Genomic DNA, 144,179 nt, shown 5'->3' with positions numbered 1-144,179 from the left:
TTATCTTGCCTTGCTATTCTTTAGAACTCTGCATTCAAATGGGTTTATCTTTCCTTTTGTCCTTTGTCTTGAACTTCTCTTCACATCCTAAGAGAAATTCATCCTAAAGGAAATCAGTCCTGAATATTCACTGGAAGGACTGATGCTGAAGCTGAAACTCCAATTCTTTAGCCACATGATGCAAAGAACCAACCCTTTTAAAAAGACCCTGATACTGGGAAAGATTGAAGGCGGGAGGAGAAGGGGATGACAGAGGATGAGATAGTTGGATGGCATCACTGACTCAATGGACATGAGTTTGAGTAAGTTCCGGGAGTTGGTAATGGACAGGGAAGCCTGGTGTGCTGCAGTCCATGCGGTTACAAAGAGTTGGACACAACTGAGTGACTGAACTGAACTGAACTGGTGTGGGGTCTGAGACTTGATATTTCTAGCAACTTCCCCGGAGAGGGTGACCCTGCTGCTGGAGGTCTGGGGACTCCACTGGAGAGGCACCGCCTAAATCCCTCTGTTTGGTGGTCCTTTTCTGGCAGGAGGGGAAAGGGTAACGAGGCCATACCTCTCCTGCTCTGCTCCCCTTGTTCACCTCCAGTCATGGCCCACCCCTCCCACTGAACGCACTCTCTTCTATTCTGCTTTTTCTCACTTGTTGCCTTCCTTCTGTTGAAGTGTAAGTCCTGAAATTGCTGCTGCTTACAAAGAAATCTTTTACCACTCCTGACCTCCAATATCCAAAGCTCTCTGTCTCTCCCTTTCTCTCTCCCCACTCATGAACACAGCCCTTATCTCCAATACTGTTACCGCTGCCTTTAGTCTTCCAGATAATGCCTGTATTTAAGGTCTATCCCTAGGTGACTTCCCTGGTGGTCCAGGGGCTAAGACTTAATGCTCCCAGCTCCCAACGCATGGGGCCCGGATTTGATCCCTGGTCAGGGAACTAGATCCCACATGCAGTGGCTAAATGATCCCACATGCTGCAACTAAGGCCGGGTACAACCAAATAACTAAATATTTTTTTTAAAAAGAGAGAGAGAGAGAGTTGTTCCTGTCAAGGCTCCATGTTTCCACCCTCATGATGTTTGTTCTCTCATCTAGGACCTCTGTTTTGGAAAAAAAAAAATTATGAAAAATTTAAAAAAAGACCACGTCTGTCACTTTCAGACAGCCTGCCAGCCTGAGAGAGGCCAGTGAGAGGACCCCAGTGGTCAGCGAGGCAGCCCCTGGAAAAGAGGGTTCATAGAAGGGGCCTAGGGTCTGGATCATAATCCAGAGCACTGCTGGGCACTATATGTTCATTTTCTGCATCATCATCAGAGTCCACTCTCAGAGCCGACCCAGGAGGGAGGTTTACAGTGAAGGGAGCTAAAGCTTTGAGAGTCTGAATAACTTGCTCAAGAACACACAGCAAGGAAGGGCTAGAATTAAGAGTTTGAGACCAGGTTTGCACAAGTCCACACAGCCTTCTATTGGAGAGCAGGCAGACGGAGGACAATAGGAACAAGGGGGCCACTTGGCTGCAGCAGCCTGGAGGGGTGCTTTCTGGGCTCTCTCAGGACAGACATGGGAATGCTAAGAGTTGAATTGTCAACTATTGATAATAATGGAAGTGGGGACTTGCCTGGTGGTAAAGAACCCACCTTCCAAGGCAGGGGATGTGGGTTTGATCCTTGTTGGTGAACTAAAATCCCACAGGGCAACTAAGCCCACACATGCATCACAACTACTAAAGCCCGTGCACCCTGGAACCTGTGCTCTGCAACAAGAGAAGCCACCATAGTGAGAAGCCCGCCCACCACAACTAAGAGTAGACCCTGCTCACCACAACCAGAGAAAGCCTGTGTGCAGCAAGGAACAGCCTGGGCACTGCAACAAAGACCCAGAGCAGCCAAAACCACAAGCTTAAACACAGAATTACCATATGACCAAGCAATTCCACTCCTAGGTATGTACCTAAAAGAATTGAAAACAGAGGCTCAAACAGATTTTTGTATACCAGTGTTCACAGCAGTATTATTCACAATAGCTAATAGGTGCAAACAAACAACCCAAGAGTCCATTAACAAGCAGATAGATAGGCAAGATGTGGTATATCCGTACACTAGAATATTAGTCACCAATAAAAAGGAAGGACACATACATGCTACAGCTTAGATGAATCATGAAAACATTACACTAAGTAAAAAAACAGACACAATAGCTCCATATTGTATGAGGCCATTTACATGAAATACCCAGAAAGAAAGTGAAACTGTTCTTCACTCAGTCATGTCCAACTCCTTGTGACCCCATGGACTATAGCCCACCAGGCTCCTCTGTCCATGGAATTTTCCAGGCAAGAATACTGGAGTGGGTTGCCATTCCCTTCTCCAAGGGATCTTTCTGATCCAGGGATCAATCCAGGGTCGACTGCATTTCAGGCAGATTCTTTACCATCTGACCCCCACAACAGAGATCAGAGACCATTTACATGAAATACCCAGAACAGTCAAATCTATATAAAGAGAAAGCAGATTAGTGGTTTCTAGGGATTGGAAGGTGGGGGTGGGGGTATAGGGATCAACTGCTTAAAGTCATGGGGTTCTCTCTGGGGTGATGAAAAGGTCTGAAACTAGATAGTAGTGATCAGTGCACTGTGTAAGTACGAATGCCACTTTAAAATAGTTAAAACAGTAAAGTTTATGTTACATGTATTTTACCACAATTAGAAAACCAATGAAAACAGACTTTGTGCCAATGAGTTAGAGGCCGTGCAAGTACCAGTAGCATTTTCCCCTTCTTCCTCTTCATCCACCAAACCCCAAACAGTTTAGCTGGTAGTTTTCTAACCTTTGTTTCCATAAAAGAAGAACCAGCAAGATGCAGGTATGTACCCCTCCCTGCAGTGGTCATGTATGGATGTGAGAGTTGGACTGTAAAGAAAGTTGAGCACTGAAAAATTGATGCTTTTGAACTATGGTGTTGGAGAAGACTCTTGAGAGTCCCTTGGACTGCAAGGAGATCCAACCAGTCCATCCTAAAGGAGACCAGTCCTGGGTGTTCATTGGAAGGACTGATGCTGAAACTGAAACTCCAGTACTTTGGCCACCTCATGCGAAGAGTTGATTCATTGGAAAAGACCTTGATGCTGGGAGGGATTGGGGGCAGGAGGAGAAGGGGACGACAGAGGATGAGATGGCTGGATGGCATCACCAACTCGATGGGCATGAGTTTGAGTAAACTCCGGGAGTTGGTGATGGACAGGGAGGCCTGGTGTGCTGTGATTCATGGGGTCACAAAGAGTCGGACACGACTGAGCGACTGAACTGAACTGAACCCCTCCCTGCCCAGAGACCCTGGCCAGCTACAGTCTAACAGGCAAGGGTTTGTTCACCTTCTGGTGTGCAATCAGAGAGCAACCCAATTCTAACCACCTAAGATATCTGTGCTCACATCCCAAAGCACTTGATGGTTGTACTCAGGGTGCCACTCCCCCACCCTGGAATTTCTCTTTCTGCAGGAGAGCCTCCAGAGAATTGACTAGGGCCTCTGCTGTGGATGAAAATGTATAAACCATATAAACACAGGCACAAAACACTTCTTCCCTTACGAATTCGTTGACATCATCCATTCAACAGAAATTATTCATAGGCAAGTTCCACCCAGCCTGTGAATGTTGGAGGTAGTGTTGGAACTGTGGTGTTGGAGAAGACTCTTGAGAGTCCCTTGGACTGCAAGGAGATCCAACCGGTCATCCTAAAGGAACTCAGTCCTGAATATCATTGGAAGGACTGATGCTGAAGCTGAAACTCCAATACTTTGGCCACATGATGTGAAGAACTGAATCATTGGAAAAGACCCTGATGCTGGGAAAGACTGAAGGCAGAAGGAGAAGGGGATGACAGAGGATGAGATGGTTGGATGGCATCACCAACTCAATGGACATGAGTTTGAGTAAGTTCCGGGAGGTGGTGATGGAAAGGGAAGCCTGGTGTGCTGCAGTCCATGGTGTCGCAAAGAGTCAGACAGGACTGGGTGACTAAACTGAACTGAAGTTCCGGCCTCACCCAATTTGTTACCCACAAGGAGCTTGTGGTCCACAAGGCGAGTCAGTAAACCAGCAGCTCCAAGTAGAGAAGGCAGGAAATGGTATCGATTAGACAGAGGTGAGGTGAGGACCCAGAACAGGGGACACAGGGCTAACCAACCAAGGAGATCAGGGAGGCCGGCAAAGGGGCGGTGGCCTTTGGCTGAGGTGTGTGAAGGGGGAGGGAAAGAGTTCTCCAGGTAAGGGACACGCCTCATAGTTCCCAGGGTCCCTGCGCTTCCTCTCTCTCCCTCCCTTCCTGTCCTGAGGAGCCTCCAACTCACCACTCCTTACTTTGAGCCCGCCCCACAAGAGCACGGTGGTGGGTCCCACCTCCCCCATCTTGTAGGTTCTTCCTACCCATCTCACCCCCACAGCCTGGCTACTGAAAGCTTGTGTTCTCAGTTCTGCATTTCCCTTTCCCTGATGGAATGACCTCTTAGCTCCCAAGGGACGTTTAAGCAAAGCCCCTCATTCCCAGGGGCCTGGGGCTGCCCGCTCCCCAAAGTCCTACAGCAGTTCTATTTAAGTACATTGACCCAGTGGCTCAGAGAGTAAAGAACCCACCTGGTGGGTCCCTTGGGAGGTAAGAGATCATTCCATCAGGAAAAGTGAAATGCAGGGTTGAATCCCAGCGTTGGGAAGATGCCCTGGAGGACAGCATGGCAACCCACTCCAGTATTCTTGCCTGGAGCATCCCCAAGGACGGAGCAGTCTGGCGGGCTACAGTCCATGGGATCGCAGGGTCAGACACTTCTGAGCGACTAGGCACAGCCCGCAGTCCTACGGCAGCCCTCTATTGTGTTCACCATCTAGGCCTCAAGTCAGATTTCACGGGGTGGTAGGACTGAGGGTGGGGGTGGGAATAGGCTGTGCTTCTTTTAGGAAAGGTTTGCAACGCCTTCTATGTGTCCCGCTGACTGACCTGCAGGACACGGGGTCCTGGACGCACACAGTCCAACTCCGAACCTCCACGCACCCCAGCATTCTCCCACCCCCACTCCCACCCCCGCGCCGTGGTCTCCAAGATCGTGTCCTCCGCCACCCCCACTCCGCGGATCAACAGGAGACTTACCGTCAAGGGCTCAGACCGGCTTCCCCGGGACTCTGCCCGGGAGACTCCAGGACCAGAGCAGGGAGAGCCGGCCCGCACCAAGGGAACCCGGGCAACCTCGCGCTGCTAGTTCGTTTCTTCCCGCCCTGCAGTGAGCGGACCGGCCGCCGGGGGCAGCAGGGGCCAAGCTGGCGGTCTGTGCGTCTTAATGGCTGGCTCCTCGTGCCCACCGCGCCGGCCTCCGAGCCCTGGACGCGCAGGCCCGTCCTCTCCGCTCTCTCTCACTTCGAGGCCAAAACAGAGTCCCAGGGCGACAAGGCGCGCGCCCAAGGGCGACAGGAAGGGAGGCAACCACTGGAGGCGGCCACCGGCTGCCAGCGCCGCACGTCTATGGCCCAGGACGGATGGGACCCAGAGCCCCAGGCCCCCACCTGCAGCAGGTGGGCCCCGGAGCCCCGGCCAAGACGGCCGGCAGATGCGTCAAACCCTGGGCAGGAGGACCCCTTACCTTGGCGAGCCGAGGAGTGGGGCGAGAAGGCGCGTTCGGCCGCGCCGCTGGGAGGGCTTCCTGGAGGCTGGGCTTCGGCTGAGTGTGGGTGGGATTTCAGTGGGCGGGAGGAGGGGGGCCACGCTTCAGGGGCACTGGAAGCACTTGAGCACCGACCTGCGCAGGGCAGGGGCTGGTGAGCGGGGAGGGGAGGGTGGGAAACCAGAGCCGGAGTGGGACTCAGGCCCGGGAAGCCCAGGAGCAGGCGGAGAACGCCGGGCCCCCGCACAGTGGGCTCAGACCCCGGGCGGAAGCCCCAGGAACCCTGTGAGGTGTGGGATTTGCTGAGACCACGTGGTCTGTGGTGCGAATGGGGCCCGAGAGAAGGCGGAAGGGGCTGCAGAGAGGTCACGGAGGAGAAGACCAAAGTTCGCTCCTCTCGGAGTCCCCGGGCACTTCGGAAACCCTGGCCTGTGGATGGGCCCGCAAATGTTCAGTTGAACTGAGTGGGCTGGGTAAGGGAAGGGCTGTCCTCAGTTCCTTGTCAGGAGAAAAGAACAGCAGAGCGGGGCTATGGTCTGTGAGGAACAGGGATGTCAGAGGCGGAGAGGTCAGAGGAACATCTTACGAGCCTCTTCTCAGAACCCCCAGCCCCACCACAAGGACAGGGCTGCCACCCAGGGGGAGCTGTGCTGTCTCTTGTCCCCCCCACCCCCACCCCCACCAGATGTCACAGAAGCCCTGCCTCCACCCATTGCACACACCCTCCCTCCGTGATTGGGCCTCTGCTCGTCAGGCTTCCCAGACCTGCTGGATGCCCTGCAGCCGCCAGGCTTTCCTTTTTTTTTTTTTTTTAAAATATTATTTTATTAGTTGGAGGCCAATCACTTTACAACATTTCAGTGGGTTTTATCATACATTGACATGAATCAGTCATATAGTTACACGTATTCCCCATCCCGATCCCCCCTCCCACCTCCCTCCCCACCCGACTCCTCAGGGTCCTCCCAGTGCACCAGGCTTTCCTCTGAGCCTGTTTTCCCTCCTGATCTGGACAGGGCAGGACCAGGTGTTTTCTGAGGTCCCTTCCAGTGTGACAGGCCTGGGCAGAAGGGTGCCCTGTGCTGCAGAGATAGAACATGCTTACCTGGACTGAGAGACACTTGATTTAATCCTGACCCTTCCGGGCTCATGGCTCCTGATGAGAAAGAAGTGCTTTTTCGAGGTCTCCAGTGCCATGGCTCTTCTTAGTCTCTGGAAGGCCCCCACTGGACCCACGCAGCTCTTCACTGGAGTAGTGAACGTGGAGGCTACAAGGTGTCAGGACTTCTGGGCCATAGGGCCCACATGACTTCATGAGACTTTGCAGTTACCTGCTTTATTCACCCTCGTATCCTTGGGATCTGAGCAGAGGACCTACCATGGATAGTAACAAAGCTACAGAGAGGGAGAAAACTCTCAGGAGCCGTCTGGGTGAAATGAGCCTTACGCCCTACGTCCAGCCCCAACCCTGCAGATCAATAGCCTTAAGACCCAGAGCCCAAGTTCACACAGGATTTTGGGGCAGATCCAGAAGATAGGTTCTGTCCTCAGTGATTCTCAGCCCTCCTAGAGTGCCTGCCTTGGTCCTGCCACAGCAGAGATGGTGCTAAGACTCCACCTGGAGCCAGGACTGCCGGACTTCCTGTCCCCATCTCTCCTGTCACATCCAGAGACCAGCTGGAGAATATTCGTGACCTAGGAGGGGTGGGGTGAGCCACGGCCTTCTACCCTCTGGCCTGGGTAATGGGACACATCAGCCACTGATTGCTGTGTGACCAGGGGCAGTGCCATCTGTCTCTTGTGTTCAGTGTTTCTGTAAGCAAATGAAGAACATGGATCCATGGCCTGAGGCACTTCTGGGTTTGTGTGGTCTACAACTGCCCAAAGGAGTAGGCCAAGATGGTTGGGTGAAGGACTATGCTCTCCTGTGTTCAGGGGCCTCCAGGGTCTGCCTCCACCCGTGTGCAGCTTCCAGAAGCTGGAGTCGGGGGCGGGGAGAGGTCACTTACAGTGGTCCTGGACATTCTGCTGAGGTGCTACACCATGTCATTAGCTTTCTGCCAGGAGTGGTTCCTCTGAGGTACACAAGACAGTACTCCCAGTCAGCACTGGTCTTCCGAGCTACAGAGAGTGCAGGAGCAGGTGTGGGGAGAGGGGGTGCTGTGGGGTATACTGTGTGTCTATGAGAGTCTGTGTTCATCTTGATGTGGGACAGAGGTTTCAGGGCTTACTATGTGTGACTGTATGCTTTTAATTTTTACTCCTTAGAGTACTCCTGAGACTAAACATCTTCATTAGTCACTTTTGTATCTTTTTAAAAAGCTGCTTGCTATTGTTGTTTGTGGGGTTTTAGAATTTCTCTTAACTGTAAGATCTCTTTGTATATTTCGTACTACATGTTAATATCACAAATTTTACAAAGGTTATTTCCACTTTTTGTGCTTTATCTTTTACTTGGAGTTATTTAAAACAAAAGCATATTCAATTTTGAAAAGCCAATTTATCAATATTTTCCCTCATGGTTGATTTCTAGCTTTCATCTGATGCTTAGAAAGGTTTTCTCCATTCCATGAAAATAAAAAGATTTACTCATTATTTTTCCCTTAAGGAAAGTTTTATTGTTATACCTCTTTACAAACTGATGCATGCTTGTTGTAAAAAATTAAAGGGCAATAAATTAATTTAGGTAAGTAGTTGGAAGAGTTTTTCTACCTAAGAAGATACTGCTCTCTTCCATTTATTTAACTTCCCTTCTGTGGCCCTCAGTGGAGATCTGTAAGTTCTCCACAGAAGTCCTACATAATAAGTTTATACCCAGAAAATTGACTGTTCTTGATGCTGTTGGGAATGGAATATTTTCCTTCATTATATTTTCTATTGGTTGTTGGTATAAACCAAACTATTTAGTTTTGGATGTTATTTGAAAACTGGTCATCATTCTTGATTTAAAATTGAATAAAATGAAAAAGATTTGTTTCCTTGTGAAGACTCGGCCATGTTAATTTCCCTTTCAGGGTTTTCCACCAGGGTGAATCTGAGGACACTTGATCCAGTTTGGCATTAACACTGACAATTTTCTACATCCCTTTCATGAGGACTTTTCTTCACTGTGAATGCTCTGATGCTGACTAAGTTGGAAGCTAAACCTGAAGGCTTTCCCACACACATTACACACATAGGGTTTCTTCCAAGTATGAACCGTCTGATGTATAATACAGTCAGAACTATAGCTGAAGCCTTTGCCACACTCCACACATCTGAAGGGTTTCTCACCAGTGTGGCTTCTTTGATGGCGAATTAAATGAGCATTAACATGGAAGGCTTTTCCACACTCCTTACACTGAAAGGGTTTCTCTCCAGTATGGATTCTCTGATGCACAATATAGTCAGAACTACAGCTGAATGCTTTCTCACATTCCATACATTTGAAAGGTTTCTCCCCAGTGTGTATTCTCTGATGCCTAGTTAGTTTGGCATTGATGCTAAACGCTTTCCCACATTCCTTACATTGGTAGGGCTTTTCTCCAGTATGGATTCGGTGATGATCAAGTAGGTTTCTTTTAGAAGTAAAGCATTTCCTGCACTCATTACATTCAAAGGGTTTCTCCCCAGTGTGAATCCTCTGATGCTGCATTAATTTCGCATTAACGTTGAAGGCCTTTCCACACTCATTACACTCATAGGGCTTCTCTCCGGTGTGTATTCTCAGATGCTGCCGAAGCTGGGAGTTACACCTGAAGGTTTTGCCACATTCTTTACACTCATAGGGCTTCTCACCCGTGTGGATTCTCTGGTGCTGGATTAATTTCCCTTTGACACCAAAGGCTTTTCCACATTCAGTACACTCATAGGGTTTCTCCCCTGTGTGAATTCTTTGATGCTGAATGAGTTTTGCATTACTACTAAAGGCCTTTCCACACTCCTTACACTGAAAGGGCCTCTCTCCAGTGTGGATGCTCTGATGCTGCCTAAGCTGGGAACTGCACCTGAAGCCTTTCCCACACTCAGTACATTCATAAGGTTTCTCTCCAGTGTGGATCCGCTGATGTTGAATTAATTTTGCATTAACATTGAAAGCTTTTCCACAGTCTTTACACTCATAAGGTTTCTCTCCAGTGTGGATTCTCTGATGTATGATATATGCAGAACTGCAGCTAAAGCCGCTCCCACACTCCTTGCACTGATAGGGCCTCTCTCCTGTATGGATTCTCTGATGCCTACTTAGACTCCCATTAACACTGAAGGCTTTTCCACACACCTTACACTGATAGGGCTTCTCCCCACTGTGGATTGTCTGATGTGTAATATAATGGGAACTGTAACTGAAGCTTTTACCACACTCTACACATTTGAAGGGCTTCTCCCCACTGTGAAGTCTTTGATGCCAAATTAATTTTGCATTGATGTTAAAGGCTTTGCCACACTCCTTATACTGATGGGGCTTCTCCCCAGTGTAGCTATCTTGACCCTGATTAAGTTGAGAGTTACAGCTAAAGTTTTCCATTAATTCTTCACATTTGAAAGGTCTTTCCCCAGAATTAATTATTTCCTGTTGAATAAGTTTTGTGTCAAAGCTGAAGGCTTTCTCCAGTCTTGTACACTCAGGGGGCTGCTCTCCAGTGGCGATGGTATGACACTGATTCAAATTTGGACTCTGACTAAACAAACACTCCTCCATGGGGCTAGTATTGTCTTTCACCATCCTGTCAATGACATTGCTGTTTTCTTTCTTCACACTTCCTACTGAGTGGACCTCCTGCTGTTTCTTTAGAATATAGGTTTCTGTAAAATCTGTTTCCTGAAAAGAGTTCCTCTGAAGTTCATATGATGTATTATATTTTTCTTCATACATTTCTTCTGTCAAATTACTGTCAGTCTGGATATCAATATCTAATATAAAAAATAAAACAAAATATCATGTAAGAACCATATTTTAAAAAAAAGAAAAAGAACTGTGACAGAATACATAATCAAAGTAATCAAGAGGGCTCTTTAAAATCACCAGATTGGGCCAAAGAATCTAAATCTGGAATAATATGTAGCTATTAAAAAAATGAAATAAACCCATGTGTGCTGAAGTGAAAAGATGTCAAAGATACACTGTTTACTGGAAAAACAACTTGAGATATGGTATGTAAAATATCTTCCATTTGTTACAGAAAGTAAAAAGGGCTGACATACATCTATTTGAATATGGCTAGAAATCTACTGCAGGAATACACAAGAAATTGAACAAACTGGCACAGGAATTTTGGGAAACTTCCCCACTGCTTTCACCTTATGCACTTTTTGTACTGTTTTGAGCATGTGCAAATATTACAAATAGTAAAGTAATGATTTCAAAAAATCACCAGTCTCTAAACCAACAGCCAATAACAAGAAGGTTAAGAGTAACAGCAGTGGGACAAAATTCTAGGGTCTTATCTGCCAGATCAAATTCCTTCTATCACATCATATTTTACTACACTCTGCAGTTTCTGTTAATAAAAATGGAAATAGCTTAAGAAGGATAAGGCACAGAATCCAACAACATGTGGCAACGAGGGATGGCAAGCATTGACAGCACTAGGAAGCAAATGGGAATGAATTTTGTTTGTTTTCTTAGAACTGAATTTCCAGACTTTCCAAACCTTCTCCTTTAACATCTTTTTTCTGTACTTGTGAATGGCTCCGTTCAGGCCCATTAGATCCCTCTGACCCCACCTCTTCCCACCCCCACCAGAACACTGCTGCATTCACCTTGTCTTTCCTCATACCTCTTTCTACAATCCTAAAATTGGTCACTCTCCAACATTCTTTCTGTCGTCTTATTAGTTTTTCTATAATCCCCACAGTCCTAGTAGAACTAATGATCTGTACAATTATTTTCAAATTTCTCAAAATTGGCCCCAAAATGTTGCCTCTATTTTTTCATTTCTCATCTCTTCTCAATCACATGTAATAAGCCCCCTACCCCAGTATTTCATTATAATACCAAAACAGTAATGCGAAACAGTAATCCCAAATCATCTTTCTCTTCCTGCAGGATATGGGTTCAGTCCCTTGTCTGGGAAGATTTCACATGCCATGGGGCAACTAAGCCTGCATGCTGCAACTACGGAAGCTGGCAAGCCCAGAGCCCATGCTCCACAATAAAGAGTAGCTTCTGCTCACCACAAGTAGCGAACAACCCCATGAAGCAACAAAAGACTGAGTACAGAGATAAATTAATTAATTAAAAAAGAAATCAACTCTGCTGACATAGGTCTTGTGCCCTATGATTTACCCTTCTGCCTGCCTAGAACCCATTTGGTTCCTTATCCCAATTAACCTACATACACTGATGAGATGAATGTTTCTATCCTCTGCTGACATCATGATGGGTTGTTCAAAGACTTCAGGACTGTGGGCTGCCTACAGAATGAAATCTAGACTTCTCTGACTTTAAATCTCCACATCACTGACTTGCCCCTCTGTTTGGTCAAACACTTTCAACTCTCCATTTCATTTCTAAAATATGTCTTCCTTGGTCAGTAAACATCTGGTTGTACGATCACAAGGAACAAAAATCCAATGAAACCATCTTTTAAAAAAAAAAAATTTATCAAAAGGATGCAAGAGTATCTTAAGGACCCCAAAGGCAGGAATTAAAGCTAGGCCTCATGAGAAATGGGAAATCACCTGGCAGCTGCTCTGTGTGAGCCCATGAAAACCTCATTACTTCAAGAGAGAATCTTGGCCCTGCCCCAAACTAACTGAATGACAACCTGCACATATGCAAGATGCCCAGGTGATGCATTCATTCTCCCTTTGAGAAATGCCAAACTGATAGCAGTACTTCCTCCCACCTTACTTCCTACAACTTACCATATACAGCTTTCTCCTAAAATACATTAGTAAATAATAAAACAAAATTTAACTGAGCACACACTATAAGTTAGGGGCTTGGTACATGTTCTCTCATTTTATCACCAATCCACAATCCACAAGACTATTACCTCATTTTATAATTACTACTCCATTTGCAAGAGTGAGAATACTATTAGAGAATGCAAATAACTGACCTGCTCAAAGTCACACAACTAGGAAGTAGCATAGTTAGGACTGGATCTGAGAAAGTCTACTTCAAAGCCTACGCTGAAAGACTTAATTCTGTACCCTTCATATTAAGTGGATAGTGCATAGAAAATATCAAGGACCCAAAGAAGTACTGAATCCTTTTGTTTCAGAAAGGTAGAATAACAAAATTAGGATTGAAAAGAATTAGAATGAAGCATTCAAAAAAAAGATCTGTTCTTGGAATTATAAAGAAATAGCAAACTACAAAAACAGAAAGGTCTCAAATGTTCCTATCTCTGGAAATCAAAATTTATTTAAATGTTATTCTGTACACCTGGCCACTAAACATGGCATGCTTCTACACTGCTGAAGCTGACTTTCTTCCTAAAAGGTTAAACTACTTTCCAGCATAAGGGCAATGTGTGCCTCCCTTACCAGTCCAGAGGCCCTGGGGGCCTGTGCCTGCTCCAGAGGCCAGTGGAGATGGACCCTCAAGCTCACCTCCTCCCTCCAGTTGTGAGATCACAGCAGGTTTGAGAAGCGGAAATCCTGTTTCATGGAAAGGAAAAAGGAAAGGCAGGTGAATAATCTCCCACAGCTGATTTCCTAAACCTGATTTCTCAGATTGTGTCAGTAATGGGGAGAGAAGGAAAGCGCCCTGGGCAGGGGGGGGGGGGGGGGGTCCTGTGCCTAAGAACTATGGGAAAGGGGGTGGCATGGGTGGGTAGGAAAGTGCATGTGTAGGGTGGGGTGGGAGGCAGAAGCTTGAGAAGATGTGGGAGGATTTGGGCAGGACCAGACTGAGATACTTCATGCAGGGCAAATAAAGATATTCTGCCTAAAGGGACAGACACCATTTTTTGACCACGGCCTAAATACTATTCCAAGTACACTGAGATTCCTAGAAAGACTCAAGAGATGCAGGTTGGGTGAGGGGGAACCTGAAGGTAATACCGCAGAAAAGGAAGTTACTTTTTTTCCTCTCTGTATCCAGAACAGCCTATAGGGTGAATCAAGAGTGCATGCCAGTCCCAGCAGAGTCCTATATTGGCCCTAAAAGGGCTTAGGGTTCATCCTTCCCAGCAACCCCTGGGTCTAGGGGATTAGGAATCAGCTCCTGAGGTTCCCACTCTGTAAAGGATTACCAGAAGCCCCCTTGCAACCAGTAATGGGAAAGGAAACCAGGAAACCCTAATAAGCAGTCTGAGCCCCAGGGGGGAGAAAGTGCTTACCCAGGGAAGCCACATTCCCATAATTCTCCAGCATCACATCCCTGTACAGGGCTCTCTGTGCAATGGACAGGCTGTCCCACTCTGTCTGGGTGAAGTACACAGCCACGTCCTCAAAGGTCACCGACTTCTGAAACAACAGGTTCCTGCTGCCCTACGGCCAATTCCATGGCTCATGCCCTAGGTGAGGGGCAGAGGGCAGTATGAGGGCTTGAGGAGGCGCTTGTGGAGAGCACAGAGGTAATGGGGGAAATATTTACAAAAAACACCTAGAAAGTAAGGCATGGCATATCTGGCTCACAGCAGAGAAACCTCATGCCGTATTTCATACTAACCAAAGATGACATTAAGTTGAAATGAAAGAAAACAAATTCTCATGACTGAGTTCTCCCAATGCAATTGCTTTCTTTCAGTTAAGCTACCATGCCCCTCACTGGCAGAAGCAACCCTGGACCCACCCATAGGCTTCACACTCCTGGCCTTGAGGTCTTGCCTTCTGCGCCCAGCTTACCACACCTCGCCCTCACCTTCAAGTCAGCTCCAAAGCATATCCATGGCTTCTATCCCATCCACCCCCACCTGCCACAGATTTCTATCACGTGCCCTCTATGAGAGGATGCGCAGCCTCTACTCCAGCATCTCCAGCAAAGGAAACTCAGTGCTGCCCAGATCAGCTGGGCGGCGTGGGGGTGGAGAGTGTGCTAAGAGCAGGCTGCCCATTCTGCTTCCAAATGGGTTTCACTGAAAGCCGATTTTCTGTTACCCTCTCCCATTCAAGCCTCATCCTGTCCAACTTCACCCAAGACTTCACTGTCTCTCCAAGGAGGTTACCATCATTTCACTTACTCCTCTGCAACACTCCACACTCAGCACAGACTCGTTCCTCGGCCTTCTGAAACACCTTTGGGACACACTGGCAGCGATCTGCCTCTCAACTATTCTCTACCAGGATCCGTCTTGTTCAATTGTACTGGCCTCCAACCCATCAACCATTCTGGTCCAACTTGTAAGCATTTCTGTGAGTCACTCATTGTGTGACCTGGATAAGTCAAGTAACTTCCCAGTACAAAATGAAATGCCCTCAACATCAGCCACCACCCGCTTTATCTCACAACCAGGGCTTCTTCCTGAATTCAAATCTCAGCTGATGTCACCCACCATCATCCGCATAAAAAAGAAAAGTGGTGATTTATTCCTGGCTTTTCCCTCCTTTACCCCACCCCAATCCTTGGACTCACTGTCCTAGAGATTTTTTGTTAAGCATTACCTGAATTATGTTAAGCATCCTCCTCTTTAGCAACCACTTGTCTTAATGAAGCCTACATCACCTAGACTGATGGGACTTTTTCTGAAGTGGTCACTCTGTTTTCAAATCTCCCCTCAAAACTATTCCCTATATAGCCGTAAGAAATCTGACCACATTATGGTCCCACATGTGACACAGGGCTGAACAGTAAAGTCATGCAATGACTGTGTGACTGTGGGCAAGTCACTTCGATCCCCTCTGCCTTTGTTTCATTTGTGACAGAATGAACACAACACAGTGCCTATCTCCCAGTGCTGCAGTCAGAACTGAGTATTCCAAATAAAGTGCTTAGTATGGTGGCTGCAGTATAGTAAGCTCCAAATGGTGTAACTAGAGTTACTGTGACTATAATTATTCCCAAACTATAGTCCATGGAGGTCCAAGGATGAGCATCAGGGGGTCCATGAAATCCCTGAAATTGTATGGAAAATTCTGTTTGCTTGTTATTCTGGGGGAAGAGTATCCACAGCTCTTAACAGAGAACTAAACTTTGACCACTGCATCCCAAGCCCTGAAAGCCTCTCCAGGACACAGTAAGACATCCCACCCCACAGTACATCCTTCCTTTTTTCCTTCACTTGACCCCACTCTCATCTTCTGCTTGCCCTGGAACTATAGGCACAACCACCTTTATGTGGATCTGGTCCTGCTATCCCTCTTTATTTATATTCCCCTTCCTGGAATCCTACTCCTCTGCTGTTCTTCTCCATTCACGGGCAGCTTCCACTTCTTATTCACCAGAGCCCTCTGCTGGTGGAGCAAGACAAACTGCTGTGCATAAGAATATACCTCTGCCTTCCCCTCGCTCGTCTTTCCTTTCCTGGTCTCTGGACCCTATCCCTCCACATCACCCCTTTCCACAAGCTCCAGCCCAGCAGGCTGAAGCATGGAGGCCCCCTCCAGCTTTCACAGCAAGGCTCACCAGCTTCCTTCCCTTCTCAGTTTTCTTCAATGTGAAACTGCTCAGAGGAAGAGATGAAGGACCCACAACTCACCTGGGGCCAGGATGTCAGGAGCATGGCTGCCATCATCTGGTCTCCCTCTCAGAGGAGGACTGCAGCTAAGGGAAAACAGGGGAACAAGTATAAGACAAGTCACCCCCACCAGGAAACATATAGCCCCTCACAGAAGGTTTGAGACACAGGCAGCCAGCATCCAGACAAGAGGTGCGAGCAGAGCTACCTGCCATGGTAAGAAAGGAGTGATCTGTTCAATGGTTCTGTGCCCAGGGGTCCTCCCAGTCATGACATCGATGCTCACTGCCAGGAACTCTGGGATTTTTACAATTCTGACATATACTGTACACACAAAAGTGTGTACATAAAATGCAGGTAGAGCCTGAAGAATACTAAAACAAAGACTCATGTAGCAACAGTTCAGCTCAAGGGATAGAACATTCCCAGGGTCTTAGGTTTATTTGTCTTTCTCTAAACGAGCTTCCTCTTCTATTTTACAACAAGAGAAGCCAAGATAGAGGGGCTGCAGCCCCAATGCAGAGGCCTGAGAGTCAGGCCCCAGGGAGGCAGTTCGTGGAGAAAGGTACAGCCACTCTCTCCCATGTGCCTGTTCCCCCATACAGCTGAGAGCCCTCAAGAGTCCTGATATCTCTGTACAGATCTTGGAAGTTAGGCTCCTGCCCAGTCCAGCATTACGATGAGGATGCTGGGCTGCAAGTGAGATACCAGGCTGGCTCCTCATACCTTCCAGACTTCTGATGGCAAAGAAACCAAGGCCTCAGCTGCCTGAGAGAGGGAGTCACTATAGCATCCAGGGTACCATGGTCTAGCACTCCTTGTTCGTTATATTCCAAACAACATGGACTGGTTATTTCCTGATTTTTACTGCTTCCAAAGTCAGTCTTGAAATGCTATATTTTCTTAAAATACTGTCCATGTCTTTCAGAATTTAAACTTGAGTGTAGGATTATGGGCAACACTGGCCTGTGATTTTTTTCTTTCATTTTTTCCCATACCTGAAGCTACTCTGCTTTTCCTACTTCTTTTCATACATGTGTTGTCCAGACCTTTTAGCTTTAGTTAATGTTATGGACTGAATGTCTCCCCTCAAGATTTGTATGCTGAAGCCCTAATTTCCAATGTGACTATATTTGGAGACAGGACTCATGAAGACATAATAAGGTTAAACAAGGTCATAATCTGATAGGGCCAGTGCCCTAAGAAGAGGAAGAGACTCCAGAGTTCTCTTCTCTGCTAAATGAAGACACAAGTGAGAAGCAGCCATCTGTAACCAAAAAGAATCCTTACCAAGAAACAAATTGTCTCGTACCTTGATCTTGGACTTCTAGCCTCCAAAATTAAGAGAAATCACTTTCTGTTGTTTAAGCAGTGTATGGTGTTTTGTTATGACAATCCAGGCAGACTAAAAACATTAGGCTGAAGTGTGGTTTATCTATGTTAACTTTTATTTTTAAACAACCAGCTTTTTAATTTTGAACACCACTTCCTTTTCTACTTTTTAATTAAGTTCTGATTTTTTACATTAATTAATTTTAATTGGAGGATAATTACAATATTGTGCTGGTTTTTGCCATATATCAACATGAATGCACGGGTGCACATGTGTCCCCTAAGCTCTGCTTTGTAAAATTTGTTTCTCTAGCTCTGTAGGAGATACCTTATGCACCTTACCAAATCCTCTTGTCCACTCTTAGTCCAGTTCCAGAGGCTTTGACCAGCTCTGCACAAGTACAACCTACCAATGCTTCTCAAGGGTCTACACCACACATGGTAATGGCTCCTGCCCTGGGGCTTCTCTATCCTGTGTGGGACATCTGCAGATGTCCACTGGGTCCTGAAGGACAGGGGAGTTAACACCTGTGATGCCACCCTTGACCAACAACAGATAGAGGTCAATGGATAAACATTTTCTCCTTTAGTCTCCCAGGTGGGGAGCCATGAGACTCCAAGGCTCTTCAAAGACCCTGTAAGTCAGAGTACCACTCTCCCACTGAGAGACCAGCCTGGCAACGCATCCTTGTATTGGTCCCTCCTTCTCTGTTTCACTCCCCTTGTGTTTAACTCTGCCCCAGGACTAAATTTCCAAATAAACAGCCTGCCCACAAGCCTCTGTCCAATGTTCTGCTTTTAGGGAATGCTCAACTACAAAAGGTTCTACCAATTTTATTACATAACGTTTTCTCCATAACCCATGATTACTTTTACCTAATTGTTTAGAGACCCAGTAAAGAGTGAACTCTCACAAAACTCTGAGTCCTTATATATCATGGGCGAATCCTTTCAAATTTTAAAGAAATGAATAATTCTAACACTACTTAAACTGTAGCAGATACCAGCAAAATAAGTTCGTAGTAGTTTATTAACGGGACATCATGACTAGGAGGGATCATCCCATGAATGCAAGTAAAGTTCAGTATTGGTGTACAGACTGTACTTTTTCACATTAATAAATCAAAGAAATATAAACATGCTCTCCATCTCAGTGGATATCAAACGTGTTTGATAAAATTCAACATTCACACCTAAATTTTAAAACTAATTCCCTAGGGAACCTCTCATATGTAGGTGATATACATACAAAATTACTCATTACTGGAAACAACTCACATGTCCACTGAGAATATGAACAAGCAGTGTTAGGGAAACTGCAGAACAAAGCAAAGAGCATTGTAAAAAAATTAACATAATACTAGTGCTGCAGTTTTGCTCAGATTGACAATGATATCATTTTGCCTCCTGGATCATAAAGGGAAACCCAAACTGCAATCTTTGAAGTCTCACCCATGGAGAGGATGCCTTGCCTGGGACCTTTTCCCAACTGGGACTCCAGATGTGCTGTGACACGGGACTTGCCAGTGCTGTTTGAGTTTGGACGTTGGTCAAAACCCAATTTGGTGATGCATCCTCTGCTGTTTCTGTTTCTCTTTTCTTTTAGTGTTAGTATATTAAAAGTAAGTTACATAATTCTCTAATAAATATTGCTATTGGTTACTTGTATGGAAATAGTGGCTTATTTTGTTAACAAATCCTTTGACCCTGAGAAGAAGTGAAAACTTTCAGCAAAACAAGCTGTCATACTATTTTTACAATGAAACATCACCCAGTGGCAAAAATGAATGCCTCAGCAACACACAAAATCTGGATGAATTCAGGATCATAATACTGAGTTAGGTAAGTCTCAAAAGATTTGCCCAGAAGACTTACAGACACCATGACACTACCTTCATAAAACTCAAAAACAAACAGAATTAATCACATTATTTACAGAAACAAGTATATCTGATAAAATTATTTTTTAAAATAGGTAAAGGAATAATGGATTTCCCTAGTGGCTCAGTGGTAAAGAATCTGCCTGAAATGCAGGAGACTCAGATTCGATCCCTCTGTCAGGAAGATCCCTCGAAGAAGGAAACGGCAACCCACACCAGTATTCTTGCCTGGGAAATCCTAAGGACAGAGGATCCTGGAGGGCTACTGTCCTTGGGGCTGCAAAGAGTCAGATATGACTCTTAGCAACTAAACAACAATAGCAAGGCTATGATTAACACAAAATTCGAGAGAGTACCTCTAGGGGACAGAAAGTGGGAGCTGGAGTGGGAGGAGTGTGCAAACACACGCAGCCATATTGGCAATGCTCTCCTTTTTATTGGAGTGTTTCATGGGTGCTCACATCACTACTATGCTTCATAAATGCCATGCTAGATCAATCTTCTGAATACATGAATTACATTTAAAATATACACTTATCTGTATGATATGAAATAATTTTCAACATGCAAAAGGTACTGTGCTATCTTTTGTGTAAAACAAAAAGGAACTATAATATATGTATATCGGTGACTTGTGCAAAAAGAAATAAAAGGAAAAACCAGAAACTAAGGAGAATGGGTGCCTCAGGTGTGGATGGGAAGTCAGTGAAAGGAACTCAGGGAATGGAAACAGGGTGAAAGGAAACCTGGGGTGCAGAAGTAGAAGGGGTGACAGGAAATGACACCTCACTGAGTGTGTCTTTTTGTTCTGACTTTCATGTAATGCTTTGCATATCAAAACACACACACACACACACACACACACATACATATATTAAAAAAATCAACCAACGAGGATGGGTGACAACCTCCAAAAACTAAAAACAACAGCAAATGAGCCTAACCATACAACATTACTGCACTGAAGCGATGGGAAAGAAAACAAGTAACTCTGATAAATAATATTTTAACTAAATACTGTAAGGCTAAAAAGACCTGTACCCAAAGGCTACTTGAGGTTGTATAATTTTTAAATTTATTGCCATTCTTCCCTATCTGGCAGTTAAAACCACAAATTTTCCTTTGAATGCACTACAAACTACATTCCAAAAGCTTTTCAAATATATATATATGTGTGTGTGTGTGTCTTCATTACTGCTTTACATTTTTAGTAAACTTGCTTTCCTGAGAGTATGAATGAGCAATTCAATAACTATTTCATGGATATTCTAGGACGGAGAAAATCAGCATATTCTACATTGTATCAATCATTCCCAGGTCATCGTCATCCCACAGCCCCAGAGATGTCGGGCCAGGTTACCTTTTGGAACTGACATCGCTCCAGCAGACAGTGCCCTCCAAAATCCGGGCTTCTTCCGATCTCGGGTGCCCTGGAGGGGCTCTGCTTTTTCTGTTCCCCCACTGACCTCGATTCACCCTGTGTTCGGAAGGAAGACACATAAAGCTTATACTTGAAACGCATACAGATAAAAGCCCCTGCACTAACCCAACACGTTGAGAGACTCGTGATACTCTTAGGCCTCTTCATCTCTGCAAATATTCCACCCTCTGGCTGGTCCAACACAAGCTCCCAAAAGGCCAGTAGCATCTTCTCCAAAGTGCTAATTGCTCGCGGCTTCGCGGTTGTGACAAAAACCCAGGCTTCGCCCTCTACCCGACGGAACGTAATCGGCTATTAAGTCTAAAGTAGGCGCGAAGAGGACAGAAAAAGCCCACAGATCCACCTCAACGGAGCCTGGAGGAGCATCACAACCGCAACCAGAGCGTTAGACCAGGCACCGCCCCCGCCTCCCGCAGCCCACACTCACCTCCGAAGCTAGCCGCTCCACGGCGCGGCCGGAAGTACGTCACCAGACCGCGGCCGAGTCTCTCTAGCAGCAGCATCGCTCCTTCTCGGATTTGCTCTGGCCCCGCCCCCTGCAGCGGAATCCCGAGTACGCTATCCTGGCTTCCTTCTCCCGGATGCGAGTCTAATAGAGAAAGCAGTGCTCCTCGAGGTGGGCTAGGGAAGGCAAGAATGAGGCGAGCGATGGACCCAAACCAGGGCCTGCCGCCGGGGATCTATATCGTAGTAAAGCTGCAGGTATAACCAGATTTCGGAGTTTCCGGACTGGACCCCTGATCATACGATGTCAAACCTAAGGCCCCCTTTTTGAAACAAATATTTCCTAATGATCACCATAAGCTCCTGTCATGAAACTCATAGATAATAGCTTAGAAGGTCATAGACAGTATAAACAACCTGCACTTTAAAAAGTAATGTTATAAAGGAGAAATAAAATAATTTATGATTTAAAGTGTATGTATTTCAGTAGGTAAATGTTTGGTAAGTCGGGTGTAGACCTAATAGTGAAATTGCTCAGTCGTGTCCGACTCTTTGCGATCCCATGGACTATTAGCCTACCAGGCTCCTCCGTCCGTGGAATTTTCCAGGGAAGAGTGCTAGAGTGGGTTGCCATTTCCTTCTCCAGGGGATCTTCCCGACCCAGCGATTGAACCGAGATCTCCCGCGTTGCAGGTAGATGCTTTACCGTCTTGAGCCACCAGGGAAGCCCGTAGACCTAATAAGTCCTCAGATAACTTGCCTCTACATGTAGAACATGCGGGGTCCACAGCCATAATGCTGTATCTTATGTTGGTATTTCAAAAAACTACAAAGTGTGATCCAAAATGGTTGATCACAGCATCTCCTGATTACACATACACAGTAGTTACTTTTTTGGAAAATCAGCTATGTCAAAACTGTGCAAAAATATACTGTGTTTATCCTGATTAAAAAAAAAAAAAAAAAGCTCTAGATTCAGGTCATCTTTAAGCAGTTTTTACCTATGTGAATGTCCATCAAGATGTATGAAAGCCTGTGAAAACTTTTCATAGGCAGGTCTGTATTGTGCACTGCAGGCTGTGTTACTCCTGGCTCCCAATCAACACCACCAAATCTTGTGACAAAAATAGCCCTGTTAAACTCCAAAATGATCATTAAAATGTAATTTTTACTTTTAATTTTGCTCAAGGTAAATGGCAGATTGAGATAGGTGGCTGTCTATATAAGCCTTATATATGTAAATAACTCAATGGTGTAGTTAGGCAAGTATGGAGTTCAAATAACTTTGGGTTGGTGAATTGAGGGCAGAATGTTTGTTAGGTGAGTTAGCAGAATCTTATATGCTTTGACTTATTTGGGGGGTGTGGCATGGTGATAATGGTATATAAAGTATGAGAATTAATGGGAGGATGGTAGGGGTTTGGTTAGACAAGCTATTAGATATAAGTGTGCATGTGTGGTATGTATGTAACTGCTCTGTATCCTGTGACCACTGACACAGTAACACATGATAGATGATGTTGGAAAATAATACTCAATTTAAGCTCAGCTACTTCTTGTACAAGGGCTTCCCTTGTAGCTCAGCTGATAAAGAATCCGCCTGTAATGCAAGAGACCCTGGTTCAATTCCTAGGTGGGGAAGATCCACTGGAGAAGGGAGAGGCTACCCACTCCAGTATTCTTGGGCTTCCAAGCTGGTGGCTCAGCTTCCCTGGTAAAAAATCTGCCTGCAATGTGGGAGACCTGGATTCGATTCCTGGGTTAGGAAGATCCCATGGAGAAGGAATACTTCACTCCAGTATTCTGGCCTGGAGAATTCCATGTACTGTATATCCATGGGGCTTGCAAAGAGTTGGACATGACTGACCTTCACTCTCAAAGCTTTCACCTTCACTCTCAAAGCTCAGCTACAAGTTTCTTAACTGTGTTAAGGCCTCTGATGGCCATAGCTGAGTCCCAGCATCCCCCTCAACTTAAAAATACCAGAAGCATGAAACCAGTGAGCATAGTTGATTAATCATTAGTCTATTGAGATGTATTACTCAAGGGGAAAGAATGAATGATTTTAGGTGAGATAATCTTGAAGTAAGAACCAGATGCCAGATATAGTTCATTTAGAGAAATCCTCATGGTTCATTGACCTAGGAAAGAGGCATATTTGTGGGTGAGCTGATGATTTATCACAGCTTGATAATTATGCTCTGCCTATTAATTATGATAAGCATAATGACTGGAAATGATTAGCTTTATGTGATATGCATGATTTAAAAATATGTCCTGTGCAATATTAATCACTTCAATTACCCCTATGAATATTTGTGGGGACTGGAATCTAATGTGAGTTAAATTGTTAATGTGTATGGAATATCAACAGGCTGATGTACATACTTATATACACAGGATAGATAAATAATTCATGATTATACATATCATATACTCTGCATAAGAAGGCATAGTATTTATTTACATAAGTGGAAGGGCACAAAATGCACAAAGGAAACCATAATATTAGTTTTTAAGACGTCATTTTTAAATACTAACACAGCACTCAAAGATCGTGTAAAATGTTCCATAAGCAAGTTGTTCAGGGAATCAGTGAAGTAGAGTTCAGCTTTGGGTGTTGATGGAGGGCTGGAGCATCTTCCTTGAATCTTAGGGGAAAATGTTATTTTCCTTTTCTGTTTTAGAAGAACAAACTAATAAGTACACTGCAAAGACTCTTCTTTTTAGGAGGTTCTCTACAATAATGCTTGGTAGTGGTATAAGGACTACAATTATAGGAAAGTACAGAACAGATCCTCTTTGTCAAGTGATAATAAATGAGTGATTGACAGTTTGTCCTCCAATTCATGTTACTGTTAAGAGGTCCCCTAAAAGTATGCTGTTAATAGATCCCCTACAAATACTTTGGCCACCTGATACAAAGAACTAACTCATTGGAAAAGACCCTGATGCTGGGAAAGATTGAAGGCAGAAGAAGGGGACAACAGAGGATGAGATGGTTGGATGGCAATCACTGATTAGATGGAAAAGTTTGAGCAAGCTCCGGGAATTGGTGATGGACAGAGAAGCCTGGCCTGCTGCAGTCCATGGGGTCGCGAAGAGTCAGACACAACCGAGCAACTGAACTGAGCTGAACAAGTATTCAGGATAAACACTGGCTAATAGGTCATAACGTTATACTTCGCTGTTTTACTATATGAAGTATTGGGACCACTGATAAAATTAGGAATGAGATGGTTAATGTTAGAACACCTCCTATTTGTTGTAAATGGATCACAGAATTGCATATGAAAATAAGAAATATCATTCTTATTTGATGTGAGGGAGTGCACTGAGGAGGTTAGGTGGAGTGTAACTCTCTGGGTACCCTCCCTAGAAGGTCAGGTAAGACTAGTATTAGTAAGATTAATATTAGAAATAGAAACAAGGCACCCAAGATATCTTTAATTGTGTAGTATGGATGAAATGTGATATTTTTTCATTCAGGATGAGATCCACTTTGGACTATTAGAGACTGTTTCATGAAGGAATAATAAGTGAAGAACTGCTAAAGCTGCAATAATGAATGGGAGAATAAAGTAGAACGTGAAGAACAGGGGAAGGGTGGCTTTATCAACTGAGAATCCTCCTAGTCATTTGACTAGATTACTTCCAATGTCAGGAAGTACTAAAAGCAGATTTGTAATTAATGACTGTTGCTCTTCAAAAGGATATTTTAAAAAAATCAAAAGGATATTTAGTCTTGTGGTAAGACATAACCTATAAATGCTGTGACTATTACCTTAAATAGTATGATGATTCCAATGTTTCATAGTTCTAGAAAGTGTAAGATCCAAGTATCAACCTCTTCCTACATGGATAAATAAGCAAACAAAGAATAAGAATAGGAAAGGTACAATTGCATATAAATACCAGATAATTCAGCCATAGTTTACATTTTAGTAGATATGGGTTACAGATGAGAAGGCAGTTATTGTATCTGATATATAATGTATTGTTAGGAATAACCCTGTTAATATTTGTATAATTAAACAAATATAAAGCAGGGATGAAAATTTCATCATGCTGAGCTATCATCCTAAAAGATGATATTGTGACAGTGCTACACTCTATACCAACAAATTTGGAAAACTCAGCAGTGGCCACAGGACTGGAAAAGGTCAGTTTTCATTCCAATTCCTAAGAAAGGCAATGCCAAAGAATGCTCAAACTACCGCACAGTTGCACTCATCTCACAGGCTAGTAAAGTAATGCTCAGAATTCTCCGAGCCATGCTTCAACAATATATGAACCGTGAACTTCCAGATGTTCAAGCTGGTTTTAGAAAAGGCAGAGGAACCAGAGATCAAATTGCCAACATCCGATGGATCATTGAAAAAGCAAGAAAGTTCCATAAAAACATCTATTTCTGCTTTATTGACTATGCCAAAGCCTTTGACTGTGTGGATCACAATAAACTGTGGAAAATTCTGAAAGAGATGGGAATATCAGACCACCTGACCTGCCTCTTGAGAAATCTGTATGCAGGTCAGGGAGCAACAGTTAGAACTGGACATGGAAAAACAGACTGGTTCCAAATAGGAAAAGGAGTACATCAAGGCTGTATATTGTCACCCTGCTTATTTAACTTATATGCAGAGTTCATCATGAGAAACGCTGGGCTGGATGAAGCACAAGCTGGAATCAAGATCGCTAGGAGAAATATCAATAACCTCAGATATGCAGATGACACCACCCTTATGGCAGAAAGTGAAGAAGAACTAAAGAATCTCTTGATGAAAGTGAAAGAGAGTGAAAAAGTTAGCTTAAAACTCAACATTCAGAAAACTAAGATCATAGCATCCGGACCCATCACTTCGTGGCAAATATATGGAGAAACAGTGGAAACAGTAGCAGACTATTTTTCTGGGCTCCAAAATCACTGCAGATGGTGAATGCAGCCATTAAAAAGATGTTTACTCCCTAGAAGAAAAGTTATGCCCAACCTAGACAACACATTAAAAAGCAGAGACATTACTTTGCCAACAAAGGTCCGTCTAGTCAAGGCTATGGTTTTTCCAGTAGTCATGTATGGATGTGAGAGTCAAACTATAAAGAAAGCTGAGCACTGAAGAATTGATGCTTTTAAACTGTGGTGTTGGAGAAGACTCTTGAGAGTCCCTTGGACTGCAAAGAGATCCAACTAGTCCATCCTAAAGAAAATCAGCACTGAATGATCATTGGAAGGACCAATGTTGAAGCTGAAACTCCAATACTTTGGCCACCTGATGCAAAGAGCTGACTCATTTGAAAAGACCTTAATGCTGGGAAAGATTAAGTTGAGAGGAGAAGGGAATGACAGAGAATGAGATGTTTAGATGGCATCACTGACTCAAAGGACATGAGTTTGAGTAAACTCCGGGAATTGGTGATGGACAGGGAGGCCTGGCATGCTGCAGTCCATGGGGTCGAAAAGAGTCGGACACGACTGAGCAACTGAATTGAATGACTGACTGACTGAGCTATTTGATAGGGCTGGTAGATCAATAAATGCATTATTAACAATTTTGATTAATGGGTGGGATTTAATTAATGTTGGTCATTAGTGTTACTACAGTTGGGACACAGTGATGATTTTTCAAGTCATTGGCTATGATTACATTGTATGTAAGAATAATGACGACACACATTATATTTGCTTCAAGTACTATTTTGGTAGTTCTGTAGGTTTTTCTTCAAACCCTTCACAAATTTATTGTGGGCTTGGGTAGCCTAGATTGAAAAATTACATGGACAGAGAAGCCTGGCGGGCTACAGTCCATGAAATTGCAAAGAGCCAGACACAACTGAGCACCCACTTCTATGGGTTAATAAAGTGGTTGTGTACTGTAATAAATTTTGGTGTTTTGTTTTGTGCTTAATGATTTTTTAAATTTGTTTAAGGGAAATATGTTTAGTAGTTTTAAGGGGAATGTTTAATACTTTTTGGTTATACAACAGCTGTGTCTACTGAGCAGTAGACTGAGTACAGCAGTCTACTGAGGTTTGAGATTCTAATAAAACCTTCTTAGGTAAACTTCTTTCATGTTATGATAGAAATGCAAATTAAAACCACAAAGTGACATCCATTCACATACAATAAATGGTTATAATCAAGAACAAACAAAGATGTTGGCAACAATGTAGAGAAATTGGAACCTTTACACATTTTTTGTGAAAGTATAAAATGGTGTGGACAGTAAGTATACATATTGGCATATGGACAATATGTACACATACTGGCATACACAATGTTTGGCATTTCTTCAAAAAATGTAAAATACAATTCGAGCTTGGTTTAAGAACTCCATGCCTAGGTATATGCCACAAAGAACTGAAAACAGTTGTTAAAAAAAACTTGTACATGAATATTCATAGCAGCATTGTTGACACTGGCCTAATGGTAGAAATAATTCAAATAACCCATCAGTGGATGAATAGATAAGTAACAGAGGGTGGCTCTATAAAGTTCCATATTATTCCGCCATATACAGAAATGGAGTAAAATAGTGCATTGCTGTAGAAAAGAATACAGTATGGTGGTTCATCAAAAGCACAAATTAATGTATGATTTGTCAATGCCACTTCAGGATATACACCCAAAAGGTTTGAAGGATGGAGTGAAACAGATATTTGTACACCCATATTCATAGCAGCATTACTCTGGCCAAAAGGTAGAAGCAACCCAAGTATCCATGATACATGAACTGATAAGCAAAATGTGATATATACACAAAGGTATATTATGCAGCCTTAAAAACTGAGGAAATTCAAACACATGCTACATCATGTATGAGCCTTAAAGTCATCATGCTAAGTGAAATAACCTGGGCATAAAAGGATGAATATTATATGATTCCACTTCTATGAAGTATTCAGAGAACCAAAATTCAGAGACAGAAAGTAGAATGCAGTTGACAAGGGTTAGAGGGAGTTAATGTTTAATGGATGTGGTTTCACTTGGAAAAAATGAAGAAGTATGGGAGATGGATGGTGAGGACATTTGAACAACGAAAATGTAGTGAATGTCATAGAACTATACTTTAGATGCTTTAACTGGTAAATGTTATGTTCAATAGATTTAATCACAATGGAAAATGTGAATGAAGTACTGACAGAGGTTACAACATGCATGAACACTGTAAATACCCTAGAAAGAAGCCATATAGAAAAGACCACCCAGATCATACTCACCTTGTGTGCTTTAACTCCATCAAGGTTGTGAAAATGAAAGTCTCAAGATAACTTCCAGAAAAAGAAAACTGGATCAGAATGGAAAAGACATTTTCATACTTTGGGACAGGTGGTAGAAGTGGGCCTGTAGATTGGATCAGAAGGTGAAAATCATAATGATTTCTCATATTCGGGTTATAGGGGTGTTCCCTGGGACAGTGTCCCTTTTGGGGGTAAAACACAATAGAAATTATCATTTAAACTGGCATATGTGGCAAATCAGTGATGACTGGGAAATGTGAAGTAAAAGTTGCTCAGTCATGTCTGACTCTTTGTAACCCCATGGACTATAAAGTCCATGGAATTCTCCAGACCAGAATACTAGAGTAGGTAGCTCTTCCCTTCTCCAGGTGATCTTCCCAACCCAGGGATCGAACCCAGGTCTCCTACATTGCAGGTGGATTCTTTACCAGCCGAGTCACAAGGGAAGCCCAAGAATACTGGAGTGGGTAGCCTATCCCTGATATCCTGAGTTACCAGGGAAGCCTGGGGAATGCTGAACCTACAAATAAAGAATACACTGTACTGCTACTTCAAGTTTTCTGTATGTTTGAAGTTAGCAGAAAGTAAATAACTTTTCAAAATAAACACATCATCTACTTTTCTGACATGGTATTAAGACATCAAACTTCATAATGGGGCCAAGCCCTACCCACATTCAGCTCTCCTAAAATGGTTAAGTTAATTACTCTTAAAGGAATCCAGATATTATTAAGAGGTACTGTGGGAAGATTATATTAGTAGCAACTATGTCTTGGGTGTTATGGATGACTTAGAATGTGGTAGAAACAATGACATTTTTGAATTACAATTTTCCACATCAAACTGCTAAAAGTTACAAGTAATACATAAATTTAGTAAAGTTGTATGATACAAAAGTAATACACAAAAGTCAGTTGAGTTTTTAACACACTAAGGAAGTATCAAAAAGAAAAATTAAGAAAACAATCACATTTGCAACTGCATCAGAAAGAAAATATCTAGGTGTAAATTTAACCAATGATGTGAATGAAACACTTGCACAATGAAAACTGGAAGACACTAATAAAGAAACTGAAGAAGAAACAAACAAAAATATTCCATGATTGAGCATTGGAAGATTATTGTTAAAACGTTCCTCCAGCCAAAGCAGTGCACACATACAATTCAAACACAATTAAAATGGCATTTTTCACAGAAACAGAATTAACAATTCTACCATGTGTGTGGAACCAAAAAAGCCCTGAAATAGCCAAAGCGATTCTAAAGAAGAAAGCACAGCTGGAGTTGACTCACTCCCTGACTTCAAACTACACCACAAAGCTTCAGGAACCAAAACAGTGTGGAACTAGCACAAATACAGGCACACCCCTACCAGAGGAAGAGAACAGAGAACTCAGAAGTAAACTCAAGGACATACATTAGGATTAAGTCCCCTCAATAAACTGATGCCCAGGAAACTACATACAACACACCAAAGGCACTGGAAACTGTCTACACCACACACAAAGCTACCTAAAATCCAATTTTCCACATCAAGTCCTCTTCTGGCTCCTATGAAAATGGATCACTGCCCCCCACCCAGGAGTCAGCCACGTACAGGAAGCTTCACTTTTTCTTTGCCTTTTACTCCTGCAGCAGTGCCTCCCAGCAGGTCGTGAAAACACTGAACTCTCGTCTGTACATGTAAGTGTGTCCTGAGAAGACTGAACTGTCTGCGTTAACTCAGCCAGGCACTGTCTGGAAGTCAAAGCCCTGGCGAATCCTGAGACAACCAAGCTCCTATCAGCTGCATGGAATCAGGTCCTCTAGATGAACACGCAGGCACCTCAAAATTCAGAGAGGTAGACTTGGCTCTGCCTGCTGGCCAGCTGGGAAGTGCAGGCTTCAACCACTCAAACCTTTCAGTTGAGGCCCTGTGCCCATCTGACAGGTCTGATGAATCCACTAAGTCTGAAAACTCAAATGGAGCCAAAAATCCCATGACAAGCCACAAATGGAAAGAAAAAGATTTTCAAAACACTTACATGATAGAGGATTTGTACTCAAATTATACCAACAACTATAGAACAAACAGCCCCATTAGAAATGGCTTTATATCTGAACAGGAGACCTACTTGGCCAATGAAGATAGTAAACATGCATATAAAAATATGTTCCGTATCACATATCATTAGGGAATTACAAATGAAAACAATGAGAAAGTACTGTACAACTATTAAAACTGCTGAACTAAAAAAAAAATGATACTACCAATTGATGCAAGTGTGAGAAGCAACGGAAACTATCCTTCACTGCTGGTGAAATGGATATACAGCTACTTTGCAAGACATTTGGGAACATTTTTGCAAAGCTATACAAATATCACTGTGGAGAACAATATGGTAGCTCCTTAAAAACTTAAAGTTAATATATGATCTCTCAATTCCACCCCAGTATAAATACCCAAAATATTTGAAAGCAGAAACTGAAATGTATTTGTACAACCATTTCATAGCACCATTATTCACAACAGACAAAGGTGGAAGAAATTCAACTACCCACTGACAGGTGAATGAAAAACAAGATATGGTATGAATGAATAAACAATGGGATACAATTCAGCCTTTAAAACTAAGGTAATTTTCAAACATGCCCACAACGTGGATGAAGCCTGAAGTCACCACGCTAAGTGAAATAAGTCAGTCATAGAAATACAAATATTGTACAATTCCACTTACACAGATATCTAGAGAAGACAAAAATAATGTGGTTTCCAGGGGCTGAGGGCACAAAGTTAATAGATAAAGAGTTTCACTTGAAAAAGATAAAAGTTCTGGAGATGGAGGGTGAGGATATTTGTACAACAGTATAAAGGTAGGTAATGCCACAGAACTGTACCCTTAAAATGTTTAAACGGTAACTGTCATGTTATATATTTTTAATCACAATGGAGAAAAAATTAATTAAGTACTGATAATTTTTACAATATGGATGAACATTGAAAATATTCTCAGTAGAAAAAAAGCCACATAGAGAAGGCCACCCAGATCACATGTTCATCTTGTGGGCTTTAAATCCATCAAGGTTATAAAAATAAGGGAAAATCTAAGTAATCATTCCAAAACAAGAAAACTGGGTCAGAACAGAAAAAGTTATATTTTCACACATTTGGACAACTGTTAAAAGTTTTTGAAGTGGGCTTGTGAATTAAATTATAATGTGGGAACCACAGAATTTCTTGATTGGGAGGTTATGTGTCATTCTGAGAGAATTCCTGTTGTGGGTAAAACACACTAGAGTATTCTGTGTGAAGGACCAAATGTGAATACTTTTTACTGTTGTGAAATTTTGTTTGAAATTATTAGAAAGTAATTTACTTTTCAAAACAACCATGTCATACCATGCCAGAAAAACAGAAGACCTTGAACTCTGTTATAAATGCCAAGACTTACCTAGATCCAGTTTAACCAAAGTTGTGATATTAACTGGCCTTGTAGGGGTCCACATGTTATTAAGACATATCATAAGAAGATTACATTAGGAGCCACCATGTCTTTGGTGTTATGGATGACCTGGAATACAGTAGAAACAGTGGGATTTTATTTTTTTTAATAATTTTTAAAATAGTTTATTTGGAGCCATCAGGTCTTATTTGTGGCATGTGGGATCTAGTTCCTTGACCAGGGAACAAGCCTAGACTCCCTGCATGGGGAGCACAGAGTTTTAGCCACTGAACTACCAGGAAAGCCCAACAGTGGGATTTTAGAATTACAATTTTCCACTTCATGCCACATAAAAAAAATTGCTGGAATAAAATTCAATAAAGTTGTAAAATATAAAATCAATATATAAAAATCAGCTAAGTTTCTATGCACTAATAACAAACGACGAGAAGGATAAATTAAAAAAGCAATCCTACTTATAACTTCATAGAAAAGAGAAAAAATACCTAGGATAATTTTAACCAAGGATATCAGACTCCTACTTGTACTTGAAAAACTATAAAGCCCTGATTTAAAAAATGAAAGAAGACACAATAAATAGAAAAATATTCTGAGCTCGTATACTGGAAGAAATACTATTACTAAAATGTCTATTCTACCCAAAGCCATCTGTAGATTCAATGCATTCTTTATCAGATTTTCAAAGACTTTTTTTCATAAAACTAGAAATAATCATCTTAATATTTGGAACCACAAAGGACCCTGAACAGTCAAAGAAATCTTCTGAGAAAAAAGAAAACAGCTGGGAGTCAGAAGTCTCCCTCTGACTTCAAACTATATCATGGAGCTAAGGTAACAGAAACAGTGTGGGACTGTCACAAACACAGATGTGCAATAAAGGAAAAGAATACAGAGCAAGCCCAGCAAAAAACTCACATGCGGATAGTTAATTCATGAGAATAGGGCCAAGAACCTACAACATGGACAGTCCCCTGGAAAAAAAATGGTGTTAGGGAGATTAGACACTATATACCAAGTAATTAATTAGAAAACATGGGATGAGATTAATATAGACAAACTTTACAACTTACACCCAAACTTACCCCAAATTGTCCACAGACAAACTTAAATGAGGAAACTGTAAAAATTCTGAAAGAAAACATAAAAAAAAAATCTATATGACCTTGGATCTGGGGATGACCTTAACACACATCACCAAAAGCCTATCAACAAAAGAAAAGAATAACGTGGATTTTATAAAATTAGAAATTTCTATTCTGTGAAAGGAAAGCCAAAGACAAACCACAAATAGATGTTTGCAAAACACATATCTAGTAAAGGATTTGTTCTCATTTTGTCCTAAGAACTCTAGAACTCATTAAAAATGGGCAAAGATCAGAACAGATTCCTGGCCAAAGAAGATATGCAGAGCAGAAATAGTCATACAAGAATACACTCAACATCAAGAATACACGCAACATCACAAACCACTGTTGCTGTTCAGCTGCTAAGTCGTGTCTGACTCTCTACAACCCCATGGACTGTATGTAGCCCACCAGGCTCCTTTGTCCATGAGGTTCTCCAGGCAAGAACACTGGAATGGGCTGCCATTTCCTTCCCTATCACATACCATTAGGGAAATATAAATTAGAACGTGACAGTACTGCACATCTATTAGAACTACTAAACTTCAAAACATGACAATATCTATTGCTGGAGGGGGAAGAACAAGAACTCTACTTCTCTGCTGGTGGAGTACAGGTACAAACATTTTCGAAGACAGTTTGGCATTTTCCTATAACTAAACAAGTCTTACCATAGGATATAAAAATCAAACCTCTAGTATTAAGACAATTGTTTTGAAAAACTGTGTTCAAACAAAACTACTATAAATTATATACATCAGCTCTATTCATAATGGCTAAAAGCTTGAAGGTACTAGGATGTTCTTCTATAGATGAATGCATAAGCATATTGGGACACTGACATGTGAAGGGCAAGAGCATATGCACCCCAAATATGCCTGTTTAATATAAAAATTATTTTAGACTGATTAATTTTCTAAACTGCAAACACATATCTATAAATCCATCAGAAGTTACCTTTTTATGAGGTCACTACAGAGGGGGCCTCAGCAAAGAATGAAGAAGGGTACAGGGAAAATCATTTTTCCCATCCTACACAGGCAATGGAATAGTTTAGCTATTGAAAGAAATGAATCACAAACCCAAGCAGAGACAAAGATGACTCTACATATATATTGTTAAGTGTTAAAATATAAAATAACATAATGCAGGAGACAACAAACAAGAACATAATTTATTTGGTGTCTTAAGAACTGCTATTCAGAAGACAGACTGAGGTAACTCTGAAAGTGTTCTTGGTGAAAGATTCTTGCTTTTTTGTGTTTTTTTCCCATTTTTATTAGTTGGAGGCTAATTACTTTACAATATTGTAGTGGTTTTTGTCATACATTGACATGAATCAGCCATGGATTTACATGTATTCCCCATCCCGATCCCCCCTCCCACCTCCCTCTCCACCCGATCCCTCTGGGTCTTCCCAGTGCACCAGGCCCGAGCACTTGTCTCATGCATAGAATCAATATTGTCAAAATGGCTGTACTACCTAAAGCAATCTATAGATTCAATGCAATCCCTATCAAGCTACCAATGGTATTTTTCACAGAACTAGAACAAATAATTTCACAATTTGTATGGAAATACAAAAAACCTCAAATAGCCAAAGTAATCGTGAGAAAGAAGAATGGAACTGGAGGAATCAACCTGCCTGACTTCAGACTCTACTACAAAGCCACAGTCATCAAGACAGTATGGTACTGGCACAAAGACAGAAATATAGATCAATAGAACAGAATAGAAAGCCCAGAGATAAATCCACGAACCTATGGACACCTTATCTTTGACAAAGGAGGCAAGGATATACAATGGAAAAAAGACAACCTCTTTAACAAGTGGTGCTGGGAAAACTGGTCAACCACTTATAAAAGAAGGAAACTAGAACACTTTCTAACACCATACACAAAAACAAACTCAAAATGGATTAAAGATCTAAATGTAAGACCAGAAACTATAAAACTCCTAGAGGAGAACATAGGCAAAACACTCTCCGACATAAACCACAGCAGGATCCTCTATGACCCACCTCCCATAATATTGGAAATAAAAGCAAAAATAAACAAATGGGACCTAATGAAACTTAAAAGCTTTTGCACAACAAAGATTCTTGTTTTATCCCTGAAAAATTCTCATCTCCCAGAGATGAGACACAGAAATCAAGAAAGTAAAGCAAGTATTTATTTAAGCTAAAATACACTCTGAGTGGGGAGAGCAGACAGGCTCAGGTGAATAACTACTCTGAGGTTTTTTGGCAAGCCAGTCATGTGAAATGTAATATTCGTTGGGGAGAGAGGAGTTTGGGGGTCATGTTCTCTGATTTTTATCACAGCACCATCTTCCTGGAGGGAAGAGGGATTTTTGTCCTTATTTAGCATTGATCAGGTATGTCACAGCATCGGTGCAGGATAGACACTTATCTGCAAGGCTTATTTTATTGTAATGAAAGCATAATGAGCAAAAGGTTACATTCAAACACACCAGATATTCCTGCATTTTCCCACATTTCTTTGTTCTGCCTCCAGGACACTTATCTCCAAATGTATGATTTCCGGCATGGAAGTTCCAAGGATCCCCCTCTCCAGATGCATGGCTTCCTGCCATCTGACCCATGCTCCCCTTTCTCTGCTCATATCTAGCTTTTTTGTTGTTTAGCCACTCAGTCATGTACGCCTCTTTGCGACCCCATAGACTATAGCCCCACCAGGCTCCTCGGTCCATGGAATTTCACAGGCAAGAATTGTCGAGTGGGTTGCCATATCTAACTACCTTCCTGTTTTAACAAAAACATTCTGGAGGGAGAGAAAGAGACGGAGACTTTTAAAAACAAAAGGCAATGAGGCTGATAAAAGTTGCCTGGCGACAGTCATAACTGACCCTGTTGGAAGTCTGGAAATGTTTGTCCTTAAAAGAATCACCAGTTGTTTCAGGGTAGAAGTATAAAAAAAAGTTGGTAGATTTCCATGAATTACTTTAGTATAAGAAGCCAATAAGTAAACAGGCTGCCTGCCATGAGTTTCTGACAGATGTGCTGGAAGACTTCAACAGGTGAAAGACACAAACAAAATAAACCCTAAAATAAGGAAAATACAAACAGACCAACTGACTATCCTCTGGCCCTTTCTTCCTACTTGTTCTCCTCTCAGTGTTCTGGGACGTCGAGAAATGAGGAGGAGCTGTCTGGCAGCCCCCCTTAGACATGACTGCACCTAATGTCTTCGCCTCCCCTAAGCATGCCCCACTCATCAGGTACACCATGCCAGATGGAGCCTCAACAGTCAATGATCCTGATGTGTCAGCACTTTTTTGATTACAAGGGACTAGGCACACTCAAGTGAAATAAGTATTATATTATAGATGATAGAAAGTAATCTTTACAAGAGACAAGTTGAAGAGTGGGTTCAGAGGTGTCAGATCCAAGGGCTCACATGGTGTGCAACCTTGCCCCTCTGACTGTCAGTCCTGCTGAGTGTCTTACGGTGGGTGACTCCACTCACAGGCAGTCTCTCACTACATCCAGCACCTCCAGGATGACACAAGCTCAAAGTCCATTCTACTGCGAATAGTTTCTCCCTCACTAGGGTTCCATGAAAACTCATGACTTGGAATGCCTTTGGTCTGGCTTGGATAACATTCTCACCCTTGCACCGATCAAAGCAATCAGAGGACAGAAAATGGAACTGGATAGACATGTATCATGTACCCATCTTCCAGATGGGTGGAATGCAGGGTCAGCCCTCTTAAACTGTCTGGACTGGAAGCCCGTGAAATGTAGCTCCCTAAGGAAAGCTGAGGTGCTGTACTTGGACATGTGGACAGATTTTGGCTTGGTGAAAGCAGCAGATCCCACTGCACAGCACAGAATCTGAAGCACAAGGTAAAAAGGGATTTAGAGTCAGTGGCTATAGCTACCTGTCGAATGCTCTTGCTATCCAGCCACAGCAAGTTCTTCCATTTGCTGAAGAGCAAGAATGATGATGGTGGTAAACTCCAGGCTCCAGCCTTGAACACCAGGTTCTTGCATCTCAACAGACTGACCCAGAACAGGTCTCATGCCCTTGCAAGGCCCACAGACCTGTCTTGGTCCTGGGAGGTGGGAGCTCAGGATTCAAGCCTGCCCTTGGCCACATTAATCAACCACTCCCCCAAACCACTCATTTTTTCAGCCTCTTCTCTCTGTGCTACAAAGAACTGACACCAAATCCTAAGGGTGGTAAGGAGATCCTTGCTCAATGAAGTACTGGGAGTTTCAAGGATTATTCAATACCATGGAATTTGTAACTGGTAGGCTTTCCAAAGTCCACATGGGTGCATGTGGTTCTCCAAACACCAAGAAGCCTGTGAAACCATCCATTAGGAGGCCACATTGTTCACATATCTTTGACTCTTAACAAGTACAAATGTCAAAAGTTTGCAACAACTGGAAGGTGAAAGGATTGCAGGGCCATAGTCTTCTGTCTGGTTGCTGTGGCCAGGGCCACACTCAACATTAGGAGGGTTATTAACTTGGTCTGGGATTCTAACTGGACTATCTTGGGTCATCTATTGACATATGAACCAACAGCTGTAGCCTGAGGGAAGGAATCTGCAGCTAAGCTGGGCCTGTGTCACACATTCTACCCAAGTGGAAGACGGAAGGCAAAGGAAATATCGTGTATTGTTACCAGTAAAACGGGGTAAAAAATTCTGGGAGCCCAAAACAACCAACATCCAGCACAGGCTTCTCTCCAGGGTGGACACAATCTATCTGGGAAGATGTCCTAAAGGTTTTTTCATACTTGACATAGTCACAGGGTTTCTTTCTAGTATGGACTCTTTGATGCTGAAGCAGATTTCTTTCACTAGTGAAAACTTTTCCACACTCATCACAGGAGGTCTCCTGAATATGGATTCTTAGATGTCTCTTCAACTGAGCCTGAGTACTAAACACTTTTCCACAACATATACAGTCAAAAGGTTTCACCTCACTGTGGACTTGCTGGTGTCGAGTTAGTTTTGTACGGAAATTGAAGGCTTGCCCACATATTTTACAAGAGTAAGGCTTTTCCCCTGTGTGAATACGCTGATGCTGACTAAGATGAGAAGTCCTTCCAAAGCTTTTGCGGCACTCATTACACTCATATGGTTTCTCTCCAGTGTGAATTTTCTGATGTCGCAGAAGTGGTGAATTACCAACAAAAGCTTTTCCACACTCATTACACTTATAAGGTTTCTCTCCAGTGTGAACTCTCTGGTGTATAACAAACTCAGAACTACTGGTGAAACCATTTCCACACTCCCTACAGAGATAGGGTCTGTCCCCACTGTGGATTCTCTGATGCCTAATCAGATTTGCATTATCGTTAAAGGCTCTCCCACACTCTTCACACTGATAGGGTTTCTCACCAGTGTGGATTCTCTGATGTCGAATTAATGAAGAATTGCCATTAAAGGCTTTTCCACACTCATTACACTCAAAGGGTTTCTCCCCAGTGTGGATTCTCTGATGTCTAACATAATAAGAAAAATAGCTGAAGCATTTCCCACACTCTTCACATCTGAAGGGTTTCCTATCATAGTGGATTCTTAGAACCTTTCCTCTAACATTTTTCATTGTGGGGATTTCCTGCTGTTGCTCCAGTTCACATGTTTCTAGGAAGGTGCTTTTGTTAAGAATGTTCTTCTGTGGTCCATGTGACATCATCATGTCTCTTTCTTCAGAAATTCCCCACGTTGGTGTTAATTCACTGTCCATGTGGGTCCTGGCATCTGACATAACAAATAGAAGACAAAAATGCCACCTGAGAATTATACCAAAAATAAAAGAACATTGAAAACTATAGTGGTTCCCCCTTATTTGCAGTCCCTCTTTCCACAGTTTCAGTTTCCTTGTCAAGCACAGTCCCAAAATATTAAACATAAAATTCCAGAAATAAATAATCCTTAAGTTTTAAATTGTGCACTGTTCTGAAGAGCATAATGAAATCTAGCACCAACCCACTCCAACCAGATGTAAATCATCACTCTGTATATGTTACCTGTCTATTACTAAGTAGCTGATTCAGTTATCAGATAGACCTTTGTAGGATTTTAGTACTTGTGTTCAAGTAACCCTTATTTTACTTTATAATGGCTCCAACATGAAAGAGGAGTGACACTGGCAACCTGGATAGTCTCTTGCTTGCTGCATCTAATTTATCACAGGTATGCATATATAACAAAAAGACATGATAGATACATAGTTGATTCTTTGTACCCAAGAAAGCAGACCCCAAGTTACAAAGGTCCTGGAGTCAATCCCCTGTGGATACCCAGGAATAGCTACATAGGGTTTGATACTACCTGAAGTTTCAGGCATCCATTGGAGATCTGAAAATATATGCACCATATGTGACTATCCCTGGTGGCTCATTTGGTAACAAATTTGCCTGCAATGCAGGAGACCTGGGTTCAGTCCTTGGATTGGGAAGATCCCCTGGAGAAGGAAATGGCTACCTACTCCAGTACTCTTGCCTGGAGAATTCCACAGACAGACGAGCCTGGTGGACTACAGTCCATGGGGTTGCAAAGAGTTGGACATAACTGAGTGATTAACACTTTCACTTTCACAACAGAGATTTTAGAGATTACTAAACTCCTAACATCAGCCTGCTTTTCAGACAAGGCTAATAAAATGAAAGTGTCAAATATTCACAGGTAGAGAACAGTTGACAAGGAAATGGATTTGAGAATTAATGCATTAATTAATTAATCAGAAATATATGCAGAAGAGTTATGGTGGAAATGGTTTCATATTTGCCTATTTTGAGAAATCATCTATTTAAATCCTTCCCAGCATGGTTCATTTTAAACATACTGCTCTGTAAAGCTCTATAGTCACTGCCTCACTTACTTTTATAGATGTCTTTGGTCCCCTGTGCAGGAGGATTATCCTGTGTCTCCAGGCCCGCAAGCAAATCCCCTCTCTCTAGAAGTGAGACTAATGTAGGTTTGGGAATTGGGTATCCTGAAAAGGGTAGAAAATGGCACCTTTCAGTCCTGTGTCTGCTGTGTCAAAAGAACAAAAAGCTCAAGAATCTCAGTGAGACTAGAACAGATCCACAGAAAAGGGCTCAGGGCTGGGGAAAGCCAAGATTTTTGCTCAAGTGGAAAATGAGCATTTGTGATCTCTTCCTAAAACTAGACCCAAGAGTAAGTTAGTGATCCTGAGGGACATATACAAACAAAGGGAAGGAGTCATACCCTTCCCTAGACTAGAGGGAGACAAAAGTAAGCTGAAAACTTATCTAACAATAGACACTATTTACCCTGCAGAGGCCCTGGGAGGATGGAGCGTACTCATACCAGGTGACAATTCCCTACATTGGGACCAAACTGACCCAAGACTTGTCCCTACACAATAACCTCTCAAGTGGGTCTCAGTCCCAGGACCATGGAGGATAAAAGAGATGACTTCCCGCTTTCCACACCACACCCCTGGCTGATAAGGAGGAAAAAAGGAAGGAAAGAGGAAAGCACAGATCTGAGAACAAGGAGAAAAGTGGCCTTACCCAGGGACATCAAGTTCCCACAGATCTCCAGCATCACACTTCTGTACAGGGCCCTCTGTGCAGGAGAAAGGCCAGCCCATTCTGTCTGGGTGAAGTAAACAGCCACATCCTCAAAGGTCACCACCGCCTAAAACAAGAGGTTCCTACTGTGCCAGAGCCAATTCTCTGGCTCTGAGTGTGGGGCACAGGGGACAGGGACAGTGAGCTGAGTGTTAAATGACTATTGAGACAACAAAAAATCTGGAACTTCTCTCACTAAAAGTTAGAGCTTTCATTTGGACACAAAATTTAGTCTCATGAAACGTAACATCATGTTTTGAAAACCCTGGAAAGTCTCCCATGAATTAAAATCCCTAGAGCAAAATCTCTTTGATTTTATAAAACTTTCAACCTTTTATTATTGCACCTACAAATAAACAGTTAGCTTTAATCTCTTCAGACACCCACTTAGAAGAGACATTGCAGGACTGACCTGTTCCCCCTTCATTGCCCCAAGTGCCCAATCAATCCATCTGTTCCCCATGCATGCTCACTCTACCCCAGACCTCAAGTTCACATGACAGGAACAGAGTCATGGTTTGCCCTGATGACTGGCCTCATCCGACCTCATCTCCTGCTTGAAGAAGGGGTTGTGCAGCCTGTGCTCAAGAATGTCCAGCAGAGAGAACTCAGTGCTGCATGGGACAGTGTATTCTGCTTCCTGATGAATTTTCCTGGGAGAATATGCTTCTGGAATCAAACTGCTGCTGGGTATTTCTCTTAACTGCTTTTCTTCATACACCTCCGAAACAATCTGTAACTGTTTCTGTCAACTAAGTATCATGCTTTTTCAATAGCCACCCTTTCCCAACCCTGATAGCCCCACTCTACCTTGCCAGAAAGCTCAGGATCTGGCTTAGAAATTTTATTCATTCCCCAGACTTTGATAGCAAACTTGGTTACCTGAATATGCAGGGAATGTCCTCCCACCTTTCAATACCTCAACTGATTCTGCAGATCTCATCAGCACTGTCACCATCTAACACCAAATGCATCCACCCGATCTGCCTCCTGCCAAACTGGCTCTATCTTCAATTCATGTAACTAACCAGCACAGAGAGTGAAAGTGTTGTTTCTCAACACAGAAATAGTACGAATTTCATCCCAGTCTCCTAAGTTAGAAATTTGAGATTCATCCTGGACTAACTTGTCCTACTCACCACTCATTTCCAATAAGCAGTCAGTAATCAAATCCTGCCAATTTTATTTTCTAAATATTGCTGGAATCTGGTTCCTCTTCACTATCATACAATCAGTTCACTAGTACCTGCTGGGGATACTTAACTCCAGTTCTAGGCCTGTCCTGGGTTGACTCCATCCTCAGTCAGCTATGCAATCATGGACATATAATGACAAACTGACTCAGTCAACAGAATGACTTCCTTGAATGAGTCATCATGAACTACAACAATGGTTCTCAAGGTGTGGTACCCCACTGCACTAGCAGGATCACCTAGGAACTTGCCATAAAGGCAAATTCATAGGCCCCATCCAAGACCAATCTGTGCTTTCATAAGCCCTCCAGGTGATTCTTATGCACGCTAAGTCCAAGAACCCTGGAGTACAGGATAAAATCCGAGCTTAGGAAACCAAGTTCTATCAGGTAACACATGATAAGGGGAAAGCACAAGATTGTACAGAGAAACTGGCTAGGAAGCTCTGCAAACAAAATCTAAGAAAAGGAATGACAAACCCTGAAGGAGGTCGATATAAAAGATGGGACAAATGGAAGAGAGAGTAGCCAGAAAGAGTCAGACTCTGAAAACAGTATCAAGGGAGAACAGAGTCAACAACTACTCAGCAACCTAGAAACTGAGTGGTCAGGATTATGACAGGGTGATACCAGTAACTGACAACTTATATAAGATCAGAAGATGGGAGCAACAGGGTAGACAATGTCAGGAAGAGGGACAAGCCAGATATCAGAAATCCAGGAGAGGGACTTGGGATATGGTTCATAGATGCTGAGTTACTAGATAAGTAAGTACCAGGAAGAAGGAAATAGTTAAGGAACACCCAGCAATTCATCAGTCTCAAAAAGTGAAATCAGCTCATGAAATCAATTTCCTTATCCCAAAAATGCTAAAGTATTTAATGTTCATTTCACAGATGAAGTTAAGGTGCAAGAGGTTAAGTGACTGGCTCAAGGCCACAATGTCACAGAGGCTTTACAGGATCCCTAACTTCAGGTGTTTTGTCCTAGTGCAGATTTTTCCTGTCATAGCCCCCTGCCTTGATTAGCCAAGTCAACTTCTGAATAAATGATACAAGCTCCCTTCTTCTTGTCTTTTTCCTGCCATCACTCTGCCCCTACTTCCCAAGAACCTTGTGATCTCCCTGATCTTGATTACTCCCACTGTGTAATGGACACCTATAATGCCAATCTGAGTCCCTCATTCTCACAGGGCCCTCTGCAGGAGGAACCACTAAACCTGGGAACCCACTAGCTCAACAGAGGTCCTCAGAGTACAGGAAACTATCCTTTTGCATCCCTGGGCACTCTATGCAGCCACTGCTTGCTGGACTTCTGGCTGCTCATTCCCACGTCATCTGCCTTCCCCCAGCATCCAGTCCTACTGCAGAGAGTCAACAAGGGTCTTCTAACTGCTTTGGCTCTAAGGCTTCTTGCCAGAATCATCTCTGTCATCCCCCTCTTTCTTCACATCAGATCTCTCCAAGGCTGACCTGAAGGAATCACAGCTCACCTGGTGCCAGACTTTCAGGGGCATGACAGCCATTATTGGGCTCTCTCTCAATGAAGGGCAGGGGCTGAGGGAAGAAGCAAAGAGAAACAAGAGTAAGCCGATCCAGACAAAGGCTCTTTTTTTTAAAACAAATCTGGCAATAACAGCAACAACCATTTACTAAATGGCACTGAGTAAATGGTATATTAATATTTCCCCACAATATGCCATGAGGTTTGAATTCTTAGGAAATTAAGATTTTGAAAGGTAAGTAACTTGACCTTGGGTACCAGAGACTGTACTCACCAACATCGTACAACGCTGTCTGTCCTAAGACATGAGAACAGGGGAACACGAATACACAAAGAGCAAACAAGCAAGACATCAGAAAACCCTATAAGAAGGAACCTAGACCTTTACTTTCTCAAAAATAAAATTTTACTGAGAAACATAAATGGTTAAAAAAAAATGTTTTTGGATGATAAATACATATCCACTCAATCACCTCAATAATTCTTTAAACCTTTTCTTTTTCCCACATAAGAAAACAGTCTAAGAGAATAATTTTCTCTATGAAGGTCACTCAGCCAGTGGATGGATGAACTTGGATCCCAAACCAGACGTGCCTGATTTCCAGAGGCCAAGCTTTTAATAACTACATCAAATTACTTCCAACAGGAATCCCAACAGGATTTTTTTCTTTTAGAACTCAATAAAGTGATTCTAAGGCTAAAAAAAAACAGATAAAGGTAGCCCCCCCAAATCAGAGAAATCATCTTAGAGTAAGATTTCCTTTTCTTGATCTTGGGGCAGACATCTTTTTTTGTTCACCACCCTCTTCTAGGACCCAGTGATAACCAGAAACCAATTAGCAAAAGACCATGAAAAGACCACTTCAACATGCCAAAATGTCTGGGTCATTACTTTAATTATATCATCCCCTACAGACACTTTGTATTCTTGCTACGCACTCATAGCCTACCAAAAAGCCAGGATCTTCACAAATGAAATTCACTGCATGTGGCCATTTCCTGCCAGCCTCATCTTTGTGCCACCCTCTTTTCTTTTAGTTTAGCCACACTGGTCTTCTTTCATCTTCTCTATTATGCTAATTCAGGACCTTTGTACCGGCTCTGCATGAACCACTCTTCTTCAACCTTTAGAACCTTTGTAACTAATAGACTGTGTGCAATACTTTTCAGAAGTCAGCCCTCTGTTCATATAGGTAACTGCCAGCTCACCACAGCCTGTCTCTACAGACCAGGTCAGGGCCCCAGGTTACACACTCCACTAGCACTGTATTCTCTTTCTTGTATACCACTTCTCTCAGTTTAAGACACTGTGTTTTCTAAAAAAAAAAAAAAAAGACACTGTGTTTTCTTTATCCAACATTTATCACAAACTTATTTCATTCCAGGCCAAGTGTGAGACACAGGACAAACAGTAGAGAAAAAAGGGTGTGATCCCTTCCTTCATGGGGCTTAAACTAAAAGAAACACAAATATGAATCAAAGATCCTCAGAATTAGCTTTAAGACCACAATCGTGACTAGTGACAGGGATACTTTATCCTAGATGCGGAGGCTTAAGAATAGGAATTACTTAGGTTGAAAGGAAAATCTTTCCAAAGTTAACAGCATGTGCAAAAACATGGTCTCGAAGTGAAAGTCCAAAGAATCAAGGGGAATGTGCCTAAGATGAAGGTGAAGACGTTGTAAGAAATCAAGTCCTGCAAGGCCTTGTGCACATCAAGAATAACCGCACTGGATTAACAGAAGACTTTTAATTAAACTGACAGGTCCCTGGGAGAGGGGCCCACGGCCCTCTCATTCGCAGCTGCATCTTGGGAACCCAGAGCAGCAACTAGCATTTAGCGGCTCAGTTAGTAGTTGATAGCCCAGGGAGCTACGGGAGGCTGCGGCTGTGTGAGGTCAAACGGCGTCTCCTTTTCATCCACAGCCTTACACAAGGCGGCCGCTAAGGACTGGGGCGAAGGCACCGCGGGCGGGGGAGACTGGCCGGCGGGCGCGTTAGCTCCGCAGACCAGGGGGCGCCGCCCGACTCCCTCCACCTGGACAAGAGGGACTAAGCGGACAGCCTTCTCCAGGGTGAAAGGTGTGCCCCCAGCAGGCTCGCTGAGGCGACAAGACCCAGAAACTCACCTCAGGAAAAGTGCAATGTGTGGTGTGACTGGAAGTGCGTAACTACGTCGGCCGCAGCACCCAAATATCGCGAGCTTCCTCTCTAGGAAACCAGACCACACGTCTCTGTGGTCCTTGGCTTTCCTCCCCAGGCACGCGATTTTAACCGGCGACATCAAACAGAAAAAGCTTATCGTTAAGCTAATCTCTAGCTGAAATCTAGAATTTCCTTCAATTTTGTGTTGGCGAGGACCACAACAGTATCAACAGTGCCTTGTGACTTTGTCAGCAATAGGAATCCCACGTTTTCATATCACATTACAATTGCAGTTATAGGGGAACTTCGATTTCATGCACCATCATTTTTGCCTTAGCTGACCAAAAAGTACAGTCAAACTAAGTGTTTTGTTGCAGTGTGTATATTGGTATGATTTGACGTGATTGTGCCCTTGCTGTTGAAAACATAATGGTCAGAGACAGAATGCCTTCCCTCTAACGTTGACAACAAGGCAGGTATGTCCGCTTTTCCCACTATTATTCAACATCGTACTGGAGTGCTAGCAAGTGCAGAAAGGCCAGAAAAGGAAATAAAAGGCAGAGATTAGAAATAAAACTGTTAAGATTTGCAGAGGACGTTATTATCTACATTTTTTAAAAAAAATCCAAAGAAAGCTACAAAACTGCTAGAACTAACAAGTGAGTTTAGCAAGATCACAGAGTTAAAGGTCCAAAAAGATAAACTGTTGGAAACTGAAATACGCAGCAATAAAATTTCCTGTAATACAATGTCAATAAAAATTTTAAAATAGTACCATTTACAACAGCACAGAAAACATGACATAGGTATAAATCTCACAAAATATGTGTAAGATACACATCATGAAAATTACAAAATAATGACAGAAGAGATGAAAGAATACCTAATAAACTGAGGGAGATACTCTGTTCACTGATTGAAAAACCCAATACTAAGATGTCAATTATCCCCAAATTGCTCTATATATTTAAAGCAATCCAGTCAAAATCCCAGCAAGACCCTTTACAGAAAACGAGCTGATTCAATTTAATTGTATGTCAATCATTTGATAGAGCTGAAAAAAAGCGGTGGAGAAAGGAGGGGTTTCTTAGTAAATTATGCTGAAACATTTGGATGTCACAACAGGAAAAGAAAATAATATTCTTACTTCACACCATACTAAAATAAATTCTAACAAGGGTGTCCACTCTCACCACTATTATTCAACATAGTTCTGGAAGTCCTAGCTACAGCAATCAGAGAATAAAAAGAAATAAAAGGAATCCAGATGACAAAAGAAAAAGTAAATCTCTCACTGTTTGCAGATGACATGATATTGTACATAGAAAACCCTAAAGATAGTATCAGAAAATTACTAGAGCTAATCAGTGAACTTAGCAAAGTTGCAGGATACAAAATCAATACACAGAAATCACTTGCATTTCTATATCTAACAATGAAAAATCAGAAAGAGAAATTAAGGAATCAATCCCATTCACCATTGCAACAAAAAGAATTAAATATCTAGGAATAAACTTACCTAAGGAGACAAAAGAACTGTACACAGAAAATTATAAGACACTGATGAAAGAAATCAAAGATGACATAAACAGATGGAGAGATACTCCATGATCCTGGGTAGGAAGAAGCAATATTGTGAAAATGACTATACTACCAAATGCAATCTACAGATTCAATGTGATCCCTATCAAATTATCAAAGGCATTTTTTTCACAGAACTAGAACAAAATATTTCATAATTCATATGGAAACACAAAAGACCCCAAATAGCCAAAGCAGTCTTGAGAAAGAAGAATGGAGCTGGAGGAATCAACCTTCCTGACCTCAGATTATACTACAAAGCTAGTCATCAAGACAGTATGGTGCTGGCACAAAAACAGAAATATAGACCAATGGAACAAGACAGAAAGCCCAGAAATAAACCCATGCACCTATGGGCACCTTATTTTTGACAAAGGAGGCAAGAATATACAATGGGGCAAAGACAGCCTCTTCAATAAATGGTGCTGGGAAAATTGGACAGATACATGTAAAAGAATGAAATTAGAACACTTCCTAACACCATACACAAAGTGAAGTGAAGTCACTCAGTCGTGTCCGACTCTTTGTGACTGTAGCCTACCAGGCTCCTCTGTCCATGGAATTTTCCAGGAAAGAGTACTGGAGTGTGTTGCCATTTCCTTCTCCAGGGGATCTTCCCAACCCAGGGATTGAACCCAGGTCTCCCGCATTGCAAGCAGACGCTTTACCATCTGAGCCACCAGGGAAGCCCACACCATACACAAAGATAAACTCCAAATGGATTAAAGACCTAAATGTAAGACCACAAACTATAAAACTCTTAGAAGAACACTAATAGGCAGAAGACTCGATGACATAAACCAAAGCAAGATCCTCTATGACCCACCTCCTACAGTAACCAAAACAGAAACAAAAGTAAACAAGTGGGACCTGAGTACACTTGAAAGCTTTTGCACAGCAAAGGAAACTATAAGCAAGGTGAAAAGACAACCTTCAGAATGGGAGAAAATAACAGCAAATAAAACAACTTTGTCAAAACTGACAAAGGATTAATTTCCAAAATATACAAGCAGCTCATACAATTCAATGCCAGAACAACAAACAACACAATCAAAAAGTGGGAAAAAGACCTAAACAGACATTTCTCCAAAGAAGACATACAGATGGCTAACAAACACATGAAAAGATGCTCAACATCACTCATTATTAGAGAAACGCAAATCAAAACCACAAGGATATATCACCTCACACCAGTCAGAATGGCCATGATCAAACAGTCTACAAACAATAAATGCTGGAGAGGGTGTGGAGAAAAGGGAACGCTCTTGCACTGTTGGTGGGAATGTAAATTGTACAGCCACTACGGAAGACGGTATGGAGATTCCTGAAAAAACTAGGAATAAAACCACCAAATGACCTAGCAATCCCACTCCTAGGCATATACCCTGAGGAAACCAAAATTGAAAAAGACACATGTATCCCATTGTTCACTGTAGCACCTATTTACAATAGCTAGAACATGGAAGTAACCTAGATGTCCATTGACAGATGAATGGATAAAGCAACTGTGGTACATATACACAATGGTATAGTACCCAGCCACAAAAAGGAATGCATTTGAGTCAGTTCTGATGAGATGGGTGAACCTAGAACCTATTTTACAGAGTGAAGTGAGTCAGAAAGAGAAAGAGAAATATCATATGCTAATGCATATATATGGAATCTAGGAAAATGGTACTGAAGAATTTATTTACAGGGAAGCAGTGGAGAAACAGACATAGAGAATAGACTTGTGTACATGGGAAGAGGGAAGGAGAGGGTGAGATATATGGAACGAGTAACATGGAAACTTACATTACCATATGTAAAATAGATAGCCAACAGGAATTTGCTGTATGGCTTGGGAACTCGAACAGGGGCTCTGTATTGACCAAGACGGGTGGGATGGGGCAGGAGATGGGGAAGGAGTTTCAAAAGGGAGGGGATATATATATATACTTATGGCTGATTCATGTTGAGGTTTGACAGAAAACAAAATTCTGTTAAGCAATTATCCTTCAATAAAAAATTAAAAAATAAATTCTAGTTGGGAGAAAAATCTGACTGTGACAAATCTACATCTTTAATGAGAAAGTAATGGCAGAACTTCCCTGGTGGTACAAAGGATAAGAATCCACCTGCCAATGCAGGCACAGGGGTTCAGTCCCTGTTCCGGGAAGATTCCACATGTGGAGGGGCAACTAAGCCGGTGCGTCACAGCTACTGAAGCCCAAGCACCCTAGAGTCTGTACTCTGCCACGAGGAGCCACTGTAATGAGAAGCTCACACACAAAGTGTAGGCCCCTCTCACCACAACTAAAGAAAGCCGGCACGCAACAAAAGACCCAGCACAGTCAAGACAAAATAAATAACTTTTTTAAAAAAGAAAGTATGGGCAATATGATTTCTACAATGTGCTTTATCTTGTCTGTCGCTGCATGTGATGTCTGAACCACATAATGGATACCTCAACACAGGGCTGCTCAAGCTACACTCCAGCACTCCCCCAGATGGACATGTGCATTCAGAGGCATCTCACATGGCCTCCCTGTACATGCTTGTACCCACTTCCTGCCTACTGTGCCATAACATCCAGTGGGACTGATACCCTCTTCATGGTCTGAGTTGTTTTCTATGACTGCCCCTCCTGCCCTTCTGCAAGTCAAGGAGAGAAGCCTCAGGAGAAATCAAACCTGATAACACCTTGATTTTGAACTTCCAGCCTGCAGAACTGTGAGAAGATAAATTTCTGTTATGTAAGCCTCAGTCTGTGCTGTTTTGTCATGGCAGCACATGCAAACTACTTTAGACATGTGAAGTTAAGACATATTGGTAGCGTCAGAGGCTGCTGGTTGCCTACACGAACATCCATTCATCCGTCTTGTTTGGTAATAGAAAACTTAATTAGGGATTGGCACCTTGCCTCTCAGCCAAGGACATTTCTTGCCACCCTTGTAAATCTGTGGGTCTCCCAGGACCAAGGTCTACACAATGAAGTGGAAATGTTTTCAGTATTCATAGAATATTCCCTTGAAAGGAAGGTGACATGATCTTCTTCCTTCCCTCCATCCCACATCCGGGAATGGCGAGCGCTCCAGTTGCTTCAGACCATGAGGATATGGCCACATCTGAGAGATGGCAGTGTGGTGAACCTGAAGGAACCAGGATTCCCGCTTATGGTGTGCAGCTGCCTATCTCCATATCTCTATTTTTAAAAGGAAAAAATCAACTCCAGTCTTATTTTAAGCTCTATTATTTTGGATTTTCAGTTATATGCATATGAACCTAACCAAGTCTGATCCAAAGACAGTAAGTCAGTTGGATAGGGCCTCCAGCAGTGGTACCTAGGTCACATATCATGGATAATCTGCTAGATGCTCAGGTTCCAGGAAGATGGAGCTACTCCAGCGCCTCAGAGATGAAAGGCACCTCAGGGGTCCAGCTCTCTGGCTCAGGCACTTATTATGAAGGCACTGTTTTCGAATAGTTGTAGTAACAAAAATGCCAGTGCCACACTACCACTAATCCTTAATCGGGAATCTAGGAACTGGGTCCACTGCCTCCTAGAGCTGTATTTTCTTCCACATGCACCTGGTCTCCTTGGAGTCTACCCCGTGAGGTGATGATCCTCCTATCTCCTCACAAGGTCTCCTAAAGTTTTGGCATCACCACATGGCTAACTCAGATGCCCTAGCAACTGTAAAGAAATAATGTTGCCTGCCATTTCAGTTCTACAAGGATCAAGACACTAGCCACTGCAGTCTCCTACCCATAATGCGCCCAAGGGCAATTTAGGGTAGAGAAAAATAGGAAGCGTTCTGTGCTTTGGGTACAACCCCTGGTTACATAGATACATATGCAAGGAAATTTTTCAGGGAACCCAAATTCTTGAATCTTTCCATACAGAAAAAAGCATTAAAATCATTAACTTGAGGTGCCTGTACTTTGTGTTTAGCAGTAATCTTTTAATGTTTGATATGATTTTTTTGTTATTGTTGTCCCCAACCCCCAGCAGAAGTTTATATATATATATATATACTGGCTCCTTCCTTATCTCTTCAGAGTAGCAGAGGATCCCCAGAAAAAGTAAACTCCACTATAGATAAGCACACAAACTTAAAAAAAAAAAAAAGCAATTTTGATTGACGTTAAGTGGATGAGACAAAAAGCAAGGTCCGAGATCTAGGGTTAATAAGAAAAGAGAATGTAAGATAGGTCTGAACATAAATAAAGACATAAAGGAAGAAATCAAAACCTTGAGGAAAGTGATGTTTTATAAACAGATATGAAAATGAACTAAATAGAATTTTACAAATGAATATATACATTGAAGTTAAATCCTCAGTGGATGGGTTGGACAACAGCGCAGTCAAAGAGAAAGTGAAACTGAATACAGACCTAGACTATAGCACAGCTAGACAGAGATGGAAATTATAAAACCACAATACCAAACATCAGTGAAAATGAATGAACTTGAGCTATGTGGTTAAATATCAATTCTATAGAGTTGAATTTAAAAAGTAAGTGGTGCTCTAGTGGTTAAGAATCCGCCTTGCAGTGCAGGGGACACGGGTTCAATCCCTGGTCCAGGAAGACCCCAGATGCCGCAAGGCAACTAAAGCCTTTGTGCCACAACTACTGAGCCTGTGCCCTGGAGCCCTCAAGGTGCAGCTACTGAGTCCGCGAATTTAGAACCTGTGCTCCACAACAAGAGAAACTACCACAATGAGAAGCCTGTACACTACAACTAGAGAATAGCCCCTGCTTGCCGCAACTAGAGGAAACCCACAAGAAGCAATGAAGACCCAGAGCAGCCAGAAATTAAAAATGATATTTTTTAAAAAGTAAGCTGCAGAAGAAAACATCAAGTTTACTACTTATGTAGATTCAAAACATGTAAAATAGTATTATGATGCTTATGGAAATAACCATAAATAACAAGTTTAAAAGTATCTATGGGCATGAGTAACACCAAATTCATATGGTAACTACCTCTGGAACCACAGAGAGGGAAAGCGATTCAAAAGAGGTACACAGGGGACTTCAATTCCATCTGCAACAGTTTAGTTCTTAAAAACATACGTAACAGCCATGACAAAATGGTCAGAAACAATAAAGCTGAGGGCAGGTACACAGGTGTTTGTTATTCTCTTTATTTTCCTACACCTGAAATATTTTAAAGAATTTTTTTTTAAACCTCAACAGTTTCACTGGTAGAATAAAACCAGGAGAAATATCTTTTTTAAAAAAATCGATGAAAGAGCAAAAGAAAAAGCAAAAGGGACACAAAACAGGATAAAAGTAATCATTACAAACTAAAGGCATTCAAGATGACAGACATCAGACCAAAATTTATCACGAGCATAAGTTGGGGGACTTCCCTGACGGTCCAGTGGCTAAGACTCTGTGCTCCCAATGCAGGGGGCCTGGGTTCAATCCCTGGTTAGGGAATTAGATCCTGCATGGCACAACTAAAGATCCCACACGCTACAACAAAGATCCTGAGTGCCACAACTAAGACCGGGCACAGTCAAATAAATTAAAAAAAAAAAAAAGTGGGTTAAAAATTCTTAGATGCATCAATACAGAAAACAGATGAAACATACTCTGCCTAGATGATTGGGGCTACTTTCCTTAAATCCAAAGGTGAATAAGCCTTTACCAAGGCATCCCTCACAAGCCAGAGCCGTTCTAATACCTGGAGAGCCCTTACTCTTTTCACTGAAGGCAACACCCTATATACTCATGAACTATACTATCCTAAACATAAATTTCTAAATTACTAATGCAACAAATTAAATGTGAGGTCTCATGAACCATTTTCCTATATTTCATATGCAATATGTGCTTCCTGATATTTCTTGCCAAAGCCCAGGAATCATTAAAGACTTTGGGGACAATAAGTTCTGTGTTACATGTGGATTCTTGTACCAAACCGGTGGGTTTGGATGCTCCAAGACCACTGGATACTTCAACAACTGTGGTTAAAGCCTTAGCTTTTGGTAACAGAACCCAGGGGACTGTTCATCTCCCAGGGCCGAGGCAGAGACTCCAAGGTGGGAACCACTGCATGGGGAGGCCCTCCACCAGGAGCACTGACGCCAGTGCCCTTCCTGGTCTCTTCCTTCCAGCATGGATAGCCTCAAGCATTACCCAGCTCAAGGGATGTAGAATGAATCATATACAAGAGACAGTCAGGGTTCAGGGAGTTTTAATAAGGCCACAGCAATCACGTCCTGGGATCAGGAGAGGGGAGAAATGGAACAATTTCAAACACTGGAAGGCCTCCCTTGGTTCAGTTCAGTTCAGTTCAATTGCTCAGTCTGTCCGACTCTTTGCGACCCCATGGACTGCATCTCAGGCCTCCCTGTCCATCACCAACTCCCAGAGTTTACTCAAACTCATGTCCTTTGAGTCAGTAATGCCATCCAACCATCTCATCCTCTGTCGTCCCCTTCTCCTCTCGCCTTCAATCTTTCCCAGCATCAGGGTCTTTTCCAACGAGTCCCCTCTTCGCATCAGGTGGCCAAAGTATTGGAGCTTCACCTTCAGTATCAGTCCTTCCAATGAACACCCAGGACTGATCTCCTTTAGAATGGACTGGTTGGATCTCCTTGCAGTCCAAGGGACTCTCAAGTGTCTTCTCCAACACCACAGTTCAAAAGCATCAATTCTTCAGCACTCAGCTTTCTTTACAGTCCAACTCTCACATCCATACATGACTACTAGAAAAAACATAGCCTTGACCAGACGGACCTTTGTTGGCAAAGTAACGTCTCTACTTTTTAATATGCTATCTAGGTTGGTCATAACTTTCCTTCCAAGGAGCAAGCATCTTTTAATTTCATGGCTACAGTCACCATCTGCAGTGATTTTGGAGCCCAAAAAATAAAGTCTGCCACTATTTCCACTGTTTCTCCATCTATTTGCCATGAAGTGATGGGACCAGATGCCATGATCTTTGTTTTCTGAATGTTGAGCTTTAAGCTAACTTTTTCACTCTCCTCTTGCACTTTCATCAAGAGATTCTTTAGTTCGTCTTCACTTTCTGCCATAAGGGTAGTGTCATCTGCATATCTGAGGTTATTGATATTTCTCCCGGCAATCTTGATTCCAGTTTGTGCTTCATCCAGCCCAAACATTTCTCATGATGGATTCTGCATGTAAGTTAAATAAGCAGGGTGACAATATACAGCCTTGATGTACTCCTTTTCCTATTTGGAACCAGTCTGTTGTTTCATGTCCAGTTCTAACTGTTGCTTCCTGACCTGCATACAGATTTCTCAAGAGGCAGGTCAGGTGGTCTGGTATTCCCGTTTCTTTCAGAATTTTCCACAGTTTGTTGTGATCCACACAGTCAAAGGCTTGGCATAGTCAATAAAGCAGAAATAGATGTTTTTTTGGAACTCTCTTGCTTTTTCGATGATCCAGCGGATGTTAGCAATTTGATCTCTGGTTCTTCTGCCTTTTCTAAAACCAGCTTAAACATCTGGAAGTTCATAGTTCATGTATTGTTAAAGCCTGGCTTGGGGAATTTTGAGCATTACTCTACTAAGCGTGTGAGATGACTGCAGTTGTGAGGTAGTTTGAGCATTCTTTGGCATTGCCTTTCTTAGGGACTGGAATGAAAACTGACCTTTTCCAGTCCTGTGGCCACTGCTGAATTTTCCAAATTTGCTGGCATATTGAGTGCAGCACTTTCACAGCATCATCTTTTAGGAGTTTAGGACCTCCCTTGGTCCTGAATATTAAATAGCACACATGAGCATCAGCTACATTTTTTTTAAAGCACAATGGTGACACCTAGTGTTAGCTAGATAAACCTCAGCTAGCCTTGCAACTGACTTGAAATTCAGGGAAACAGGGTCTTGTTGCCTCCTTTCCTTTCAGGATTCTCACTTCAGCTTCCTGTAGGGCTGAGAAATTTGTTTCTGTTTTTTTCCATTTTCTAATTTGCCTTTTAATTTTCTTAACAACTGTTCTTTTTTCACTTTGTTGAAATAAAATTGATATACAATAGACTGAACATTTAAATTTTTAAAACTGAAATATACTTGACACAACATTGTGTAAACTTAAGGTGTATGTTAATTTGGGACACATATATTGTCGTATGATTGCTGTTATAGTGATAATTAGCACCTCTTCCACATTACATAATTATCCTTTCTTTTTAGTGGTTGGAATTTTTAAGTTCTAGTTCTCAGAAAGTTTGATGGTTATAGTATATTTTTATATTCACTATGCATACATGCTAAGTTGCTTAAGTCCTGTCGGACTCTTTGCAACACTATGGACTATTGCTCACCAGGCTCCTCTGTCCATGAGATTCTCCAAGCAAGAATATTAGAATGCATTGCCACGCCCTCCTCCAGGGGATCTTTCTGACCCAGGGATTGAACTCATGTCTCTTATATCTCCTGCATTGGCAGAGGGTTCTTTACCACTAGTGCCACCTGGGAAGCTCTATATTCATTATTCATTCGTTTAGTTGCTAAATAGTGTCTGACTCTGTGACCCCGTGGACTGCAGCACGCCAGGCTTCCCTGTCCTTCACTATCTTCTGGAATTTGTTCAAACTCATGTCTATTGTGACAATGATGCCATCCAACCATCTCATCCTCTGTCATCCCCTTCTCCTCCTATCCTCAGTGTTTCCCAGCATCAGGGTCTTTTCCAATGAATCAGCTCCTCGCATCAGGTGTTCAAAGGATCAGAACTTCAGCATCAGTCCTTTCAGTGAATATTCATGGTTGATTTCCTTTAGGATTGACTGATTTGATCTCCTTGCTGTCCAAGAGACTCTCAAGTGTCTTCTCCAGCACAAACAGAAAGCATCAATTCTTTAGCACTCCGCATTCTTTATGGTCCAACTCTCACATCTGTATACGACTACTGGAAAAACCATAGCTTCCCCAGTGGCTCAGATGGTAAACAATCTGCCTGCAATGCAGGAGACGTGGGTTCCTGGGTTGGGAAGATTTCCCTGGTGAAGGGAATGACTACCCACTCCAGTATTCTTGCCTGGAGAATTTAATGGACAGAGGAGCCTGTCAGGCTACAGTCCATGTGCAAAGAGTCGCACACGACTGAGCCACTAACACTGTCAAATTCACGATTTGTGCATTAAATATCTGGGACTTATTTACTACTTGTTGCAAATTTGTAGCTTTAAACAACACCTGTCATCCTCCCACCAAACTGGACATTTTTAGGGTGTACAGTTTGATGAGTTTTTACCAACAGAGAATGAAAGAGACAAAAATCCCTGCCATCATAGTCTTGCATTCTTAACAGCCAAAATTATGTCACATGGCTACTTCCAACAGCACAGGAATTGGGAAGGCAAGATTTTAGCTTTTTGGCTTCCATAACAGAAAGAAAATGGAAAGGGTTTGCTTTGAGCCAACCTACAGTTCCTGCCACAGTAGAAGCACACTTGAAATGTGTAAATGCTTAGGTACACCAGTTAGGTTTAAAATATGTTTCAAAAGTATTAACATACCTACTCCTTCAGTCAGTCTCTTTCCTTACGATTAACATTAACTTAGATTTCTTCTTATTTGATGACATGTAAATAGAGTTCCCTCGACTTCCCGATGGCTCAGCAATATAGAAACCACCTGTAATGCAGGAGAAACAGGAGATGAGGGTTCTATCCCTGGGTCGGGAAGCTCCCCTGAAGGTGGGTATGGCAACCCACTCCAGTACTCTTGCCTGGAAAATTCCATGGAGGGAGGAGCCTGGTAGGCTGCAGTCCATCGGGTTGCTACGAGTCGGACACGACTGAGCAACTTCACTTTCACACATTGGAGAAGGAAATGGCAACCCACTCCAGTGTTCTTGCCTTGAGAATCCCGGGGACGGGGGAGCCTGGTGGGCTGCCGTCCATGGGGTCGCACAGGGTCAGACACGACTGAAGTGACTTAGCAGCTCAGCAGCAGCAGAAGTGGCTAAGCACACATACACACACAAATAGATCCCCTAACACAAATCCTTGCCCACAGGGCTCCTCCGCTCAGTAGTAAATACTATCTTGGCACCAATAAGGTACACACCCCAATGGTTCACAAGTGTTGCTCAGGTACCTTTCATTAGCTCACTGTAAAGATTCCCTGTTAAGTTATAGGCTCAGCTGGCTTTGCTGACATCTCACCATACTCACAGCCTCTTTGCTTTCCAAAGTCCCCTTAACTGAAAGAAACAGATGCTTACTACATAGAATGAAAGGAACTGCTCATGTGACTCAGAATATATCCATCCTTACTGCATCAATATTAAATCAGTTTATAAAAACCCATTCCAAAAGTCCCGGGACTTTCCACCAGGATACACTTCCCAAAGGAAATTCCATCAACACAGCTCTTAAACTGGGATGCATGCTAGACTCACCTGGGAAGATTTTTTAAAACTGTGATGCCTGGGTCTTGCCCCCAGTGCAGTGATCTTCCTTCTGCCTGACACAGAAATGTCTCTCTCCCTTAGCACTCCCACTCAGTCTATGAGAAGCACAGTTCGGCACAGTCAGAGGTCTCTTCCGGTTGTCATGTCAAACTAACAAATCAGCATGGAGAAAGGTCACTATGTGCAAGGGGCTAACTAACTCTGGCATTCCAATTTCATCATAGAGGCTTCGAAGCTTAGCATTTATAAGGATGTCATCAAAACAGAAAAGGGCTAATCTAGTAAGCAGCAGAGAAAGAAAATTTTGTTTTCTTTGCTTTTTTTTTTTTTTGGCTCTGCCGTGCTGCATGTGGGATCTTAGTTCCCCAACCAGGGATTGAACTCATGCCCACCACAGTAGAAGCAGAGTCTTAACCACTGAACCACCAGGGAAGTCCCTAGGTTTTGTTTTCTAATTGTAGTTTAAACAGAATTCTCAGCAACTTCACTCCTAGGTATAGAACCAAAAGAACTGAAAATAAGTAATCAAACAAATATTTGTACAACTATGTTCATAACAGCAGCACTGTTCATAATAGCCAAAAGGTAGAAACGACCCAAATGTCCATCAGCTGAGGAATGAATAGGCACAATGTGATATATCCACTCAGTGGAACATTATTCAGCCATAAAAAGGCAATGAAATACTGATACATGGTACAACTTAGATAAACATTGCAAACATTACAGTAAGTGAGAGAAGCTAGTCAGGGTTATGGGTTGTATGATTCCACTTATATAAAGAGTATTAAATCAACAGAAACAGAAAACATGTTAGTGGTTGCCAGGAGGAATGACTGCTTAATGGGTCTAGAGTTTCCTTTTGAGATGATGAAAATGATGTGATGGAAACAGATGTGATGTTTGTACAACAATGTAAACATACTAAATGCTATTGAATTGCATACTTTAACATGGTTAATGGTTAATTTTATGTTTTGTGAATTTTATTCAATGAGAAATAAATAAAAAGAAAAAAGACCTAAGTAGTCTCCCTACTCATTTTTGAAAGTGAAAGTGCAATTTGCCCAGTCATGTCTGATTCTTTGCGACCCCATGGACTATACTGTCCATGGAATTCTCTAGGCCAGAAAACTGGAGTGGGTAGCCTTTCCCTTCTCCAGTGGATCTTCCCAACCCAGCAATCAAACTGGGGTCCCCTGAATTGCAGGCAGATTCTTTACCAACTGAGCTGTCAGGGAAGCCCTGAAGTGAAAGTAAAAGTCATTCAGTCATATCTGACTCTTTGTGACCCCATGGACTTTACAGTCCATGGAATTCTCCAGGCCAGAACACTGGAGTGGGTAGCCTTTCCCTTCTCCAAGGGATCTTCCCAGCCCAGGGATCAAGCCCAGGTTTCCCGCCTTGCAGGCAGATTCTTTACCAGCTGAGCCACAAGGGAAGCCATTTTACTCATTTTTAGCTAACATTTAACATTTCTGAATTTTAAAGAGTTACAAAAGATGTAGTTTCTGGTGTATTATATTTCACTGATGCTCTGCTGGTTGTGCTAAAACAGCAGCTCTCTGGTATACTGTAAATAACGATAATTTAAAATAAAACTGTTACATCATTCTTTTAAACATACCTATACAATCTTCATGCTCCAACGTGATACCCCATCATCTATTTGTAAAAATACATAAACTCTTCTTTAACTCTCAAATATTTTATTTATTTTTCCAGAGTTGCTACATTATTTTACTTAAAATATTCAGTTTTTAATAACAAAAAGCCACTTATGATATATACAAAGAAACCAGAATGTATGGCTCATACACACAAGAAAAAAGAACTATCAATATTTTGCATGATTCCGATTTTTCCTTAAAATGATACTGCCATTAAATTCCCCATGTATTTTTATCCTTGTGAGTTTTTTAAGGTTTTTGTTTTTGTTTTAATTTCCTGATACCAAGGGCTCCAAACATTAAAAATTTCTTCTGGATTGGATTATAATAATTGGTATTAGTATACATTTGTCAAAACAGCATAAGTATTATACATTTTTACATATAATACAATGATTAAACACAAAAAATTGTTGACAATACAGATCTCTTAATAGAATGGATAGGGTTTTTTTTTTTTCCTGTTTATTCATGAATTCATGGGTAACTATTACCTCTTGCCAAATGAAAGAGTTCAGCATAAACTCCTATTTCTTGATTTTGCTTCTATATGTTCAAGCACTGTTCACATAAACAAGTGGATGGGAATACAGAGTTTTGTTATATCAGTGTCAGTCACTCAGCCCTTTCAAGGTATGTGCCAAAAGCCGCCCAGTAGTTAATCATCAAAAAATTAGTTTCAGTGCTCTATCTGCTGACAGCTAAATTAGGTATTCCTTCAGTGAGTTTATTTTTTTAGACTCACTTTTTTAATCATCTTGTCATTTTTGTTATTGAAAAGTTTGTATATATAAATGTAGAAGAATAATAAAATGAACCTCGATGTGACCACTATCAAGCTTTAGACAATTTTGTCAACCTATGGCCAATCCTGTTTGATCTCTCCACGCTCCCCTCCCCAACTCCCACCCTTCACCACTGCTGGATTATTCTGAAGCAAATTCCAAGTATCATGCCATTTCATGTGTAAATACCTCTATATATAGCTCTAAGAAATCAGGACACATTTAGAAACAAACTAGTATCCCTAAACACTGTGAGTAATACGGTATTCAGCCAACATTCAGATCTCTGGTTGTCTCATATGTGCTCTTGTTTTTTGTTTTGGTTTGGATTTTAGCATTGTTTTTTCAACTCAAGATCCTAACAATGCCCATGAATTGCTTTTGGCTAATATTTCCCTCGTCTCTTTTAACGGTAGATTCTTCTTGTTTTTCTTTCCTCTTGTAAATGGGTTTGTTGAAAAACCAATATTTGGATCATTTTTCCTGTATGGTTTTCCACATTCTGGATTTTACTGTTACATCTCTCTGGCCTCTGTATTTCCTGAAAATTGATATTTAGGCTTGATCAGATTCTGAGTTGATACTTTAGCAAGAATCCTTCACTGAGCAATTTTTCACTGCAAGTACGTAAAGTCTGGATGTATCTTTTTTTCATGACAGTACTAATCAGTGGGCTCAGTGTATCCACTCATTATCAACGTACCCATCAGCTTTTCATCTAATGGTTTTAGCAGTAACTGGTGATCATTTCTTGGGGCTTCCCTGGTGGTTCAGAGGTTAAAGTGTCTGCCTGCAATGCAGGAGACCTGGGTTCGATCCCTGGGTCGGGAAGATCCCTTGGAGAAGGAAATGGCAACCCACTCCAGTATTCCTGCCTGGAGAATCCCATGGACGGGGGAGCCTGGTGGGTACAGTCCACAGGGTCGCAAAGAGTCGGACACAGGAACCCTGGTGAGCTATAGTCCACGGGATGGCAAAGAGTCGGACACGACTGAGAGACTTCACCTTCACTTTCAGTGATCATTTCTTAGATCCATCATTTCGTTAGAAGTTCCTCCACTGATTTTGATGAAAACAAATCACTAACTTGCAAAAGAATTTGTTGCCTTCTTATTAGATTCATTCACTTTTTAAATTCCTGTAAACTAGCATAACTTTTAAAATTTCAAGAATTATTATACATAATTATTAATGTTGAGGATTATATAATCATAATGAATTATATGTTACTCCTTCACTTAAGAGATACCTTAATTTGATAAACTCAGAAGATATTGAGAAAATAAAAACATTAACTCTAATGTATCACAACCAACTCAACATTTTTCCAATAAAAATAATTTTATCTCACCCCACATTTAAAATACATTTTTTGTCAAAAAATCTTAATAGATTTATGTTATCCTATTTATGGAAAATACTCATCATAAAACCTAACTGGCAACTCTGATCCTCATTTTCAAATGAATAAACTAAATCAGAGATAATTTCTCTGACTTTTAATATCCCAGTAAATGTGTTAATAGGCATTTTGGGGGAATATATAAAAATTACTGAAAAATAAAATGTTCAAGCTGGTTTTAGAAAAGGCAGAAGAACCAGAGATCAAATTGCCAACATCTGCTGGATCATCGAAAAAGCAAGAGAGTTCCAGAAAACATCTATTTCTGCTTTATTGACCATGCCAAAGCCTTTGACTGTGTGGATCACAATAAACTGTGGAAAATTCTGAAAGAGATGGGAATACCAGACCATCTGACCTGTCTCTTGAGAAACCTGTATGCAGGTCAGGAAGCAACAGTTAGAACTGGACATGGAACAACTGACTGGTTCCAAATAGGGAAAGGAGTACATCAAGGCTGTATATTGTCACCCTGCTTACTTAACTTATATGCAGAGTACATCATGAGAAATCCTGGGCTGGATGAAGCACAAGCTGGAATCAAGATTGCTAGGAGAAGTATCAATAACCTCAGATATGCATATGACACCACCCTTATGGCAGAAAGTGAAGAGCAACTAAAAAGCCTCTTGATGAAAGTGAAGGAGGAGAGTGAAAAAGTTGGCTTAAAGCTCAACATTCAGAAAACAAAGATCATGGCATCTGGTCCCATCACTTCATGGCAAATAGATGGGGAAAGAGTGGAAACAGTGTCAGACTTTATTTTGGGGGGCTCCAAAATCACTGTAGATGGTGACTGCAGCCATGAAATTAAAAGATGCTTGCTCCTTGGAAGGAAAGTTATGACCAACCTAGATAGCAGATTAAAAAGCAGAGACATTACTTTGCCAGTAAAGGTCCATCTAGTCAAGGCTATAGTTTTTCCAGTAGTCATGTATGGATGTGAGAGTTGGATGGTGAAGAAAGCTGAGCACCGAAGAATTGATGCTTTTGAACTGAGGTGTTGGAGAAGACTCTTGAGAGTCCCTTGGACTGCAAGGAGATCCAACCAGTCCATCCTAAAGGAGATCAGTCCTGGGTGTTCATTGGAAGGACTGATGTTGAAGCTGAAACTCCAATATTTTGGCCACCTCATGTGAAGAGTTGACTCATTGGAAAAGACCCTAATGCTGGGAAGGACTGGGGGCATAAGGAGAAGGGAACAACAGAGGATGAGATGGCTGGATAGCATCACCTACACGATGGACATCAGTTTGGGTAGACTCCAGGAGTTGGTGATGGACAGGGAGGCCTGGCATGCTGCGATTCATGGGGTCGCAAAGAGTTGGACACGACTGAGCGACTGAACTGAACTGAACTGAAATCATGAAATAGATTTTGTAAGATACACTACTAAACACTAAGATTTACAAATTATTCTAAATGTGAATAAATTATATGAGCCCCTCAATAATGTAACTCTTATATAATTTATTCACATTTAGAATAATTTATAAAAACAACATAATAATGCATTTGTCATCAATTATACCTTAAGGTAATGTGTAGTTAACAATGTAAGTTGTTTATAAAGCAAGAAATATAAGGGAAAATACGGCATTTCTTTGATGTTTGCATGTTTGTATATCAATGCTAGGTGTTCAACTTTTGAAAATAATTAAATAAATGATATATAAATATCACAATTAACTTTACTAATTTTGCTTCATATCATGATTGAACTTTTTCTATGAAAGAGAAATGTATATATTGCACTAATTTGTCCAGCCTTTGTATCATTAACATTTTATAAGAGAAAATAAGACGAGGATTGACTGCTATTGGAATAAATATTTCATGATATGTTTTGATAAAATTGCCTTCATGAACTACCAGACTGATGTGCAAAAATCTGGGAGAAATCACATAAAACTTTTGTTGGTAAGTTTATCCAGTATATCTTGAATAATTTATTAGTTCCAGAACACATATCTCATTGAAAAAAATCAGCATTTTAACTTGTACCAATCCTTTCCATAAAAGACATGTCCTGGATTGAGGATTCAATGGAATCCTTAAAAACAGGAAAGGCATTCTGAGGAACTGATGTTTGCCTTGCTTCCATGAGTTTGTTGTTAGGAGTGAGGCTTTCTTCAGTAATAAACTAGAGACAAAAGAGATGAAGTCATTCCTACCCTATTATCACACTCCATAATATCTGAATTCAGAATATTCCAATGCAGGCTAATTTCTTCCAATAAAAAAAATACAAGACAATGGAAGACATATCGTGAGCAGTTTGTTTTTGCTCTTGGACTAATTATTCAAGGAGCCCTTTCAGAAATCCGTGTTTTCAAGTGTCCCATTGTGTGGTGCCTCAGAGGTTTTCCTGGGGGCAGTCCAGGGCAGAGTAAGAGTATTTAAGGTCAGATTATGAAAGAGGCTTTGGAAAGGGAAAAGCCAGGACAAGTCTTGCCAAAGATCTCATGACGGGAAGGGATACATGTATATGTATGGTTGAGTCCCTCAGCAGTCCACCTGAAACTATCACAATATTGTTAATTGGCTATATTCCCATAAAAAAATTAAAAGTTTTTTTTTTTTTTAAAAGATGTCATAGCCAATAAGTGACCTCTTTGGGAATAGCACCTCCTTTCTACAAATGCATCAGCATGAAAAAATACTGAGAAAACAACAAAAGCAGAGCCCAAGGAAACCATCAATTTAACTAAATACCAGCAAATACACACGAAGTATGAAGCATATCTAGCATGTATATTATAGGAAACACATAGGATACCTACATAGATCTAAGTTTATAGTACACTCAAATTGTTTTTAAATCATTTTCTTAACAGTAACAGAGGCCAAGAAATATTTTCTCAGTCTACCCCACCAAAGCATGACTTAACATGATTTAACTGACAAGGAAAAGAAACAAAAACCTGAAGCCAGGAAAAGGTAGTCTCTGTCCTCAAATGCACATTCATTCTTGACTGTGCAGTGATCTATGACGTATTTCCTATTTCTGTAACCACCTTGCAAGGTGATGCCCCTGCTGCAAGGAATGCTGCTGACCAAACAAGGAAATGTGCAGAAATAATTACATTTCAGGAGACTTTGGGGGTGGGGTTTGTTTTTGGTTTTGCTTCACTTGAAACAAAGTCTTCATTTATCTTTTGACTAGTAATGCAAAAGGTATTACAGAAGAGGTTTCTTGTCCACTCTTTTTCTCTTCCACCCTGTTCCTTTTGCCAGAAGTAATCAATGAGAAAGAATTTAAAACATGAAATCCATTGTAATTCTGTCCATGGAAGGGGCAACATGAGATAAGCCACTTGGGGCTAACCTGAAGCCCAGGAAGTGTTTGGGTACCGTAAAACCTTAGTTATGGAAAACTAAGTATAGAAAGTTGGAAGCAGGGTTGAGACAAAAAATGCCATGGCACACAACTTTTAAATTCTAGAGCTGAGAAAAAACTTAGAAATTATCTAACACATCTATTCTCAAAGAATTTGGCCTCAGGGCTCCATGATACTTTATTATTATTATTTTTTTTTAATTTATTTTTGGCTGTGCTAGGTCTTCATTGCTGCATGTGGGTTTTCTCTAGTTGTGGGAAGCGAGGGTTACTATCTAGTTGTAGTGCGCAGGCTTCTCATTGCAGTGGATTCTCTTGTTGCAAAGCATGGGCTCCAGGGTGCATGGGCTTCAGAGCTGTGGTACATGGGCTCAGTGGTTGGGGTTCCCAGGCCCGGAGCACAGGCTCAGTAGCTGTGGCACATGGGCTTATTTGCTCCCCCATAGCATGTGAATCTTCCTGGACCAGGGGTCAATCCTGTATCTTGTGCTTTGGCAGGTGGATTCTTTACCACTGAGCAACCAGGCCCACAATATTCTTAAAGATATTGAGAACCCCAAGGAGTTTTTGACTATGTGGGCTGTATCTATGGACATTTACCATATTAAAAATGGACACTGATGAATTTTTAAAAATATTTATCAATATAATTTTTAAATGATAATAAGCACATTGCATGTTAACACAAGTATGACTTTCTAGGTTAAAAAAAAAAAACACTATATTTTCCAAAACAGGAAAAAACAAGTGAAAAGATTGGCATTATTTCTGAAAATCTTTTTGAGTGCCTGACTTAACAAGAGATAGCGGGATTCACACCTCTGCTTCTGCATTCAAGGTGTTTGCTATCACATGGCATGGAGTCTCAGGGAAAATTCTTTATACATACAAGAGCGGTTTTGAATGTACAGACTCAACTGTCTTGGGAACCTCAGAGGTTCCTGCATCACAGTTTGAGAACTATCAGTCTGATGTAACTTAGGATTACACTTTGTTAACGCCAGTTATTAGCAATGTGAGCTTCAGCAAGTTACCTGATCTCTCTACACCTCATCTTCCTTAGCTATGAAGTCAGACCAAAATAGTCTTTTTTATGACTATGTGGATTCCTATAAATGTGTTTCCTCATAGTCATTTAAATATATAAATGAGGAGGCGGTCCTAAGATGGCAGAGGAATAGGATGGGGGGACCACTTTCTCCCCCACAAATTCATTGAAAGATCATTTGAACGCTGAGCAAATACCACAGAACAATTTCTGAACACTGGTGGAGGACACCAGGCACCCAGAAAGGCAGTCCATTGTCTTCGAAAGGAGGTAGGACAAAAGATAAAAGATAAAAAGAGAGACAAAAGAGTTAGGGATGGAGACCTGTCCTGGGGAGGGAGTCTTAAAAGAGAAGTTTCCAAACACCAGGAGGCCCTCTCACTGGCGGGTCTGTGGGGAGTTTTGGCATCTCAGAGGGCAACATAACCGGGAGGAAAAAATAAATAAATCAAACCCACAGATTACGGGTCTAACTACAACTTCCAGGGAAGAAGTAGCCCAGACACTCGTGTCCGTCATCAGCAGGTGGGGGCTGAACAGGGAGGCGCAGGCTGCACTGCTTAGGGTAAGGACCCCGGGCCTGAATACCTTGAGGGCAATCTGAGGGAGCTAACGTGAGATAGCAACCCAAACCATGGGATAGTCAGAAATGGGAAAAAAGAAAAAAAGAGGAAAGAGAGAGAGAGAGAGAACTTTCCTGGGAAAAGTTCTAACGTAAGGCACTGCCGGCCCGCTCACGGAACAAAGGACTGAGCGAATACCAGAGGAGAGCTAGCCGGCTGTGGACAGGCCCAACCCCCGCTGGAGGCAGGGAGGCAGGCGGGTGCCAGCCAGAGCTGGAAGGAAAGGGGCAAACTCGGCCCCAGAGATGGCATCCCCTACCAAACTGCACACAGGTTCTCAGTCGCTAACCAAGTCTTCCTGGGATCCTGGACGGTTGACATCTGTCAGGGGAGTCGCAGCCAGAAATCAGCTCCCCAGAAGACACACGGCACACCGTCCAGGACACCGAGCAGCTGGGACCAGGGAGGTGGTCAGACGCACCTCACCTGGGGGTGTGTGCTCAACAAGCACCTGGTCGCCTGAGCTGCTGGGACCTGGGAAGGGCACAAAACGCGGGCCCAGCTGAGTCTCCGCCCCTGTGGAGCACCCGAGAACCTGAACCTGAGCGGCATAGATCCGGGAAGTGCATGCAACCCAGGGCCCGCCTCAGAAAGTTCCCCAGCAGAGCAGCCTGGAGTCTGAGCAGTGTAGACCAGAAAAGCACACACGCCGTGAGCGGGGGGCAAACCCAGTGTGGCCCAGGCACTGCAAGCACTTCCCACACACGCCAGTGATATTTTGTTTGCAGTGTTCCTCCCTCCCTGCAGCACAGTTGAACAAGTGAGCCTAAATAAATGACACCTTCACCCCCTTGTGTCAGGGTGGAAGTTAGATACTGAAGAGACTAGCAAACAGAGGAAGCCAAAATAAACCAAGAAAAGGGTACGGCTCTGGAAGTGACAGGTGCAACAGATTAAAAGCCTGTAGTTAACAATGACTACATTGGAAGGGACCTATAGACTTTGAGAAGAAGTATAAGGTGGGACAAGGAACTATCTGAAACTGAACTGATCACCCACTGCCCTCAACAGCTCCAGAGAAATTCCTAGATATATTTTACTATTATCCTTTTTAATTTCTTTTTAATTTTTTTTACTTTTAAGTTTTTTATTAATCCTTTACTTTTCATTTTTAAAACCTACTATTACCTTGGGGAAAAAAAGACCCTATTTTTAAAGCAAATTTCATATTTTTTTATATAACTTTGGTGATTTTGTTTTGTTTTTTTAATATTGTATTTTTTGAAAGTCTAACCTCTACTTTAGATTTTTAATCTTTGCTTTTTGGTAATTGTTATCAATTTTGTACCTTTTAGAATCCAATCTTCAGTACCCATTTTTACTTAGGAGTGTGATTACTGGCTTGATTGCTCTCTCCCGTTTTGACTCTCCTTTCTCTCCCCCAGGTCACCTCTATCTCCTCCCTCCCCCTTCTCTTCTCTACTTAACTCTGAATCTCTGTGTGTGTTCTGGGCTGTGGAGAAAACTCAGGAAACTAATCACACGCTAGACTGGTCTCTCTCCTTTTGACTCCCCTTTCTCTCCTCCTGGTCACCCCTACCTCCTTCCTCCCTTTTCTCTTCTCTATGGAACTCCGTGAACCTCTCTGAGTGTTCCAGACTGTGGAGAGCAAATAGGAAATTGATTACTGGTTAGACTGCTCTCTCCCCTTTTGATCCCCTCTTCTCCTCTTGGTCACCTCCATCTCCCTCCTCCCTCTTCTCTTCTTCATGTAACTCTGTGAACCTCTCTGGGTGTCCCTCACTGTGGAGAATCTTTTCACCATTAATCTAGACATTTTGTCATTGGTGCTGTATGGATGGAGACGTCTTGAGGCTACTACAAGAATAAGACTGAAAGCCAGAGGCAGGAGACCTAAATTCAAAACTTGAGATCACCAGAAATCTCCTGACTCCAGGGACCATTAATCAACAAAAGCTCATCCAAAAGCCTCCACACCTACAATGAAACCAAGCTCCACCCAAGAGCCAACAAGTTTCAGAGCAAGACATGCCAAGCTAATTCTCCAACAAAGCAGGAACATAATCCCAAGCACAAAAATATAGGCGGCCAAAAGTTACACCAAACCCATAGACACCTCAAAACTTACTACTGGACACTTCATTGCACTCCAGAAAGAAGAGATCCAGCTCCACCCACCAGAACACCAATGCAAGCTTCCCTAACCAGAAAACCTTGACAAGTCACTCGTCCAACCCTACCCACAGGGAGGAACCTCCACAATAAAGAGGAACCACGAACTTCCAGCACACAGAAAGGCCACCCCAAACACAGCAACGTAAACAAGATGAAAAGGCAGAGAAAAACTGAGCAGGTAAAGGAACATGATAAAAGCCCACCAAACCAAACAAAAGAGGAGGAGATGGGGAGTCTAACTGAAAAAGAATTCAGAGTAATGATAGTAAAAATGATCCAAAATATTGAAAACAAAATGGAGTTACAGATAAGTAGTCTGGAGACAAGGATTGAGAAGATCCAAGAAAAGTTTAACAAGGACCTAGAAGAAATAAAAAAGAATCAATCAATAATGAATAATGCAATAGCTGAGATCAAAAGCACTCTGGAGGAAAACAATAGTAGAATAACTGAGGGAGAAGATAGGATAAGTGAAGTGGAAGCTAGAATGGTGGAAATAAATGAAGCAGAGAGGAAAAAAGAATTAAAAGAAATGAGGACAACCTCAGAGACCTCTGGGATAATGTGAAACGCCCCAACATTCGAATCATAGGAGTCCCAGAAGAAGAAGACAAAAAGAAAGGCCGTGAGAAAAATACTTGAAGAGATAATAGTTGAAAACTTCCCTAAAATGGGGAAGTAAACAGCCACCCAAGTCCAAGAAACCCAGAGAGTCATAAACAGGATAAACCCAAAGCAAAACACCCCAAGACACATGTTAATCAAATCAAAAAAGATCAAACACAAAGAACAAATATTAAAAGCAGCAAGGGAAAAACAACTATTAACCCACAAGGGGATCCCCATAAGGATAACAGCTGATCTTTCAATAGAAACTCTTCAAGCCAGAAGGGAATGGCAGGACATACTTAAAGTGATGAAAGAGGAAAACCTACAACCCAGATTACTGTACCCAGCAAGGATCTCATTCAAATATGAAGGAGAAATCAAAAGCTTTACAGACAAGCAAAAGCTCAGAGAATTCAGCACCACCAAACCAACTCTTCAACAAATGCTAAAGGATCTTCTCTAGACAGGAAACACAGAAAAGGTTTATAAACCTGAACCCAAAACAACAAAGTAAATGGCAACAGGATCATACTTATCAATAACTACCTTAAATGTAAATGGGTAGAATGCCCCAACCAAAAGACAAAGACTGGCTGAATGGATACAAAAACAAGACCCCTATATATGCTGTCTGCAAGGAACCTAGGAACACATACAGACTGAAAGTGAAGGTCTGGAAAAAGATATTTCATACAAATGGAGATCAAAAGAAAGCAGGAGTAGCATTACTCATATCAGATAAAATAGACTTTGAAACAAAGGCCATGAAAAGAGACAGAGAAGGACACTACATAATGATCAAAGGATCAATCCAAGAAGAAGATATAATAATTATAGGAGCACCGCAATATGTAAGACAAATGCTAACAAATAGGAAAGGGGAAAGTAACAGTAACACAATAATAGTGGGAGACTTTAATACCCTATTCACACCTATGGATAGATAAACGAAACAGAAAATTAGCAAGGAAACACAAACTTAAAATGATACAATGGACCAATTAGACCTAATTGATATCTATAGGACATTTCACCACAAAACAATGTATTTCACCTTTTTCTCAAGTGCACATGGAACCGTCTCCAGGATAGATTACATCCTGGACCATAAATCTAACCTTGGTAAATTCAAAAAAACTGAAATCATTTCAAGCATCTTTTTTTATCACAATGAGGTAAGATTAGATGTCAACTACAGGAAGAAAACTATGAAAAATACAAACATATGGAGGCTAAACAACACACTTCTGAATAACCAACAAATCACAGAAGAAATCAAAAAAGAAATCAAAATATGGATAGAAACAAATGAAAATGAAAACACAACAATCCAAGACCTATGGGATTCAGTAAAAGCAGTGCTAAGGGGAAGGTTCATAGCAATACAGCCTACCTCAAGAAACATGAGAGAAATCAAATAAATAACCTAACTCGGCTAAAGCAACTAGAAAATGAAGAAATGAAGAACCCCAGGGTTAGTAGAAGGAAAGAAATCACAAAAATTAGGACAGAAATAAATGCAAAAGAAACAAAAGAGACCATAGCAAAATCAACAAAGCTAAAAACTGGTTTGTCAAGAGGATAAATAAAATAGACAAATCAGTAGCCAGACTCATCAAGAAGCAAAGGGAGAAGAATCAAATCAACAAAATTAGAAATGAAAATGGAGAAAACACAACAGATAACACAGAAATACAAAGGATCATAAGAGACTACTATCAGCAACTATATGCCAATAAAATTGACAACTTGGAAGAAATGGACAAATTCTTAGAAAAGTATAACTTTCCAAAACTGAACCAGGAATAAATAGAAAATCTTAACAGACCCATCACAAGCACAGAAATCAAAACTGTAATCAGAAATCTTCCAACAAACAAAAGCCCAGGACCAGATGGCTTCGCAGCTGAATTCTATCAAAAATTTAGAGAAGAGCTAACACCTATCCTCTCAAACTCTTCCAGAAAATTACAGAGGAAGGTAAACTTCCAAACTCATTCTATGAGGCCACCATCACCCTAATACCAAAACCAAACAAAGATGCCACAAAAAAAGAAAACTACAGGCCAATATCACTGATGAACACAGACGAAAAATCCTTAATAAAATTCCAGCAAACAGAACCCAGCAACATATTAAAAAGATCATACATCATGACCAAGTGGGCTTTATCACAGGGATGCAAGGATTCTTCAATATTCGCAAATCAAACAATGTGATACACCACATTAACAAATGAAAAGATAAAAACCATATGATTATCTCAATAGACGCAGAGAAAGCCTTTGACAAAATTCAACATACATTTATGATAAAAACCCTCCAGAAAGTAGGCATAGAAGGAACAAACTTCAACATAATAAAAGCCATATATGATAAACCCACAGCAAACATTATCCTCAATGATGAAAAATTGAAAGCATTTCCCCTAAAGTCAGGAACAAGACAAGGATGCCCACTCTCACCACTACTATTCAACATAGTTTTGGAAGTTTTGGCCACAGCAATCAGAGCAGAAAATGGAATAAAAGGAATCCAGATTGGAAAAGAAGAAGTAAAACTCTCACTGTTTGCAAATGACATGATCCTTACATAGAAAACCCTAAAGACTCTACCAGAAAATTACTAGACCTAATTAATGAATACAGTAAAGTTGCAGGATATAAAATTAACACACAGAAATCCATTGCATTCCTATACACTAACAATGAGAAAACAGAAAGAGAAATTAAGGAAACAATTCCACTCACCATTGCAACAAAAAGAATAAAATACTTAGGAATAAATCTACCTAAAGAAACAAAAGACCTATAGATAGAAAACTATAAAATATTGATGAAGGAAATCAAAGAGGACACAAATAGATGGAGAAATATATCATGTTCGCAGATCGGAAGAATCAATATTGCAAAAATGAGTATACTACCCAAAGCAATCTATAGATTCAATGAAATTCCTATCAAGCTACCAACGGTATTCTTCAGAGAATTAGAACTAATAATTTCACAGTTTGTATGGAAATACAAAAAACCTCAAATAGCCAAACCAACCTTGAGAAAGAAGAATGGAACTGGAGGAATCAACCTGCCTGACTTCAAGCTATACTACATAGCAACAGTTATCAAGACAGTATGGTACTGGCATAAAGACAGAAATATAGATCAATGGAACAAAATAGAAAGCCCAGAGATAAATCCACGCACCTATAGACACCTTATCTCTGACAAGGGAGGCAAGAATATACAATGAAGAAAAGACAATCTCTTTAATGAGTGGTGCTGGGAAAACTGGTCAGCCACTTGTAAAAGAATGAAACTAGAACACTTTTTAGCACCATACACAAAAATAAACTCAAAATGGATTAAAGATCTAAATGTAAGACCAAAAACCATAAAACTCCTAGGGGAAAACATAGGAAAAACACTCTCTAACATAAATCACAGCAGGATCCTCTATGACCCACCTCCCAGAGTAATGGAAGTAAAAGCAAAAATAAACAAATGGGACCTAATTAAAAGTTTTTACACAATGAAGGAAACTATAAGCAAGATGAAAAGACAGCCTTCAGAATGGTAGAAAATAATAGCAAATGAAGCAACTGACAAAGAATTAATCTCAAAAATATACAAGCAGCTCCTGCAGCTCAATTCCAGAAAAATAAGTGACCCAATCAAAAAGTGGGTCAAAGAACTAAACAGACAATTCTCCAAAGAAGACATACAGATGGCTAACAAACACATGAAAAGATGCGTAACAGCACTTATTATCAGAGAAATGCAAATCAAAACCACAATGAGGTACTATCTCACGCTGGTCAGAATGGCTGTTATCAAAAAATCTACAAACAATAAATGCTGGAGAGGGTGCGGAGAAAAAGGAACCCTCTTACACTGTTGGTGGGAATGCGAACTAGAACAGCCACTATGGAGAACAGTGTGGAGATTCCTTAAAAAGCTGGAAATAGAACTGCCATATGACCCAAAAATCCAACTGCTAGGCATATACACCAAGGAAACCAAAATTGAAAGAGACATGTGTACCCCAATGTTCATCACAGCACTGTTTACAATAGCCAGGACATGGAAGCAACCTAGATGTCCATCGGCAGATGAATGGATAAGAAAGCAGTGGTACATATACACAATGGAATATTACTCAGCTATTAAAAAGAATGCATTTGAATCAGCTCTAATGAGGTGGATGAAACTGGAGCCTATTATACAGAGCAAAGTAAGTCAGAAAGAAAACCATCAATACAGTATATTAATGCATGTATGTGGAATTTAGAATGATGGTAACGATGACCCTATATACGAGACAGCAAAAGAGACACAGATGTAAAGAACAGACTGTTGGATTCTGTGGGTGAAGCTGAGGGTGGGATGATTTGAGAGAACAGCATTGAAACATGTATATTAACATATGTGAAATAGATCGCCAGTCCAGGTTCGATGTATGAGGCAGGGTGCTCAGGGCTGGTGCACTGAGATGACCCTGAGAGATGGGATGGGCAGGGAGGTGGGAGGGAGGGTCAGGATGGGGAGCACATGTACACTCATGGCTGATTCATGTGAATGCATGGCAAAACCACCACAATATTGTAAAGTAATTAGCCCCCAATTAAAATAAAAAAAAAATAAAAAACAAAACAAAACAAACAAACTCTTGGAAAAAGAAAAAAAAATAGAGAACTAATAAGAACCTATTATATGGACAGAGAACTCTGTAATCACAGTACTCTGTAATCACCTATACAGGAAAAGAATCTGAAAAGAAAGTGAATGTGAACTGATATCACTGACTCTCTTTGCTGTACACCTGAAGCTAACACAACATTGTAAATCAACTACACTCCAATAATTTTTTTTTAAAAAGAAAAAAAAAAAAAACTCGAGGTTAAACACAATAAATAAATAAATAAAATATATAAGTGAGATGATACTCCTATGTGTTTAATACAGTGCTTGAGAAATCACTCAAATGATGGCTCTTCTACTACTGTTGTTAATATTTGATATTAACAACATGCCAAGCACTGTGCCAGGCACCAAGAATCATATCAAAGTAAGATAGCCTGAGTCATTTAAGAATAGGGGAGATAAATATATAACTGTAGAACAAAAAGTTATGTCAAAAATGATAGAGAGAGGGAGTGGTCCCACTCATTCTCAACACATATTAATGAATTGCCTCCTGTGTTTCCAGGAGCAATAGCTAGTAGGAGGAAAGTATATTGGAGAAGAAGGATAGCAGGAGGTAAGCAGGGGTATGGAGAGATAGGGGTGGCCCATGGACATATGGTGTAGGTCTTGGTAGGCCAGTGTGATCTGGGATATAAGGAAATGTTTTATCAGAAAGTGGCATTGAGTTAGAATCTGAGAAGAGGTAGGGTTTGAGAACAGAGTTGACAATGAGGATGAAAAAGGAGAGCAAAAAAAAAAAAGCTGGCCTGAAAGTCAACATTCAAAAAACTAAGATCATGTCATCCAGCCCCATCACTTCATGGCAAGTAGACGGGGGAAAAAAATGGAAGCAGTGACAGATTTTTGTTTTCTTGGGCTCCAAAATCACTGTGGATGGTGACTGAAGCCATGAAATTAAGAGATGCTTGCTCCTTGAAGAAGAGCTATGACAAACCTAGACAGCATATTAAAAAGCAGAGACATCACTTTGCTGACAAAGGTCCTTACAGTCAAAGCTATGGTTTTTCTAGTAGTCATGTATGGATGTGAGAGTTGGACCATAAAGAAGGATAACAGCTGAAGAACTGATGCTTTTGAATTGTGGTGATTGGAGAAGACTCTTGAGAGTCCCTTGAACTGCAAGGAGACCAAACCAGTCAATCCTAAAGGAAATCAATCCTGAATATTCATTGTAAGCATTTGCTGAAGCTGAAGCTCCACTACTTTGGCCATCTGATGTGAAGAGCCAACTAACTAGAAAATCCCTGATGCTGGGAATGATTGAAGGCAAAGGGAGAAGGGGGTGGCGGACGATAAGATGGTTAGAGAGCATCACTGACTCAGTGGACATAAATCTGAGCAAACTCTGGGAGGTAGTGAAGGACAGAGGAGTCTGGCATGCTGCAGTCCATGGGGTCGCAAAGAGTAGGACATGATTCAGGGACTGAACAACACACATTCTTTTCTCATCCAACAAACATTTGATTTTTCTACCAAGTTTCCCATGTTGTACAAACTAAGGACCCCTCCTTTCAAAGAAGATATCTTGCATTTGACTGTTTTAATAAAAAAATATATGATTCAGACTTCCCTGGTGGTACAGCAGATATGGACAGCCAATGCAGGGGAGGCAGGTTCGATCCCTAGTCTAGAAGAATTCCCACATGCCACCAAGCAACAAAACCCATGCACCATAACTGCTAAGTCTGCTCTCTAGAGCCCAGAGCCACAACTACTGAGCCTGTATACTGCACCTACTGAAGCCCATGAACCTAGAGCCCATGCTCCACAATAAGAGAAGCCACCACAATGAGCAGTGCACTCACTGCAACTAGAGAATGTCCATGTGCAGCAATGAAGACCCAGTGCAAACAAAAATAAACATTAATTAATTAATTAAAAAATAAATAGATGATCACTTAAAAAAAAACTAGAATATACTAAAACTAGGTGTGCAAAAATGAGAAAATAAGAACCTAGATAATACCGCTCATCCAGAGAGCACCATTTCAGGGCCAGGATTAAGGTGAGGTGAGTTTTGCCTCAGGTGCAAAATTTAAGAGGAAGGGGAGGCGCTAAAAAAAAAATCAGTAATATCTTAATTTTTTTAAAAAACAAAATTATTGTAAAGGAAGTCCAGGATGATACAATACCTAAGTTTTAAATAAAGGCAGGCTCCACCCCTGTGCATGCCCCACTCGGCCTCATTGACTGTGCACAGTTATTCCCTGTATGTTCCCTCTTCCCAGCAGATCCATCCTCTGCCCTCCTCTGCCCAGTTCTGGTTCCCCTGGGCAGGCTGGTCCCTAAGGACTACATCGACGGGCTTCCTTGCCTTCTGGCTTCCAGCTGGGCTCAGCCATTAGGAGGCACCTATTAGAAACTGGAGGGTGGGAGGAGAGAAAGGTTGTCATATGTCTCTCCCCACTCCATCCATTCCCATCATCTACTAGAAGGAGACCCTGGAGTTGGAGCAGCTGCGGCTACTTGGGCCCAGCTTTGTTACAGATCTGAGGAGTTCAAGTGGGGAGCTGCACACCTCTGCCGGGTTCTTTCAGCATCCTGAGGACAGGATGTGTGTGAAGCTTCGGGACTTAGCTTTCCCAAGGTCCACCTGCTCGTTTCGGCCCTAAGCCAGCTGACCAGTGGTTCTGTCCACAGGGAACTTGAAGAAGCTGGAAGAGCAGGCCCACCAGGGGAGACTTCCTCCTCACCCCCTAAGTAAATTGTGCTCTTTCATTCAGTCCTCACCACCTGCTGATTACATTTCATGCCTGTCTGACTGCAGATTTGAGAAGTTGGAAGGAACGTTCACCATTAAAAGAAACCACATCCTGGGGCCCAGAGGAGTTAGCCCTCTCCTCCCCACTCTCCCGGGGGGCCTGCTCAGGAGGCAGTGGGTGGAGGAGGATGTGGAGGGGAAGACAGCCAGACCTCCTCAGGAAAAGGAAACTTCTCACAGAAATGTGAGAAAACAAGGCAAAGTGAAGTGAGGAGTGAGCATCCACGCTGGAAAAACAGGAAGGCAGAAAAAGCAACTGTGCCCTGAGGGACACCCAGGAGGGGTCCAGGTGGCACAAGAAGAGAGAAGCAGGCGAGAAGCAAGCAACACAGCAAGCTGGCATGGGAGCTCCTGTAGTGAACACCATTCCCCTGGTGGCTACTGGAGGGCTGTGAAAACTCCTCCTCAAACAGTCTAAAGCAGGAAGAAAATGAATCTAACTGGGGAAGGTTTTAGGTGTTGCCCCTTTATCTTGTGCTTAGCCTGTTAGCTGGATTTAGAATTCTCTTCCTGGCCTTTAGATTCTCTCCCCATGGATTCCAAAACAACCTCAACACTCTTGTGGTCCAACAGGGCAGAAAGACATGTAAAAACAATATGCATAATTACAGAAATTCGTACAACCCAGAGAATGATCATTTCAGTGGGGGAGGGGGAGGAGACTGAACTGAGTGTGGATAAGGAAACGCATAGACAGTGAATGTCTGAACAGGGTTTAGAAGGCTTAACAGGAGCTTCTTTCGTGACTCAGACAGTAAAGTATTTGCCTGCGATGCTGATGACCTGGGTTCGATCCCTGGGTTGGGAAGACCCCCTGGTGAAGGGAAAGGCTACCCACTCCAGTATTCTGGCCCGGAGAATCTCATGGATAGAGGAGCCTGGCAGGCTACAGTTCACAGAGTCACAAAGTGTCTGACATGACTGAGAAGCGAACACACATCACTAACATAAGATTTTTGATATTTTTCCTTCCCAACTCTAAGTACTGCTTAAATAAACAGTGACACATACCTGGTAATACAATCAATGGATTATGAAACATCTTTTGAGGACAAAATGACACCCTCACACCTGAAAGGTAAATGCAACCATGACACAGGTGAGATGTACTCTTAAGACACAGGTGAGATGTACTCTTAAGAGCTTAGAATAGTTTATTCCAATGTTGATTTTGGTTTTGGTTACAAGGAGTCTCATTCATCCTTCCAACTGACCTCTACACCAGGCTCTCATTAGTTTTTCACAGAACTAGACTAGCAGGGGCCAGGGGAGTGTATCAAAGGCAAAATAGAATAAAATGAGACAACCCAATGGTTGATGGGTGGGGTGGGGTGGGGAGGACCATTCATGCACCTCCAATGGACAAAGGCTAAGACAGTCAGGGAGAGAACAGCAAACTTTCTGATCTCAAAATAATTCCTTGGTCATTTGCATCCAGCAGAAATCCAGACTTATTCAAGACATGGGATTTAACAATAAACGGGAACAGGGACTAACCTGGTGTTACACTGGATAAGAATCTGCCTGCCAATGCAGGGGACACAGGTGTGATCCCTGGTCTGGGAAGATTCCATATGTTGCAGAACAACTAAGCCCATGAGCCACAACTACTGAGTCCATGTGCCACAACTACTGAAGCTTGTGTGCCTTGAGCCTGTGCTCTGCAACAAGAGAAGCCACCACAATGAGAAGCCCGAGCACTGCAACTAAAAAGTAGCCCCCACTCTCCACAACTAGAGAAAGCCCATGTAAATTAATTAATTAAAAAATGGGAACCGAATCTGAATAACATAACTTTGTATTAAATTATTTGATATGACTATTAGCCATATGTCTGCAAAAACCATCCGTACACCATGCTGCTAGAATCCAGCAGCTAGGACTCACCCAATCCTTCATTATGTCACTCCCTTGCTCAAAAATTAACTATCGCCTGATGAGAAAAAGATAATGTGAAAATGCCCCTAGCCTTATATTCAGGGATTTCCACAACTGGGCTCCATCCTGCTCTACTACTCTCAGACTTTTTGTTTTTAGTTTTGTTGTTTTACTATTTCTTTGCAAAAAACTCTCTTCTTCGGCAAAACTAGTTTGCTCAGTGTCCCTAAAACACGCAATTGTTGCTGACCTTTCATAACGATAATATTCTTGCCTTCCCACCCCCATACTTGACTAGGCTATTAGATAAGATATTTTTCCTCTGTAGACTCCTAGCAGAAGTTCTCTCTCTTTTTTATACTCATACAATTTTTTTTTTAAGAAATGTAAGTTTCTTGACATGATTTAGGAAATGTTTGTAGTTAACAATGGTTTAGCATTATGTACTGAAGATAATAGCAAGGATCTCTAGACCAAGACATATCCACTTACTTACACTCTAACCTTTAAAGTATACTTGTAGGATTTAGATTATCTTTAGATTGATCTATAAAACATAATAAATTGTAAAATTGATTGCCCAATGTTTAAGAAACTGCCATTGTACTTGAGGTGGAAAAGTGCTTTTATCTGTGATGAGAGTTTATTACGTACTGTAGCTTCACATATCTTGTTGAACCAGGTTTTCCATGGGTGTGTCTGTTTGATTATGTTGTTTAATTTTGGGGAATTTTGCAACTGTTGTGCATAAAGCAGTGAGGCCCTTTGTGAAGGCTGAACAAAGGTTCATTCACTCATGCCTTTACAAGCTTTCACTGAGCACCTTCTATGTGCCAGGCACCATGCTAAGTGCCAGATGTATACAGATAAAGGTGTCCTATACTAAATGAGTTCCTTAACATTAGTTCAGGAGACAGGGTTAAGGCTTGTGACAGAGCTACACCCAAGGGGCTCCGTGTCAGTGATCCAATGCCATAAGAATGCTGAGTACCAACCAAGCCCATAATTTTAGTGGATGAAACAGTAACTGTTAATTTCTTATGCATCTGGAGTGGTTGCCTAGGCAGTCCTGCCCATTTTGGCTGGGTTCAATGAAGTGTCCAGGGGTTAATTACTGTTGGTTGATCTAGGATGGCCTCACTATGTTGATTCATCTCTGTTTCAAGGGCCTCATCCTTCAGCAGGTTTGTTCTCATGGCACTGGCTTAGACATAAGAGGAAGAGCATGCTCAACTAACTGCACAGATGATTTTTAAGCTTCTGCTTTAAACTATCCCATTGGTCAAAGCAAGCTGCATGGCTGAAACTGGAATCAGAGTTATACAGCACAGGGCATAGATCAGAGATGGGAAAATTGGGGTTGTCACTGCAAAATACTGCAGGTTCTGAATACACCTACCAGAGGCACCTAACTTTGCCTAGGGAGATAAGGAATGGCTTCTCCAAGAAGGTGGTGCTGACTTGAGCAGAATTTTGAAAGAGAAGATGGAAGTTAGCTAGGGAATAAAGAAGATGCTTTAAACAGAGTGACCCACATAAGCTAGAATAAGTACTTCCACATGTTTGCCTCACAGATGCATATACCCTTTGCCTGTGAACCTTTTCCTCCTTTCCCATTTGAAATTTAGATGTGCATTCTAGACATGTGGCAACCTTCTTATGACCATGAGGCAATAAGTGTCAGGTTGAAGATCTGCAGAAAGATGGCACTTAACAGCAACATCAAGTCACTGCAACAGCCCTAACTGACTATGCCCCAACTTCTTTGTCAACTGTGTCAGTTGAACATAGATGCAAAAATACTTAACAAAATTCTAGCAAACAGAATCCAACAACATATTAAAAAGGTCATACATGATGACCAAGTGGGCTTTATCCCAGGAATGCAAGGATTCTTTAATATCTGCAAATCAATCAATGTAATACATGACATTAACAAATTGAAAGATAAAAACCATATGATTATCTCAATAGATGCAAAAAAAGCCTTTGACAAAATTCAACATCCATTTATGATAAAAACTCTCCAGAAAGCAGGAATAGAAGGAACATACATCAACATAATAAAAGCTATATATGACAAACCCACAGCAAATATTATCCTCAATGATGAAAAATTGAAAGCATTTCCCCTAAAGTCAGGAACAAGGCAAGGATGCCCACTCTCACCACTACTATTCAACATAGTTTTGGAAGTTTTGGCCACAGCAATCAGAGCAGAAAAAGGAATAAAAGGAATCCAGATTGGAAAAGAAGAAGTAAAACTCTCATTGTTTGCAGATGACATTATCCTCTACACAGAAAACCCTAAAGACTCTACCAGAAAATTACTAGAGCTAATCAATGAATATAGTAAAGATGCAGGATATAAAAGTAACACACAGAAATCCATTGTGTTCCTATACACTAACAATGAGAAAACAGAAAGAGATATTAGGGAAACAATTCCATTCACCATTGAAATGAAAAGAATAAAATACTTAGGAATAAATCTACCTAAAGAAACAAAAGACCTATAGGTAAAAAACTATAAAATATTGATGAAGGAAATCAAAGAGGACACAAATAGATGGAGAAATATACCATGTTCATGGATTGGAAGAATCAATGCAGTGAAAATGAGTGTATTATCCAAAGCAATCTATAGATTCAATGCAATCCCTATCAAGCTACTAATGGTATCTTTCACAGAACTAGAACAAATAATTTCACAATTTGTATGGAATACAAAAAACCTTGAATAGCCAAAGCAACCTTGAGAAAGAAGAATGGAACTGGAGGAATCAACCTGCCTGACTTCAGGCTATACTACATAGCAACAGTCATCAAGACAGTACGGTACTGGCACAAAGACAGAAATATAGATCAATGGAACAAAATAGAAAGCCCAGAGATAAATCCATGCACCTATGGACACCTTATCTTTGACAAAGGAAGCAAGAATATACAATGAAGAAAAGACAATCTCTTTAACAAGTGGTGCTGGGAAAACTGGTCAACCACTTGTAAATAAATGAAACTAGAACACTTTCTAACACCATACACAAAAATAAACTCAAAATGGATTAAAGATCTAAATGTAAGACCAAAACCCATAAAATTCCTAGGGGAAAACATAGGCGAAACACTCTCCAACATAAATCACAGCAGGATCCTCTATGGCCCACCTCCCAGAGTAATGGAAGTAAAAGCAAAAATAAACAAATGGGACCTAATGAAACTTAAAAGCTTTTGCACAATGAAGGAAACTATAAGCAAGGTGAAAAGACAGCCTTCAGAATGGAAGAAAATAATAGCAAACAAAGCAACTGGCAAAGAATTAATCTCAAAAATATACAAGCAACTCCTGAAGCTCAATTCCAGAAAAATAAATGACCCAATCAAAAAATGGGCCAAAGAATTAAACAGACAATTCTCCAAAGAAGACATACTGGCACAAAGACAGAAATATAGATCAATGGAACAAAACAGAAAACCCAGAGATAAATCCATGCACCTATAGATTTTGTTTGTTAGCCATAGATGGCTATAGATGGCTAAAGATAGCCATAGATGGCTAACAAACACATGAAAAAATGCTCAACATCACTCATTATCAGAGAAATGCAAATCAAAACCACAATGAGGTACTATCTCACGCATGTCAGAATGGCTGCGATCCAAAAATCTACAAACAATAAATGCTGCAGAGGGTGTGGAGAAAAGGGAACCCTCTTACACTGTTGGTAGGAATGCGAACTAGTACAGCCACTATGGAGAACAGTGTGGAGACTCCTTAAAAAACTGGAAATAGAACTGCCATATGACCCAGCAATCCCACTGCTGGGCATACACACCAAGGAAACCAGAAATGAAAGAGACACGTGTACCCCAATGTTCATCACAGCACTGTTTTTAACAGCCATGACATGGAAGCAAAACCTAGATGTCCCTCAGCAGACGAATGAATAAGAAAGCAGTGGTATATATACACAATGGAATATTACTCAGCCATTAAAAAGAATACATTTGAATCAGTTCTAATGAGGTAGATGAAACTGGAGCCTATTATACAGAGTGAAGTAATCCAGGAAGAAAAACACCAATACAGTATACTAACACATATATATGGGATTTAGAAAGATGGTAATGATAACCCTATATGCAAGACAGCAAAAGAGACACGGATGTATAGAACAGTCTTTTGGACTCTGTGGGAGAAGGCAAGGGTGGGATGATCTGAGAGAATAGCATTGAAACATGTATATTATCATATATTAAACAGATCACCAGTCCAGGTTTGATACATGAGGCAGGGTGTTCAGGGCCAGTGCACTGGGATGACCCAGAGGGATGGGATGGGGAGGGCAGTGGGTGGGGGGTTCAGGATGGGGAACACATGTAAACCCATGACTGATTCATATCAAAGTATGACAAAAACCACCACAATATTGTAAAGTAATTAGCCTCCAACTAAAATAAATACATTAAAAAAAAAAAAAAAAAAAAAACTGTGTCAGCAAAAGGAACTTGACAAAATCCCCTGAAGAATTACCTTGTACTTCAGTATTTTACACCCCACCATGACTTCCCTTTCTTCCTTCAATCAGAGCCCCCATTCCTTTGGTCAAGTCAACTCCAGAAGCTTTGCATCATTTGCAGCAGTGGTGGCATTTTTCTCCAGAGAAACTATTTATTCCCAGAATGACGTTTCTAAATTTCTAGAATGTCAGGTGTTCTGGATAAGACAACATCCCTCCCCAGGCCTCATCACCAACAAGAGTAAAGATGGGTGAACCTTGTATTCTTCTGGCAGGTCCTTCACACTTCCCTTTCCTCAGTACCCAAAGTCTGGCCAGCGTTACCTGCCTTGAAATCATCATTATCTGTCATCATGATTCTCTTTATGCTGGTTTATGCTAGTCACACAAGAAGCCCAGGTTTCTAGGTCATTCCTTATCCCTTGCATTACATTTAATCCCAAATGGTCTTTTACATCCTGTTTTCTAATCTGATTTCATACCCTCTCTATCTCCTGAAACTCTTCAGAAATTGGTTGTTGGGATCAGTAAAATCCTTCTTTTCTCAAAGTCTCTGAATTTTCCCTTCTCCTTGTTCTAAAGGAAATCTGGCTCCTCTGTGAGGGCAATGCTTCCTCTGTAGCCCTCTCATGGGGTGGCTGTGTTTCTCCTACACCCTGCAATGGAAGAAGTGTCCACTTTGTCCTTATTGCTACTTCCAGGCCATTCTGCTTTCCTCCTTCCCAAACATGCCCAGCTTTGATTCTGACATTAACCAGACTATGCTACCCACTGGAGTGGGTTGCCATGCCTTCCGCCAGGGGATCTTCCTGACCCAAGGATCAAACCTACAACTCCTAATGTCTCCTGCACTGGCAGGCAGGTTCTTTACCACTAGCATGCCACCCAGGAAGCCCCCATTGCTGTCATGTAGCCACTATCACTCTCCAACCCTGCTCCTACATGATCTCAATACCCTTACAGACAATCCTTCCAAAACACTAATTTCTAAAATCTTTGACCTCCTCTCCTCCAAACATCTGTCCTCCATTTTAGCCCATTTATTCCCTTTGTATCCCTGATGCTCCTCCTAGCTCACTTAGATTCTGTGTCTGTTATTATAATCAATCCTTCAAATACAACCTTGGTTCTCTTTCCAAGTACAATTCACTGTACTTTGCTGATAGAACATAAGTCTTTTAATTAAATCTGACCTTCTTCCCCTATACATGCACAAGTGTAGCAGCTGAACATGACTGGAAAATTCACATCTCTCTGCTGACTGCTCTCACTTTCAGTTTATGACTGCTCACCTTAAAAAGGCCTTCAATGTCACTCATCAATTCTACTTACATTATCCTGGCATGGTTATTGAACCATTCTCAAAGACAGCCATTCCAGAACTCCCCCTCTCTTCAAAATTTCCATAACATCTTCCTTATCCTAAGATGACAACCTTGTCTCTTAGTTCACCAGAAAAAAACAACAAAAAGATGAAAAAGTCCAGAAGGTCTCCACCTCCCTGCATCCATGCTCATGCACTCTGCCTTCCCTCCTATTAATAATGATTAACATTTGCTGTTGTTGTTGTTGTTTAGTTGCTAAGTCGTGTCTGATTCTTTTTGACCCCATGAACTGCAACAATGATGAACAGTATGTGCTCCTCCACCTGTGTACACCTGGTTCTATCATTCCAACCTGTTCTCTCTCTACTGGACCATTTTCCATCAGTAAAGAAACAAGCGGTTACTTATCTCATCTTTAAAAACAACAACTGACTCTTGACCTCACTTCTCTAACTACAAGCCCATTTCTCCTCCCTTTTAGACAGTAAGAATTGGCATCTCCAACCCTTTCCTCTATCAGATTTTCATGCTTGGACTCCACAGAATGTCCTCTTGTCAGGATCATTAATGACATCCACATTGCTATATCTACTGGTCAGTATCTATCCTTAATCTTTCTGAAGGTTTAAATGCAATTGATTACTCCTTTCTCCCTGAAACATTTTCTTCTCTTGGCTACCAGGGCACCACACATACTCCATGGCATTATATGTGTGTGTGTGTGTGTGTGTGTGTGTGTGTGTATATTTCCAACTTCCTGATCAGCATTCCCACCTGGTTGTCCAACAGGCATCTTGAACTTAACACATCCAAAATAAAATTCCTGATTTCTATCCCCAAATCTAATTCATTTTTTTTATGGCAACCATACCCTTGAGTCAGCCTTGACTCCTCTCTTGCTTTCACTCCCATATCTGATCCATCACTGAATTGGTTGACTCTACTTTTAAAAATATATGTTTTAATAGATATTTTAGGATCTACTAACTCCACTGCTTTTACCCTGATCTGACACACTGGTCTCTTGATTCGCCTCCTAGCTGACCTCTCAGTTCTGCCCTTGATCCTCTTATGGTTTATTCCCCTCCCTGTAACCCAAATGATCCCGTTAGAATATGTTATTCTTAAACTTATACCCTCAAGTAGCTTCCCATTTCAACCTAAGTGAGAGTCAAACTCCAACTAACAGGGACTCCTACACAATTTGTTCCATCCTGCCTTTGTTACCTCTCAACTCCTCTTTCATACCGTCCTGCTTCCTCACTGTGATCAGTCACACAGCTTTCCTTGTGATTTCTAGCTTAGCACCTCTGCACTTGCCTGTTCCTTTTGCCCAGAATGGTCTTTCCTCGGGTATTTTCCTTACCTCCTTTAGGTCCCCACCAAAATGCTACTTTCCCTGACCTTTCTATTAAAATCTGGGACTTCCCTGGTGGTCAAGTGGTTAAGAATCCACCTGGCAATGCAGGGGACACGGGTTCGATCCTTGATCCAGGAAGATCCTACATGCCGCGGAATAACTAAGCCCATGCACTACAACTAATGAGCCTGAGCGCTAGAGCCTGTGAGCTGCAATGAAAACCCCCAATCACCATAACGAGAGAAATCCGTGCACAGCAACAAAGACCCAGCGCAGTCAAAAATAAACAAATAAATAAACCTTCTTTTCAAAATAAAAGTTGATCACAATCTCTTTTTTCCTTATTTTTCTCCATAGCACTTATCACGAGCTCATACACTACACACATTTTATTTGTGTTTGTCTCCCACGCAACAGACTTCAAACTCTACAGACACAGAGCATTTTTTCTGATTTGTTTCCTGCTGTTTTCAGGGACTAGAGTAGTGCCTGGAGTGTTAGAGATGCCCAAAAAGTATTTTTGGAATATATCACATGAAGGAGATTATGATGGAGCGTTGAAAGGCAACAGCACTTTTTAGAAAATGCTTAACGGCATGCTGAGTTTTCTTCTCGTCCATAATGAGCTCCACTGCAGCGTTTCCATCAGAAAAGTGACAGGGATCAGACCTAGACAAAGAAAGATCAGTCTAGCCACAGGGTGGAGCAGAGACTGGAGGGGTGGGATTGGGGGTGGAAGGAATACTTGAGAGGATGTTGGCAGAAATTCAAGTTAGAAAAATTGAGAGCCTGAGCAAAGATAGAGGCTATGGACATAAAGAGAAAGGGAGTGAATTTGACAGTTACTTAGGGGCAGAAGAGACAGACCCTGGTGATCAATGTGATATGTGGAATACAGACCACCAGAAGACACCCTTTTATTCTCCCCAGATTTCACCCCCAGAAACACCTAGACTGGGTCATTATGGATCACCTGTAGCAGTCTCTGCAGATTTTTGAAAGCCTGGAGCTAAAATTCTTAAATCCCACCCTGTCCTAATTCCAAGTAAGGCACAGTCTAACAACATCAAGCTCCTGAACCACTAAGAATTTACAGGTTTGGGCTTTACCAGGAACTCCTGGCTCTATTTCCCATTTTCTCACCCACTCTGTCTTCCCTGTTAAGGAAACTCAAGAAAGCAAGAACCACCAAGAAACTTAAAACCATGTTTACTTTTTACCTTCTACTGACCTACCTTAATTCGGCTTGTTCTCACACTGTTGACATAGATACTTCACAGATGCAGAGAGATAAGGGCTATCCTATTGCCAGGGAACCCCCACTCAGGGCCCAGTTCAAGGAAGCAAGTGCTATTGATGGCAGTGGTCCTTTTGATAATAGGATTTATAGTAACAAAGATTCCCTTCCTGGCATACTTCTTCAGAAGGTCTTGGCTTCCCAGGATGCTAAAGTCCAACTACTATAGTCTATACATGCTAGGCCAAAACAGAAAGCTCTAGTCCTCCAGAACTCATTCTTTAAGCCCAACCCCTTAGCCAATTTCATAATTGGGACTGACATCAGGGTTTGTTAAGCCACACAGGGCAGTCGACCAATGGAGGGAGTTTAACGTCACTTAAGTTTCAGACCTTAACATCCACATTGCAGGCTGCTACATACTGAGTGAAAAGAGGCAAGCTGGAGCCCCCACATGAAAAGGAACACAAGGAAAACTGGACTGTCCTTTCAGTGTCACCATGGACAGGAAAAACAAGTAGCCAAGTACATCAGTGAAGAAACTCCAACCCTAGTACACAAGGAGTGATGGTCTGGGTGAAGGTAGCAGGTATGGGTAGTGTAACTGGCACAGGGCTTTCTCCTTGATTCTGAGAAAATCAGACTTTATTTCAGGGGCTGACCCAGGATCTCTTCACCATTCAGGTGGGTCCCCAGACTGTAAAAATCCAAGAGCAACTGTTAGAGTTCAGAGCTCTGCTGTATATAGTCCATGGGAGACAACTGGCCCCACAAATCACAGTTTGAGAAGCACCTGAAGGGCATGCAGGCTTCTGTAGAGATCCTTAACTTGGGACCTCCTTGAACCTGAATATGATTTTGTGTTTGTATGATGAGCACATGTGTACTTTATTTAGAGAGAAGGTCATCATCAGATTCTCAGAGACTTAAGAAAGAGACTGGATCTGTACAACCTTAACTCCATTTTCCAAAATGGTAAAATTAGCCACACTTCAAGTGTTCAATGTCCACATGTGGTAGTGGTCACCGTATCTGTGCAGAAACATTTCCTCACCACAGAAAGTTCTACTGGACAGTGCTGTCTTAAAGAAATGGTCCATGGGATAATAGGAAGATAATATTACCTGATGAATAAGCCTGGGCTTTGAACTCAGACCTGAGGTGGAGTTCAGACTCTGCCACGATAAACCATGTAACTGTGGATACATTGTTTAGCTTCTCCAAACCTCTATTCATCACCTGGAAATTATGGAATTTACCTCCCAAGGCCATGGCAAAGACTAAAGGTGAAAACCCAAATAAGTGTGAAGTACAGTACCTGGTTTGTAGCAAGATCTCAATGAGTGATAGCTATAATGGTCTTCATAGTCTTCATGCTCCATAATTCCTTATTGGGAATGCCCTCTGTTTTGGATACCCTAAGTTTTTTATTAATTACTGTGAATACCTATTTCTTAACTACTGCTTCCAGCCTGCCTTTCTAGAAGTTATTCCTAACAGATTTCTGAGTCACAAATGAAAGAGGCTAAGATCTGTGTATCGACACATGTAAGGAAGGAGGTGAGAACGGCTACTTCTACCCAGGACTATGTGAGGTGCTTCATTAGTCGTTAAAATCAGTGCGACTTCCCTGGTGGTCCAATGGCTAAGACGCTGTGTTCCCAATGCAGGGGGCCTAGGTTTGATCCCTAGTCAGGGAAATAGACCCCATATGCCGCAATTAAAAGACCCTGCATGCTGCAACAAAGATCAAAGATCCCATGTGTCGCAGCTAAGACCTGGCATGGTCAAATATTAATAAACAAAAATTTTTTAAAAAATCATTAAGATCACCATATTTGCCACAGTGTTATACAGTGTTATATGTAATAATGAAAAACTGGATATATTACACAGTAATAAAAAACAAACCAAAAAAAATCCATAATTGCATGTAACAATGTGATGCATCTTACAAGGATAACATGAAACGAAAAAAGCAAATCTCAAAAGAATACATGTGGTATAATTCTACCTAGAAAGAGGTCAAACTGGGGAAAATTCAATTGTGCTGCTGTAAGGAGGAACAAGGAACTGCCTACCATGGAAGTGGTCACCTCTGAGTGATGAGGGGAGGGATACTGAGGCAGCTTTGGCAATGTTCTGTTTCTTGTTGTTTTTTTTTTCTCCTAGAGTGGTAGTTCCTTTATACTATTTGTTAAATTGTACCTTTATGTCCTAATTTTAATTCATAATTTAAAATATTTCAAAATAAAGACAAAAGGAAAATAAATATAAAACTACATTTTCAATGTGATCTCAATTATACAGATGTCTGCAGGCACGGGAAAAATGATCAACAGTGCTCTTCTCTGGGCAGCAAAATGTAAAGAGATTTATGCTGTCTTCTTTATACATTTCGCATTTTTCAGATTTTTTATAATTAACGAGTATTACTTTTACAATAAGAATAAAAGCAGAACTACTGACCGCCAGTTTTGCCCTTCAATTTGTATCTCTGCAGTGGTAGAGTCACTTTGAGGAAGAGAAATTTCTCTTCCACCTGCTAGAGAGAAACAGGAAGGAAGCTAGGGTCACACTACTGAAATCAATACAAGGCACCACCACAGGTCTGCTTATTCGTGTTGATGATGGGCCTTCAGGGGCTCAGCTGATGGAAACCAGAAAAGATACTACTGCCTATCTTATCCCAGAACCCACACAACTCTGCCTATTCTCTCTCTTTCAAGGACTTGGAAAATGAGCCAACAGCTGAGAAAGAAAAAAGAGACATTATTACGATTCAATAATAACTACCACTTTTAAACTCATCATTGTCCTAACAGGGGCTTCCCTGGTAACAGGGGCTTCCTTGGTAGTTCAAACGGTAAAGAATCTGCCTGCAATGTGGGAGACATAGGTATGAACCCTGAGTCAGGAAGATCCCCTGGAGAAGGGAATGGTGTAATATTGTGTTAGGGTTGTTACATGCATTAATTCAATCCTAACATTCACAAGCATTCTATTAGGTGACTATATATTTTGTGCTGATATTCTAGGGTTGGGGAGGTGGAATGACTTGTCCAGATGTCTGACCCCAAACCAGTTGCTCTCACTCCACCACGATTTATCTTTACTCCTGTACATGTTGTAAAGAGCTTCCACATCTTTTTTTCCCCTACTCCTAGCCAAGATGAGCCAAGTGAAATGTAGGTTCCATTTCCCCAGAGAATGACAACTCATTTAATTCCACAACAAACTCACCACCAGGAAGAAGGGACTATATAAAGGTCTGTGTCAATTACACAGTGATTGTACAATTCATAACATGTCAAATCCAGTGGCTGAACCTATGATTATGACAAAGAATATACAGTGGAAGAGGCCCTTTGCCTGCCAAGAAAGAGAAGTCAGTCTGTGCCAGTGCTGCACTACCTGCGACTTCTCTCCTGGATCTCCCTTCTCCACGAAAGGGAGCAGATGTCTGTCAGATGGTTTCTGAATTAAATTCCTGGAAACTATACAGGCTATTTTTCATGGCTGACTCAAGGCTTGGGAAATCTGGTGTGTTGCCTTATATAATTCGGCCTTTGACCTGAAGACCTCCCTTTAGTGATCTGCATTTTCTCACCTGTACAATCATCTCTTCCTCTATATCCACAGGTGAACTGGTTTCAGGACTCTCACTGAAGCCATGCTCTAGTCCCTTAGAGAGAATGGTGTAGTCTCTGCTTATAACCTATACACATCCTCCTGTGTACTTTAAATAATCTCGAGTTTACTTGTAATAGAATGCAAATGCTATGTAAATAGCTGTAAATACACGGTAAATGCTATAAAAATAGTTGCCTGTGCCTGGCAAATTTAAGTTTTACTATGTGCTATGTAGAAGGCAATGGCACCCCACTCCAGTATTCTTGCCTGGGAAATCCCATGGACGGAGGAGCCTAGTAGGCTAGTAGTAGTCCATGGGGCCGCTAAGAGTCGGACACGACTGGGCGACTTCACTTTCACTCTTCACTTTCATGCACTCGAGAAGGAACTGACTGCCCACTCCAGTATTCTTGCCTGGAGAATCCCAGGGATGGGAGCCTGGTGGGCTGCCATCTATGGGGTCGCACAGAGTCAGACACGACTGACGCGACTTAGCAGCAGCATGTAGAACTTATTGGCAAAAAAAAAATTTTCTGCACATTTTTAACCAAGGTTGTTTGACCCCTCAGATGGAGAAGCTAAGGACAAGGTGAGCTGACTGTACTTAGTGTCTGTGATTAGATAATAGGCCATCATGACAAGCCTGTAATTTCCTGAGGCATTTTTTTTATTTAGTTATTTTGGGACATTTTATAATTCACTCTTTAGAATATTTTGTAAATGGCAACTAAAACCCATTTTTAACAAATACCTATAAACAACCCAGTGTTAAAAATAAGGAAGCAAAAAAAAAAATATTGCCCAAACTCTGAGGTCACTGACACTGTTTTTGGAGAGAAGTCGAACAACCACTGAATGCACGCCCCCTCCCAGCCCCTTTCAGACAGAAAGGTCTGTGGTTCCTATGCACTGTGGTGGGGGGAGGTAGTAGTCATTTTTTAAAATAACTTTTATTCAATTTACTTAGTAAATTGAATTATTTGTAATTAACTAATTACAATTAATTCATATTAATTTATTTAATAATTTGGGTGAGTGACTTTTCCATGTTTAAGTTAACTGAATAAAAAAATTCAGCTAAACTGAGTCACTTTGCTGTAAATCCAACTATACTTCAATTAAAAAAATTTTTTTCAATTTGGTTATTGCTTTATACTCACAACAATCATGTAAATTAGTTCAAAGTAGTTGCATGATTTGCCCAAGTACACACAGCTAGTTAGAAGCTATAATCTTTTATAATAACATTTTTTTTCCTTGAGGGGGAAATTTCCCATACCCCAACTAAAGGCCATTACATCTACCTCCTCCCATAGAATGAGTTACTACATCTAGGCAGGACATCTAGTTATTGCCTTGTACAAGAAGGGTGAAGATGGTGAAAAAACACAGAAGCCAAACAAACTTATCCCCATAAATACAGTGGGGTGAGCAGGAAGGTACAACCCAGAAATACCTTCTAGGTTTTCTCTCCTCTTTTTGCAACAGAGATTAAGAGTAAGGTATCACACTGGGTCATTTTGGCTGTCATTGTCCTGTGACTTCCCTATCAACCTCAAGTACTTCTGGAGTCCCCTTCCTTTCTCCACTTCGCCTTAAGAGAGTTAACCTTTCCTCTGTCTTCAAGGAATTTAGCATCCAGCATCACCTTCCAGTTGTGGGAGAGAATACTTCCTCCTTTGTTTCTCCAGGCCCGGCCCATTCAAGCAGCATCTCCCCACCCCTCGAGTCTCTTAGAGTTAAAAGCTGCTGGGATCACACCTCCCTGGCAGCCAGTGCTTTCTTAACCCTGTCTTGGAAGGTGGGTGATTTTGGGCCAGAGGAAGAAGACAGTGAAATGTGCTCTGAGTAGGGATGGTTATGCAAGATTTGAGGAGGAGAAGGAAGCTGAGAGAGGAGCTGGTGAGTCAGAGGAAAAAAGCTGCACAACTTGGCTGGCAGAGCCTTCAGAGCAGTGGAGAAGCCCAAGACGTTAACAAGGTAAGGAGAAAATTTCCCGTGTACACCTCCAGAGCAGGGCCATTATTCCTAGGTCCTTGGAGTGGAGTTTCAGATAACATGGGGCAACTAAGCCGGGCACTTCTTTGTGAATGGCAGATAGGAGGTGCTGGAGAGGGGCTGGATCAGAATCACCTGGATAATCTTCTTCAAAAGCACAAGTTGCCTGCCAGCAGCTCTCCTAACCCCACCCACCCCCATCCCTAAGAAAGAGCCTAGAAAATGAGTGGGGCTATTCCGATGTATACTTTACAGCTGGTTCGTCTTACTTATTCCGATGCTGACTTCTGTGTTTCCTGTAGCTTCTCCTCTGCTCAGGTACTGGGAAGTGAGGACCAGAGGTGCTAGAAACTACAGATTTTCTCTAGCTCAGCTGCGATTAAGTGTGATAACTGAATTCTCAGATCTGGAACACAAAATATCCAGGTCTAATCAGGTGGGGCTGTTTTTATCACTGAGAATTAAAGTTCACTTATTCGGAAATATGGAGGTGTGGCTCATCACTGTTCTACGTGAGGTATTTAATTGGACTGTTGTCATTACTGTGGCTAGAAGGGCTTTCAAAGTTGTGGAGCTCCATTCCAACGTAAAATAAGATTAAATTATGAGGCCAGTGAGTTAGCCAAGGTAGAAGAGACTTCTGTCTTGTAAGGCTGCGGACGAGTCTGGAACTTCTAACTGGAAGTAAAATACCTTTTTTAAATTAAAAAAAAAAATTTATTTATTTTGGGTCTTCTGGCTACTCGCTAGTTGTGGTGCTTAGGCTTCTCACTGTGGTGGCTTCTCTTGTGGCAGAGCACGGGCTCTAGGGGCACGGGCTTCAGCAGTTGCCGCACAGGGGCTCATCAGTCACGGCTCATGGGCTCTAGAGCACAGGTTCGGTAGTTGCAGCACCCTGGCTTAGTTGCTCTAATGCCTATGAGATCTTCCCAGATCAGGGGATCCAACCTGTATCTCCTGCATTGGCGGGTGGGTTCTTTACCACTGGGCCATCAAGGAAGCCCCACGTGGACTGTTTTTAAAGTCTTTATTGAATGTGTTACAACACTGCTTCTGTGTTATGTTTTGGTTTTCTGGCCACAAGGCATATTGGATCTTAGCTGCCCGAACAGGGATCGAACCTGACCCCCTGCCTAGGAAGGCAAAGTCTTTACCACAGGACTGCCAAGGAAGTCCCAATATAGTGTTTATTTTTTTCTTTTATTTATTTATTTTTGGTTGCACAGGGTCTTTGTTGCTGCACTTGGGCTTTCTCTACTTGCATAAGTGGGGGCTACTCTTTGTTGTGGTACTCAGGCTTCCTCATTGCAGTGGCTTCTTTTGCCGCAAAGCACAGGCTCTAGGCATGCTGGCTTCAGTAGTTGAGGCACACAGGCTTGGTTGCTCTGCAGCATGTGGAATCTTCTCAGATCAGGAGTCAAACCCATGTCCTGTGAATTGGCAGGCTGATTCTCATCCACTGCACCACCAGGAAAGACTCCAATATGTTTTTAAATTACGTTTTTTGGAAGGAGATGATAGGCTGTGCTGAGTGTTTTTTTCCTTCTACTTTCTTCTCTTACTAACAAACCCAGGGAAGTTCTGTGAGTAGTCTATTGCCCTTCGATGGGACTTTAATTTCTTATTAATAAATATTTTTTTAATGATGCTCGTGGTTTTTACCCCCTTAGTTCTAAATAATACATGCTCTGTATAGAACCTATTTTTTTGGAGTTAAGTTCACTGTGCCATATTGCTTCTAAACTAAGGTTCTGACTTAATATCTTGCTCCTTGCAGTTGAGATAGTATTGGTTTTGTACTCAATATTCAATAAAATCATCTAAATTTTAGTAACTAATATGCGTTCGATCCCTGGACCAGGAAGATCCTCTGGAGGAGGAAATGACAACCCACTCCAGTATCCTTGCCTGGAGAATCCCATGGACAGTGGAGCCTGGCAGGCTACAGTCCATGAGGGCGCAAAGAGTGGACATGACTGAAGTGACTCAGCATGTGTGCACACATGCCACTTCTCACACTCATTTATTTAGTTATTTGTTCAACAAGTGTTTAATGAGCCCTAATCAGTTGTGTGTTTTATGTGCCAGTAAACAAGATAAGACATAGCATTTACCTTTAAGTAATAGCAACTCAGTGAGAGATATTCATCCTCCACTGTACTACAGGTCCTTCCCCTGTGGCTCAGTTGGTAAAGAATCTGCCTGCAATGCGGGAGACCTGGGTTCAATCCCTAGGTTAGGAAGATCCCCTGGAGGAGGAAAAGGCTACTCACTCCAGTATTCTGGCCTAGAGGATTCCATGGACTCTACAGCCCATGGGGTCGCAAAGAGTCGGACATGACTGAGCAACTTTCACTTCACTTAACTGTACTACAGAGAAAGAGAGAGATGGATGAGAATGGAAAGTTCGGGGGAAAACTAAATCTTGGGAGGAAATAAGATAGCTTTCAGGGAGAAAGCTGAGAGGTGGGCAGAATCTTGAGGAAAGAGTGGTTATCTTGCAAATGTCTCAGAGCTTGTAAACAATGGGACAGGGGCTTCCCTGGTGGCTCAGTGGTAAAGAATCCACCTGTCAATGCAGGAGACACGGGGTTCCCTCCCTGGTCTGGGAAGATCCCACTTGCTGCGGAGCAACTAAGTCCATGTGCCAAAACTACTAAGCCAGTGCTTTAAAATCCGGGAGCCACAACTACAGAAGGCCATCAGCCCTAGAGCCCATGCCCCACAACAAGAGAAGCCACCACAATAAGAAACCTGTGCACCACAATTAGAGAGTAGCCTCTACTCACTGCAACTAGAGAAAAGCCCTCGCAGCAACGAAGACCCAGCACAGCCAAAGATAAATTAAATTACTAACAATAAATAACAGGGTAAGTTGGAAGAACTGGAAGTAAAATCCAGAACCTAAGGTGTCAGAAAGGGAAGGGAGTGACAGGAGATCTAAGATCGAATTATGTAGATCGAATTTATGTAGGTAATCCCCAAACATTAGAAATGGGGATTTAATCCTATATGTGTCAGAAAGCTATTGAAGGGCTTTAAGGAAGGGAGCGACAGGCTTGTGCTTTAAAAAGACAGATTTAAAAAAAAAAAGATAGATTTTGGTAGCAGTGAATGAAGTGGAGAGCTGAGGGAGAGAACGGAGAGACAGAAGTGAGAGGTTACCTACTATAAAAGCCAGGCTAGAGATGAGCAGACTCAGGATTAGATAACAGGGAGGGCAGGGTTCAAGCATGCATCAAATAGCCAGAAAACAACACTCAGGAAGGTGCACTAGGGACCTCTCATACATGCTTCCCAACCTCAAGGAGGGTCTACAGTGGAGGTTAGTGTAGGACAGCCAGGGAGGGGTGATGGTTAGATGAGAGGAGATTGCCATGAAAAGCCTTCAGTTTCCTGTTCTTTCTGGGCTGCCTCTACACTGATTCCAGTGACTGCAGAGATGATCTTTCCCTGAGACACACCTTCAGGGGTCTCTGGCTGAGCTCATCAGCCCCATTATGGGTTGCTTAGATCCAGGTTGTATCCAGATCCCAGTGACAAGAGATGGGATTCACTTTACAAAAGCATACTTTCCTGCTGGCCAGGGAAATTGCTCATGCAAAGAAAAAACAGAGAAAGTAAGTGAGAGGGTTCCCTTGGCAGTCCCTGAAAACTGTGGCCAATTAAAGCCTGAGGACAACCGGGGACGAGTCTGAAGGCCAGGCTCCAGCTCTGGGTAAGAATGGGCATGAGGTCAGGAACCACAGGCAGGCAAGGAGTGCTCAGAGCATGTAGCCCACTCTGGACCCTGAGCTGGCCCGAAGCCACATGGGGGCAGGAGGTGGACTTTTAAAAGGTTCATGTAACCAGTCTCTAGGAAATGTTAGCTTTTTCCTGAGCTGATTATAGGCCCTGCCTATAAAATTCTAGCCTTATATTTCTACACAGGTCAAGTTCTTTCCTTTCTCTTTCACTCCATTAATTCCTATCTTTGTTCCAAACTTTTCCTCATACTCATATTGTCTTTGGGAGAAGGTCAGTTCCTCAATACTTGGCTCAATTCTTGAGTCATTATCAAACATGGCTTAGTTTCTAATCATTTCCTCTTGGGCTCAAGCTCAAAAGAACTAGGTCCTGTTCTTAGCTGGTCCTGCTCTAACCTTTAGGGCTAAGACAGGAATCACTATTCATTGACATGTTCCTGGCATATAACAATGTGCTTTTTTTTGGCACCTGGGAGAGATGATCCTCACTGGATCTGTTGGCAAATGTGGAGGAAATGCATTGTTGTCATGAATGGAAAAGAAAGTTTTCTGGGCCACTGCCACTTAATGTTTGACTGAGGTCATCACACACTTCCCAGAAGGTTTAGGGGACTTCCAAGGGAAGCCCATGGGCTGGCAAAGCATGTTCTACCTCTTCAGGAAGCAAGCCATAAACTCCAAGAGTCACATCTGTGGCTGTCCAATTCCTCCTCTAAAATCTGCTCCTTAAAATCTCTGGAGCTCTAGACACAGACAATGGCTTATAATCAGTATGAAGCCTAACTGGACAACAGATACCAAAGGTACACATACCCATACTCGCTGACTCGGCAATTCCGCTTCTTGGGAGTTAGCTTACATGCTTGGATAAAGATGTGTGAACATAAAGGTCATTACTGAAAGCTCTAAAATGGCCAAAGACTGGAAACAACCCCAAGCTCACCAATGAGGACACTGGTTAAATACTGATAAATTGTGGTACATCTGTACAATACAATTCTATGTTGTGATAGCCTAAAATACCCCTCTGTTTGTTCTTCCATGGTCTATCACTTTAGCATGATACCGCTCAAAAGAATGAAGCTCCTGCTGTTCCTGGCTTCCCAGATGGCCATTTTCATCCTGTTCATCCTTGTGTACTCCCACGACGACAACTCCCTGCAGGTGAAGGAGGAACCCAAGCCCCCTCACGTGCATGTGCTGGTCCTGTCTTCATGGCGCTCTGGCTCCTCTTTTGTAGGGCAGCTTTTTGGACAGCACCCAGATGTCTTCTACCTGATGGAGCCCGCCTGGCATGTGTGGATGACCTTCACACAAAGCACAGCCCAGAGGCTGCATATGGCTGTGCGGGACCTCATTCGGGCTGTCTTTCTGTGTGACATGAGCGTCTTTGATGCCTACATGAATCCTGGCCCCCGGAAACAGTCCAGCCTATTCCAGTGGGACGGCAGCCGGGCCCTGTGTTCCCCACCTGCCTGCAACCTCTTCCCACGAGATAAGATCATACCCCAGGCCCACTGCAGGATTCTGTGCCACCAGCAGCCCTTCGAGGTGGTGGAGGAGGCCTGCCGCAGCTACAGCCATGTGGTGCTCAAGGAGGTGCGCTTCTTCAACCTGCAGGTGCTCTACCCGCTGCTGAGAGACCCTTCCCTCAACCTGCACATTGTGCACCTGGTCCGGGACCCCCGCGCAGTGTTCCGGTCCCGAGAACACACTACGAATGAACTTAAGATTGACAGCCACATTGTGATGGGGCAGCATCGGCAGAAACTCAAGAAGGAGGATCAACCTTACTATGCAATGCAAGTCATCTGCCAAAGCCAGCTGGAGATCTTCAAAGCCGTGCAGTCCTTGCCCAAAGCCCTAAGGCAGCGCTACCTGCTCGTGCGCTATGAGGACTTGGTCCGGGACCCTCTGGCCCAAACTGCCCGAATGTATGAATACGTAGGGCTGAAATTCTTGCCCCGGCTCCAGACTTGGGTACATAATATCACTCGAGGCAAGGGCATGGGTAAGCACGCCTTCCACACAAATGCCAGGAATGCCCTCAATGTCTCTCAGGCCTGGCGCTGGTCCCTGCCTTATAAAAAGGTTTTTCGACTTCAGAAAGTCTGCAGGAATACCATGAACCTGCTGGGTTACCACCTTGTCACATCAGACCAAGAGCAGAAAAACCTGTCGCTGGATCTTCTGTCTACCTGGAGCCCCTACGAGCTGGTCTACCAAGAGAATTAAGGAGGCTCCTTCTCCACCCAGCACCAGCTTCAGTCACGTTAACTGAAGGCTGTTTCTGAGCTTTGACAGTATGTGTCAGTGTATGCGTGAGAATGGGTTTGCCCACACGTGTTCAAGTCGAGAGATCTTTGTGTCTCTGCTCATTTCTAGAAAAGAGACTTGTGAACCTTATGTGAGAAGCACATACCAACCAACAAAACAGAAGTGATGCCTTTCTTCTCTTTTTGGGCTTCCTACCTGTGTATACCTCAGAGATTCTGTGACCTGGGTCCTACATGGTACAAGCAATATCACTGGAGGAGATCCATAAACTCCTCTGTCCACATCTTGCCCAATGGGAAAGGAGAGAAACAGGAAAAATAGGGAAACGGGTCTTCTGCCAAAGAGCCCACCAACACATTCAACAGGCATGTGAACTCTGAGACCTCAGAGCTCCCAGTGGATTCAAAAAGAGAGCAGAGATCAGGGTTGGACGCTTACCTGTGAGACTGCCCATAACAACTGTCAATTATCACAAATATGGAAGAAAATCTCTGCACAACAGAGCAAGCTTTTAAGTTCATGGGGTGGCTGGACCCAATTTGGACACCAGTTCCCCTCAGTGTTTTCCTATTTTAAGCTGTGAAATTGCCATCTGTTAACACTAAAATTTCAAAATAAGATTCTGTTTGGAGTGTACCTTTTTATGCTTTCTAGTTAGTTAGTAGTAAATATTTGTTCTTATGGGACCTTAACTAACAGCTTAATCATCTTTATATATTTCTTTTACTGGAATATTTTACTTTTTAAATTAAAAAAAAATTTTTTTTACTGAAATATAGTTGATTTACAATGTTGTATTAATTTCAGGTGTATAGCACAGTGATTAGGTTTTATATATATATATATTCTCATATTTATAGATTCTTTATAAATACTTTTGCTATTATCTATCACCCACACATAAAACAATATTGTTAAGACAATGTTTGGTTCAGACAATGGACTAAGCATAACTTGGTCAATACTGATCTATACACTGCCCTCTCAAGAATTTGTAGAAAGTAGACAACCGCAGCTAAGCCCACTCGAATGTGAGATGTAAGCTTTAATAATACAGGATGCATCACTCTAGGTTCTAGAGTTCTTTTAGTCTCATGCCGCAGCCAGAGGACCTCAGTTATAACATAACTGGTGCCATTCAGCTCTTCCTGGTCACCTCCCCTGACAAGAAAGGTTGTTTCCTTCAGTCTTTGCAGGATTCCCCACATCTAGTTGTGTATCAAAATCACTTGTTAAAGATGTGTTTTGTCACGTCCGACTTCAGATCTGCTGAAGAGGCTGGGATTCTGTATGTTTGTCACATGACTCTGTAGCTCTTCCACAGCCAGTCTGACAGTGGTACCCCCTGCCCTGGGCAGTAGCACTCTTTGCCTTCTTGCCCCAAGACAGATGACTTCTCCAGTGCCTGCCAAGTATCCAAGCACTTACTCATGAGACAGGTGCTATCCTCAGGTTGGAAGGAATAGGAAGAAGGTCCCTGTGTATCTGAAACTCTGTGTCTGAGTCCTGACTATAAACATTTCTCTTTGTTCACAGCTGAGAGGTACAATCACTTCACCATTCCTTTTGTTCCCACATCCACTTTTGGCATGGTCCTCACTTCATGAAGTTCCCTCCACGTCAGATGGGAATTTTCCCACTCCATTTTGCTCCTGGGCTATGCCACCCCTGAGATGCTTGAGTGAATACCTTTGCCATCTGGGTCTTTGAAGTTAATTTATATGGGTTTTAAATGAGTGAATTTATTCTAATATCTAAACCCATGCCACCCTAGACCCTCCTCAAGAGCCTAGAATCTCTCAGGCATGTGCTTCTTGCCACTACAAACCTTTCAAAACTATAAAAAATTTCCCCAATATTGAAAATAAGGCCACTGCAGTAGGTGATGGTGGAAATAGAGTGAAGACGGTCAGTGAGAGGAAGAGAGAGTGATAGACTTGACCATCTCTGATTTTCCCTCTGAAATTCCAGTCTCTACACTGTCTTAAAGTTAGCAACGTCCTTAGGAACCATCTCTATGGAATGCCAGAGTACAGAGCAGCTTGCTTTTCCATCTCCAAGAGTCACCCCATCTCCAGACAAGGAGAGAGTGAAATCTCAGGATCTTATTTAAAATTAAGATCTACTTTAAAATAGTTTTAAGTTTCCTATATTCCAAGTCTTGGTGTCAGATGAAGTCCATCTTCTTGAAGGACAGTCTTATACATGACCCTATATAGCAGAGGTCCCCAACCTCCAGGCCACAGACTGGTACATCCTATCAGATCAGCAGTAGCATTTGGTTAGAAATAAAGAGCACAATAAATATAATGCACTTGACTCATCCCAAAACCATGCACCCCCACCCCAGTCCATGAAACTGTCTTCCATGAAACTGGTGCCAAAATCCCTGGTGCCGAAAAGATTGAGGACCACGGCTATACTGGAGCCATTGGTGGCTGTTTAGATTTAAATAAGTTAAAATTAAAATGAAATTCAGTTCCTCAGTTGCATTAGCCACATTTCAAGTACTTAATAGCAACGTGTGGCTAATGGCTATTGTACTGGACAGCATAGATATAGGTCATTTCCACCACTGTAAAAGTTCTATCAGATATCTCTGGTCTAAGTTAATTTATATTTGTTTGCAGTATCATATTCTTAACCTCAAACCGCAACCCCCCCAAAAAAGTTTGGAGAATATTTAAATGACATTCTTATGTAAGAATGTGTAGTATAAAATCACACTATATTACCTCTAAAACTGTGACCCAGTGCTGAGCAATATTTAGAGAGCAATGGAATGTCTCCTACTGAAGTGTTCAGGAAGCTGGCACTGGAGTTCAGGGGCGCCAGGGGCAGTATGCTCAATTATGAGACATGGGGAATTTGGAAAGCTGAGAACCCATGATGAGTACAGAGGACTGTGTTCTGCAGAAGAGCTTTACTACTCTGGAGGCATCTGTTCCAGCCCTCTACCCCCGCTAAACAGGGAGGCATTTGTTTGCTTGCCAAGCCTATTTGAGCTGCACAGGATCCAAGGATGAGTTTGAACACATATGACGTTTGAATTTGATTTAAATTTCTTAGGGCTAGTACTCAGGCTTGGGAAATGAGCTATTTCATGTCTAGAGAAACATAATGGCCTGAAATGCCTAATTGCAGGAAAGCAATTGATGATTTTTATAAAACAGCCATACTGGGCAAGTGCCCTAAGCCCACCACTTTGGGGAGAGAAGGGAGCCCCAAAATTTTGAATATGTGTTTGGAGGGTGAGAAAAGGTTAGCTTGGAAACAAAGTGGTGTTGACCGTGTTTCTATGTGGCTTCATTTTCTATATAATGAGAGCAATTGCTAAGTTTTTAAATTACTTTTAATTAAAATTATATTCTTTTCAGCTTATGAATAGTAGTTATACGGAGAAATGAGAAGGTAGAATCAGATTTTTGTGCAAAATCTGTCACTGAATAGTATGTAACATCTTTCTTCTGTAACATCTTTCTTAAAAGAATAGCTTATAATTGTTCTATGTAAATATAAAGCAAAACATAAGTTATTTTCTCTGAGTATGCATATTGTAATGACTCTATTGGATTACTTTCACAGACCAGCAAAGCAAAATTAAAAATAAACATATGTAAGTGACATAGGCCACTAGTATACATCTGGTCAGTACTAGTGGGGGATCCCCAATACCCTGGCATTTCTATTGAGGGCTGGGCCCCTCTCCTGCATAAATGTTCCTATTCATTCAGAGAAAGATTATTTTTTAAAAGCAGTACTGAGGAAAAAGTAAGGACAGATAATCAAAGCAAGGATATTGGATATAGGATTAAGTTAAAGGATTTCTTCATTCATCTCATACATTTGATGGCATGCCAAAGAATGTTCAAGGTGCTGTGGATATAGCAGCAAACACCATAGGCAAAGCCCCTCCTTTCATGCAGATTCTATTTTGGTCTGTTGGGGAGTGGAGGAATAAACAATAAATAAATGTCAGATGGTGATAAGTACTGTGGGGAAGAATAAAGCTGGGTAAGTGTTTGGGAGGTGAGGGAGAGTAATGTTTTAAAAGAGGGCAATAAGGAATATCTTTACTGAGAAAGTGATATTTGAGCGGAGGCATTTTTGGAGCAGAGATCTGGGACAAAGTGCCCCAGTAAATGCCAATGTCAATATGGACAGGACCCATCAGGGTCCAGTGAGAACTTGTTATATGCTTGGTAGTATGCTGAGTATTGTGAAGGTTAAAGAAGTACAGATGTTACAGAAAGAACAGTATGACCAAGAGGTTATGTTTTCATAAACATGTGGACCCTAGAACTGGGTTGTCTGGGTAACTCAGCTGTTACCAGTTCGGTGACCTCAGCAAGTCTCTCAACAACTCATGTCTCAGCTCCCTTAACTGTAGGGTGGGTATAATAATGGCAGTACCGACTCCTTGGAGTTGCCAGGGTAGCTAATGAGTTGATATACAGAACCTGCTTAGAAAGCATCTGGTGCTTATTACTGCTAGCTGTGAATACCTTGGTAACAACACTGGTCTCAGCTCTCAAAGACTGTCTTCCATCATTTCTGGTAACATCCTTATTAAGGTGAAGTTTAACAGCAGATCACAAACCCTTTATTTAAGGCATTTCTGATCATGATACCATTAGGAAATTTATAATTTTCTTACATTCTAGTTTCTCAATATCAGTAGTTCTCAACCAGAGGTGACTCTGCCCCACAAGGGACATGTGGCAACGTCCAAAGACATTTCTGGTTGTCACACTTTGCAGAGGGGACATTTCTGGCACCTAGTGGGGAGGGCCTGGAATGCTGCTAAACCTACAATGACCAGGAAAGCCCTCCCTTAACTAATACATGATTAATACATGAAGGACAAAGAGCTGAAGATTCAAATAAATTTCTCTTACGCCTTCATTCAATTACATTTAGCCTCACTCAAATGGGACACCAGCAGACCAAGTGTTACAACTGCAGTGATGTTATAACCTGGTCTCCTTTGAGAACCACTCAAGTTATCTCAAAGGGAGAAGTGGTAGACACATCATAGCAACAAGAATAGCACCACAGAAGTCTGACATGAGGAAGTGACCGCAGCCAGGCTCCCCGAGATCAGCCAATCATTCACCGGTCAATCTATGCCTTAACTGATCTTTGCTTGTGTCCACCCTAATTCAGTTAACTGTGGCTTGAAGAGAGGGTTTAAAGGCACAAAACAAGGTCACATAGGGCCTTGAGCAAGACAGGCAGACGAATGAAGCCAGATGCAGACTCTGTGCTAGACAAATTAATTGTCTAATGTGTCTGGGAACAGAAGAAACACTGACAGTTGTCAAAAAGTTCCATAGGCACCATGGAATTTAAACCACAAAATCTCACCACCATCACCACCCCCAACCAACAAGCCTTCTGAGATGTTTTTTTCCCTAATTGCCACCCCCATCAAGAAATGTTAATACCACTAACACATGGCATGTCTGTTTTTTTACGGTGGCCCTTTGGAGGGTCCAAAGTTCAGTAATATTTACTCGTTTTTCTGCCTCCCCTAAACCACTTTTTACACCCATGGTAATTTTGACCTTCACTGAGAATGCATGCTTTAGACCACTGTCCCCGATATTTTTTAAGCTCCAGTCCATATAGCTCCTCTCTTTTTTTCCTCATCATATCTTTTCATTTGTCATCTCCCCAAACTATGTTCCTTGTGCTCACCAATGATAGCTGTACCTTGCTCAATAATGACCAAATGTGGTTTTGAAAAATAACGCATATGAGAACAATTTGTAAACTGTAAAGACCATGAAAATCCTGGTTAGTAGTAGTAGTAAAATAATAATACAAGTAACTCTGACTGTTGTCCTCCCTAATCCTAATCCTAATCATTTAAGATGGTCCGGCTTTCCTTGCCAGTTCTCACATCGACTTCTTATGGTCCTGGAAAAACAATAAGGAAGCCAGTTTACAGTCTGTTTGTTTTTTAAGTTTATTTGGTAATAAATGGAACAGGCACATGAAATAGGTTCATAAAGAATGAGGAGTGTTTCAGAAAACAGTAGGTATTGCTCTGCCCTAAATCAATGTGACTCTAAATGGCTAACTGCAGATCATTTAAACATGTTGAATGAAAAGAAAAGTTCCTACCATTTTATGTGGCAGTGAGGTGAATGACCCAACCTAAACCAAACTGTAAGACCTTAGCAGATGCAACACACACACACTACTCGAGATGCAAATAAGCTTGAAAAAGTTGACTACACTAAATTTAACTGAGTATTCAAACGTGAGACCCTCAGAGCTTCAAATATGTTAATATGCATATTAAGAAGGGATTGGAGTATACAGCAGTTCTCCCAAACTTCTTTGACCAAGGAAGTTTTCTGTTGTTAACATCTGTCAGGAGAATATTTTGAGAAAGACCAGTTAGAGAAACGCTGAATTGTCGTCAGCCACCATAACTCTGGATGGCCCCAACACTCTGGCTTCAACTTGTCTCCTGCCAAGCCCAAGCACACAAAAGCTGAATGGAGAAAACACATGAGGGCAGCTTAGTTCACAAAGACTTAGAATCATCTCCATCAGTTTATGGTCACTTCAATACTCACCTGCAACCTTGCAACCCTTCCCCTCCTCTCCAGAAGAACTTTCCACAACCATCTTCTGACCACATGCCTTCCCCTCCTTCCCAAGAGAAAAGAAAACCATCAGATACCAATTTCTCAACCACTCTGTACAAATAACCAAACCTCCCTTAGCATTCTGTCTTCCTTCTTATCTTGGGTTACAATACAGATGATAGTCTATCTCCTGTTAAGACCATCATAGTTTTGTATTTCAGCCCCTTCTCACCTTTTAAAGAACTATATATTTTTATTATTCACTGCCTCTCTTCTAAACTCAGTTTCTCTTCAACTGAATCCTTCTCTCTGGCTTTTAACTTACTCAAGTCTCTATCATCTTGGAAAAACTCTCCCTCATTCCCACAACCTTAACCAAATGCTGGCCTCTCCCTCAGCACCTTCACAACCAAACTTCTCTAAAGAATTATCTGCATTCATTGGCTTTATTTTCTTACCTTCTACTTCCCCCTCAACTTACTTCAATCTGGATTTTCCCCCCTTCTCTAAATAGCTCTAACAACAAAAATTAAATTCCGTGTTGCTCACTCAACCCTATGAACACTTCCCAATTCTCATCTGATTTGAACTCTCAGCAACAATTGAGTTTATTGACCATTTCATCCCCTGGAGAAGGGAAAGGCAACCCACTCCAGTATTCTGACCTGGAGAATTCCATGGGCTGTATAGTTCCTAGGGTCACAAAGAGTTGGACATGACTGAGGGATTTTCACTTTTACTTTGCTTGAAATCAGTCAGTTCAGTCATTCAGTCGTGTCCAACTCTTTACAACCCCATGGACTGCAGCATGCCAGGCTTCTCTGTCCATCACCAACTCCTGGAGCTTGTTCAAACTCACGTCCGTCAAGTTGGTGATGCCATCTAACCATCTCATCCTCTGTCGTCCCCTTCTCCTCCTGCCTTCAATATCTCCCAGCATCAGGGTCTTTTCCAATGAGTCAGTTCTTCTCATCAGGTGGCCAAAGTGTTGGAGCTTCAGTTTCAGCATCAGTCCTTCCAATGAATATTCAGGACTAATTTCCTTTAGGATTGACTGGTTTGATCTTCCTGAAGTCCAAGGAACTCTCAAGAGCCTTCTCCAACACCACAGTTCAAAAGCATCAATTCTTGATGACTGTGGCTTTGTAGTAGAGTCTGAAGTCAGGCAGGTTGATACAGTATGGTACTGGCACAAAGACAGAAATATAGATCAATGGAACAGAATAGAAAGCCCAGAGATAAATCCATGAACCTATGAACACCTTAACTTTGACAAAGGAGGCAAGGATATACAATGGAAAAAAGACAACCTCTTTAACAAGTGGTGCTGAGAAAACTGGTCAACCACTTGTAAAAGAATGAAACTAGAACACTTTCTAACACCATACACAAAAATAAACTCAAAATGGATTAAAGATCTAAATGTAAGACCAGAAACTATAAAACTCCTAGAGAAGAACATAGGCAAAACACTCTCCAACATAAATCACAGCAAGATCCTCTATGACCCACCTCCCAGAATATTGGAAATAAAAGCAAAAATAAACAAATGGGACCTAATGAAACTTAAAAGCTTTTGCACAACAAAGGAAACTACAAGCAAGGTGAAAAGACAGCCCTCAGATTGGGAGAAAATAATAGCAAATGAAGCAACAGACAAAGGATTAATCTCAAAAATATACAAGCAACTCCTGAAGCTCAATTCCAGAAAAATAAATGACCCAATCAAAAAATGGGCCAAAGAACTAAACAGACATTTCTCCAAAGAAGACATACAGATGGCTAACAAACACATGAAAAGATGCTCAACATCACTCATTATCAGAGAAATGCAAATCAAAACCACAATGAGGTACCATTACATGCCAGTCAGGATGGCTGCTATCCAAAAGTCTACAAGCAATAAATGCTGGAGAAGGTGTGGAGAAAAGGGAACCCTCTTACACTGTTGGTGGGAATGCAAACTAGTACAGCCACTATGGAAAACAGTGTGGAGATTTCTTAAAAAACTGGAAATAGAACTGCCATATGACCCAGCAATACCACTTCTGGGCATACACACTGAGGAAACCAGATCTGAAAGAGACACGTGCACCCCAATGTTCATCACAGCACTGTTTATTATAGCCAGGACATGGAAGCAACCTAGATGCCCATCAGCAGACGAATGGATAAGGAAGCTGTGGTACCTATACACCATGGAATATTACTCAGCCGTTAAAAAGAATTCATTTGAATCAGTTCTAATGAGATGGATGAAACTGGAGCCCATTATACAGAGTGAAGTAAGCCAGAAAGATAAAGAACATTACAGCATACTAACACATATATATGGGATTTAGAAAGATGGTAATGATAACCCTATATGCAAAACAGAAAAAGAGACACAGAAGTACAGAACAGACTTTTGAACTCTGTGGGAGAAGGCGAGGGTGGGATGTTTCGAAAGAACAGCATATATATTATCTATGGTGAAACAGATCACCAGCCCAGGTTGGATACATGAGACAAGTGCTCGGGCCTGGTGCACTGGGAAGACCCAGAGGAATCGGGTGGAGAGGGAGGTGGGAGAGGGGGATCAGGATGGGGATTCATGTAACTCCATGGCTGATTCATGTCAATGTATGACAAAACCCACTGAAATGTTGTGAAGTAATTAGCCTCCAACTAATAAAAAAAAAAAAATTAAAAAATTAAAAAAAATAAAAATAAACAAAAGCATCAATTCTTCAGCACTCAGCTTTCAACTCTCACATCCATACATGACTATTGGAAAAAACATAGCTTTGACTAGACGGACCTTTGCTGGCAAAGTAATGTCTCTGCTTTTCAGTATGCTGTCTAGGTTGGTCATAGCTTTTCTTCCAAAGAGCAAGTGTCTGTTAATTTCATGGCTATACTCACCATCTGCAGTGATTTTGGAGCCCAAGAAAATAAAGTCTGTCACTGTTTCCATTGTTTCCCCATCTATTTGAATGAAGTGATGGGACCAGATGCCATGATCCTTGTTTTTTGAATGTTGAGTTTTAAGCTGGCATTTTCATTCTCCTCTTTGACTTTCATCAAGAGGCTCTTTAGTTCTTATTTGCTTTCTACCATAAGGATGGTGTCATCTGCATATCTGAGGTTATTGATATTTCTCCCGGCAATCTTGATTCCAGCTTGTGCTTCATCCAGCCCAGCATTTCACATGATGAACTCTGCATCTAAGTTAAATAACCAGGGTGACAATATACAGCCTTGATGTACTCCTTTCCTGATTTGGAACCAGTCTGTTGTTATATGTCCAGTTCTAACTGTTGTTTCTTGACCTGCATACAGATTTCTCAGGAGGCAGGTAAGGTGGTCTGGTATTCCCATCTCTTTCAGAATTTTCCAGTTTGTTGTGATCCACACAGTCAAAGGCTTTGGCATAGTCAATAAAGCAGAAAAAGTGAAAATGAAAGTCATTCAGTTGTATCTGACTCTTTGCAACCCCATGGACTATACAGTCCATGGAATTTTCCAGGCCAGAATACTGGAGTGGGTAGCTGTTCCCTTCTCTAGGAGATCTTCCCAACCCAGATCGAACCTAGGTCTCCCACATTGCAGGCAGATTCTTTACCAGTAAAGCGGAAGTAGATGTTTTTCTGGAATGCTCTTGCTTTTTCTATGATCCAATGGATGTTGGTAATTTGATCTCTAGTTTCTCTGCCTTTTCTAAACCCAGCTTGAACATGTGGAAGTTCTCAGATCATGTACTGTTGAAGCCTAGCTTGGAGAATTTTGAGCATCACTTTGCTAGTGTGTGTGATGACTACAATTGTGTGGTAGTGTGAACATCCTTTGGCATTGCCTTTCTTTGGGATTGGAATGAAAACTGACCTTTTCCAGTCCTGTGGCCACTGCTGAGTTTTCCAAATTTGCTGGCATATTGAGTACAGCACTTCCACAGCATCATCTTTTAGGATTTGAAACAGCTCAGCTGTAGTTCTATCACCTCCACTAGCTTTGTTCATAGTGATGCTTCCTAAGGCCCACTTGACTTCACACTCCAGGATGTCTGGCTCTAGGTGAGTGATCACACCATCGTGGTCATCTGGGTCATGAAGATCTTTTTTTTTTTTTTTTTTCCGATGCAAAAGCAGTGAGGAGCTTTATTACAAGGTTGATCAGGGACGCTCTTCACACAATGGTGAAGGAGCCGAAGATCTTTTTTGTATAGTTCTTCTGTGAATTCTTGCCACCTCTTCTTAATATCTTCTGCTTCTGTTAGGTCCATGCCATTTCTGTCCTTTATTGTGTCCATCTTTGCATGAAATGTTCCTTTGGTATCTCTAATTTTCTTGAAGAGATCTCTAGTCTTTCCCATTCTATAGTTTTCCTCTATTTTTTTTGCATTGATCACTTAGGAAGGCTTTCTAATCTCTGCTTGCTATTCTTTGGAACTCTGAAATATATGTATCTCCTTGAAATACTATGCTGGTTTTCCTCTGGCCCCTTCTCAGTTTTTCGTAGAATTTTTCTCTTCTATCTAGCTGTTAAATGTTGCAGTTACTTAAATTAACAGAGAATCAGCACAGTGTCTCTTCTCTCTTTACTGTATGCTTTCTCTTTAGACTATCTCATCCATGCCCATAATTTTAAAAAAAACACCTACATACAGATGACCCACAAATGTATATTCTCCAGTGGAGACTTCTCTGAGTTCTATATCTGTAAGTCCAACCACCAATTCAACATATCTTGAACATCTCTGAAGACACCTCAGACTCAACATGTCCACTGTGTTCATGAGTTTCCCTTCTACCTTCAATCACGGCACATATCATCTCTCCTGGGTCTCCTTCTCACATTTTCAAGTTGCTACCATATCAAAAACCTGCACTTTGCCCTTGACTTCTTCTGCTGATCCATGCTACCTCATCAACATGTCTTAAGTTCATGTACTTCTCCTCCCCCTCAAAGCTTCTCCACACTACTTTGTTCATGCCACCATCATCTCCTTCCTGAACCACTGACTGGTCTGCCTGCTTCCAATGCTGCACACATCAATCCAATACCTACACTGTTTTTGAAAACTCAGAAAGTCCAGATTCCTTAGTAGAGTTTAAGAAGCTCTCATGATCTGTCCCCTCACATCCCTCTCTAATAATCCCCTCTTAGACTTGACTTCCCCCATCTCATATTTGAAGTTCTACCAGTTTACCACATACATGTCTGGATTTTCAATCATGCTGCTTCTCCCACCTGGAATATCCTGTTCTGTTCCACCTTCAACTTCTCTGACTCTTTTTTTTTTTTGGTTCCTCAGTCCTAAACTGAAATAGATCCTCTGGAAGTTTTTCCTGACTTGAACCTTAAGCCTCTGAGTGCAACTTTTACAGGCTTTCTTTCTATTACAGTATCTATCACATTGTAATAAAACCTCCCAATTTGAACTCTTTTAGGGTAAGGTCTATCTTATTCACCGTGGTATAACCAATGTCTAGTACAGTTCCCAGGATCTAGAAGGCACTCAATAAATGCTTGTTTATTTAATGAAACCTTGATCTCAGCCTCATTATATGTAAAGGGATCATTCTTTACATAATACTTTTAAAAAGGCCAATCATGAAACACAGCGACATATTTAAAGATTCAGATAAGAAATAACCAACATTTAAGAGTTTCCTGTCAGAGAGAAATAAGGGAAGTTGAATCTTAAAGTCAACAGCTCTGAAGTGTTAGGTCAAGTGAGGTGGCAGGTGGTAGGGTGGATGAAACAGAGATTCAAAAATTAAGTTGACTTGTATTCCTAATAGTAATATTATCATAGGAGGAGAAGCTGAAAATTATGCTGGTTGTCTAACAAGCTGCATGTGTTCACAGAATGTAGCATATGAACTAACTGATTGCCCCCTGGAAGCATTTGGCAAATATTTGCTTAGCGATTACCTTCCAACTGTTTTTTAGCCAAATCTCTATGCAGAAAGTTCATGGCTTGTTTTTTATTGCTTCTCCACCCTCACAATGGCAAAGTTTGGTTTTAGGAATGGATTGGAGGAATAGAGTCCTCTTTGTTTCTTTTCTTTCACTTTCCACATCCTGTCCATCAGGAAATCCTGTTAGCTTGACTTCCAAAATATACCCTGAATCAGGTCACCTCTCATCATCTCCAATGATAATGTTCATCCAAACCAACCTCAAATCTCACCTGAACTGCTGCAAGAACCCCCTACCAGGTCTCTTCCTGCCTGCCCTCATGGTTTGCCTCCAATTTACTAAACAGAATGACCTATCTTAAGAGTAAATTAATGTCAATTCTCTGCCTAAAGTCCTCCAGTAAATTATAGCCCAGGTGACTATAAAAACAGAATGGATAAATAAGTTGCTGAATTCATACCATGTAATGCTATTCAGTAATAAAAAGGAATAAACTACTGATACATGTAACATGGATGCCTCGCAAAAGCATCAGGTTAAATGAAAGAAGTTTTACATGAAAGAGTTCATGTAATATATAATGTCCTAATTTGTACATACTATATAATGTCTTAATATGTAGAGTTCTAGGCCAGGAAAAAAATTAATAAATGGTAGGAAAAAATCATAATGGCGGTTGCATTTGGGGGCAGGGAGGTGGTAGTGACTGACTGGGAACAGACATGAGGGAACTCTGTTGGGTGATGGAAATATTTCATATCAGAACAGAGGAGTTTGGGTTGCATAGGTGCATGAATATATCAAAACTCAAATATTGTACTCTTAAGATTTATATACTTCATTGTATGCAAATTTAATCTCACGAGAAAAAAACTGCAAACAAATACTATATTCTAGTTAATGATATACATGCTGGAGAATTTAGAAGTTACTGATGTCAGTAACTTACTCTGCACTACATCCAAAAATACAGTGATTGATAGACAAAAATTCAAAATGATTGATAGACAAATGGGGCAGATATATGATACAACAGCTATAACAAAATGTTAATGGTAGAATCTTGGTAAGGAGAGTATGGATATTCACTGTCAAAATTCTTTCAACTCCGCTGTTTAGAATTTTTCACACTAAAAAGTGATGGGGAGATAAAACTTCCTAACGTGACCACACTTCTAGAATGGCAGTGTGAGAAGCTCATCTCCCCACTGAAACACTTAACTAGTGAAAATCATTCTTTAAAAAAACAATCAAACCAGATCTGAAAGAGACACGTGCACCCCAATGTTCATCACAGCACTGTTTATAATAGCCAGGACATGGAAGCAACCTAGATGCCCATCAGCAGATGAATGGGTAAGGAAGCTGTGGTACATATACACCATGGAATATTACTCAGCCATTAAAAAGAATTCATTTGAATCAGTTCTAATGAGATGGATGAAACTGGAGCCCATTATACAGAGTGAAGTAAGCCAGAAAGATAAACACCAGTACAGTATACTAACACATATATATGGAATTTTGAAAGATGGTAACAATAACCCTATATGCAAAACAGAAAAAGAGACACAGATGTACAGAACAGACTTTTGAACTCTGTGGGAGAAGGCGAGGGTGGGATGTTTCAAGAGAACAGCATCGAAACATGTATATTATCAAGGGTGAAACAGATCACCAGCCCAGGTTGGATGCATGAGACAAGTGCTCGGGCCTGGTGCACTGGGAAGACCCAGAGGGATTGGGTGGAGAGGGAAGTGGGAGGGGGGATCGGGATGGGGATTACATGTAAATCCATGACTGATTCATGTCAATGTATGACAAAACCCACTGAAATGTTGTGAAGTAATTAGCCTCCAACTAATAAAAATAAATGGAAAAAAAATAATCATTTATAATTTCTGGATATTGTCCTAAGAGTATACAGAAAATGAAGAAACATTTATTCAAGAAAGTTTGGTAAATCTTGATAAGAACAGGAAGAGTCTATGGTATTTGAGCCACTCTCTGATCCTATCTCCTCTCAGTTTAGTATGACAGAAGTTCTACTTCAAGCAGGGAGGTCAAAGAAGACAGGGCTCCCTTTCCCCTCAGCTCCTAGTCTGTGACTATGGATTCCACCCAAGAAAGAGCAGGTGGCCAGCATATCATCCCTGTTTCAGGCAGGAGCCTGGACTGGGACTCCCTTTCAAATCCCAGGTCCCACTCATAGGGTGGAAGCTAGCCAATAAAAGCTGAGAATATTGGGTCCCAACTTCCCCCAACTAGCCCAACTCACTCAAAGGTTCTGTGGGAGGAGGGCAAGCCAAAAAGACTAGGGGCTACCATACACATCCAATGACCTTCTCGTGAAGCAAGACAGGTTTATCATTTAGAAGTGGACCACGGTCCCCATCCCCATATTACTCTGATGTGATAGTACAGAGATTCTACTTAGGGGGTTGGGGAGAGGAAGGCCATAAGAACAGAGAATTCAGCAGCTCTCCCTAAGAGGACATAACTTTACTGGGAAGACAACATGGGATGTTGTCAAAAACAATGAAGATTTTGGTGGTAAACGGTTAAGAGGAGTCTCTAAGATGCTTTAAACCAGTAGCAGCAAACAAAATGGCAGTAGAGGCTCTTCTACTCTCTAGAAGTTTAAGAGAGTAAAGCGGGGAAAGGGACAGGTAAGAAGAGCCCTTCTGAGCTCAGAGCAGTAAACAAAGGGGCCTGACTTTAGTTAGATTAAGCTGTGGAACAGACAGTTGGTAATAAATAAATAAACAAACAAACAAACTGTGGAACAATTTATGCCCCCGACTTTGCCAAAAACAATAGAGTAATGAGTTAGCAACTACCGGAGGCTTAAGGCTGGGAGTGTTACAGTCAAGTCAGATCAACTAGTAGCTTAACAGGGAGACCAGGGAAACAGACAGAATACTGCTAAAACTAATATAACCCCTGGTGGTCAGAGAGACTTTGCACATGGTCAAAACTTCACTATTTGAGGAGTAACATCAGAAATTGCACACTGGGGAAAAGAGATTTCGGTGAACTATTCCAGCCAAGTCTCTGAAGAAATAAATAAGAAAATAAGCCCCAGGTAAGAGAGGGATCAAAATCCAGAGTTAATACAATATGTTACTGTAGCAGTGTTCAGTTTTCAACAAAAAAATTCATTAGACATACAAAGAAACAGGAAGTATCACCCATGACAAGAAAAAAACAAAGAGTAGGCTCTAAAAACTGCTTTGGTGGGGGCCTAGATGTCGAACTTAACAAAATTTCAGAGTCCCCCTATTGTAAATATGTTCAAAGAATTAAAGGACATCATATTTAAGGAATTAAAGGAAAGTGTAAAGGAGATCAATCCTGAGTGTTCATTGGAAGGACTGGTGTTGAAGCTGAAATTCCAATACTTTGGCCACCTGATGCGAAGAGCTGACTCATCTGAAAAGACCCTGATGCTGGAAAACATTGAGGGTAGGAGGAGAAGGGAACGACAGAGGATGAGATGGTTGGATGTCACCACCAACTCATGGACATGAGTTTGGGTAAATTCTTGGAGTTGGTGATGGACAGGGAGGCCCGGCGTGCTGTGGTCCCTGGGGTCCCTGGGGTCCCTGAGGTCACAAAGAGTCGGACACGACTGAGCAACTGAGCTGAACTGAACTGAACTGATGTTGACAATATCCTATCCAACAGAGAATATCAATAAGAGACATAGAAAATGTTTAGGAAAAAAACCAGAACAAATAAATATGAAGACACACAAAAAAACTAAACTTATAGGATGGAGATAGAACAGTGCCTAGAGGAAAACTTTTAGCTATAAATGCCAATACACACACAAAAAAATCAAATCTATAAACTAAATCTCCACCTTAAGTAACAGGGAGGGGGTGAAGGGGGAAAGCACACAAAACTCAGAGCAAGCAGAAACAAGAAAACAATAAAAATGAGAGTGGAAATTGTGGACATGGAGAATGGGGAGCAGGGGAAGAAAATAAAATCAAATTTCATTCTTTGAAAAGATCAACAAAGTTGACAAAGTTTTAGCTAGACTGATTGGGAAGAGAGAAGATTAAAATCACTAAAATCAGAAATGAAAGAAGGAACATTACTACTGAGCTTATAAGAAAAAAAGAATTATAAGAGAACATCATGAACAACCATATGCCAACAAATTACATAACAAAACAAACTATCAGAGTCAACTAAAGAAGAAACAGAAGATCTCAAAAGGCCTAAGACAAGAGACTGGATTAGTAAATTAAAACTTTCACCAAAGAAAATCCCAAGCCCAAATGGCTCAACTGGTGAATTTCACAAAACATTTAAAGAATTAATATGAATACTCTCAAACTCTTTCAAAATACAGGAGAGAAGGAAACACTTCTCAATTTTTTTCTATGAGGCCAGTATTATTCTAATACAAAAACCAGAAAGACATGTTTACCAAAAAACCCTACATACCAATATCACGTATGAATATAGATGCAAAAGCCTCAACTAGCCAACTGAATGCAGTAACATATAAAAAGAATTATATATTAAAACCAAGTGAGAATTATCCTAGGAATGCAAGGTTCACTTTACATTGGGAAATCAATTAATTTAAAACACTGTATTAATAGAATAAAAATAATCATTCGATCACCTCAATAGGTACAAGGGGAAAAAAAGAATTTGACAAAACTCTGAAAACCTTTCATGATTAAAAATACTTAGTAACCTAAAAATAGAAGGAAACTTCCTTAAACTGAAACAAAGAGCATGGATGAAAAACCCACAGCTAATTATAATGGTGAAGGAATGAATACTTTCCCTGCCAAGACCAGGAACAAGATAAGGATGTCCATTCTTACCCTTTTATTTAATAATATATTGAAAGTTCTATCCAGGTCAATTGAGCAAGAAAGAAATGGCATAGAGATTGAAAGTAAGTAAGTGTTAGTAACTCAGTTGTGTCCGACTCTTTGCGGCACCATGGACTGTATCCTGCCAGGCTCCTCTGTCCATGGAATTTCCCAGGCAAGAATACTGGAGTGGGTAGTCATTCCCTTCTCCACGGGATCTTCCCAACCCAGGGATCAAACCTATGTCTCCTGCATTGCAGGCAGATTTTTTACCATCTGAGCCACCAAGAAGCCAAAAAGACTGAAAAGAAAGAAGCACAATGATCTCTGTTTGAAGATAACATGGTCTTATATAGAGAAAACCCTAAGGAATTCACTAAAAAAATATTAGAACCAATAACGGAGTTTAGCAAGGTTGTAGGATACAAATGAATAAACAAATACCACATCTATTCCTATACATTAGAGAACAATCCAAAAGCGAAATTCAAAAAAAATCTAATTTACAATAGCATCAGAAATAAAGTACTTAGTAATAAATTTAACAAAGGTATAAAATCTATTCATTGAATTAAAAATCTAAATAAATGGAAAAATAGCTATACTTATTGATCAGAAGACTTAATATTGTTAAAAGGATAATACTCCCCAAGCTGATTTACAGATTCAAAGTAATTCCTATCAAAATCCCAGGTGGCTTTTTTTTTTTTTTTTTGCATAAATTGACAAGCTGATGCTAAAATAGTACGGGAAAAAACAGCAGTTCTGATTTCAAAATTTACTGGAGCTACAAAAATTAAGACAATGTTGTAGTGGTATGAAGACAGACAACTAGATCAATGGAATAGACAGCCCCCTAAAAAACCTACGCATAAATGGTGAAATGATCTTTGAAACGGTGCAAAGACCATTCAATAAGGAAAGAGTAGTTTTTTCAATAAATTGTGCTAGGATAATTTGACATCAATATATAAAAGAATGAAGTTGTACCTCTACCTCACACCACATACAGAACAAAAATGAACTCAAATAGATCATAGGCCTTTATGTAAGAGTTGAGAGTATAAAACTCTTAGAAGAAAGCAAAGAAGAAAGTCTTCATGACTTTTGTTTAGGCAATGGTTTCTTAGGTATGACATTAAAAGCACATGCAACTAGAGAAAGAAAGAGATGTCAAGCTTAATTAAAATTAAACACTTGTGTTTCAAAGGACACCATCCCAACATGAAAAGACAGAGTAAAAGGAGGTGCTGGCCCTCACTGATGGAAGATTTGTCACCAGACTTGTCAGGAGGTGCCAATTCCTTCTCCCCACAGGACAGAGGCCCATGGCTCATCTGGGCACATCAGGATGTATTTGAGAGAGTGTTACCACGTTATGGCTCTGTTCAGGAGTGGTCTCAACGCTGAAATCCTGAAAGAGGAGTGCGAGACCTCACACCTAGGTGTGTGTCAGCGAGCGAGTCCTCTTCACAAGGTGGAGTTCTCTGGTTGTCTCGTTCACTGCTGTGTCCCCAGCACCAGGTGCACACGGGCACCCACTCAAGGCTGGCAGAGTTTTTACTTTTGGTTGAGTCACTAAACTCGGAATAGATCCTGGCTCTGCCTAATGCTATCTGGGTGACCAGGGGCTGGTCATTTCACCTCTTTGAACCCCACCATCTCACTGACCTTCAGGAGTTTCGAGGACTCCTAAAGCCAGAGATCAAGCCCTGAGCCTTTGGAGTGGGAGAAGTGACTCCAAGACCCTAGACTACTAGAGAACTAACCCTGCGAACTGCGAAGTCGCTTCAGTCGTGTCCGACTCTGTGCGACCCCATAGACAGTAGCCCATCAGGCTCCCCAGTCCCTGGGATTCTCTAGGCCTAGGGGGTATCAAATAGTGAGAATTCACACAAAGGAAACCACTTGAATACAAGACCCAGCATCACCCAACCATCAGTAGCACCCCATGCCTCATCTAGACAATAAACAAAACAAAAACACAAACCCAATCATGAGCAGACAGGATTACCACCTCACTGAGCCTTGCCCATCAGAGGAAAAACAAACAAACAAACAAAAACACAGCACAAATTTCACCCTATAAGAAGCTTACACAAAGCACTGGACCAACCTTAGAGGGCTGAAACCAGAAGGAAGAAAGAATTCAACCTTGAAGCGTGAGAAAAGATCTCAAACACAATAAGTTAAAAAAAAAAATAATGAATAGGCAGAGAAATGCTACACAAATGGAGGAACAAATTAGAAACACAGATGTCCAAATAAATGAAGAGGAAATAGGCAAAGTACCTGAAAAAGAATTCAGAATAATGATAGTAAAGATGATTAAAAACCTTGAAAGCAAAATGAAGAAAATGCAAGAATCAATTAACAAAGACCTAGAAGAATTAAAGAATAAACATTCAGAGACAAACAACACAATTACTGAAATTAAAATAACTCTAGAAGGGATCAATTGCAGAATATCTGAAGCAGAAGAACAAATCAGTGATCTGGAAGATAAAATGGTGGAAATAACTTCTAAAGAGTAGAATAAAGTAAAAAGACTGAAAAGAACTGAGGATAGTCTCAGAGACCTCTGGGAAAATATTAAACGCACCAACATTTGAATAATAGGGGTCCCAGAAGAAGAAAAGAAAATCAAAAAGTATGAGAAATTTTTGAAGACATTATAGTTGAAAATTTCCCCAACATGGAAATGGAAATAGTCAATCAAGTCCAAGAGGCACAAAGAGTCCCATACAGGATAAACCCAAGGAGAAACATGCCAAGACACATGCTAATCAAACTAACAAAGACTAAATACAAAGAAAGAATATTAAAAGCAGCAAGGGAGAACCTACAAGCAACATACAGGGAAACCCCATAAGCTTAACAGCTGATCTTTCAGCAGAAACTCTGCAGGCCAGAAGGGGATGGCAGGATCTATTTAAAGTACTGAAAGGGGAAAATCTACAACCAAGATTACTGTATCCAGCAAGGACTTCCTTCAAAACTGATGGAGAAATCAAAAGTTTTTCAGACAAGCAAAAGTTAAGAGAATTCAGTACCACCAAATCAGTTTTACAACAAATGTTAAAGGGACTTACATAGTCAAGAAATACAAGAGAAGAAAAAAGATCTACAAAATCAACCCCAAACAATTAAGAACATGACACCAGGAACATATATATTAATAATTACTTTAAATGTAAATGGATTAAATGCTCCAACCAAAAGACACAGACTGATTGAATGGATACAAAAACAAGACCCATATATATGCTGTCTACAAGAAACCCACATTAGACCTCAAGACACATATAGACTCAAAGTGAGAGGATGGAAAAATATATTCCATGCAAATGGGAAGGAAAAGAAAGCTGGAATAGCAATTCTCATATCAGACAAAATAGACCTTAAAATAAAGAGGATTACAAGAGATAAGGAAGGACACTACAATAATGATCAAGGGATCAATCTGTCACGCGAGTGCATTTTCTTCAGTTCTTTGTCTCGTCACAACAAAAATTTGGAGTGATGGACATTGAAGCCCCCTCGGCGGGTCACAGCTCTCGGAGGACAGACCGTGTTATAGCACTTAAATAAATCAGTGTTACAGCTCAGTGTTACAGCTCTATTTATTTAGATAATAGCAGGAAAATCCATCTGTGAGGCGTGAGGGCACATCGATCCAAAGACGTGAAGGGAAGAGCGCCCCATCGCAAGGGAGAGGGAGACAGAGGGAGAGAGAGAGAAGAGGGCTTTGGCTCCTCTTTTTATATGTTTTTTTGTTCCCCCTGGGCCTGTCCTACGCAAATTGGGCTTAGGCAGGAGCATTGTTTGTTTTATCTGAGGTTCTCACTCAGGTCCTCGGACCTTCCTTTGTTCTATTTTCGCGGGCTTTCCCTTCCAGGTCTTTCAGTCACTGCCATTTTGGACTCTTTTTCCCTATTCTAACTACCTAACAAATCCAAGATGAAGACTAACAATTGTAAATATCTATGCACCGAACATAGGAGCACTTCAATACATAAGACAAACACTAATAGATATAAAAGGAGAAACTGACAGTAACACAATAATAGTAGGAGACTTTAACACCCCACTCACACCAATGAACAGATCATCAAAACAGAAAATTAATAAAGAAACACAAGTCTTAAATGATACATTAGATGAGATGGATCTCTTTGATATCTTCAGGACATTTCATCCAAATGCAGAAGAATACACCTTCTTCTCAAGTGCACATGGAACATTCTCCAGGATAGACCGCATCTTGGGTCACAAATCAAACCTCAGTAAATTTAAGAAAACTGAAATCCTATGAAGCATCTTCTCCGACCACAATGCTATGAGACAAGATATCAATTACAAGAAAAAAAACTGTAAGAAACACAAACACATGGAGATTAAACAACACGTTTCTAAATAATCAACAGGTTACTGAAGAAAGAAATCAAAAGAGAAATAAAAAAATTTCTAGAAACAAATGACAATGAAAACACAACTCAAAACCTATGGGATGCAGCAATCCTAAGAGGGAAGTTTACAGCAATACAATCCTACCTCAAGAAACAAGAAAAGAAAAACATCGAATAGACAGCCTAACTTTACAGTTAAAACAACTGGAAAAAGATGAACAAAAAAACCCAAAATTAATAGAAGGAAAGAAATCATAAAGATCTGAGCAGAAATAAATGAAAAAGAAATGAAAGAAACAATAGTAAGGATTAATAAAACTAAAAGCTGGTTCTCTGAGAAGATAAACAAAATTGACAAACCTTTAGCCAGACTCATCAAGAAAAAAAGAAGGATCAAATCAACAAAATTAGAAATGAAAAAGAAGAGGTTACAACAGACAATGCAGAAATATGAAGGATTATAAGAGACTATTATGAACAACTATATGGCAATAAAATGGATAACCTGGAAGAAATGGATAGATTCTTAGAAAAGTTCAACCTTCCATGACTGAACCAGGAAGAAATAGAAATTATGAACAACCCAACTACAAGCACTGAAATTGAAGCTGTGATCAAAAATCTCCAAAAAAACACAAAAGCCCAGGGTAAAGAATATGCTCTGCATAGGCCTGCACTATAGTTAACAGGGCCTCTTTGAAAAATAAGAATGATTTTCTCATCACCCCCAGGCAAAGGGCTGGGAGCAGTAAAAAGAACATCTTGAAAACAAGATGTTGAAGTATTAATGTGACTGATGGAAAACTATTAGTGACTGTTCCCGTAACCAGAGCCTTGAGGGAGTTGCTGAGAAAGGGCATCACTAGCCTAAGGGCTAAACAAAGTCATGAAAGGCCTGAAGGTTTGACATTGAGGACTGTATATTGTATATCTTTATCCCTGATCTGAGATTGTAAAGAACAGGTATCTCTAGAGCAAGAAAAGTAGAAGTTAACAATAAAAGGCATGCAAGGATTAGGATCTAGGCTTTAGCCTGTGAATGGCATCAGCCCCGTGATCCCCACTTTATTTCTGAGTCTTATTTTTCCTGATTCTTCTGTGGCACCACTCCCTCAGGTTGGTTTGTTGTTGGGCTGGTCCTGACACCCAGGACCAGATGGCTTCACAGAAGAATTCTAACTAACATTTAGAGAAGAGCTAATGCCAATCCTAAAACGCTTTCAAAAAATTGCAGAGGAAGGAACACTTCCAAACTCATTCTACAAGGCCACCATCACCCTGACACCAAAACCAGACAAAGACTACACAAAAAAAGAAAGCTACAGGTCAATATCACTGATGAATATGGACGCAAAAATCCTCAACAGAACTTTAGGAAACAGAATTCAGCAACACGTCAAAAAGTTCATACACCATGATCAAGTTGGCTTTATTCCAGGAATGCAAGGATCCTTCAATATATGCAAATCATCAATATGATACACCACATTAACAAATTGAAAGATAAAAACCATATGATAATCTCAACAGATGCAGAGAAAGCATTTGACAAAATTCAGCACCCATTTATGATTAAAACTCTTCAAAAAATGGACATAGAAGGAACCTACCTCAACATAGTAAAGGCCATATATGATAAGTCTATAGCAAACATTCTCAGTGGTGAGAAACTGAAACATTCCCCCTAAGATCAGGAACAAGACAAGTGTGTCCACTTTCACCACTATTATTCAACATAGTTCTGAAAGTCCTAGCTACAGCAATCAGAGAAGAAAAAGAAATAAAAGGAATTCAGATTGGAAAAGAAGAAGTAAAACTCTCACTGTTTGCAGATGACATGATATTGTACATAGAAAACCCTAAAGATAGTACCAGAAAATTACTAGATCTAATCAGTGAATTTTTAAAAGTTGCAGGATACAAAATCAATACACAGAAATCACTTGCATTTCTATATACTAACAATGAAAAATCAGAAAGAGAAATTAAAGAATCAATCCCATTCACCCTTGCAACAGAAAGAATTAAATATTTAGGAATAAGCTTACCTAAGGAGACAAAAGAACTGTACACAGAAAATTATAAGACACTGATGAAAGAAATCAAAGATGACATAAACAGATGGAGAGATATTCCATGATCCTGGGTAGGAAGAAGCAATATTGTGAAAATGACTATACTACCAAATGCAATCTACAGATTCAATGTGATCCCTATCAAATTACCAAAGGCATTTTTTCACAGAATTAGAACAAAGTATTTCATAATTCACATGGAAACACAAAAGACCCCAAATAGCCAAAGCAGTCTTGAGAAAGAAGAATGGAGCTGGAGGAATCAACCTTCCTGACCTCAGATTATACTACAAAGCTAGTCATCAAGACAGTATGGTGCTGGCACAAAAACAGAAATATAAACCAATGGAACAAGGTAGAAAGCCCAGAAATAAACCCATGCACCTATGGGCACCTTATTTTTGACAAAGGAGGCAAGAATATACAATGGGGCAAAGACAGCCTCTTCAATAAATGGTGCTGGGAAAACTGGACAGATACATGTAAAAGAATGAAATTAGAACACTTCCTAACACCATATACAAAGATAAACTCCAAATGGATTAAAGACCTAAATGTAAGACCAGAAACTATAAAACTCTTAGAGGAACACTAATAGGCAGAACACTCAATGACATAAACCAAAGCAAGATCCTATATGACCCACCTCCTACAGTAACCAAAATAAAAACAAAAGTAAACAAGTGCGACCTGAGTACACTTGAAAGCTTTTGCACAGCAAAAGAAACTATAAGCAAGGTGAAAAGACAACCCTCAGAATGGGAGAAAATAACAGCAAATGAAACAACTGGCAAAGGATTAATTTCCAAAATATACAAGCAGCTCAAACAACTCAATGCCAGAAAAACAAACAACCCAATCAAAAAGTGGGAAAAAGACCTAAACAGACATTTCTCCAAAGAAGACATACAGATGGCTAACAAACACATGAAAAGGTGCTCAACATCACTCATTATTAGAGAAACGCAAATCAAAACCACAATGAGATATCACCTCACACCGGTCAGAATGGTCATGATCAAATAGTCTACAAACAATAAATGCTGGAGAGGGTGTGGAGAAAAAGGAATGCTCTTGCACTGTTGGTGGGAATGTAAACTGATACAGCCACTATGGAAGACAGTATGGAGATTCCTTAAAAAACTAGGAATAAAACCACCATATGACCCAGCAATCCCACTCCTAGGCATATACCCTGAGGAAACCAAAATTCAAAAAGACACATGTATCCCATTGTTCACTGCAGCCCTATTTACAATAGCTAGAACATGGAAGCAACCTAGATGTCCATTGACAGATGAATGGATAAAGAAGTTGTGGTACATATACACAATGGTATAGTACCCAGCCACAAAAAGGAATGCATTTGAGTCAGTTCTGATGAGATGGGTGAACCTAGAACCTATTTTACAGAGTGAAGTGAGTCAGAAAGAGAAAGAGAAATATCATATGCTAATGCATATATATGGAATCTAGGAAAATGGTACTGAAGAATTTATTTACAGGAAAGCAGTGGAGAAACAGACATAGAGAATAGACTTGTGGACACAGGAAGAGGGGAGGAGAGGGTGAGTAACATGGAAACTTACATTACCATATGTAAAATAGATGATCAACGGGAATTTGCTGTATGGCTCAGGAAACTCAAAGAGGGTCTCTGTATCAATCTAGAGGGGTGGGATGGGGAGGAAGATGGGAAAGAAGTTCAAAAGGGAGGGGGATATATGTATACCTATGGCTGATTCATGTTGAGGTTTGACACAAAACAACAAAATTCTGTTAAACAATTATCCTTCAATTAAAAAATAAACTAATTAAAAAAAATGAAAAGACAACTCACAGAATGGAAGAAAATATGTGCAAGTCATATATCTGATAAGGAACCTGTATCTGGAGTATATGAAGAACTGTTACATTTCAACAATAAAAAGATAAATATTCTAGTTTAAATATACATGTATAACGGAATCACTTTTCTGTACACCTGAAACTAACACAATTCTGTAAATCAACTATATTTCAATTTTTTTAAAGTTATACAGTGTTGTATGTCAATTATATCTCAATAATACTATAAAAAAAAAAAAAGAAAACAGTAAAACAAACACAGGGATTTTCCTGGTGGTCCAGTGTCTAAGACTTAGTACTCCCAACACAGGGGGCCCAGGTTTGATTTCTGGTCAGGGAATTAGAATTCATATGCAGCAACTAGCACCTGGCACAGCCAAATAAATAAATAATTTTAAACACACATACACACAATGAGATATCTACTAAGATTGCTGAAATAAAAAGATGATAAATCTTTGACAGTTCCTCTAAACATTAAACACAGAGTCACCACATGAAATAGCAATTTCTCTTCTAGTTACAGGCCCATGAGAAGTAAAACCATTTACCCACACTTTTATATGAAATCTTATATGTAAATATTCATAGAAACATCATTCATAATAGCCAAAAAGTGGAAACAACCCAGATATTCCTCAACTGATGAATGAATAAACACGAGTAGTATATTTACACAATGTAATACTATTCTGCAAAAAGAGGAATGAAGTGCTGATACATGCTACAACATGGATGAACCTTGCAAATGTTATGCTAAGTGAAAAGTTATTTACAAAAAACTATATATTGTATTACTCCATTTATATGAAATGGCAAGAGTAGGCATATTCAGACTCACAGAAAATAAATTGGACTTCCCTCATGGCTCAGCTGGTAAAGAACCTGCCTGCGATGCAGGAGACCTGCGTTCGATCCCCGGGTTTGGAAGATCCCCTGGATAAGGGAACAGCTACACACTCCAGTATTCTGGCCTGGAGAATTCTATGGACACTATAGACCATGGGGTCACAAAGGGTCAGACATGACTGAGCGACTTTCACTTCACTTCACTAGGGCTAGAGGTGGGCTTCCCTGGTGGCTCAGCTGGTAAAGAATCTGCCTGCAATGCAGGAGACCTGGTTCGATTCCTGGGTTGGGAAGATCCCCTGGAGAAGGGATAGGCTACCCACACTAGTATTCTTGGGCTTCCCTGGTAGCTCAGATGGTAAAGAATCCGCCTACAATGTGAGAGACCTGGGTTCGATCCCTGGATTGGGAAGATCCCCCAAAAGAGGGCATGGCAAACCACTCCAGTAGTCTTGCCTGAAGAATCCCCACACACAGAGGAGCCCGGTGGGCTACAGTCCATGGGGTCACAAAGAGTCGAACATGACTGAGTGACTGAGCAGAGGGCTTGCAGTGAGAGTGGGCAGCCACACGGCTCACTGGGTTCCTAGTTCCCTGACCAGTCCCTTGGCAATGAAAGCACAGAATCCTGACCACTGGACCACCAGGGAATTCCCTGAATTATGTCTTAATAAAGCCATTAAAAAAGACGAAGCACAAATCTCCAGGTTTCTAACTCACATGGCCCTTCTTTCCTCACTCACTCACCTGTATCCATGTTCTCTTCTTTCTGTCAAATTTCCTATACTTTGTAAGTATGGTTCCTACTTTGAACATTCTACCCCAAATTTCTCAAGCTGAAAGTATTATTGTTTACTCTCAATTCAAGTGAATCCTCCTCAGAGACATTTTCCCTGACCACCCCAATTAAAGCAGTCTCTCCCCCTGAAAATGGTCTCTTTTATATTCTGTTCAGGAACAAAAAATAAAGTAATTCAGCTATTCAGCTGATGCATGTCAGGTGGCACCTCAAAATTAGTTAACTCCCTGAGCTGAAGCAGAACAGGAGTTTTTATAGGGCAGGGGAAGAGAGGGGTATATGGTTATGGTATTGTCCCAAGTTGCAATTTTCTTTATCTGTAAATGCTGAAGAACACTGCAATTTAAAAGGGTAGGATATGTTGGGGTATTCATGTCCCTTTCTCATAAATGACAGTACTTTGGTAGCAGTTCAAAGGATTCGTTTGAGAGCTATCTTTGGAAACCATGTTGAAGATCTAATGTCAATTAAGATTCAAGGAAAGGACTGACAGAACGGGGGGAAAAAAGGAAAGAAAGAAGAAAAAAAGGAGGCAAAGGGACTTCTCTGGCAGTCCAGTGGTTAAGACCCCAAGCATCCAATGCAGGGGATTTGGCTTCAATGCCTGGTCAGGGAACTGAGATCCCACATGCTTTGCAGCCAAAAGTAAAATTTAAAATTTTTTTTAATTAAAACAAAAGGAGGTAAAGACTGAAACAAGGAAAAGCAGGATCTGTTTCAATTCTTTAGTACACATCTCAGTACCTGAAATTGTCTTAGCTATTTGTTTGCATGCTTATTTTCTGTCTCCCCTATCACTAGGACATTTCTGTCTTGTTTGTCCACATAGTAGATGCTTAATATGTGGTGGCTGATTGACCAAATTCCACACCAACATGATAATCAAAGATGAAATCAAGAGCAAATATTTTGGAACTTTCCAGCCACTCCTCTCATTTCTCATGACTATAACAAACTCTGCCTAGTCTCCATCACCTGGGTGTTTAAAAGAATTAAAAATTTTGGGGCCACACCTCCACAGACTGGTTCATCTGTGCTTTAACTACATCTGCCTGCCTACAGAAACAAATATTTCAAAAGGTAAGGAAAAGTCTGTGTGACAGTCTGGACCGTGCTTCAGTAGAACTAGACACTAGTCCTTGAACTAGACACTAGGACTATTAATTGTACAGAAGAAACTGGATCAAACTTACTGCAGTTTTTTTCAGGGCTCTTAAGTCCTTAATTCAAGCATGCTTTTCTTCTTCCCAGAAGTAGCGGGGGCCATTGTGCTTAGTTACTTCTGCAATTGCTAGAGGATAGAAGCAAAGACTCAAAGAATTTAAATGGTGGAAGGAACTTCTGGGCACTACTTAACTTGTTTCCTTCTTATCAGATGTTTCTTTCTTATCGTTTGTACCCCAAATATCAGGATTTCACCTTCTAAGAACACTTCCCAACTCAACGCATTTTCTCAGGCCAGCATCACTGGCAGTACCTAGACGTGTGTTTGGAAATGCCAGGATTTCAGACTTCATTCCAGAGCCATGGAATGTGTCACATCACAAGACCCCCAGGTGACAAATGCAAAGTTTGAGAAGTACGTAGCATTTCTGGACATGCTGAACCAGTGCTACTATCTCCAACAGCGTGCACTTATCATTAGCACTTACCTACAAGCTGGACTAATGGAACAAGGAGAATTCACAAGTGAAGTTTTCCCAAATGCCCCCTGTAGAATTCAGGACCTGTGAATTAGGGAAAGAAAAGACAGGCTCAAAGGATAAAACTCAAAAGTAATTACAAAACTTATGGCAAAATGGTGATCTTTTTTTTTTTTAATGAATACACTGAGATTCATTAAACTACTCTACTTTAAAAGTTTTTTTAAGAAAATATTTTTTAAATTATATTTTATTTACACTGGTGTATTTGTTTGGTTGCACTGTGTAGCATGTGGGATCTTAGTTCCCCAACCAGGGATCGAACCTGTGCCCCTGCATTGGGAGTCTTAGCCATTAGAACACCAGGGAAGTCCCCTGAAAGTTTCATAATAAAATATTTTTTTAAGTAATAGCATGTTTTAATAAACATTTAAATTAAAACATAAATGTTTTAATAAACATTTTTTTAAGTAATTTCTAACTCAAGTTAGTGATAACTACCAGTCCCTCCAAGAGGCACTTGTGGTGGGAAAGTGTAGTCAAGAACGTGTATCTGCCCAAAGTGAAGACTGACAGGGAATGGGGAAAAAGTAAGGTTTATGAACCAGGCCCCCTGGGTCTTTCATTTAATCCCCCATCACAGCTCTGTTAGGTAACACCACTTTAACTAAGTGATTGAATTTAGCATCAACAATCCTGGAACAAACTAGTATTGTATGCCCCCTGGTGAAGCATATGGGGGAAGTAAACATCCTCATTGATGTGGTCCTCTCCTCTAAGCGATAATTCAGGCACTTGGGCTCCTTCCATTCTGTGCTCTGCCATCTTCAACTGAAGGCTTCTAAAGCAGCACTAGTAAAAGGATTTTCAAAGTGAGGCTGGAGACCATGCACCAATAGCACCAATTTACCCTTTTTTTGGCAGGGAGTAGGGTATAGAAATGGAGAGGGTTCAGGGTTAGATTAATTTCTGGTAAAGACTGCCCACAGCAGATGCTACACAAAGTTAAGGAAGCTGAGAAGTTCAAGTGGCTAGCAAGAATGTGGCTGAGTACTGCACCAGGGGCAAATGTTGGAAAAAAACTAGAATAACAACAATGCAGGGGAGTTGATGGACTTGGGAGAAAAGTGCAGAGAGATCAGAATGTTGAATAATGTCTAAGTATAAACTGTGATCAAGCTGGAGGGCAAGCAAATTGTAGGGAGTTACTTATATATCAAGGTTTAAGATTCCTAAAATAGTCTAGTTCAAGATCACCTTAAGGAACAAAGGAACAAAGGTGTGGCTGTGGGAGTGGGTGGCCATAATAGGGGTAGGATTTACAGTCAGATAGGCAGGAGGCCTTAATAGGTGTTGGCTGGATTATCCACAGAAATACTGAAATTTCCCACATGTCAAGGTCCTAAGTAAACAGAGTATATAGAAAGGTTATAAAGTAATATAGCCTATATTTAATTTTTTTTAATTTTTATTGGAGTATAATTGATTTACAATGTTGTGTTATAGCCTATATGTTAAAGGATAGTTATTGTGTGACTCAGAGAACAGAGATCCTGAGAGAACAATCAATATGTTAGACTTCTCAGTTCAATTCAGTTCAGTCACTCAGTCATGTCCAACTCTTTACCACCCCATGGACTGTAGTACGCCAGGTTCCCTGTCCATCACCAACTCCCGGAGCTTACTCAGACTCATGCCATCGAGTGGGTGATGCCATCCAACCATCTCATCCTCTGTTGTCCCCTTCTCCTCCTGCCTTCAATCATTCCCAGCATCAGGGTCTTTTCAAATGAGACTTCTAGACTAAGAAAAAAAGCAATTTCAAACAGGCTGAAAGGATGGCACTGTCTTTCAGGAAAGGGCCAAGTTACACTTAAGGAAAAAAGGTGAAGGAAATATTCTCAACAATTTGGGAATGGCACAGAATTTTATCTGCCATGGAAGAAGAATTCCATGGGAAAATAATGGAAGGAGGAAGCAAGAAGTGGGAGGGACCAAAAAGTATGGGAATTTCTATAACAATATCACAAACCAGATAATATGAAAATAAAAATGTGGGCTTCAAAACACCTAGATATGTTAAATCAAATATAAAAGACGTACTTTCAGATTCAGAGCTAATTTTGCAAGAGGGTAAGGTTACCTCTCAAGGATCACAAAGAGAGAACTAAAAACTAGAAGGAAAAAAAAAAACAAAAAAGAGTATGGTTGGGACTTCCCTGAAGATCCAGTGGTTGATAATCTGCCTTCCAAAACAGGGGACGAGGGTTTGATCCCTGGTCCAGGAACTAAGCCTGCTCATGCCACAACTATTGAGCCTACTTTCCACAAGTACTGAAGCTCTCTTGCTCTAGAGCCTGTGCTCTGCAACAAGAGAAGCCTGCCCACCTCAACTAGAGAGAAGCCCCTGCATGCCACAACAAACACTCAATGCAATCAAAACTAATTTTTTTTTTTTAAAGAAAAGAGTATGGTTATGCTGGTGCTATCTCAGTAACCAGGCTTCCCAAGTGACTTAGTGGTAAAGAATCCGCCTTCCAATGCAAGAGACACCAGTTTGATCCCTGGGTGGGGAAGATCCCCTGGTGGAGAAAATGGCAACCCATTCCAGTATTCTTGCCAGACAAATCCCATGGACAGAGGAGCCTGGTGGGCTACAGTCCGTGAGATCATAAAAAATCGGACACAACTGAGCAACTGAACCCAGCACACATCTCAGTAATCAAGAGGTTTGGATTTTAAGATGCGGAGAGGAGGCCTTCGTCTCAAGTAAGGCAGGGAGTCGGAATTTAAACTCTGCATGAAATCAGGACCCTCCAAATGCTAAGCTTGAACAAAAGGGTGAATTAAAAATTAACCTCCCTTGGTCTGCCTTTTGGAGTATAAAAAAACCTCTCCCATGAGAATCTGTAACCATAGGCATTCCTTCAGATGGATTTGGTGTTCAATTGCATTCTACCTACCTGAATGGTCTGGAACCCCAAGCTGAGAAATTCACATGAGAAGTGATCCTAATCCAGGAGTTTTAATAACAGAAAAGACAAATAGAAGGGGCATTGGGGGATATTCTAAAATTGTGTTGACTGTGGTATGATTGTCCTTCATTCTATTATTGTGCTTTATTGCATTGACTGATTTTTTTCAGTCAGTGTAGAACCATTCTCATATTCCATGAATAAATCCTACTTGGTCAAATCTGCTGTTGAATTCGGATTGCTGGTCCTATGCTCATCTTCTCTATCTTGTTCCAATTTTAGTACATGTGCTGCTAAAGCAAGAAGTCCCTGTGGTTTTATTTTTTAAACAGTGTATAATATACTTTTGCATTTCAATTTTCAAATGAGTAAATGTCTCAAGGTGCAAGAATTACTTTCTATGCCTGAAACATTGACAAAAATTAAGACCCATATGCTCATTCGCAGACTCTTTTCTTCCCAGAACTGGCATCACCTCCTTCCTACATAATACACCTCAACTGGAATATCAGAAAGCGACCCTTTCTTCAGAAGGTGCTATGCAATAATCTAACCCACAGAAAGAATCCAGATTTGAGGTTTCTATGTCACCACATGAAACCCATCTGCAAATTGTTTAAAGTATGAACATCATGTCCATGGAAGCAACCTAGATCCCCATCAGCAGACGAATGGATAAGAAAGCTATGGTACATACACACAATGGAATGTTACTCAGCCATTAAAAAGAATACATTTGAATCAATTCTAATAAGATGGATGAAACTGGAGCCCATTATACAGAGTGAAGTAGGCCAGAAAGATAAACACCAATACAGTATACTAATGCATATATATGGAATTTTAAAAGATGGTAATAACCCTATATGCAAGACAGAAAAAGAGACACAGATGTATAGAACAGACTTTTGGACTCTGTAGGAGAAGGCGAGGGTGGGATGATCTGAGAGACTAGCATTGAAACATGTATATTATCAAGTGTGAAACAGATCGCCAGCCCAGGATGGATGCATGAGACAAGTGCTCAGGGCTGGTGCACTGGGAAGACCCAGAGGGATGGGTTGGGGAGGGAGGTGGGAGGGGGGATCAGGATGGGGAACACATGTAAATCCATGGGTGACTCATATCAATGTATGGCAAAAACCACTACAATATTGTAAAGTCATTAGCGTCCAACTAAAAAAAATAAATGAAAAAAAAAAAAAAGAACATCATGTCCCTGGAACTCACTTCTCCAAAGAATTCGATAATTCAACCATTAGGGTACTTAAAATTTGGCCCCCCAAGCACAGTAATCTGTGGTGTGCATGCAGTTCAGCGGAGGTTTCATCTTTCTGGCTCAGTAGAAATCCAAACACGTATGCCAGGTACTCGGGACCGTGAAAAGCAAGATTCTTTGAAGAAAAGTTCCAGGGCCATACTTTTGAAAACTGACAACAGCTACTGGGAATTTCTTCTTCCGTTTCACAACTCAGGGAATTTACTGGCACCTGCCTAGAGCTAGGACTTGTTAACAGGTGTTCACAATACCTAGGGATAACTTGTCGACTTGCAGGAAGCCTCCCGCCTGGCGGGGCCCGAAAGGGAGGGGGGAGAGGGGGGAGGAAGGGACTCTCTCAAGGCGTGCGGTCAGGAAACAAACTAAAGAGGAAACAATACAGAAGACTGAGGAGAAGTAACCGCCTCACCTACAGAGACAAATCATGGCCGTCGCCTGCTTCCAGAGCACGCCCCTTGACCCCAGATTGCGCATGCGCCCTGAGCAGTGCGGCGCGCACCCCCGCCCCCACCCCGTTCCCCCCGAATCTGCGCCTGCGCAGGCGTGGGTTCCTTCCCCACTATCCACAACACCCACTTCATTCCCCAACCGCGGTCTTCGAAAGCTGCCAACCCAGTGCGTACCCGGGAGTTCGTGGTTGCTAAGGACTAGAGTGGGATGGTTTGTGGTATCGGGTCAGTGATAACTCGCCAGTTACCGGGTAAACGATGCTTTGGTTAGAATTCACAGCCGCGAGCCCTTGTCTGCGAACTGTTAACGCATCCTTCGTTTTATCCTCGGATACTCGGACGCCCTGCTGTCGCCATACGCAAAGCGGCTGGAAATTGTCTCTTGAGAATTTTAATCTTGTTTGGAAGCAGACCCGACCAATCGTTCCCTTTTTTTTTTTTTTTTAATCTAGGCTCACCCGTGATGTGATGGACACCTCAGAATTGTCATCCTCCTTTGATTTCCATAGGAAACTGAATTAGAAAGTTGTGCTTAGTCGTGTCTGACTCTTTGAGACCCCATGGGCTATAGCCCACCAGGCTCCTCTGTCCATGGGATTCTCCAGGCAAGAATACTGGAGTGGGTTGCCATGCCCTCCTCCAGGGGAATCTTCCCAACCCAAGGATCGAACCTAGGTCTCCCGCATTGCAGGCAGATTGTTTACCGTCTGAGCCACCAGGGAAGACCAAGTAATAGTTAACTTTGAAGAAAAAAAAAAAAGAGGAGAAGGAAAAATTACTGTAAACATTTACGTGTACACAGAATAATCTCGAAGAACCGGACAGCAACTGCCACTTCTGATTACCTCAGGAGAGAAATGGGTGGCTGAAGGATGGGCATGAATGTTTTGGGTTTTTTGTGTTTTTTTTGCATCGTTTGAAATTTGTCCAATACGTGTGTGTGTTTTAGTCTTTGAATGTTCATTTGACTCCCTTATCAAAATGTAGATATCAAGGAAATTTGGAAACAAGACGTCTGTCTAGATGCTGTAATGCTGGATAGAATTATACATTATGTGTGAAGATAAAACATTTTGTGTAAACCACTAAGTTTTCCTGTTTATTTCTGGACAAACATCCTTGGGTATTGGGGCGGGAAGTACAGGAAAAGAGCCAGGAATTTTCGAAAAGTCGGCAGGGTTGGCATACAGGAAACAAATTTTTATCATCTCAATCACTTGTATATTCCTTTCGGATTTGCTGAAGAAAATTGAAGGGTAAATTTTAGTTGATTTCACTAAAGTCCAACTAGATTGGAAGGGGACATTTGATGTTTATTTTTGTAAAGGAAGTTAATTGAGTGTGGCTGGCAGTGTTGGGACTCGAAGTTCCTATTCTAGACAAGGAAAACATCCCTTAGTAAGGAATCTCCAGGATGATTATGATACATTCCTTCCCCTAACCTTGTAAGATAACTTCAGGTTCCCTCCTCCAAGGGAATGGTGAGGAAAAAAAACTAGGCAACTGTGCCTAAGAGGATTTGCAGACAAAAAGCTCATATTCAAAAAAGATCCTGGACACACCTCATTCTCTTGGTTAGCTGAACCAGTTCAGCTTGTTACCCAGTAAGTGGTTAGTGGATCTAGGCAACAAAGAAATAAATGAAACCTAGTGGGTAATACATCAACCAGGTTGAGCAATAAGCAGCACCTGGGAATAGAAATTCCCCAGAGGAGAAAAATGGCATCACAGAAGAGAATACTTAGTAAAATTTATTAAAATAAAAAAAGAAAAACAATAATTTATGCCCTTGGCAAAATAAAAGATCTTGTCAATATAAATGTTTCTTAGAAAACATATGAAAAGGTAATATATATCAATCAGTATCAATGTTACAGCAAAAGTAATAATGATTGTATAACACTGACAAGTGAGGATAATTCTGGCCCTTACACAGCAGCATTTCTGGAAGGTCCTCTGATTCCTCCTTTTTTTTTTTAGTACATATATGCCTTCATTTTAAGAAAGCCTGATATACATATATCTATATTTAGAAACTCTATCAATTAAATTTATTTGTGTCACAAAATAATTCTCTACCAAAAAATCAAGTTTCTGTAATGTATCCTTCAAATTGGCAAATTTTCTTAATGTGTTTAAAATTAACCAAATACATGTGTCCTCAACTTCTTTCCTTCTAGCACTACTACATACAGTGAGGTATACCTGAAGTGAGCCAGAAAAGTTGGGCTTCAAACCTGACTAGAGAGAGTGTGTTCTTACTTAAGAGTAAGAGGAAATAGTTGGGGGCACGAGTTCCCTCAATCTTTTGTTTCTCGAATCCTAAGCTCTTGATTTTCTTGTCCCTGCTGTTTCCTGGGCAACTTTGTTCACCTGGTACTCTCAAGAGAAAAGGAGGAAGTCAAATGGGAGAGGGGCAGGTTAATGAATTAGTCACTCCAGCAGAGCACAGTAAGATGAAATCTGGGGTTTAGAGTGTATGTGTGCGGCTATAGCTGGGGGAGAGCCAGAGCAATTCTCTGCCCTTGACATGGTGTTTGTGAGGCTCCTTTCCAAGCAGGAGCACCTGATTCCTGGACGGGCAGCAGGGCTTAGTCCAGTTTCCCCAGCCAGACGGAACACGTACTCAGGAGAATGGGCTCCATCCTATTTGTCACATTCCTCCTGGCTCCCTTCGGCACAATGGTAGTGCTGTTCACAGAACTCCTGGATCCGACTACAGGCCTCCAGCATCATCACTTCAGGGACTGTGATTACCACTCGGAAGAAATTTGGATACTCAAAGCACTGCAAAAATAAAAGCCTATTATTCTCAGAGCAGTTGAATCAGTGACTAGACCACCCTAGTAAGGCCAGGGCCCTAATCAGCAAGAGGCAGCAACACCATTTACCCAGGGCTAACAGTTCCCAACATTGAGAAGCTGAACCAGTGACTGAGTTAATTTATCTTAAAAGGAATTTGTGGGACAAGCTTGATTTCCTGTCATTTAGAATGTCCAACTACAATTTTTCTTCCTGAATCATATGGGATAATGATGAGGAAGAAACAAATTTTAAATAGAGGTCATGACACCCACCAGTAAGAATCTTTTCAAAAAAGAGTACAGTAGTCCCCAGTATCCATACAGGGGTTGGTTCCACCTGCCACCAGATGCCTGCCACCACATACACCTCTGAGAATACTAAAATCCGAGGATGTTCAAGTTCTGTATATAAAATGGCATAGTACTTGCATAACCTACATACATCCTCCTGTGTACTTTAAATAATCTCTGGGTTACGTATAATACCTAATACAATGTAAATGCTATGTACATAGTTGTCAGGCCGCAGCAGATTCAAGTTTTGCTTTGGGGCACTTTCTGGAATTTTTTTTCTTCTAATATTTTTCCATCCCCAGTTGGTTGAATACTTGGATGTAGAACCTGCACATATAAAGGCCAACTGTACACTTTGTTGGGGGAGGAAAAGGCTAAAGACCAGCTCAGGGAGAGCTCCCAAGGCACTATACACCATGGAGAGCTTCTAGAGAAACCTGAGAGGGATGTAAGCACTCACCGTTGCTGGGAGGCAGTGGACGGATTGCTCAGCAACTAATCGCTCTGTGAACTCCACATCATTCTCAAATTCTGGGAAATGTTCCATCTCAATTCCAACCTATACCAATAACAGGGAAAGGCAAACTGATCATAAGAAGGGAAAACAGGCCATCTCCCTATGCCAGAAATCAGGGCAGGGACTGCTCTAAAAAATATCTTGGAATTCCACTACTGATAACGAAGGGTTCTTGCTCTTATGGCTTGTGGAATTTCTCATAGGGAAGAGAGGATATATTCATATTAATGTTTTATTTTATTAAAGGGTTCTTTCTTGGATGCTGATGAATGAAAGTTGAAAATAGGATGCTAGTGTTCCTTTAAGAAGGCACTATTGGTACTATGGGCCAGGCTAGTCTTGATTGCATGGAACTAACCTGCCCATTGAAAAATATTCAGCATTGCTGGCCTACAGGATGCCAATAGCACTTTTCAGTCCTTCTGAAAACAACATTCCTATATATCCCCAAACACTTCGAGGGAACCAGATCTCTCCTGGTTGAGAACTACAGTAGTGTGGAAAGTCTCTCATTATGTCCTATCATCTCTGTATCTACATATAAAATAATTCTCTATATTGAAAAGTTGTCATTTTAAGAGGTTTTTTTTTTCCTTTCTTTTTTTAGCACTGAGTTTAAACCATGTCAGTGGGACAATTCAGAACAAGGCAGTTCCTAAACTGGCTCAGGGGCCCATTTGATTGTCCTTGGAGCCCTGCAGACTGGCTTCCCTCACCTGCCACCAGGTGCCTGCCACCACATACTCACCATGAGGTACATGGCCCCAGAAGGGCGAATGGGCCGGAGTCCGGGGATGGCAGCCAATGCCCCATAGCAGAGATCCGCATTGGACTATGAAAAGAGGCAGAGACATCAAGGATGAAAACTTAAGCTAAAGAAAAACTGGGTCATTAAAAAGACAGCCCACATCAAAGGCAGGGAACTTAGGTTTGCTCTGGTGGCATAAGGAGTTAACAATAAAAAAAAACTCTGCCGACTCACAGCTTTAGGCCAGGAGCAGAGTGGATTGCCAGAAGTTAGAGAAATGTATGGATGAATGTTGACAATGATGCCACCTTCTGGCTTGGAAGCCAGAAGGAAGCCATAATGGCTCAAAATTCCACTGGAGGCATTCCCTGACTCCCAGAGTGGAAGGCCACAGGCTGCCCTTACCTTGAGGAAGCTTAGAGTGTTGTGGTAGAACTCTTGAGGGGTGCGACACAGGATGCTTTTCAGAGCTCCCTGGACAAGGGTGCAGGGGCCCAGGATCCGTTGACTTAGCTTTGTCAACCCATCTCGGATCTAAAAGCCCCCCAGCAAACACATTATTTAGCCTTTCTTAAGCATCCCTGCTGTGGAGATTCTTGCTCTGACCATTCTTTCTATAAAGTGTTTATTTTTATTTATTTTTAATTTTTTTGTTGTTGTTATCTTCTATCTAGCCAGAGTTAGGGTTAGTTTTTGATATCTGGAGATGTGGTGGTGCCTTGTGTCATTCTTAAATCAGACCACCTGGGTTTGTAGCCCAGCTCTGCCACACACTGACTGGGTGTGTGACTGAGAAAATTGTACAATCTATCTGAGTTCATTTTTATCAGCTGTAACATGGAGATAATACTAATACTGGCCTCACAGGGTTGTTGGGAGAATTACATTGAAATAAAGTACATAAAGCACCGGCACCTTGTAAGACCACAAATAGTATAAGGGATCATTACTGCTTGTTGCTTCTTTTTTTGTGGTAATAAAATTGGAGGTAGATGGAACTTCCTCACAACACAGAAAAACTGAGTTCTGGAGAGAAATAACTAGTACTATCTTTATCCAGTGTCTTTCCAGGCACACAGAACTACAGGGCCAAGAAAGGAAAATCTCACATCTATACCACCACAGTGAGATAAAGTAAGCAAGTAATAAGTAAACAAATAAATGTTTAGAATATATATATATATTCTCACCTCATTGCCAAAAATATCTCTTCGGTCATGGATAAGGATCCAGCCCATCCTCCAGCCAGGAACCAGCCAGCGCTTGGCCAGCCCTCCACAGGACAGGATGGGGACATTGCTGCTGAGGGTGGCCAGAGGCTCAAATTTGGAATCTGAAAACACCTGAGGAGAAGAGGTGCTTCTTACAGCTGTTTTCTGGTTTCCCTCCAAATCCCATGCCTCCCCAAATTTTCCTTATATCATTAAGCACAGGGCCTCCGATTTACAGGCTCTTTCTACCCTGAAGCATGACTGGGATCTCAAGAAGCTTCAAAGGGAACTATCCGAAAAATTTAACCTAGTGTCTTGTCTGGGTTAAAAGAAGCCTAAAATGAGGAAACTGGTCCCAGCCCAGTAATATGTACAACCCCTGACTCTAGGGAATGAATGAAATAATTAGATTCTGCCCAAGACTCACCATGTCTCCATAGATCTCATCAGCTAAGATAGGGACACACTGCCTTGCAGCCACTGAAAATAAGAGAAACATGCTGATGTCATTTTTAATGTGAATTGCCTTAGCACTTAAATGTTTACCTGGGCTTATACTTTACACTTCATGTTTGTGGGTTTTGTCTTCCTCTTTAAGAACTACAAATTCTTCTCATGGTACAGAGCCTTCCAGGGTACCGAACCTGAACTTGCTGTTTAATTAACTAGATATTTCAAATCCTTTCTTCCACATAAGGGGAGTGATAAAGAGGCAAGTCTTTTTCTCCTTCTTTCTACCTTTGCAGTGGCACACCACTCACTTGGGACCCACTGGAGCCCTCCAACCTCTATCCTAGTCTCGGAACTTAGTAAAGGACTTCTTTCTCACTCCAGGAAACAGCTAAAGGATTCCATCCCCATCTTCTTTCCTGTCAAGTGAAATCTGTTGGACTTACCTGCCAAAATTTTCTGGAGATGACGTCTACTGAACACTGACCCACAAGGGTTTGATGGATTGTTGACAATAAGACAAACTGTCTTTTCATCAATCAGAGATTCTAGCTGTTTTAGGTCAATTTCCCAATTCTTCTCTGGCTGGGGAGGGAAAAAAAAGTGAGACCAAGATGATTCTGAAAAATTTAGGAAGACTACTTACTTCACTCAAAGGTATAATATAAGTCACAAAATGTGTCTGTGGCCTCAGACTTTCCAAATCTTTCTCTGCTAAGATAATGGTCATGTATTTTTATGAAGTAGAAATTGAGCATTTGTATCTAAAATTGTATAATTTGTATCTAAAACTAAAAAGTCATTTACCAATAAATTGTAGAGCTTGACCTCAATTCCCATAGATTCAGCCAGAGTCCTGTAGAGAGAGAAGCCGGGTCTTGGAACTAAGATGTTTTGCCCTGGGTTGGCCAACACAGCCAAACATAGTTCAATAGCCTGACTGCAGCCACTTGTCAGAATGACATCCTATGAAGAAAAGTTTCGTTTCGTTAGGGGTTCCAACAGCAACAGGAGAAAAGGGATTATCAGATGAGTGAGTGGGAAGCAAAAATTAGCTTACTTTTAAAAATCCTATGTAAAGTACTGGGGACTGTACTAGGCCAAAATTGAAAGAAATGGATATGTTTATATATGTCTATATCTAGAGGTTGTTGAAAATGCTGGCCACTTAAAAGAAATAAATCACTTTAAAAAGGACAGGTTGGCTGTGACTCAGCAGACCTCCATGAGAGGTCATTATGACCTTGGACTTTTTCACCTGGTTATTTATTTACTTTTGACCAGAGATTTGAAGCATGGCTCTCTTCTGAAATACAAAGGGCTCCCCTTAAGGTTAAGAAATGTTGACCTCCACCCTATAAACAACAGAGTGGAGGGCATTTAAACCTGACCCTGCCGTCAGTCCAATATGCCATGGAAACTCTATCCTCCCATCTAAGTGACCTTAGGTAAGTGAAGGGAACTACAGATTAATAAAAGACCCTATTGGTAAAATTAAATTTTTCGATTATTTGGTATATATGAATTACTGTTTTTCAATGATCTTTTGCAGAGAATCAAGTATAGGGTGACCTCTGAGTCCTTTGAGCCTCCTTGAGACAGACATCACATAAGTTGTATGCAATGTTATTATCATACTATAATTACATTAAACATACTCACTGACTAGTGGCCTCTCCATATAAAAAGTCCTGGAATTGCCAAAGGGAAATTATCCTTAGTTTTTGTTTCCCTTGAAACCCTTATTCCTCACGGAACAGAAACAAAGGGTAGAGTTTGCCTGGTATTGCTTCAGAGCGGGCTCCTTGTCTAGGGCTCACCTTAGCTTCCAGGGGTGCCTCGGGACAGTGGTAATAAGAAGCAACTTCCTCCCGACTGGATAAGTAGCCTGAGAGAAAAGAGCAGAAGGAGAAAGCTGGAAGTTTTCATCCCAGAGCTGACAGTGATGCCCTTAAGTCACAGGTCTTCAAGGCTACCTTCTGTCCCAGACCAGAGCACGTAGCATTCGGTACAGCTCTCAGTCACAATAGTTAAAGGAGATTAACTTTACACCTTATAATTTTATAATAAGCACACAAATGTATAAATAATAACAAAAAGAGTTCACCAAACTATAAAATACTCTGCAGCATCTTGGTTACTGTGATTATGTTTTATTTTCTTCTAGATTATTTAATCTAAAATACAGGATTTAGATTATTCTTAAATCCCTTTCAGGGGTTATATTTGAAAACTTGTAATTAATGAGTTTGTTACACTGGGTTCATTTTAACTTTTTCACATTGTATTGTATACCTATTAGTATTTTACTTTTATATTTAAATTAAAATATTTTCCTTTTAAATTATATTCTCATGCAGTGTTTCCAAATGTTGGCTTGCAAGCTTGAAGTATAGACAGTTTCATACCAATAATGATAATATTTTACAGAATTGCTGTCCAAAAAGATTATCTTCAGTTACCAAAGCTAGAGACAATATTTCCTAATGTTTGTTAACCTAATAGGTACAGATAGTTCTCTTGAAATTAATCAGCCTTTCCTTAATTGTTAATAAAAAACACAGATAAATATTATCTGTGTTTCCTTTGGCATGAAGTGTTCATATCCTTTGAGTACTTGTCAAATGCAGACTTGGTTTTATGTTTCAGGTTAAATCAGTTTCTTAATACTTTGAATATAAAAGTCATAATAAACATTTTTAAAAATTGTATTGAAGAATAGTTGATTTACAACGTGGTGTTAATTTCTGCTCTACAGCAAGGTGATTCAGTTATATATATTCTTTTTCATATTCCCTTTCATTATGTATAAACTCTTTTTATAACTAAATTTTAGTCTTATTTTGTTTTGATTTTTATTTATGAAGCTGTTTAAATGTAAATAATCAACCTAAAAATCATGTCCCTCATATCTCTTTAAAGTGTTTTTAAAATCTATTTTAGCATGAAGTTGATTTTTATTCTGCACATACACACAGTGGGGAAGTGTGTGACATCGAAACAAAGGAGTCACTTATTTTACCAAAATGCTTAGGAATGTTCAATACATGGAGAGAGTTACACCTAAATAAAATTATTCCTGTCTTAAACAACCTTCTGTCCTCTAATAGAACAACTCATTCTTTGCTGTTGTTTTTGTTTGTTTCTGTCTTGAAACAAGCACAGTTACATTGAGAGTGTGACCAGGACCATAATTAAAATAAATCTTGAATGTGCAGAGGAGGAGAAATAACGTCAAGAAGTATTTACATAGGGCAGTAAGTAAATTCATTTAGGAGCTTGACAGCTCTGTCAAGAAGCCCCTGCAGCCAAACTCAAGGCCTCCATGGAGAATGAGCAATGATAGGACAGGAGCGTTATTTGAGCAGAGTGCATGATGGGAACCTAGAGCACGGAGGTGCCATAGTACCAGAGGAAGCCAGGAAAGAAGTTGGACCTTGGTGGCCTGAGGTTAAACATTCTGAGACTACTTTCCCCAAATTCAACAACCATATTATCTTAGCCTCTCCTTAGGAATTATGCATCAGGAAAGCAAAGAGAACTGCTAGAAATTTATTACTGTCAGAAGAGCACAGAAGATTTGGAAAACTGCCAGATTAGAGTCTCAGAGGGAACTTACCAATGGAGGGGACATAGCCATTAAACTTCCCTGAGTCAAGGGCATCTTTTATTGCTTGGGTAACTTCAGGATCTGTCGGCAGGTTTCCAAATACAGTAGGGTCCCCTTTTCAAGAACCACCAAGAGGTTATTCTTCCACGCCCAGTACCCAAACCCACCCTCCACTTCCATCCTCTCTGCCCAACCCATGAGGATGGGGGTGAAAGGAACAATGCCTGGCTTTTGGTTAAGTGTATTCAACTCACCAATCGATAAAGCAATCATGGTCTTGTTTGGATTTGGCTTCACCTTCATGTTGTCCACAATGGCCCGGATGGGATTGAAAGTTTTGTTGGACATGTCCGAAGGCCTCACGGACCATCTGGCCTTCCTGCTTTTCACTTTTCCCAGCACGGAGCTTCTCCCAGTGATGTTGACATGCACATCCAGAACTGAGGGGAGGCTGCCATGGTCCTGCATCTGAATCACGTATGGGTCCATGACTAGCAAAGACTATGGGGAAAAGAAGGGGTCACTGTGACTCTAAGAACAGATACAGTCCAGTGGGGCAGCTACAGTTGGACCTAAACACTGGGGTGACTTGGCCAGACATCTATTTTCAAACTCCTTTCACATGTAAAGCAGCTTTGAATGAATGAGGGCAATTTTAAGACTTTTCACTCAGATGGAAAATAAGCAAAATAACCATTCTACAATATTAGCAGAGTGTTCCATTGAATGCTTATCTACTGTGAGATTCACTATGTGCTACATCATCACCATGAAAATTTAACCATGCTCTCAGCAAAACCAAGGAAGAATGACATGAAAACTAATGTTAAATAAGGAAAACGTAGGTATCCCTTCCATTCCATGCAAGGAAGAGTCTCCTTACACTTCAACAGACTGTGTCTTGTCCTGTACAAAGAATAACCAGGAAGAACTATTTCATATTGTTAGAAATTTAGTGTTAACATTATCATTAGTAAAAATAAAGCCCTATTCTATAAGCAGCTTACTGCCCTGTGGAAAAAGAAATCAATACACCACAAAGAAAGAAACATGCATCCCAAATCACAAGGTTAGCTGAGGCTTGAAATTTTACCTTCCCAGTAAAGGAGAAGCAGCCTCCAAGCAGCCAAACCAGGAAGTTGCCTAAGTTCTTTGACAAGTGGCAGTGACGGTGAATTCAGATGCCACCTGATCCCTGAAATAGTCCCACAAATGGGCGTTGAGCCTGAGACTCTCATGCTATTGGTTAAGGTAAGAATGCAGCAACCAGACCTCTTCTTTTCTCCCCTCCTCACTTTTTGGTGCTTTTTCTCTCTAATCCTGCCTCCCACCTCCACCACCAAATCAGGAATTTGAACACTTCAGCCTTCTGGAATTGTCTGTGTTAACTCTTTCCAGGTAATCTGTGAGATGTTTGAAAGGATTGTCAGAGAGGTAGTTAGGATTACAGTTGGTAATTTTTATTAAATCTTTTTTTTGTGACAAAATGACCTATTAAAATGCTAATAGTACAGAATGTATAGAGTAAAAAGTGAGTGTCTTGCAAGGACCAGGCAGTGGTAATGATCTGGCCATTTCTATCCATTCATCAAGATAGATAGATGATAGTAGATCAATAGATCTACAGATGATAAATAGATAGGTGATAGAAGATAGATTAGATGATGGATACATAGATACAGAATTGTATATATTTTCAAAACACAGCTGAGATCATGCTCTACAACTTGTTCAGCAGCATGCTTATTTATTTCCTACACCTGGGGCTCCTTTCTTTGTTAGTCCGCAAAGTTCTACTCCAGTTAGAACAAACTGTGCAGCTAGAGTAAATGAAGGCCCACTCCATAAACATTTTAAAAGTACAGATATTTAAGGCAACCAAAACCTGTGCAATTTTATCCTTATGCTGTGAATTCTTAATTTTCCTGTTATGGAGTTATTGGAAAAATAAGATGTCAGGTGAGATCTAAACAAAAACCTTTGCTAAGCCAGCCCAGCAGACAACTCAGAATTCCTGTGAGCCTATGAAAAGTATCATCCACCCAAGGGTTAAGAGAAACCTCAATCACCTCATGACTCAAATCCTATCTGTTTACTTATTGAGAGACAGAGAGTTGTTTCATAAGCTCTGTCTGCTTCAGCTGTTTATTGATGATTTGAGTCTCCACTGGGGTTGAATAACCTTTTATTTCTCTGGTCCTTCCATCTTCTTCTTTTCCCTCCATTTATTTATGTCTTTATTTTTTAAATTGGAGGCTAATTGCTTTACAATGTTTTGTTGCCTTCTGCCACACAATGAGAATCAGCCATATGTATACATATGTCCCTTCCAACTCTTGGTACT

General features: G+C 41.2%; 4 protein-coding genes, 1 long non-coding RNA gene, 1 other non-coding gene and 1 pseudogene across 14 annotated transcripts; 2 read left to right on the top strand and 5 right to left on the bottom strand.

Annotated features, from left to right (window-relative positions):
- Positions 1 to 7,970: 7,970 nt before the first annotated feature.
- On the bottom strand, positions 7,971 to 21,356 carry ZNF23 (zinc finger protein 23). 6 transcript variants are annotated; one of them, XM_065925703.1, is made up of 6 exons: positions 21,274 to 21,356; positions 20,766 to 20,882; positions 16,215 to 16,279; positions 13,917 to 14,043; positions 13,186 to 13,233; positions 7,971 to 10,536 (listed from the first exon to the last, which is right to left on the bottom strand). In XM_065925703.1, the coding sequence occupies exons 3-6, from the start codon at positions 16,248 to 16,250 to the stop codon at positions 8,735 to 8,737; spliced, it is 2,013 nt and encodes a 670-aa protein (XP_065781775.1). In that variant the 5' UTR covers positions 16,251 to 16,279; positions 20,766 to 20,882; positions 21,274 to 21,356; the 3' UTR covers positions 7,971 to 8,734. The 6 variants fall into 6 exon arrangements, with proteins under 6 accessions (XP_065781775.1, XP_065781773.1, XP_065781774.1 ...); XM_065925701.1 differs by having other exon boundaries at positions 7,973 to 10,536; positions 13,120 to 13,233; XM_065925702.1 differs by lacking the exon at positions 21,274 to 21,356 and adding an exon at positions 21,190 to 21,208 and having other exon boundaries at positions 7,973 to 10,536; positions 13,120 to 13,233.
- Positions 20,730 to 26,853, bottom strand: LOC136157471 (cytochrome b-like; annotated as a pseudogene).
- A 10,869-nt stretch (positions 26,854 to 37,722) lies between these two features.
- Positions 37,723 to 45,526, bottom strand: ZNF19 (zinc finger protein 19). 3 transcript variants are annotated; one of them, XM_065925709.1, is made up of 5 exons: positions 45,498 to 45,526; positions 43,338 to 43,421; positions 40,614 to 40,740; positions 39,956 to 40,069; positions 37,723 to 38,832 (listed from the first exon to the last, which is right to left on the bottom strand). In XM_065925709.1, the coding sequence occupies exons 3-5, from the start codon at positions 40,645 to 40,647 to the stop codon at positions 37,745 to 37,747; spliced, it is 1,236 nt and encodes a 411-aa protein (XP_065781781.1). In that variant the 5' UTR covers positions 40,648 to 40,740; positions 43,338 to 43,421; positions 45,498 to 45,526; the 3' UTR covers positions 37,723 to 37,744. The 3 variants fall into 3 exon arrangements, with proteins under 3 accessions (XP_065781781.1, XP_065781780.1, XP_065781782.1); XM_065925708.1 differs by having other exon boundaries at positions 43,358 to 43,421; positions 45,498 to 45,520; XM_065925710.1 differs by lacking the exon at positions 45,498 to 45,526 and having other exon boundaries at positions 40,614 to 40,784; positions 43,358 to 43,426.
- Positions 45,527 to 88,501: 42,975 nt separating this feature from the next.
- On the top strand, positions 88,502 to 88,574 carry TRNAG-CCC (transfer RNA glycine (anticodon CCC)). The gene has a single exon. It is a non-coding gene; the product is annotated as a tRNA-Gly (tRNA).
- Positions 88,575 to 97,310: 8,736 nt separating this feature from the next.
- CHST4 (carbohydrate sulfotransferase 4) lies at positions 97,311 to 98,486 on the top strand. The gene has a single exon (XM_065920547.1). It carries the CDS (start codon positions 97,311 to 97,313, stop codon positions 98,484 to 98,486), a length of 1,176 nt encoding a protein of 391 aa, XP_065776619.1.
- A 7,246-nt stretch (positions 98,487 to 105,732) lies between these two features.
- Positions 105,733 to 132,178, bottom strand: LOC136158731 (uncharacterized). Its single transcript, XR_010661368.1, has 4 exons — positions 132,162 to 132,178; positions 129,184 to 129,301; positions 127,508 to 127,582; positions 105,733 to 106,316 (listed from the first exon to the last, which is right to left on the bottom strand). It is a non-coding gene; the product is annotated as an uncharacterized lncRNA (long non-coding RNA).
- Positions 132,179 to 133,336: 1,158 nt separating this feature from the next.
- TAT (tyrosine aminotransferase) lies at positions 133,337 to 142,986 on the bottom strand. Of its 2 annotated transcripts, XM_065920545.1 has the most exons (12): positions 142,929 to 142,986; positions 142,090 to 142,336; positions 141,845 to 141,949; positions 140,046 to 140,113; positions 139,033 to 139,191; positions 138,672 to 138,810; positions 138,203 to 138,255; positions 137,755 to 137,907; positions 136,970 to 137,098; positions 136,565 to 136,648; positions 135,760 to 135,858; positions 133,337 to 134,988 (listed from the first exon to the last, which is right to left on the bottom strand). In XM_065920545.1, the coding sequence occupies exons 2-12, from the start codon at positions 142,322 to 142,324 to the stop codon at positions 134,848 to 134,850; spliced, it is 1,365 nt and encodes a 454-aa protein (XP_065776617.1). In that variant the 5' UTR covers positions 142,325 to 142,336; positions 142,929 to 142,986; the 3' UTR covers positions 133,337 to 134,847. The 2 variants fall into 2 exon arrangements, with proteins under 2 accessions (XP_065776617.1, XP_065776618.1); XM_065920546.1 differs by lacking the exon at positions 136,970 to 137,098.
- Between the last annotated feature and the right edge of the window lie 1,193 nt (positions 142,987 to 144,179).

The sequence above is a fragment of the Muntiacus reevesi genome, chromosome 2 (genome assembly GCF_963930625.1).
Source record: "Muntiacus reevesi chromosome 2, mMunRee1.1, whole genome shotgun sequence".
NCBI lineage: Eukaryota > Metazoa > Chordata > Mammalia > Artiodactyla > Cervidae > Muntiacus > Muntiacus reevesi.
Note: the sequence above shows the minus strand (reverse complement) of the source record. Positions and strands in the feature narration are given on the sequence as shown.

Coding starts and splice junctions, on each gene's coding strand:
- TAT (XM_065920545.1), bottom strand. CDS start 142,324: ATGGACCCATACGTGATTCAGATGCAGGACCATGGCAGCCTCCCCTCA. Junction 136,649..136,969: donor ACACTCTAAGCTTCCTCAAG/GTAAGGGCAGCC, acceptor CTCTTTTCATAG/TCCAATGCGGATCTCTGCTA. Junction 134,989..135,759: donor TCCACTGCCTCCCAGCAACG/GTGAGTGCTTAC, acceptor TTATTTTTGCAG/TGCTTTGAGTATCCAAATTT.
- ZNF19 (XM_065925708.1), bottom strand. CDS start 43,390: ATGGCTGTCATGCCCCTGAAAGTCTGGCACCAG. Junction 40,741..43,357: donor CCCTGAAAGTCTGGCACCAG/GTGAGCTGTGAT, acceptor CTCTTGTTTTAG/GCGGTGGTGACCTTTGAGGA. Junction 38,833..39,955: donor GACCAAAGACATCTATAAAA/GTAAGTGAGGCA, acceptor TTGTTATGTCAG/ATGCCAGGACCCACATGGAC.
- CHST4 (XM_065920547.1), top strand. CDS start 97,311: ATGATACCGCTCAAAAGAATGAAGCTCCTGCTGTTCCTGGCTTCCCAG.
- ZNF23 (XM_065925701.1), bottom strand. CDS start 16,250: ATGATGGCAGCCATGCTCCTGACATCCTGGCCCCAG. Junction 14,044..16,214: donor TCCTGACATCCTGGCCCCAG/GTGAGTTGTGGG, acceptor CTGTTGTTTCAG/AAGTCGGTGACCTTTGAGGA. Junction 13,234..13,916: donor TGGGAATGTGGCTTCCCTGG/GTAAGCACTTTC, acceptor TCCATGAAACAG/GATTTCCGCTTCTCAAACCT.